The sequence below is a fragment of the Mauremys mutica genome, chromosome 2 (genome assembly GCF_020497125.1).
Source record: "Mauremys mutica isolate MM-2020 ecotype Southern chromosome 2, ASM2049712v1, whole genome shotgun sequence".
NCBI lineage: Eukaryota > Metazoa > Chordata > Testudines > Geoemydidae > Mauremys > Mauremys mutica.
The window spans coordinates 181,239,665-181,383,843 of record NC_059073.1 but is presented as its reverse complement, the minus strand read 5'-3'; the positions used below and the strand labels follow the sequence as shown (position 1 = coordinate 181,383,843).

The 144,179-nt window shown below is 42.7% G+C and overlaps 5 protein-coding genes and 1 long non-coding RNA gene across 11 annotated transcripts in view; 2 read left to right on the top strand and 4 right to left on the bottom strand.

The window, feature by feature from the left end:
- BAG1 (BAG cochaperone 1) overlaps window positions 1-21,227 on the bottom strand; it is a 41,303-nt gene extending 20,076 nt beyond the window's left edge. For all 3 annotated transcript variants that reach the window (XM_045006162.1, XM_045006164.1, XM_045006163.1), the window contains exons 1-3: window positions 21,123-21,227; window positions 1,952-2,080; window positions 1,117-1,199 (exon numbers count right to left, since the gene is read on the bottom strand). In XM_045006162.1, coding sequence (XP_044862097.1) covers window positions 1,117-1,199; window positions 1,952-2,080; window positions 21,123-21,165 — 255 coding nt within the window. In that variant the 5' untranslated portion in view covers window positions 21,166-21,227. The remainder of the gene's footprint in view (window positions 1-1,116; window positions 1,200-1,951; window positions 2,081-21,122) is intronic.
- LOC123364239 lies at window positions 14,904-20,160 on the top strand. The gene is made up of 3 exons (XR_006577047.1): window positions 14,904-14,919; window positions 16,782-16,824; window positions 19,473-20,160. It is a non-coding gene; the product is annotated as an uncharacterized LOC123364239 (long non-coding RNA).
- Window positions 21,228-24,949: 3,722 nt separating the features above from the next.
- Window positions 24,950-40,946, bottom strand: CHMP5 (charged multivesicular body protein 5). Its single transcript, XM_045006794.1, has 8 exons — window positions 40,760-40,946; window positions 37,023-37,127; window positions 35,337-35,383; window positions 33,226-33,319; window positions 33,073-33,144; window positions 30,669-30,777; window positions 26,638-26,750; window positions 24,950-26,103 (listed from the first exon to the last, which is right to left on the bottom strand). Exons 1-8 carry the CDS (start codon window positions 40,826-40,828, stop codon window positions 26,053-26,055), a joined length of 660 nt encoding a protein of 219 aa, XP_044862729.1. The 5' UTR covers window positions 40,829-40,946; the 3' UTR covers window positions 24,950-26,052.
- An 8,559-nt stretch (window positions 40,947-49,505) lies between these two features.
- FH (fumarate hydratase) lies at window positions 49,506-82,655 on the bottom strand. Its single transcript, XM_045004842.1, has 10 exons — window positions 82,502-82,655; window positions 73,381-73,515; window positions 69,390-69,500; window positions 68,020-68,196; window positions 64,888-65,070; window positions 63,389-63,554; window positions 59,489-59,692; window positions 57,721-57,848; window positions 55,686-55,839; window positions 49,506-50,142 (listed from the first exon to the last, which is right to left on the bottom strand). The coding sequence occupies exons 1-10, from the start codon at window positions 82,622-82,624 to the stop codon at window positions 50,000-50,002; spliced, it is 1,524 nt and encodes a 507-aa protein (XP_044860777.1). The 5' UTR covers window positions 82,625-82,655; the 3' UTR covers window positions 49,506-49,999.
- A 2,759-nt stretch (window positions 82,656-85,414) lies between these two features.
- Window positions 85,415-116,511, bottom strand: SDHA (succinate dehydrogenase complex flavoprotein subunit A). The gene is made up of 15 exons (XM_045004840.1): window positions 116,391-116,511; window positions 108,400-108,486; window positions 107,870-108,031; window positions 107,107-107,250; window positions 106,488-106,652; window positions 104,912-105,060; window positions 102,984-103,108; window positions 98,465-98,633; window positions 97,343-97,538; window positions 96,207-96,378; window positions 93,862-93,980; window positions 91,334-91,445; window positions 89,789-89,919; window positions 88,979-89,092; window positions 85,415-85,785 (listed from the first exon to the last, which is right to left on the bottom strand). Exons 1-15 carry the CDS (start codon window positions 116,460-116,462, stop codon window positions 85,699-85,701), a joined length of 2,004 nt encoding a protein of 667 aa, XP_044860775.1. The 5' UTR covers window positions 116,463-116,511; the 3' UTR covers window positions 85,415-85,698.
- Window positions 116,512-116,577: 66 nt separating this feature from the next.
- CCDC127 (coiled-coil domain containing 127) lies at window positions 116,578-141,329 on the top strand. Of its 4 annotated transcripts, none has more exons than XM_045004844.1 (5): window positions 116,578-116,724; window positions 120,746-120,830; window positions 121,304-121,372; window positions 124,013-124,141; window positions 137,790-141,329. In XM_045004844.1, the coding sequence occupies exons 4-5, from the start codon at window positions 124,021-124,023 to the stop codon at window positions 138,458-138,460; spliced, it is 792 nt and encodes a 263-aa protein (XP_044860779.1). In that variant the 5' UTR covers window positions 116,578-116,724; window positions 120,746-120,830; window positions 121,304-121,372; window positions 124,013-124,020; the 3' UTR covers window positions 138,461-141,329. The 4 variants fall into 4 exon arrangements, with proteins under 4 accessions (XP_044860779.1, XP_044860780.1, XP_044860778.1 ...); XM_045004845.1 differs by having other exon boundaries at window positions 116,639-116,729; XM_045004843.1 differs by lacking the exon at window positions 116,578-116,724 and adding an exon at window positions 116,729-116,864.
- Window positions 141,330-144,179: the final 2,850 nt, after the last annotated feature.

The following is a 144,179-nucleotide window of genomic DNA, read 5'->3' as shown; positions in this document are numbered from 1 at the left end:
GCAGCATGGACCATATAAATGGAAAAATTCATGGGTTCCATGACACTGGTGACCACTGTGACATAATCATATCCCTATTCACTGTAAATGGTTGACAGCGGAGTCAATACCGACAGCTAGTTTTCTACACAACGTCCCTGAACAATAAGGGCAGAAAAGAGCAGAAATGCAGAAGAGATTCAGGAATGTTGGTAGGATGACAAATTAGGCAGGGACTCACCATATGAGTAGGGCCCTACCAAATTCAAGGCCATGAAAAATGCATCACAGACAGTGAAATCTGGTTTTCCCACATGAAATCTGGCCTTTTGTGTGCGTTCACCCTATACTATACAGATTGCACAGAGGAAACCAGCATTTCTCAAATTGGGGGTCCTGACCCAAAAGGGAGTTGCAGGGGCATCACAAGGTTATTTTAGGGGGGCCACAGTATTGCCACCCTTACTTCTGCACTGCCTTCAGAGCTGGGTGGCCGGAGAGTGGTGGCTGTTGGCTGGATGCCAAACTCTGAAGGCAGTGCCCTACCACCAGCAACATAGAAGTAAGGGTGGTAATACCATACCATGCCATCCTTACTTCTGCGCTGCTGCCTTCAAAGCTGGGAGGCTGGAGAATGGCAGCTACTGACTGAGGGCCCAGCTCTGCAGGCAGCAGCACAGAAGTAACGGTAGCAGTACTGAACCCCCCCCAAAAAATGTTGCGACTGCCCCACAACTCCTTTTTGGGCCAGGACCCCTACAATTACCCCACCATGAAATTTCAGATTTAAATAGCTGAAATCATAAAATGTACTATTTTTTAAATCCTATGACCATGAAATTGACCAAAATGGACCGTGCATTTGGTAGGGCCCTACATATGATGCACCTTCAAAAAATGAACAGGGTGCATAGAGTTATTAATTGTAGGACAAGAGAATGAAGAACTGTGTGTACAGCCAGATGCATACACAGAGTGCAGACTTAAATAGGTAAGGACACAGTACACTTGTTTCACTTTCATTACACTGACACTCATTTTGAGCAGATTCACCATAAGCAGTGATTAAGCTCTTGAACAGCAGTATCAACAGATATAAGGATAACAAAGGAAGAGCCTTCACGAGGTGACATATACCCTTTTCCCAATCAGCATGACTTTACAACCATTTTTAACTCCAAGTGCTGATAATGGCTGTTCCATTTCCTTCAGGGACTTTCCTAGGGAAAAAGGAAAATTATTCTTTTATTAATTACACGCCATCTTAAAAACAAGAAGCAGTGCTTCTAACTTAGCTTTAGGGTATGAAATCCAAAATGCTTTGTTGTTTCATAAATGAGTACTTAATACTGTGCAGTAAGTGCTTTTGAAATAAACGATTTTGAATAAAAATTTCCAACGTTTTAGCATGTTTTTTTAAAGGAACCGAGTCAAATTGTGTACACTTCAAGCTGAATTAGATTAAAAGTATGATAGCAAATGAAGTAGACAAAATATTTCTTTCATTTCCAGGGATTTCCATTTACACTATCAAATTTACAAAATAAATATACATTAAGCCTTTAATTTTTTGCCAGTGGTTATTTTTCAGTATTTTGGATGATGCATGTACCCACCCCTTCCCATGAGTCACACTGGCTCACAGCTGATGGACTTGGTAAAGAGACTGAAAGCAGCAGGAACAATTCTCAAGTTTCATTTTAAACTAGTAAGTATGAAACTGACTTTAACCCTGATTTCCTGGCAAAAGCCTACTCAAATAAAATCCAGAAGTCTTATAATTAATTATGCTTCCATCCCATCTCATCCATCCATCTGTCAAAATAGTAAGGACTGACAAGAGAATTTAAAGTTATATGATTAATATAATGAATACTAAAGAGATAGGTAAACTAATCCCCATCTGAATTAGAATTGGTATTTAATGTTAAATCTAGGATACCTGCGAGAAACATTTTTAAATATTAGCTACCTTTGCATATCAGTTTTTGAAAAGGAACTGGAACCCCAGTGACTTGTTCAATAAGCAGAGCCATGTCTTGTAGTGTCGGTTCACTGTCTTCCTGATGAGAAGCAATCTGAACAGTATGTTTTTCATTACCTGAAAAAAAGACAACCCACAATTAGGTTTACCCTTAATTAGAAAACATGAGGCTGAATGAATCTAATATTTAATTTTAATAATCTTGAAAGGCAATGTTCACTGCAACCACAAATACCTGTCTACAGCCTTAACTTCATGAAGTTTTGTATAGGAATTTTCTCCATTTTTTTTAAATGACCATAGGCTGTGCAAGTGAGGAGCCCTGCTCCTGCTAACGGGAGGGGAGGTAAGGGGTGGGGGGGCAAGGAACGTGCCTTTGTTCTACAGGCCAAAAGTCTCCAGCTAAATATTGTTCCCAGCCACCATCCCCCGGAAGAGAGCCTTGATGGTTCAGATTTCCTAAGGTCTACAAAAAGGGAGTCATACCCATCAGAACTTCAATAGTCTTTAGGATCATGACTACTGTTCTTCAGATGTTAGGAGGAGCACAGGAATATTGCTCCTATTCAGCAGGTTTTGTAATGTCCAGAAACCTGTTGGGTCTCCTAAGGTCCACAAAAAGGGGAGGAAATGTTGATGACAGGAGGCTTGGGGAAATCAGTAAAACAAAGAACCTATTTACTACTGCTCCCCAGCCCTCATGCCTGGGGAGCAATCACCCCCTTCCCCACTTCCCCTGACTGCTCCACCTAGAAGAGGAAATGAAAACACCCTTCTTTACTCTCCCAGATACACTCCTTCCCCTTGAACCTGAGCAGCATATTCAGCGCCTGTGAAAAACTGAAAACCTCATCCATATAAGGTCCATTGAGATTTACCCAAGTCCCACCCCTGCAATGCTGAGGAGACATATCAAGCCCCACCCAAAATTTTAGAAAGCTCAGATGAGCTTACATAGGCTCCTTAGCCTGTCCCAAAATAGGGACTAAAAATCAGCTAAGGCTCAGGAAGTTTTAGGGTATCGCTGGCTCTCTCAGAGGTCTCATCTCTTGCAAACCTCAGTAAATCCTCAGGAAGGAGGAACATGTCCCCTAATCTCTCCTCTTTCATACTTGCTGCTTTCTCCAACCCTCCACCCTCATGGATCTAAGGTCGGAAGAACAGAACTCCCTGCCCATCGACTTCAGGAGGTTCACAGGGAGTGAAGATCGGTTAAAACAGGGGCCTGGGAGAAAATGTCCTCCCTTTCTATGGGCTTTTAGAGATCTGTAGAAGGAGAGGAACCCTCTCCACAATTAACTTCATTAGGAAAATCTTTTTGTTTAGATCTATCTCTGCAAGGAAGAGTGATAAAGATTTACTTTTTTATTTAAAAAAAAAGTTATGTCTTCAGCAGTTATTTACTTGCAAACCCCAGCAACATTCTCAACATAAAAAAATTTGAAATTTGACTTTAATCCACCAAATTGAGTTGCTGTGTCAGCAAGGGAATCCAGTAAAATAAGTTCTGTTTCTCTCCTTCTTTGCCAATTATTTGCTAAAAAGTAGCAAAAAATACATGTGTTCAAAAAGTCTATCAAATTAAGGAATCTTTTTTCCAATTAATTTGAAATTTAGTCAAAACTATCTAGCTTGGTCCCAGATCTGACCAGTTTTAGGCCAAAATGACCTTTGTGGATGTTAGGGGCAATGGCTAAATTTTGGTTTACAGTGGAAATACAGTGAAGACCTTAGCAACTATCATCACTCCATAATATACTGGGCAGGAAATTGGTTAAATGGCTATAATCATAAATTCACTGAGAATGGGAGTAGGCTGCAGTGGAGAGAAGTGACTAGGTGAACTACCTCCTGGGTTAAAACTGGGACCTTTGCTTGTCAATTTATTTACTAATGACCTAAAGTACAACTGTCCCGGTAGAGTCGCAACATTTACTGATGATTCTCAAATTGTTCATATCTTAAATGGTAGTTATCTTAAAAAAAATTCAAATACTAGGAAATTAGATCTAGGGAATGCCTCGTGGATTTGAAGCTGGACAAACGCAAAGTGATGCATCAGGATCGAAAAATCAGAAGATAATTTATACACTATGTTGTATACTTCTTTTCTACTTTATCCCATCAGCTTCTCATTCCTATCCATGTGCGTGTGTGTGCACACATCTTCATACATACCTTCTGTCACTCCCTCACATTAACTTTTGCCAGGCACCTAACAGCCAGAGGACTAAACCTGATGGTCATAGTTAAGGCTACGATTTAGTCATGGGTATTTTTAGTGACCTGTCCATGACATACCATAAATATCCCTGACTAAATCTTAGAGGGGGGGGGGCACTGCTGGGGAGGGGCTGGAGGGCTGCTGCTAGGTGGGGGTATCCCAGGGGGCCTGCTGCTCAGGGGGCCTGCTGCTCAAGGGGGGTGCCCTGGGGCCAGTGGCATGAGCTGCCGGAGGCTGCTGAGTAATAGCTGCTCCAACCACCCCCCCGCCGCTTCTATGGACACCTTGGGACCACTGCCAGGGGCCACTGAGCAGTGGCTGCTCCGGCCACCCCCAGGACTGCTGCCAGGGTCTGCTCCGGCCACTGCTCAGGTAGTCCCCGGGGTCAACTGCATTGACTGCTGCTTGGGTGGTTCCTGGGGCCAGCTGCCCAGGGCCACCAGAGCAGCGGCCGGTGCAGCTGGCACTGGGACCACTCCAACAGCAGCTGGTGTGGCTGGCTGCGGGGCCGCTTCAGCAATGTGGCTGTCCCTGGGGCCCCTGAGCAGCCACACTGGCCGCTGCAGAAGTCATAGAGGTCGTGGAAAGTCCCAGAATCCCTGACTTCCGCGACCTCCGTGAAAGACTCGAAGCCCTAGTCATAGTCCAGTATGAAGTATGGGGGAGACCCCATTATCCAGGGATAAAACCCAGGTAAGAAGCCAACTCCCTACTTCCTAGCTGCTGGGAAAAGGGAGAGTGTTTGTCTGGAATTCCTTCCTGGTGGCTCTGTCTTTTATATCAGTCTCTGTTTTCTTGTTTTATGCCTGCACCTCCAGGCTGTTGGGAGGGGAGGGAGTCTGTTTCGGCATCATTTCCTCAGTCTCCTGGCTGTTGTAAATAAGGTCTTTCCTACATAATAGCTCTACTGCCTGCCTCTGTGGTTATCCCTCCCTAGCAGCACCAGAGTGAAATTATGAGCAGCAGCTGAAGCACTAAAACTGTTGAGCTGCAGATGCAGGGAGAAGACAAAGCAGACTGCATTCAGTTCTTGTTCAGAATGTTATCTTTGCATCCATAAGGGATGCATAATTAAAAAAAAGGAAGCTTCAGATCTGTAAAAGGTGGTGGTACTTGCCCACAAAAAAGCTCCCTAACCTCCAAGTGAATGGATTTTTCAAGCCTCATGTAAATAACTATCTGAATTAAGTTACAAGAGAAAAACAAGGACAAATGATGGGTTTTTTTGTTTGTTTTGGTATTTTTTGTTCTGGGCAGCTGACATTAATAGAAATTTCCCATTACTGCAGGAGTGTTGAATATTTTGATCTTTCTGCTCTTGGAGGCAGAAGAGTCCACTGTGACAGAATTCTGAAGGAAAAGGGTCAGTTATTTGAACAATGTTATTTCAGGATATATGTGGGATTAAAAACCTAACTACAGTAACACTGAACTATCTGATTTGGTGTTAAAATGGAATTTCTCTCTAGAAATTAGTCACAGAGAAACAGGGTGTTTAATATCTTTGAATTTCTCACAAGCAGGATGGGTAGCATCACCTATTAATAAGATTACCTGACACTTCCCATTGTAAAAGACCCTTTATTCAGTTGTTTATAACTTTGCCACACTTTAACCATTTGGGCTGAAGTTTTCCATGCCAAATGTCCTCTTCAGGATAAGGATTTTTTTTTTTTTAATTTCAACCAGTTCAGCCACTTCTGAGAATGAGGCTAGAGGAAAAAATACATTGTTTTGCCCATTTCTTAAAAATATAGTGACCTCTTTAGAGCAGGAACTGGAAATCTGGCAGGGGATAGCCTTTGTGGTAGGGATGAGTCTTTTGTAAATCCACCCAAATTTTGCCAATTTATAACCCTCTGAAAAATCATAACTCGCACAGACTCAGTAGACTTCTTGATTTTAGCAGCTGAATTCTCTGAAGATTCCATCTGCAGTGAGCATGCTCCAGCTCAGGGCTAATCAGGACTTTCTCTGCAGCTGCAGCTCTGGACTGTTGTGCCAGGTCCAGGGCCAGGCACCTGATCTGAGAGCAGGGAGCCCCTGTCTCTTGTGCTCTCAATAACCCCTCTGCTGGGCCCAGGCAATGGGGAGAAGAAAGCTGCCTGATTCAAATACATCGGGAACAAGAGCCAGACCAATGGAATATGTGTGTGGCAGGGGAATAGATTGGGACAAAGAACCTGAGGGGGTCAGGGCAGAAACTGGGACTGGAGGATGGGGACTGCAGCGGGGAGAAGGAAGAGGGAAACATGGAAGACACTGGGTCCGTCTGTAACTCGAAGCTGGGGGCACAGACTAGGGCTGCAACTAGCTGGGCAACAAGAATGGGACTGGGAGCCAGAATCTTGGGGGGAAGGGGGAGGAGACTGAGCTCATATGAGAAGTCAGAGGAACACAGACTGGGACTGAGCAATGAGATTGGGGTTGGGATGAAAAGCCGGACAAGCAGGGACTGGGACTGACCAGGTGAAGAGGATGGGCCTGGGACAAGAAGCCTATGGTGGGGAAGACACGATTGGGACAAGTGGGAGGGGATATGCATAAGGGTTACAGGGATCCCCTGGAACTAGTGCCTACATACTAGTCCACCAAAAAGTGCCATGTAAGATCTCTGCTGAAGGTCTGGGTCATTCTGGCCCTCACTGTGAAATGTATGTATGGATAATATGTAAGGAGTTCAATTTTATATACTGAAAATTATGTTCTTAATGTCAGAGTGGGGCTGGTCACCGGAAGCTGATAAGTGTCTCCTGCCTGAAAATAACCTGTTTATCTACCTTTCTGGCTATATGTAGATTGAATATTGTATACTTCACAATGGATGCCCATTTATAGTCTGAGCCAAATGCTAATGAAGGGATTGTATAGCTTCAAAAAGATGATATTTACAGGAAGAAATAAACCAATGAATTTTTGGACTGTAACAGAGACAGAGGCACTCTCTGCATCCTTCACCAAGGGTACAAGCTGCCAGCATGCTTGCTTTTTATGAATGGAAGATTACAGCTAGTCTGGCTGTTTGAAGCTGGGAGAGAAACTTTGGGTGAGCTAGCCTTTGAGAGAATTTGTTGTTAGTTAAATTTAGGCTCTAGGAAGCATATTATGATTTTATTTTATATGTAACCATTTGTTTCCATTGATTTCATTTGTTTCTTCTTGAATCTCTGTTCTTTGTTAAATAAACGTCTTGTTTGTAACTATAAACATATCTAAGTGCTGTGCAGTAAGCGGAGTGGTGATCTAAGGTGTAACTGGTAAGCTGGGATGTACTGTTCCTTTGGAAGCAGAGGATCTGAGAATTCTCTGCACGTCTAGTGGATCCGAGGCTGGGTACTCTATATGCTCGGAGGACCTGAGGGTTGGAGAGTGCCTATTGTTAATCTGTAAAGACAGAGTGGGGCCTCTGGAGGCCTGGAAGGCAGTGCTTCTGTTGTCAGAGGCTGGTGGTACTGGAGAACTGTCCCACAGCAGGTACAGACAAAGCTTCCTTGTGCTAATTGCAGCTGGTAGCAGAGTGCTGCACAACCTTGGGTATCCCCAGGAAGCGTCACAGGGAATGGGACAGAAGTGATCAAGTTTGCATGGGAACGGGCAGAAGAGTTTGTGCCCACTAGACATGCTTCCCTCCATAGCCGGGATTGGAACACAAGATTCCTGAGTCTCACTAGCACTCTACTATCAGCAAAGATCTGTGAAACCCATTGGCAAAGTGTCTCATCCCCCTCTAGTGCTGGTTCACATAGAGAATAACAACCTATTACAGTTTTCAGTTACTCCTTTAGCTCAAGTGGTGGATCTGGGTGGTGGATCTAAAGCAGGGGCAGGCAAACTTTTTGGCCCGAGGGCCGCATAGGGTTTCGGAAATTGTATGGAGGGCAGGTTAGGGGAGGCTGTGCCTCCCCAAACAGCCAGGCGTGGCCTGGTCCCCGCCCCCTATCTCCCCTCTGCTTCTTGGCCCCCAATGCCCCCTCCAGGACTCCTGCCCCATTCAACCTGATTCCCTGATGACCTCCCCCAGGACTCCTGCCCCATCCACCCCCACACATTCCCTGTCCCCTGATCGCCGCTGGAACCCCCATCCCTGACTGCCCCCTGCCACCCCATCCAATCTGTCCTCTCATTCCTGAATGCCCCCTCTCCCCCCGGGACCCCGCCCCATCCACCCACCCCTTCTGCCTGACTGCCCCCTGTTACGCCATCCAACGCCCCTCCTTCCTGACCCCCCCCCAGGACCCCTGCACCCAATTCCACCCCCGTTCCCTGCCCTCTGACCGCCCTGACCCCTATCCATACCCCCGCCTCCTGACCACCACCCCGAACTCCCCTGCCCCCTATCCAAACCGCCCTGCTCCCTGTCCCCTTACTGCACTGTCTGGAGCACTGGTGGCTGGCGGCATGGCTGTGGCTGGAGCCAGCCATGTCACCACGCAGCACAGAGCACCAGGTCAGGCATTGTGCCGGCAGTGCAGTGAGCTGAGCCTGCGGGGGAGGAGGAACAGCGGGGGAGGGGCCGGGGGCTAGCCTCCCGGGCTAGGAGGCTCCTGCTGGCCGGATGTGGCCTGCGGCCCGTAGTTTGCCCACTTCTGATCTAAAGTGTCCAACCATACTGGCTGACTGTCAACATGACGGAATTTCTGCTTTTTCAGGTTGTTTTTAAAAATCGCTCTCTCTCTCTCTCTCTCTCTCACACACACACACACTAAAAGAACATTATTATGGTTGCAAAGTCACAAACTCAAAACTTATGAAATGCCAGAATTAAGGTTGCCTTGGCACCTTATAGTTCAAAGCACAGTTGCAGCTGTGGGTGCCCTGTACTTCTGCAGAAGTTTGGTTTAAGTGATTTGACTGGCATCACATAGGAACTCTGTGACACAGGCAGGGTTAGAATCTAGTTCTCTCGATCAGCATTCGACTATCTTAACCATGATACTGCCCTTTTTCTTCCTGCCATCCCCTGCCTCAGTCACTACATACTTTGCAAGAGGGAGGGCGGATAGGGCTTGGTCTGCATCCGTAGCCAGTTCCATGCCTTCCACCTCCAGGCCCTGCAGAGACATCTTTAGCGTGCTGGCACACCTCTTCCTCCAAGGGCTCTGATATGATCGGCAGCTCTTTTATCTCCACCTGAGATGTTTCCCTCAAGACCTCTATGAGCAGCCAGTCTTTTACCCGGACCTCCACAGACCTGGAAGCTAGTCTCCGTGACCAGGTCCATAACAGCCGCCGAGGGGGAGGACTTCCTGCTGCAAAACCCTCATCTATGTGTGCAGGTGGTGGAGACTCCCTTGGTGCACTGGAGTTGGTCCTGGCTGGTACCAAAGTTGGAGACCTCCTGGACTACAATCAGAGGGATCTGATAGCACTTAGCCAGCATATGGGGCCGTCCACCCCATGTCACCTGTCGTGTGCTCCAGGAGGTGAGGCCAGCTTTGCCTCTTGCTTCTCTTGCTTTCCTTGAGCAGGTCCTGCAGGAGGTTGCTCCCCACCTGCCTTTCACCGCAGGCCCTCTGGAACTTGTCATCGGGCCCCTGCCCCAAAAGCCTCCGAGGCCACCCCAGACATGCAACCTAAGTTGGCTGAACACCAGCCAGCCAGTCCGCCCGCTTCTGAACCATGCCCAGGAAACATCTGCATGTGCTTATGCTTCATACTTTCACTTCCTTGCCCTTGTGTCCCACCCCAACACCAAATGGCAGGACTTGTTGCTACCTAAGGAGGGTGAGAAATGCCAGTGGGGCAGTCTGTACTCCATGCTGGTCCCATGGCCCACTGGGGATATCAGCTGGAAGCTTCGTCATGAAACCATAAGCACAGGCATGTATCTGGCACAGTTCACAAACTCCCTTGACACCTGTCCTTTCTGTGGCAAGACGGAAACTCTGGCGCACGCCCATATGGAGTGTGTCAGGTTACAGCCACTCTTCCAGCTCCTCCAGAATCTCTTACTGAGGTTCTGGCTGCATTTTTCCCCACACCTCCTGATCTTTGCACATCCCATCTGTGGCCCCACAAACTCGCAGGACCTCCTTACCAACCTCCTGCTGGCGCTGGCCAAGATGGCCAGCCATCATACCAGGTGGAGGAAGCTGGAGAAGGAGGTGCTCTGCAACTGTGGGGCCTATTTCCATTCACTTGTACAGTTCCACCTCCGAGCAGAGTTCCTGTGGGTGGTATCCACTGACTCTCTAGATGCCTTGGAGCAGTGAGTACTGTCGGGGGATCTCCGCTCGGTGTCCCCTTCGGGTTACCTGATTTTTTCCCTATGACCTCACTCCCATCCCTGTTTTTTCATTTGTTGTTTCCAGTATTCAACCCGTGTCCACTGGTCTCTCCCCTCAGATAAGGGGGAGGGCCTTTAGCTATGGTCAGGCCTAGGCCCGCCATCATCCCCTCTCCTCACCCCATTTCCACAATACGTACACACCTTCCAACTTCTGCAACAAATGAGGCAGCAATTCTGTAGATAACAGCCTTCTTTACTAAAGAACCCTGATTTATCTCCAGATCATGTCCACCCTGTGCGCTGAAGGAGGCAGGGCTCAAGTGAAAAAAACAGTATGTGATAATGTAATTAAAGACTATCAAAATGCATACTTACAAGGCAGCCAAATAAGGCAACCTTAATTCTGACATTTCTTACTTTTGAGTGCTTGACCTTGCAACCTTAATAACGTTCCATTTAACCCAGTTTTTGTGTGTGTAATTAAAATTAAATTGACCATATCCCGCACAATCAATTTCTTGTGATTGCAGTGGTCAGAGACATTGGCTGACCTCTGTTTCTGTTTTCAGTGCAGTGTAATTTTTGAAAGCAAGGGCATTGTGCAATTACGAATTGCTCCTTTATATTACAGGTAAGAACAATTTAAAGAGAGCTACTATATTTCACAACGCAACTATTCCGAGATAGGTTGATTTAATTTTGTTAAAAGCAGGATATGACATGAGATGCATGACAAATGACTTGTATTTTATTTAAATTTTTGTTGAAACATATTATGGAAGAGTCATTCTTAGGTGCAAACTAGATACTAGCCTGGTAACAGATGTAAAAACCTTTGGATTTAAAGTAATTCCCCTCAGCTGGACTGACACAAGAGCAAAATTAACACCTGTTATTTTAAATCTACCATTTAATTTTATGAGTCAGTTTAATTTTAATACTTTTTCTTAAAATAATGACAGCAGTGGTGAAGCAAACAAGAGCCAACCAAACATGGATTAGACAGTAATATTCATACCCTGGAAGAGATGTATGTTAAATTGCATACTGGAAAGTATCTTATATCTTCCTCTGAAGTAGCTGGTATTGGCCACTGTCAAGAGACAATATACTGGACTAACTTGACTATGGCTGTGATCCAGTCTGGCAATTTCTATATTTCTACATGACCAGGGAATTGCTTGAATTTCCCATACGTTAAAAACACTTTTAAGACCTAGAGTAGCAGAGGACTATGGGCAAGGCTCACCCAGACTTGACTGACACCAGTCCCCAAAAAGCCACATCCAGTTACCTGAGATTGGGAGAAGTAGATCAAGAGCTCTGGGGAATGGTTTTGGTCCCTGGGAACAAAGAGACACTTAGGTTGCTAATAGCCAGGGCATCAACAATACAGGAAGAGGCTCAACTGGAGCCACTGTCCCTCACCCACCACACACAATAATGCCAGTATACTGTATTTTACAACTTGGCCTCTGCACATTATTTTCCGTCTACTGATTAGCTGTTTATTCCAATCTGCTCCATCCCACTTCCCTCAAAGTCCCTGGTGACAAATTCACTCTCCATGCTCTTCTCCATCCTTCCTCTCCTGCTCTCTATAGTCACACTTCTCCTACTAACTCACTCGTTAACTCTTTAATACCCTTTTCTTGCCATTCTCTATACCATAATAAAAAAACATGTAATTAACAAGATCTGTCGATCATTATTTTGATCAGTAGGGATATCACATTCAACCTTGGAGCCTTCTGCTTTGACTGCCTGCCTTCAAACATGCTAATGTGATAGGGAAACCTGCCCACCCAGGAAAAAAAGGAGAGTTTTTTCCACAATTAGTTTCCATATACAGTTTGAGATACGATTTTTTCCCATGCCTTGTGCATGTAGGCTGGAATTTGTTCCCCTTAGCCTGGAAGTTCTCTCCCCTTGCCTCGGGTGTTTTATGATAATGACTCTTAGCACTCAAGTGTCTGTTTACAGCTTCTAAGCTAATTTCAGGTTTTTGACCTTGTTCCTGCCTTTTGCCCTGCTGTTTGATTAGTTCAGGCTACTTTATTATCTATGTAGCTGTGGCTAGGGTTAAGTGAAGTCTATCTTCAATTGGAGATGATGTGAAAGATTTTTATCTGTTAACCCAAAAACCAGCCTGTCTCTGATACGTTCAAGTTTTGCAGTTTCAGAGCTCTTATGAAATATTCAACATTTTCCCTTGGTTTCTGAATTCTCTGGTGAAAACATGCTCTTTCATAAACTACATTTCTCTGAGGTAAAAAGTATGCATCAGACATAGCTAGAATCCTCTCACAGTCATCTTTGTGACTGTCTTCAGTAAAGTCAAAGGATTTAAAGATATGCTCTATCTGCTTCCCCATCACTCAGATTAAAGAAACTGACTAAATATCTCTAGTTTCTTGGTGGAGCTTTGTAGCAATTTGAAATCTTGTGAAATACTGCTTCCAGACTGTCCATTGTGAAGGCCTGTCAAAGCAGAAGCTCTGTGAGGCATTGAAAAGTGCCATACTGATGAAATCCTGCAACCTTTGTTGCTTTGTTCCCTCTCTCTGCAACCTTGGTTGCTTTATACCTTCTGTTTGTTCTCTTCTGGCATTAGTTACCTTCTGATACCTGCCATGTACTTACATACCGTAGGTTGCAAGGCTGCTACTAAGGTCAGGCTCCTGTATCAGATATACATTGATTACAGAGTTTACCGCTCAGAAATACACCCCAGATATGTTCATTATAAGATCCTTTAACACTCTTTGTGGATGAATAGTATAATATGGTTTACCATTCCATTACAGTGCTAAAGACTCCAGTCAGAATTGGTGCCTCATTACTCTGGGCACTAATCAAATAAAGAGAGTCAATCCTGCCCTAAACAGATTATAATCCAGGATACTTGAAAGAAACACAACATTGCTATTGTCAGACACTTAGGGCATGACTACACTTGCAGATGTAGAGCACTTTGAGTTAAACCAGCCTTTGTAGAGCGTAGATGGGAAAGTGCTGTAGTCTGTCCACACTGACAGCTGCCAGTGCACTGGCCTGGCCACATTAGCAGCTCTTGCAACGGCCACAGAGAGCAGTGCATTGTGGTAGCTATCCCAGCATGCAAGTGGCTGCGACGTGCTTTTCAAATGGGGGTGGGGTGGGGTGGAGTGTGACAGGGAGTGTGTTGTGTGTATGTGGGGGGACAGAGAGTGGGTTTTGGGGGGGCTGAGAGCATATCAGCATGCTGTCTTGTAAGTTCAGACAGCAGCAGACCTCCCCCTCCCCACCTCTCTCTCACACACAGCATTCCACAGTAATGGTTGCTTTGTCTCAGAGCAGATAAGGAAGCCGCTGTTAAATGGAGCGTTCAAAGGGCATATCCAAAACAATGAAAATAGTGGCTACTTCAGTGGATTATGGGACGTTTCCGGAGGTTGATCAGAGCACAGTAATGCAACACCTCGTTTACACTGACGCTGAGGCGCTCCAGCGGGGGAGCATCAAATGTTATTCTACTCGCCGAGATGGAGTACCAGGAGCGCTGTAGCCGTGGAGTCAGAGCACTCTACGTGCCTTGCCAGTGTGGACAGGTAGTGAGCTGATGTGCCCAGGGCTCCTTTAATGCGCTGTAACTCGCAAGTGTAGCCAAGCCCTCACACACACACCTACAACTCTAGGATCGAGGCCCTACTTTGTAAACATGAGATAAAGTCAACAAGAATGAAACTGCAGCAAAAAGCTCCTGTCAATAGATTAAATATCTAGATCATTACACAATTGTACTACAATGATTAATTTAAAAGTCCAGATGCCTATATCCTTTTTGTCAAGAGGAACATCAGCCTTCTTGAAATTTATGAGTTTTTCTCGTCTGATTTCTTTTTCTACCATAAATCAAGTACTGTTTACCTGCGCGGGTATTTCACAATATAAGTAATAATAATATAACGCTTTTCATCAGTAGATCTTAAAAAGCTTTACAAAAGCTGGTCAATATCTTTATCCCCATTTTACAGACAGTGAAATAAAGGCAGATAGGTGAAGTGATTTGCACAAATCAGGTAGCTGTTGCTCTATCCACAAGGCCATACTTGTAGTGAAACATGCTGTGCTGGCAAACCACACACGTGTTTATTACATTTACTCCTGGCTTAAGGTAAAGCAATGCTCAGGTTATTGATTAAGCACAGACTAGGCAATAGTGCACGTAGCCCCTCCAATAGCTTACGTAGTCCCTTCACCAATTATGATATATTGCACAAAGGGAGATGGCTATGGGTGAACCAATCAATATGTTACAAGTAACTGTGATCTCATGCTCTTTGTTCTAATTACTAATAAAAACCCAGCTCAAGAGAGCTCGGGACGCCTGCTTAACAAACCTCTTGACTCCGCGTCTCCTTGATCCAACATCTGGTGACCCCGACGTGATACACCGGATCCCGAGGACCCCTGCTCATCCGACTGGAATAGTCTAGGTGCACCCGCTGGAAACAGCCACTCGTGAGTATGGGGAGCGATTTATCAGTGCCACAAAAGGCTCATGCTAAGGAATTATTTAAGCTCATTGAGGGGAGCGGTTGCCCAGCAGTTACGCTGCGGCATGTAGAGGATTTTGTTAAGGAAATAGAATGTCAATGCCCCTGGTATCCCGAAGAGGGGTCCCTGCAGCAAGCAGATTGGCAAAAGATAGGAACACAGCTCTTTGAGACACCGAGAGCAGCAGTACAGCACCTGCTCATGTGGCAGCGCTGTACTGAGGCAGTGGGAAAACTGGGGCCACAGGCGTCTCTCACTGCCGCCCCGCTTCTCGCGCTGACAACACCGCCTCCGTACCCGCGGGTGCTACCACCAGCGCCTGCGGTGTCGGATACGGGGCAGCGGCCCTCGGATCCCTCCGTTAATAAAGGAACTGATCAGCCTTGTTTCCGGGGGAATCGTGGGGGCTGCGTCCGGGCGGCGGTTGCGTTGGCGCGTGAGACGGGGGAATTGAGTTTGGAGGAAGAACATCAGTGGGAGGGAGAGTTGCCCATGTTAATGCCTATAGCGGCAGGAGTCGATGCACAGGGCAATGCCGTCAGAGAGTGGACGGCGCTACCGTATACAGTACTGAGGGAAGTGAGAAAAGCTATCACAGAGACAGGCATCAGGTCTAATTTCGTGGCAGGCATCTTAGAAGGAATTGGAAATGGCTACATTATGGCTCCACAAGATTGGAAAGACTTATTTCGTATGGTGCTGACCCCCGCCCAGTATATGGTGTGGGACAGTGAGTTTAGGTTAGCTGCTGTGGGATACTCAACCCCAGCTGCCACGCCTGACCAGATTTATGGAGCAGGCCAATTTAGCACTATAGAGGGACAGTTGGAGTTAGACCCAGACACATATATTCGTACTAAACTTAGTGTTATGAGAGCTTTCAGAAGGGTTCCCGTAAGTGGGAAACCGACTAGGTCTTTCACAGCCACCCGGCAGCAGCCTACAGAGCCGTATCCGCAGTTCATAGATAGGCTCAAGGAAGCAGTACAGCGGCAGGTTGATAACGAGGAGGCACAGACAGAGCTTTTACGGCGACTGGCCTATGAGCAAGCTAATGCTGATTGCAAGAAGGTACTGCAATCTATAATACATCGCCCCTCATACACTTTAGCGGACATGATTCAGGCTTGCGCAGATGTCGGTAGTCAAACCCATGCTATGGCTCTTTTGGCGGGGGCTATAAGACAAGGTAATAAACCAGCAGGAAATTGTTTTAATTGCAAAAAACCGGGTCACTTTAAAAGCCAGTGTAGGGCACCCGGAGGGGGAGCACATAAAGGAAGACCCCAGGAAGGGGGTAGGCCCTCCAAAAAATGTCCTAAATGCAACAAGGGGTATCATTGGGCAAATCAATGTCAATCAGGACTGGGGCAGGGAAACCAATAACCGGGCCCTCCCCGGGCCCTGGAAAAACAATGGGGGCGGAAGAATTGACTAGGGCGCAACCGGCAACGACCGGCAGTGCTGGAATAGATTTGTATAATCAAGAAGAAAAATCCTCATTCTTACCGGGGGAAGTTCTTTTAATGCCTACTCAATTAAAAGGGCCCCTTCCTGAAGGGACGGTGGGCATTATACTCCCTCGGTCATCAGCAAGCAAACAAGGAATTATGGTAGTTCCAGGAGTGATTGATGCTGATTATCAGGGAAAAATATATGTTCAGTATTGGAGTCACCTGCCTTTTACTTTAAGACGAGGGGACTCCTGGGCACAAATGATACTGTTGCCATATGAGCTCCCTGGAGAAAAATCACAGGTAACACGTACAGGAGGCTTTGGATCAACCCGTACTGAAGGCGACAGCGACTCTTCCTTTCACCCACAGGTGGCGGCGTTGGTACACCGAATATCCCTGCACAAACCTCAACGTAAGTATAACCTCCAAGGTAAGTGGCTGACCGGTTTGTTGGACACAGGGGCGGATGTTTCTGTCATAGCTGAAAAGGATTGGGAACCTAAATGGCCCTCTGAGATAGCCCCTGCGGTATTTGGGGTAGGAGGAAGCCAAGCATCTAAAAAGAGCTCTCAATGGTTACCGGTAAAATCCCAGGAACAAGGTCCCATAATAGCATATATTCAACCCTGCATATTGCCTTTACAGTTTAACATTTGGGGAAGAGATTTGTTAGAACAGATAGGGGCGAAACTGATTTTGGAAGATGAGTAAGCCTCAGGCTCTTCCGTTACAGTGGAAAACTGATAAACCAGTCTGGGTAGAACAATGGCCATTACCTAAAGAAAAATTAGAAGCTTTGCAGCAATTAGTTGAGCAACAATTGAAAGATGAACACATTGAGCATACTACAAGCCCGTACAATACTCCTGTTTTTGTAATTAAGAAAAAATCAGGAAAATGGAGGCTCCTTCACGATTTGAGGGAAATTAATAAAATACTAGAACCTATGGGCCCCCTGCAGTGTGGCCTCCCCAATCCAAATTTAATCCCTTATGACTACCAGGTGGCAATAATTGATTTAAAGGATTGTTTCTTTACAATACCGTTACAGGAAAAGGATAGAAAGTATTTTGCATTCACAGTGCCAGTCCTGAACAATGCCCAACCCACAACACGTTATCATTGGAAAGTGTTACCCCAGGGCATGTTAAATAGCCCTACCATGTGTCAGTATTTTGTAAACACTGCTCTTCAACCTTTCAGAAATAAGTTCAAAAAGCTACTTGTATACCATTATATGGATGATATCTTAATAGCCGGTAGGCCCCTACCCACCACATGGAAAAGTGAGTTAACGGATATCTTAAGTCAATCGGGTCTGGTAGTAGCCCCGGAAAAAATACAGGAATCCGAACCTTTTCAATATTTAGGTCATAAAATGCTTGCAGCATACTCCATGCCCATACTTCCAAAACTTACCTTGCCAAAAAAATTAACATATGTAGTACTACAGCAGATTCTAGGATCCATAAATTGGATAAGACCGTATTACAAGATTCCCACATCTATGCTAACTCCACTGTTTAATGCCCTAAAATTAGGAAAGCAACCGGGAGACATAATATCACTAACAAACGAACAACGGGAGGTAGTGCATAAGGTCAACGAAGCCATGGCAGAAAGGTGGGTAGATAGAGCAGTACCTGACGTGCCCCCGTCCTTAATCATTCTTGGGGACACTAAGCAATTCATGGGGGCATTACTTCAACATACAAGTGAGAGAGAATTTATCCTCGAGTGGATGTATTTACCACACACACACAAAAACACACTCGTCCCATTGTCTGGAATGTTTGCTCAATTAATCACTAAAGGACGCAATCGAGCACTAAACTTGTTTGCCATGGATTTAGTAAACATTATTATCCCCATCCCCATCGCCACCTGGGAAGTTGCATGTATGCACTCGGAGGAGGTGCAAATAGCCCTAGCCAATTATGTTGGGTCCGTAACTTACCATACTCCCAAGGATCCTCGTCTCCAAGTTGCTCAGCATATTCCACTGAAAGTATTCTACTTGGTATCTCCCATTCCCATAACAGAAGCTCTTACCATTTTCACTGGTGGCCCCTCCAGAGGGGTGGTTGCTTGGAAGAAAAATGACCAGTGGAAATCCCAGTTTACCTTACCGCAACGCTCTCCTCAGCGTGCGGAGCTAGCTGCGTTAATTCTTGCCTTTAACACATTTTCTGATCAACCAGTTAACCTCATAACAGACAGTTTGTATGCTGCCAATGTTGTTAGTAATATTGCTTCTAGTTGTGTTACTGCATCTTTGGATAATAATTTGCTTGGTTTATTTCTTTCCCTACAACTGATATTACGTCACCGACGACATCTATTTTTTATCGCACATGTTAGAAGTCATCAGCCTTTCCCCGGAGAAATCTCGCAAGGCAATGCCTATGCTGATAACGCCTCAAAGGCTTTCCCCTGCTCTCCTATGGAAAGTCACTCCTTACATCACCAAAATGCCAGGGCATTGGCCAAGCAATTTTCCATACCACTATCTGATGCACAAGCGATTATTCAGCAGTGCCCTGAGTGTACTGGAAACCTCGCAGGACCCGCTATCGGGGTAAATCCTCGGGGGCTAGGTGCAAACCAATTGTGGCAAATGGACGTCACTCGGTTCCCACCATTAGCTCCCTGGTCCTATTTGCATGTAGTCATAGACACTTATTCTGGATATATATGGGCAACGCCACAAAAAGGGGAAAAGGCAAAACATGTCTGTAATCACCTCATTCGTTCCTTTGCAGTGATGGGAAAGCCATCAGCTTTAAAAACTGACAATGGCCCAGCCTATTGCTCTTCAGCGATGGCAGCGTTCTGCACGCGATGGGGAATCACGCATACCTTTGGCATCCCATACAATTCCCAAGGACAAGCCATTGTAGAACGAGCTAATCGCACATTAAAAACTGCCCTCCTGCGGCAAAAACAGAAAGGGGGAATTGTCCCCGGCAGCCTGACAGAAAAGGAAGAATGGCTGGCTCAAGTACTGTTTACACTCAATCATTTAAATCTATTACCTTTCAATTCTCAATTTTTCACCAGGGCACAACGGCATTATCAGACGACCGAAGTTCTTCCTGCTCCAAAGGTAACCTATCGTCAGCTACCTGGCCCGGAGTGGAGCGGACCTGTGCCACTAATCACCTGGGGGCGCGGTTACGCAGCTGTATCAACACCAAGCGGCCCGCTCTGGGTACCTGCACGATACGTTCGACCATACAAGGATGGCGTGGCATCAGGGACTGAGCAACCCCATCCCTGACTTCAACATACACTTATATGATGAACAAGGAAAAGTAACAACGGGCCGAAAACGAGGGGGCCAACGAAATGCACCTGTCACATGGGGCCAAGTAAAGAACCTAGCTAATCAGGCTGAACAACTGTTGGAAAAAACAGGACAAGAGAAAACGGCAGAGAACTATATGATGGCATTAATAGCCTCCTTAAATGCCAATTCTGTACTTTTGTTAACAATAATTATTTTCAGTTTAACTACTGTCCCTACGGAAGGGGGGCCGATAATGACTGGGGGGGTTCATCTTAATATATGGGAGGTATTTGCAAAGACTTTAAACCAAAGTACCTTCTGCTTAACGGAGCAGAGGGCGGTGGGGGAGGTGCTAGAATTATGCCTGCAAATTGCTTAAAAACAAAAAGGGGGAGGTGTAGTGAAACATGCTGTGCTGGCAAACCACACACGTGTTTATTACATTTACTCCTGGCTTAAGGTAAAGCAATGCTCAGGTTATTGATTAAGCACAGACTAGGCAATAGTGCACGTAGCCCCTCCAATAGCTTACGTAGTCCCTTCACCAATTATGATATATTGCACAAAGGGAGATGGCTATGGGTGAACCAATCAATATGTTACAAGTAACTGTGATCTCATGCTCTTTGTTCTAATTACTAATAAAAACCCAGCTCAAGAGAGCTCGGGACGCCTGCTTAACAAACCTCTTGACTCCGCGTCTCCTTGATCCCAACACATACTAGCTCCCTGTATTTATTAAATACATCAAAACTGTTGACACATTTTCCAAAAAGATCTTGACTTTGTTTTTGTCAGTTGGCTAGGCATATATTCAGAAAAAAAGAGCATTAACTCCCATGTTACTGTTGAGTTTAGTTTGGTTGCACATGGGCAGAGGAGTCTACCCACAGGGACCCGACCCCAGGATCAGTGCCTAGGTTATTAGTTTTGTTTCAAATATTTATTAGGGAGACTCTCTCTTCCTCCTTGAGTATAGAGCACCTGGCACAAGGAGACCACGATCCCAGATCTGGGCTTCTGCCGCTGCACTATTCATACCAAGGCAAAGCAAAAAGGATTTTGTGCGGCTGGTTCCAAGCCCTTGTGGGGTTGCGGGATTTGGTGTTGAAGCACCGCGTGGCCCAGCGCTACAGGAGCCACAGGCCGGGCCCGGTCGGACGGACGCGGGGGATCTCTCGAGCCGGAGAGCGGCGCTGAGCGCTGGGGACACGGGGCCAGGCTCTGGGCGCAAAGCTCGCGGCTCCCACCCGCGGGCGGGGTGTGCGGGCGGGCAGGGGGGGGGGGTCACCGGGCCCTGCCCGCGGGGCGCGAGCGCTCCCCCACCCGGTCACGACGGCGGGAGCCGAGCGGGCCGGGCCGGATCCCTAGTGACACCGGCCGGAGCCAGCGGCGCCCCGCGCTCCCTGGGCGCCTCTTACTGTAGGTGACGGTCACGGTGACCGGGGTCCCGGGCGCCGCCATCTCCGCCCGCCGCCGCCGCCTGTGCAGGGACGCGCCGCCGCCAAGTGCCTCCGGGGCGCGCCGGAAACAGCTCCGCGGAAGCCGCTGCCGGGGACACCGGAAGCGAGTCCAGCCCGGTCCCCCTCGCGGTGACGCAACCCCGGGCCGCCTCCCGCCCCCGCCCGCGCAGACCCCGGGGAGCCTCGCACGGGCCCCCCCCGAGGCCGGTGCCAGGCGCGCGCCGGAAATCGGGCCCCCGCGTCTGATTCTTCGGCTCCTGGCGTGTGGGGGCTGCCGGCCTCAGGTTTTGAACGCTCGGGGCGTGCAAATGTGGAGCCCGCCCGCCTCCCCCCCGCTTGCTGCTCTTCCGCTCATGGCCCCAGCAGGGACGGGGAGATGCTCTAGCCCCCTGCTAGAGGCCCCGGGACTCCCGGAACCGTCCTCAATCCTGCAACAATTCGCTTGTGTGTTACTTTGCACACGGTGTCACCCCCTTCGCTTCAATGACACCCCTCACAGGGTTAAATCGTTACAGGATTGGGGCCTCAGGGCTGATAGATCAGCCGGTAATTAAAGTTCAATTTGTGCTTTCCTGAGCTATGGCCTACAACTGTTTAACTTTTGTTTTCTGCACTTTTCTCTTTTAGAACTGCCACCCTAAGGTCGTTGCACTCTAGGAACACAGACCCGTTTGGTACCTTCTCTAATAGATCTTTTTGCATTTTACAAGATACAGGAAACATTCAAGTACTGTAGTGTGAAGTTGTAACACTGATAATTTTTCTAATCCTCATATACAGAGTTAACACCACCGTAATAATAAAAATGGGAAAATGCCCACAAAAGGTGTAAATCAATTTTCTTAAAAAAAGTTCTGGATACTTGCACATTTTAGAGAGACTGAGATACACCTAACTAGGAGAGCAAAAAGGTACCCTATGCCAACCTAAAAATCAATGCAAAGAATTATGCATCTGCAAATTTGAAAATTGAATGAGAGCTACTATAACATTTAATTGGCAAGAATATGCAATTGTACACTTGCTTTTGTTCATTGCTGCCCAGAGGGAACAGGCATGTTAATTATTAAGAGCTTTTCCATTTATAAAGGCAGCAAAGAATCCTGTGGCACCTTATAGACTAAGACATTTTGGAGCATGAGCTTTCATGGGTGAATACCCACTTCGTCGGATGCAAGTAGTGGAAATTTCCAGGGGCATAATATCAGATCAGATATTAGGAATGGCAATATACAAAAACCTGTAGGAGAACACTTCAACATCCCTGGCCACACAATAGCAGATCTTAAGGTGGCCATCCTGCAGCAAAAAAACTTCAGGACCAGACTTCAAAGAGAAACTGCTGAGCTTCAGTTCATCTGCAAATTTGACACCATCAGCTCAGGATTAAGCAAAGACTGTGAATGGCTTGCCAACTACCGAACCAGTTTCTCCTCCCTTGGTTTTCACACCTCAACTGCTAGAGCAGGGCCTCATCCTCCCTGATTGAACTAACCTCGTTACCTTCTTGCTTGCATATATATTCCTGCCCCTGGAAATTTCCACTACTTGCATCCGACGAAGTGGGTATTCACCCACGAAAGCTCATGCTCCAAAACGTCTTAGTCTATAAGGTGCCACAGGATTCTTTGCTGCTTTTACAGATCCAGACTAACACAGCTACCCCTCTGATACTTGACTCCATTTATAAACAAGAAAAGCACTTTGGAGTATCTGCAGTAAGAGTGCAAGTATGATTACACCAACAGTCAGTTTCATAGCCACTCAGAAAAAAAAATATGTTGACATTACTATTTTAGAACTTAAACTACAACAAATAGATAACTTGTTGAAAAACACCAAGCAACCTGATCTGTCAGCAGTCATAGGAAATACCACACTAGATCTGACCAGCAGTCCATCTGGTCCAATATCCTGTCTTCAAAAGCAGGTAGTACAAGCAACTTTACAGGAAGGTACAAGAAGCCCTGCAGTAGGCAATTATAACATGTCCCCAGGTGGTTTCCTCCTAACCCCAGTAGTCAGAAATTGGTTTATGCCCTGCAGCTTGGAGGGAATATAACCCCCCCCCCTTTTTTTTAATTATTTACTGTTATAACTCTGGTTAGATTTTTCTTTTTTTCACTAAACAAGGACAAGCAGGGAACATTTCCCATACTGCTACTTACTTTAATGGGAAAGTGCTTTATAAGTATAAGAAGGAAATGTTCATAATAAATACATTGTATGCACAGTGTTGTAGCTGTATTGGAACCAGAATACTAGAGAGAGAAGGTGGGAGAGATCTCTTTTATTGGACCAACTTCTTTTAGTGAGTGGATACAAGCTAATGAATTGTCTCTCTCACCAACAGAAGTTGGTCCAATAAGAAATTATCTCCCCTCCCTGCCTCCATAATAAATACGGTAATTAATACAGCTGGTCAACAATGGAACAAAAATTCCGTTGAAATTGTTTTTCCATCAAAATGTTGGATGGAAATGTTGATTGCTTTTATATTTTTAGACCAACTCTAGTAATTAACTTAGTTAAAGCTAGTAATTGGAATCTCATGCTTTCTAAGATGTCCCAAACAGAAGTTTGCCTTACTTGCTGTAAAAAATGATTCTTGGGTATTTAGCTAAAAATCATATACAATTTCAGTTTGGGCCTGATCTACACTGAGGGCGGGAGAGGGGAATTGATCTAAGTTACGCAACTTCAGCTACATGAATAACGTAGCTGAAGTCGACGTACTTAGATCGACTTAACCGTGGTGTCTTCACTGCGGTGAGTCGACTGTTGCCGCTCCCCCGTCGACTCTGCCTGCACCTCTCGCGGCAATGGAGTACAGGAGGCGACAGGAGAGCACTAGACGCGATACATCGACCCCCTCTGGATTGATCACTGCCTGCCAATCCGGCGGGCAGTGTAAACATACCCTTACTTTCTGATGGGTCCTCTATTGGGGGAGATGGGTTCTATGGCCTAATAGCTCTTTTCTTTCTCTAACTTAAGTCTAAAATATATTAGAAAATCTCCAAACAGTTCCAAAGGGCAATATTCTATGGAACTATTTGCTTCCCCTGGCCAGACAGTACTGGAGTCTCATACACAGTAAACTGGAGTTAGCCAACAACTAATGCAACGGGAATACAGATTTACAGTGATCCTAAAGATATCTAATTTTTGTTGTCACTTCACAATCTGTGTAAAATATTTGATTCCACACTGAACAGTTTAAAAATATCAATCCTGTAATACAATGTTTTATTTACATTTCTTTAGATTAAATTAACAAAAGATGATTTACATAAAATGCAGTATACATGTCCAAAACAATTTGATCTAAAATCCAGTTTCCATCTATGTTATTTTAAACAGATTTTGAAATCTGACAATTTAAAGTTCTGCTTTATACTAGGTACAGTACTTAGCTATGTTCAGCACCACTTAGATTTAGAAAGGGTATGTGTACTGCAACTAATTCTATTCTTTGCCTTCAGTTTCTCTTATGGGAGAAAATGTCACATGTGTAGACTATTCCAGGCAACATTTCTCTAATGTACAAGTTTACTAATTGAGAGCTCTCTGTTCCCAACCAGTTAACAGTTCTAAGGCTTATTGTTATTATTAATTATTATTATTATTATTATTATGTCTTGATTCTTTAGCTGAAGGAAAACTTACTAGCAAGAACTAAGGTTACAGGTAAGCTATTTTGTATTTTTGATTACATATGAATACGTTTACTTTTTCTAACCAAGCTGCCGATTACAATTAAGGAGGGATGTGTTCTTAAAATGTATGTTGGAAAAATATCTTTATTAAGCATAAATAAGTTTCAGTTTCTGTACAACAAACATTTGTATACTTCATTCCTGATAAAAATGGAAAACTATCTGGGCCATAGACTTCTGAAAGAGAGTCTGCTACAAGGCTTGGCAATACAATCTTCACTAGAAGAGATTTGAGTTTGAGAGTACTCTCTCTTCTGGCCAATGGGTCCAAAGAAAGGGAGATGGCCATTTGTTCTATAACCACTTTTTGCTGGACAATCTACAGAGCAATAGTGGTCAGAGAAAGCTGTAATGCCCCAACTCATGACAAGAGGAGAAGCACAGCAGTAGCAATGGTCTTACAGTAATGTTATTTTGGAATTCTAAAAGGGAGATATATGAAAGGGTGGAGAAATTTGAGGATCATGACCAACCTCCAGCTTTAGACCAAGCATGTTAATGGAAGGCCTATGCTCAAATGCTGAATGACACTGATGAAAACAAGCAGCAGGTTAAAACTGCTACCAAAAACACCACACAAGAGGATAAGCTACTCTATGGTATAAACTTTTATGTCAAAATGGAATACATAAGGTTAAAGATAACCTTTGTATATGTTTATTTGTTACAGCTGTAATTAAGAGTTACAAATACAATATCAAGTCTCAGAACTGAAGTATTCTTAAAAATGCTTCTATTTTTGTTAAATCAGTACAGTAAGTAATAAGGAAGCCATCTTACAGAAGGTAAGCAGCCACATAGTCTTAGTTTGTTTCAGAAAACAGAAATATAATACAAATCAAATCAAGACAAAGCTCAACTATTAACAGCCACCACTATTTTTCATGTACTACTTCTTCCATAAAACACTGGATAATCAAAACCTAGTAGACAGACTGCATCCGCTGAAGGAAATTGTGCCAATTTTTCTCCTCTCATAGAAAAGTCAGTAGTATATCAACTTTCTTCCAAGAAAGAAAACACCACCAGCCATTCATATTGCATTTTAAGATGTAGTGATATTAAGGTTTTACTGAAAAGGCAAGTTTTCCAGGATTTCAAAAAATGTTTTGCTAATTTGATTTGTAAGAAGTAACTTGCCATTTCCAATGTGCTCTAAAAATGCATGTTTATGTAGCAGGGATCTGTGGCAGTCCAAATTCATCCACCAATACACCATCCTATAAGGGAAAAAAAAAAGATATAGTTTAATCAATTAGGTATACAACCTTTAAGATTACTTTATAGTTTGGAGTTACAAGACCAAATAGGAGCATCAGTATTTTCTGTAGCCGACCTCATTTATCAATTTTATTATAGTCCAAAAAAGTGAAAACTGAACATCAATCCTCTGACAAATGACATATGCTTACATACAAAAGATATGTGAAAAAAGTTGGAAAAGCATTGGAAATGCTGGTTTAGATCTGCTTGAAAAAAACATGTACAAATGCTAAGTACATTATGACAGCCCTTTCAACTAACTACACTCAGTACCTTATGGGGAAATAGTTTGTACAGTAAAGTTGGCCTCCCAAAGCATACAAGTGAAATTTTGTACAAGTGACTACCCCTAAGCATCTCCAAACATGCTAAGCACAATTCTGCTCCACCTTTAAGGCTTTCCATTAAGCAACAGCTTTATCAGTTTCATGAGTGACTGATTAAAACACATTTTACTGTACATTTATTAAATGAGAGGGGAAAAGGCCCACCTTGTTTTTTGCGTCAGTAGGAGTGCCTTCTGGAATTGCTGGAGCAGATGCAGCTTCATCTAAATAGGAACTGTCCTCATCAACTAAAAGCTCATCACCTAAGGCATCCAGTTCTGAAATTGAATTACATTACATATGTTACAGCTTTATGAGGGCTGAAGGACTGATTGATCACAGTGATGTTAAATTAAGCAAGGGATTTCTTTGGCAAGGAAAAAAATATATGTAAAGAAAGTTACTGGGGAATGTGTTAAGAACAAAACCAAACCAGAGCATCTGCCAGGGCAGATGTGCCACAGGGCAGCTGTGCCACAGGGCAGCTGGAGAAACACACAAAAGGGGCTGAGATATTTTGTACCTTGGGGGAGCACCCTGTAACCCCCATATTCCTCATTTTTATACAATCGTGATCTTACATATAAAGCATGCCTTGTAAGTATCGAAGAAAGGTTATGATCTGCGGAAAGTCATTTATCATATATGTATATCATTAATGCATATGAAATTATGGTAAAATTATCATATGGTTGTTACTAAAACATAATGTAAATTGGGGAATCAGCCAGATATTAGCTCCCCAGAGGCAACAGCAAGGAAAGTAACCAACACCTGGGTGGGGTATCAATCAACCCATCAACAACCATTGTCCAGCAAGTGAGCTACAATTCAATGACTCTTGTGCATGAGACCACACCAGGGGAATTGCTCAACCTTGCCTGGAGACTCAGCAATGCCCAGACATGCCTGGACTTGTGTTCTCAAGCATGTGGATTAAGGGTATAAAAATCAAACACAGGGGCTCATGCTTGGCCTTTCTCCTTCACCCACCTACACTGCGAGCAACAAGGACACTCTGAAGACTCCGAGGGGACTGGCCCAGATTTTAAGGGTGAAATCTGTGTACTATGAACTAAAATATCCAGTGGGGTGACGAAAAACTGCTTAGTCTAGTTGTTGCCCAGTCTAATAGGGTTGAGAGTTTAGACTGCGTGCTTACATTTTATTTTCTTTTGGTAACTAACTGACTTTTTGCCTATCACTTAAAATCTATCTTTTGTAGTCAATAAATTTGTGTTACTGTTCATCTTCACAGTGAGTCTGCCTGAAGTGTGTGGTAAATCTCCTCAGGGTTTTGCAAAGGCTGGTGTATGTCCACTTTCCATTGATGGAGTGGTGAACCAATTAATACATTTGCACCGCCCATCTTGAGCAGTGCAAGACTCTATTCCTGGAGGTACAGTGCTGGGAGCTGGGGGGCAGGATTTGGCTGGTGCCTTTCCCTGTGTGATTCGTGAGTGGCTCTGGGAGAATTCATGCAATCTAGCTGGGTGGGGGAGTTGTGCTGAGCAATAACAGCACCTGGAGGGGTTTGCTGCTGGTACTAGCAAGGCATTGTGAGAGACAGCCCAGGCTAGAGAGAGTTAAGGGGGCATAGTGGTCCCACAGTCCCAGGCTACACCCCAGGGGGATCCCGTCACAGGGCCAACTGACAGAATCCCTCCATCAAATACTACTCTGAAAAGGAAAACTTACAGATTCATAGACTCTAGGACTGGAAGGGACCTCGAGAGGTCATCAAGTCCAATCCCCTGCCCTCATGGCAGGACCAAATACTGTCTAGACCATCCCTGATAGACATTTATCTAACTTACTCTTAAATATCTCCAGAGATGGAGATTCCACAACCTCCCTAGGCAATTTATTCCAGTGTTTAACCACCCTGGCAGTTAGGAACTTTTTCCTAATGTCCAACCTAAATCTCCCTTGCTGCAGTTTAAGCCCATTGCTTCTTGTTCTATCCTTAGAGGCTAAGGTGAACAAGTTTTCTCCCTCCTCCTGAGGACACCCTTTTAGATACCTGAAAACTGCTATCATGTCCCCTCTCAGTCTTCTCTTTTCCAAACTAAACAAACCCAATTCTTTCAGCCTTCCTTCATAGGTCATGTTCTCAAGACCTTTAATCGTTCTTGTTGCTCTTCTTTGGACCCTCTCCAATTTCTCCACATCTTTCTTGAAATGTGGTGCCCAGAACTGGACACAATACTCCAGTTGAGGCCTAACCAGCGCAGAGTAGAGCGGAAGAATGACCTCTTGTGTCTTCCTTACAACACACCTGTTAATGCATCCCAGAATCACGCTTGCTTTTTTTGCAACAGCATCACACTTTTGACTCATATTTAGCTTGCAGTCCACTATAACCCCTAGATCCCTTTCTGCCGTACTCCTTCCTAGACAGTCTCTTCCCATTCTGTATGTGTGAAACTGATTGTTCCTTCCTAAGTGGAGCACTTTGCATTTGTCTTTATTAAACTTCATCTGGTTTACCTCAGACCATTTCTCCAATTTGTCCAGATCATTTTGAATTATGACCCTGTCCTCCAAAGCAGTTGCAATCCCTCCCAGTTTTGTATCATCTGCAAACTTAATAAGCGTACTTTCTATGCCAACGTCTAAGTCGTTGATGAAGATATTGAACAGAGCCGGTCCCAAAACAGACCCCTGCGGAACCCCACTTGTTATACCTTTCCAGCAGGATTGGGAACCATTAATAACTACTCTCTGAGTACGGTTATCCAGCCAGTTATGCACCCACCTTATAGTAGCCCCATCTAAATTGTATTTGCCTAGTTTATCGATAAGAGTATCATGCGAGACCGTATCAAATGCCTTACTAAAGTCTAGGTATACCACATCCACCGCTTCTCCCTTATTCACAAGACTCGTTATCCTATCAAAGAAAGCTATCGGATTGGTTTGACACGATTTGTTCTTTACAAATCCATGCTGGCTATTCCCTATCACCTTACCATCTTCCAAGTGTTTGCAGATGATTTCCTTAATTACTTGCTCCATTATCTTCCCTGGCATAGAAGTTAAACTAACTGGTCTGTAGTTTCCTGGGTTGTTTTTATTTCCCTTTTTATAGATGGGCACTATATTTGCCCTTTTCGTCTTCTGGAATCTCTCTCGTCTCCCATGATTTTCCAAAGATAATAGCTAGAGGCTCAGATACCTCCTCTATTAGCTCCTTGAGTATTCTAGGATGCATTTCATCAGGCCCCGGTGACTTGCAGGCATCTAACTTTTCTAAGTGATTTTTAACTTGTTCTTTTTTTATTTTATCTTCTAAACCTTCCCATAAGCATTCACTATGTTAGGCATTCCTTCAGACTTCTCGGTGAAGACTGAAACAAAGAAGTCATTAAGCATCTCTGCCATTTCCAAGTTTCCTGTTACTGTTTCTCCCTCCTCACTGAGCAGTGGGCCTACCCTGTCCTTGGTCTTCCTCTTGCTTCTAATGTATTGATAAAAAGTCTTCTTGTTTTCCTTTATTCCCATAGCTAGTTTGAGCTCATTTTGTGCCTTTGCCTTTCTAATCTTGCCCCTGCATTCCTGTGTTGTTTGCCTATATTCATCCTTTGTAATCTGACCTAGTTTCCATTTTTTATATGACTCCTTTTTATTTTTTAGATCATACAAGATCTCGTGGGTAAGCCAAGGTGGTCTTTTGCTACATTTTCTATCTTTCCTACCCAGCAGAATAGCTTACTTTTGGGCCCTTAATAGCCCAAATGGGGCTTCACAACAAAGAGGACATGCAAACAGCAGCCCAGGATAGACAGGGATGGTGGAGCATTGTTTGTGCACTAAGCAACATCTGACAATGCAGGAAGGATTCATATTCAGAAAGCTGAGGGAGAGGGAAGCTGCTCCAATAAAGAAGCAACAGCCATCTATATCTGAGCCAAACAAATGGATGTTACTTAACAAGACAATTAGTGATACATAAAAGCACTACAGAGAAACTAGAATTAACCCCATGGAAAAGGTTTTTTTCTTCAGTAACCACAAAATTCTATAAATGTTAGTTATTAAATATATTAACTTGTGCTTTTGTCTGTGCAACTTCTGAGTTAAAAATAATCAGCTATCTGCTAAGTTCTTGGGGGGAAAAAAAGCAAAACAAAAAGTAAGAAACTGTGCTCTTGCAGAAACTAAAAGTACCACAGAATCTTCCTATACTCACTAACCTGCTTCCAAATCTTCTTCGTCAATCTCTGGTGTTCCATAACTACGACCCAGTGCGTCCTGGATTTCACTGGCTTCTTCCATCATATCCTCCAATTGGTCTTGTATGTCCTGTAATAGTAACAAAGTTAAACTTGTCCCAATTGCAGTTACAAGCTGATTCAACTATAACTATACACTGAAATTCAGAAGTAATTCAGGAGCTAATGTTGCAGAACAAGCTACTCTGCTGAGTCATTTTAATTTATAAATCCTGCTTGAAATTGTTATAAAATTTAGAATATTGTGTTAATTATGCATTTGGTGTAATCCTCCGGGTTCTCAGCAGTTAAAAAATAAAATAAAATATAAATGGACTAGAACAGAGGGAGGGGAACTGGCACCAAAAATCTCTGAACGTAGCAGGTTGTTTTATACTTCTCCAGAGTGAATTTAAAAGACTTTAAAAAAAAACTAGAATCTAGCTTGCAGAAGGAAGATATGAGGCACATACTAAAAAGCAAAACTAAACTAGATTTTTTTTTAAATTTCATATACTGAACTCTAGTGTGGAAGTGCAGGGACCATTTTTTCCTCACTTATATTCATATCAAATGATTAAAGTCTCCTAGCATGCTTAATAGACTCTTTGCATACTAAAACAGACATTAAACTTCCAAGACTGCAAATGAAGACAGTCAAAACCAATGGCAAAGCCATATTAGATGGCGGGACATTCTAGATTGGGGTCAGAAGTATCTAGAATGGGCTGAAAGGACATTTAAAGCATGAGAGATCAGAGCAGGAATGTTAGCTGTGAAACTCATGCCACTGATGAAGGGGGAGGCAGGATCAGAAGTAGTTGAAAGAGTGAAGTGACAGAACCAACATGGATAGGAAGAATGGGGAAATGTGATTAGATAGGATTTCACAAAACACACCAAAAACCAGTAGACTTGGGAATGGCTGTTCTCACAGAAAATGCTACATCTGGTCAGATATTAAAACCCATATACGAAGTGATCAGCCCAGTGACATTATGGGACAATTCAAAGCATTATTATATTTAATAATAGAGTTAAGAAGATGGAAGTAGTTCCACATTAGGATGATTGTCTAGCTCAGGGGTCCCCAACGTCGTGCCCAAGAGGCGTCACCGCCGAATTTCTGTGGCATTTAGGCGGCGACGCCTCTCGATGACGCCACTTGCCGCCGAAAAGCGACGTCATCGAGAGGCGTCGCCGCCGAAATGCCGCAGAAATTCGGCGTCATTTTGGCGGATGCTCGACCGCTGCCACGGTCCTTCGTCTGGCGCCTGCCAGATGAAAAGGTTGGGGACCACTGGTCTAGCTAGAAGAAAATGAAGTCTTTCCCACAATTCCAAGTACAGTATTGTATATCAAACTCTTGTTTTATCAGTATTTTCAGCTCAGACACTTGGGTTTTTAACAATTTATAGACAAGGAAGAAGAGACCCAAAATTGAAAGCCATAGAGACATTTATGCTCAGTGCTAAGGATATATCCATATTTGTAACTAACAATTATGAAAACACTAATTGGGAGGCCTGGAAAGAATCAACCTCAAGTACAGAAATTTGAGGAAGCCAGAAGCTTATGTGGGTGTTCTAAAGAATGAGGACTAACTTGAGTTGTGCCATGATGAAGTCAATCAATTAAAAAAAAATAAATACAGATTTTAGTGTATATCTTACACTAAATGCTTATGCAGGTAAGACAACAAGCATTGTCCCCAAAGGGCTTACAATGTAGACACTGTGCATAAACAAAGAAACGGTGATAGAATACACCAAAAAGATGATGTAGCCGTCACATTTAGAATGTGTTTTAACCTTTGCACTTTTATTTTTGGGGCAAAGTCATAGTTATTTAGTAAAAAACTTCTTAGGGAAGGACTAGGCCTTGTAGACCTCTTGGAATTGTTTTTTCAGGAGGTACCAGGAGGAGAGGTTGGGAACATGGTGAACCGATTTGGAAGGAGGGAAGAAACAAAGGTAACATGGAAGAACATTAGGAAGCAAAAGTGGGAGGAGGACATTACCAGAGCAGATCATCAAAGTTTGGGAGGAAAAAGTGGCTGGAGCAGAGAGGTAGTTCCATTGGATAACTCAGTTAGATGAACTGAAAGCCAAGTGCTGGGTTGTGCAGTCAGAGGAATTAAAATCCACATGATCAGGATTAGCAGTGTATAGAAAATCAGATCAGTTTCATCTTTAACAAAAGCTGTGAAGTTGCTCATTTCTGACTGAAGCAATCAGCTGTGCAGTTAGCTCATTTTCACTGTTCTCTCTGGTTTAGGCAATGAATATTTAATTCCAAATAATCTTTGTGTGCACAGTAATAGTCACTACTGAGCATTTTAACAATATATTTGGATAGTTTAGTAGTAAGCAGTACAAATGCTCACCTCAATGTGATCAATTTTGACTTGCTTGTAAGCCTTCTTCATTTCTTTCACCCCCAGTTTCATAGCATCAACCTAGAAAGAGAGTCAAACAAGATGCTTGTATCTACTGCAGCACTTATAAATAAAGCAAACTTGAAATGAATATACTGATACCGTTGTCTTTGTGTCCTTCAGTGATTGGATGGTGTAATTGGCTTGTTCCATATTAAAAGACTGCTGTGACAGATTATCCCGCTGTTGTTCATACCTGTTAAAGTATTACAAATGCTGTGTTTAAAACATTACTGTATATCATACAATTTGTAAGTAACCCTAATGAAATTCACAAGATACCTGAGAGAAACAGCACTTTTCAAACTTGGAAACAAATATAGAAGGCAATCTTTGCTCTTTACTTATTTATAAACAGTGTTCAGTAATAGTCATTTTAATTTTGTTCTAGGGGGCCATTGAACATGACTATGTATTTATGTCTGTTACCTGATAAAGCTATTTCTGAATGCAAAATTAAACTTTTGCTTAGATGGTTGGAAACCATGCATGCCCATGTTTACACAGGCTTATATAGTGTGCTTTGTTGTGATATAAAGGTTTGTTGACAAATTTGGGATGAGGGCATTACAGTAACTCCTTGCTTAACGTTGTAGTTACTTTCCTGAAAAATGCAACTTTAAGCAAAACGATGTTAAGTGACTAATTTCCCCATAAAAATTAACGTAAATAGTGGGGGTTAGGTTCCAGGGAATTTTTTTTGCCAGACAAAAGACATATCACATACACAGTATAAGTTTTAAACAATTTAATACTGTATATGGCAATGATGATTTGGAAGCTTGGTTGAGGTGATGGAGTGGGAGGGTGGGATATTTCCCAGGGAATGCCTTGCTGGTAAATGATGAACTAGCACTCGGCTGAGCCTTCAAGGGTTAACAAATTGTTGTTAATGTAGCCTCACACTCTATAAAGCAGCACGAATGGAGGGAGGAGACACAATAGACCTGCAAACATCCCCTGCGGAAACTGAAGATGATGATGAATGCACGCTACCCCACTGGAGCACACCACTCCCTCCACTTTCCAAAGTGCGCGGGGCTGGGAAGGGAGATGTGTGAGAGAGAGAGAGACACACACAGGTGTGTGCGAGAGAGACACAGAGAAATGTGCATTGCCCCTTTAAGTACGCTGACCCCACTTTAACTACTGCCTTTTTAAGTAGATAAGCAAGTTGAGACAGCAGCTTCTGCCAGCAAGCTCCTTCCACCCTGAGCCCTGTTCCCACCCCCATCCTCCAAGCTCTGTGGAGATGGGGTACAGGAGTGGGGGCCAGGGGGACACCCTGACATCAGCACCCCTCTTTCCCTCCACCCCCTGCCCAGCAATCAGGAGGCTCCCGGGAGCAGCTCCAAGGCAGAGGGCAAGAGCAGCACATGGTAGTGGGAGGGCGGGACACCTGAACTGCCCAGCAATTGATAGCCTGCTGGGCGGCTGCTGCACAGGGAACTTATGGGTGCTGATGGGGGGCTGCCAGCGCACCCTGGTTCCTAGCCCCCAACAGCTAGCTCCAATGGGCTGCTCTTCCTGCAAGCAGTGGACAAGGCAGGCAGCTGCCAAACAACGTTATAAGGGATCACTGCGCAACTTTAAATGAGAATGTTCTCTAATAGATCAGCGACGTAACGTTAACTGGGACGATATTAAGTGAGGAGTTTCTGTACTTACTAATGGCACAGCAATATGGGAGAAAGGTAGCTCATCCCATAGAGTGCTCTGATTGGGTCCAACTGGAATGTTAAGAACACCAGTGAGAGCCAAGGAGCCATCTATTGTGCATATAAAGAACTTACTGTGATGCTGATTCATGCATGTAAAGTAGAAATTTATATAACATGCAACAATACCCATCTCTCTCTATATAAAAGCAAGACAGAAAATCAAGTGCAACTTCAGTGATTTACCAGGATTTACCAGTCATTTTGTTTTAATTCAAAAACAGTACTGCACATTATATAATATTGTGTGTATATTAAATATCAAACATTTATATACAAATAATGCAGACATGCTGACACTGACTTTTTTTAGCTTTGATACTTCAAGATCAAAAACTCGATGTTTATAAACGACTACAATTTCTTCCATGATTTGTTTGCAAGAATACTCACAAGAAATGGCACAGAAATGGAAGAGGAAGTGGCAAGTATACCAATCCTCCCAAAACTAAACAGTATTTCACTAAATAAGGATTAAGAAAGTTTGAAACTTACATTCGCTTCTGCTTTAATACTCTCAAAGCCTTCTGTTTTACCATATTCTGAAAGAGACATGACAGCCAGTTGTTAGTAAAAACAAAGGTAACAGTGTAATTGCTCTGGATTACACTATTACAATAATTAATGCATAAAAATGTATTTTATTTTTTTTTTTTACTGTGAGAGGTCTTTTCTTTAAAATTGTGAGAGCTGTTAAACACAGTTAACAGTCACAATGATTACCCATAAGTATTGAAACAGGCATATATATATATGTTGGTAATAATGAAACCCCATATAACTTCTGCTTAAATAAAGGAAAAACACACACAAACAGCAGAACACACTCAGATAAGTGGCAAATTTCTCTGGACATTACCTTTCAAAAACATTTCAATGGTCAGTATCAACCAAATAATGCTTTGTAAGGTGCTATCAGTATTTCACTACATGTATGAAGAATTTCCATTCACTTTAAAACTCAAACCAAACCAAACTTTGTTAACAGTTGTTTCCTTTAGGTGTTTGCCCCATTTCTCAAGTTTATGGGGTTCCCCCCCATCCATTTCCGAAAGATTTGGAACTTCCTCCATACACAACTGAACCAAGGAACCTGCCCTGCAGACTTGACCTCATAGAGCCACAGGGGAAGGAGGGAGAGAAAGCAAGAAAAGGAACAGACTCCCTTCTCTCAAGGAAGTCTACTGGTTTCACAGGGATACCCAGATTGTACTTCTAAGTTCTTCCATTTTCTCCCTGCTTCCTCCTCTTCCCACACCACTGTTCTCCATATTCTGGTTTGCAAGCTCTACCTGAGAGAACCTTAAAGTAAGCAAACTGGTCCCACTTTCATCCTTACCCCTAACCATACTGAGGTCTCATTTGCATCTCTCAGTTAAAAAAAAAAAAAAGTAAGTTTACATTAAACATTTTACTGACATTTTAATGTTTCCCATGGTAGGTGTTCAATTTAGTAAAATCTGTGACAACTATGGGTATGTCTACACTACCTGCCAGATCGGCGGGCAGCGATCGATCCAGTGGGGAATCGATTTATCACATCTATTCTAGATGCGATAAATCGACCCCCTCTCCCTCTCCCGTCGACTCCTGTACTCCAGCACCATGAGAGGCGCAAGCAGAGTCGACAGGGGAGCAGCAGCAGTCGACTCACCGCGGTGAAGACACCACGGTAAGTTGATCTAGGTCTGTCGACTTCAGCTACTTTATTCGCGTAGCTGAAGTTGCGTAACTTAGATCGATTCCCCCCCAGTGTAGACCAGGGCTAAGAAAAGAGAGACAGTGCTTAGTGCAGAGGAAGACACAATTTAACACACTGTGACTGGATGGCCAGAGAGTGCTTGACCAAGCCTACCATCTCTAATAACCTGATGTAGATATAGAAAATGAGGTAATAAAAGTATTTGACTTTGTAGCCAATTTTTTAGTTTTACACAGAGTAGCATTATGAAAATGGAACTTTATTTCAAGACTAGCAACCGATATGGCACAGATCTGGGAAATAGCTGAGAATACAAACAAGCTTTTATGGTAGCCCACTCTCTCCCAAGATTGCAGGAAGCACTTACAATGATACTTCTAAGAACCTGGAGAACTGGTTATGACATTGCTCCATTTTGTGAATTACTGAAAGTGTGAGTCACTTCACCTTCTCATGTGTACACCAAATAGTATTCTTACCTTTGCAGGCCCCTCCCTCATTTTCTTCATCTGATCTTTATACTTCACCAGTTCTGCATCAAGCCTACTAATTTTCTTGTCAATTGACTCAGCTCTGCTATCCACCTTTGGTACAAGGAAGACAGGACAAAAAATTCATTGCTAACACTCAAGATTTTTTCCAGGCACTTGTAGTCCTTGAAGTAAAATGTGTTCACACATACAAAGTTGCTGTTATACAAGCTAGACTTAAAATGTCAAAAAAAATTTGGAAGGGACAATTAGATGACAAAAGGTGGCAAAGATTCCTCCTCATAGCATTAATTAAAAAAACAGATTTTCTTGTTGACTTTATATATTCAGAGAAATGTCTCAAAGAAAACCTATGTTTTTCATTCTGTGAATCATCACTAGAGAGGGGCACACAATCATACTACATTTTTACTCATTGGCATGACATTAAATTTGCAAATTCAATTTGTATCATAATATCTGAATATAGGTAATCTCTCAACATGTTAATTCTGGTGCATTTCCTTCTGTTAGACCCTTTTTCTTCTAAACAAAGAGACAGTATATGACAGCTTGGACGAGGACATTGATAATATACTATTGCCCGGGGCATTTTCTATGCAGAGCAATTGATATCAGCTCTCTCCACACTAGAGACAAAATGCTTGGTTACAGCTGGCACTGAAAGATTTACTTTAAGCTTTCCACTATGCCAGCTGTTTTATTAATAAAAGGAAAATAAATTGTACAATATTTTTTAAATATTGTACATTTATAGAGCCTTGCAACAACTCTTCAAGGATCCTAAAGCTCTCCACAAACATCCATCTATCCTTTAATTCAACTATCACAAGGGTGGGAGGACAATTATTATTTGGACAGCTAGCGCACATCATTCTGGATAACAGGATGACTAAAGAAGACACTGAGGCAGACCCTCCTAATCTAATTATGTATGCTATAGAATCTAATGTTCACAGGACAGAACCTCAGTTTTAAGGTGATGCTGGAAAGATTCCTACACTGCAGAGTACATGGAACTCAGTTTATCTGCCTCCAAAGAACTGAGCTGGCTGTATTGGGACCTAAACCTGTGAGTCCAGAGTCTTTAAAGTCTATGTTTAAACCACTGATATACAAAAAAGCTTGTGTGTCCAAAGTAGGAGAAAATTCTCCACATAATCCAAGGAGAATCCCAGTTAACATACACAAAGGAGAAATGTGTTTCACTATTAAACCACTTTCTTTCCTGTACAAGTGAATGATACAAGCACAGAAGCACTGCATTTATCTCCAGATGAAGGGCCCATGGTGAGAGCTAACACATTTATTCCAGAACAAAATATTAAACTTCTGTTTCTCATGACATCTCTCAGATCCTAATTATGCCTTCTTGCGCCCCAAACTAAGCATTCTGACTACTTGTCTGAAGTAAACTACTAATTTCTGTTGTTTTACTGAAAAAAAAAATTACCTAACAGGAGTAAATAATAAGAAAATGTACAATCCAATATAAACTGTCAGGAAAAAGAAAAGGGTGAAGAGTACCCTTACATTTTCAGTGACTGTTTTGGGGTGAACCCTGACCCAATTTAAAATTGAATTAACTCCCCCAATAATTTGCATTCTTTTTATCATCAGTATATTAGCATAATTGAACTTGGTAAGGATTGTTATATTATGCATTACTTGTAGTCTATGCTGCACTAGGAATTATTTTTATATTGAAAAAGGTGAGGCTTAATTACCCTCTATCAACTCTTAAATTTTAATCATTGACACTAATTGTACCCTTACAGTCTATCCACAGACACCTGTTTAGTTGTCATAAATTGCTGAGCAACTAGAAAAGAACATAAATATAAAGAAACATGTGAAAAGGATTGAAGCAGCAGTTAAGACTATCCATCAAACGGTGTAAAGAGTGTCCAAAATTGATAAAGTAGTATTTATATGCATTAAAGTAGGCAATTTTGAGAGCCTCACAATGTGTACACTATCTTCATCGCTGTACACTGCTCTCTATATTGACAGATTGAGGCCAATTAAAAAGCCACTACATCATCTTCTTCCTTATTATGGAATCTGTTATATGCATACTAAATATTGAACCTGTTACACAAATGAATTGTCTACAAGATTGGAGAAGATTTACTGTTTAAAGAATAATTCTACAGCATACCGCTGAAAATCTTGCCAAGCACTTTTAGTTAGTAAAGTAATTGCAAGGCGCATCACTCAGTAGGAAAAGTTATCCCAGACACTGACCATGATCATCTCTTCCATTTGTTTATTTGCCTACTAGCATATGCAATTATCTGATGTGCACTCACAGTTGATGCAATTGCATGTTAGGCACAGTTGAGCACCCAAATTCTGTTCTTAATAGGACCATCATTAGGTTGAAAAGGTAACAACCCATTGAGATGAATGGGGCAGTTTGTTTACAGGAATTGTTTCAGACTGTTTGCAGATTCCAGAAAACAGTTGTGAATCAGTTTTGTAGTAGTTTCAGTTCACATTTGGAAGGTTTCATTGCCACCATAAGGGCTAAAAAGTCTATTTGTTTTTATAATGCTGCATAATTTAAATCTTCCAAGAAGTTAGCCAAATACCTCAAAGCACCATATTCTTTTTCCTCATCTTTTAATTATTTAATATATAGAGAAAAGGTATGCTCCCTAAAGCAAAAGTTTTGCATTTCATATATTTTAAGGGCCAAAAGGACCATCACATCATGTGGTCTGATCTCCTAAATGTCTTCCTAAGCTTTCTTTCAAGAATAACATTACAATAGCAGTCAGGCACTCAACTACATGTTTGACTGCTCTATTAATACTTCTCAACTTGTATGTATTTAAAGGACAATTAAACAAGCCCATCACATCTCTGTATGCCTTTACTCTGTTTTGCAGCAAGTTCATCTGTGGCAGAGATTGTGCTAAGAACAATTCCATCATTCTTCACCGGCCTGAGGATGGTATTCATGTGACTTGGCCACCCTTTGAACTGCATGATGTGGGCTTCCTGCTGGGCCCAGTCCAGCTTTTCCACAATGTGCTATTTGGGACTGGCAGGCAGTGGGGAGTTATGAAAGAACAAGAAAAGAAAAGAGAGGGGTGTGTGTGACAGCCCTTGGAAGGATGAATAGAGTCGGTAACAACAGAGAAAACATTGAGGGACCAGGGCTCTGAGTGTGTCTGTCCATAGGAGTGTGAATATAGATGGGGGGAAGAAGGGGTCGGTCTCTCTCTCTCCCCCTCTCCAGGTGTTGCGGTACGTTTCTCGAGGTCTCTCCTCCTCTATAGGTGGGACTATGTGTCTGTCTTGTGCTTGTGTGTCTCGGGTAGGTGGTGGGGGAGGGGTGGCGGGTGGGGGGTGAGGTGTCCCCCCCACCCCGGTCTCTCCATCGGTGTCACTCGCGCTCTCCCCGTGGGGAGAGGGGAGCGGCGTCTCTCTCCCTCCAGTGTCGCGGTGTGTCTCTCGGGGTGTGGCTCCCCGTGGGGGTGGGGCAGGCTCGCGGCGGGGGGGCGGGGAAGGGATTGTGTGTCCCGGGGTGAGTCACACGCAGGTCCCGATAACAACGACGGCCCGGGGCGGGGGGCGCACCCGGCTGGAGACTGTCCCCGCTAACCCGGGACAGAGCCGCCTCGGCGACCCGAACACGGGAGGGGGGCGGCGGCGGCGGCGGCGGGGGGGTGGGGGGATGGGGAGGGGCGGCCCGGCCGGCCCCCGCCCCCACTCACCGTCCCGATACAATCGGTGAGGTTCGGCGGCGGCACTTTAGGCTTCGATTTCCCGAAGAATCGATTCATCGCGGCGGCCTCAGAGCGGGACGGACACGAACGGCGGCGGCGGCGACTCTCCCAACCCGGAAACGCTCCGTCTCGCCGCCCCTCCCCCGCTGCCGTTCGCTCTGCGCCGGCGCGAGTGACGCCTCACCCGGCAGCCAATCCGCGAAGGCAGAGGGCGGGACACGTGCGGATAAGGGCGGAAGTGGGGAAGGAAAGCGCCGCTCTCTGCTCTTCCGCCCAGCTGAGTGAGCGGCGACCGGCCCTGGGTGTGGGGGCGGGGCTAAGAGCAGCGGCTGGGGACAGAGACGCCAATCAAAGGTCCCGCCGCAGCCGGCGCCCCCGCGGGGGGGGGACGGAACAACCTGCCCCCGGCCCGGCCGGTCCCTTCCCGCGCGGCGCGCTCCGCAGGCCCCGCCCCCGCCCCGGGGGAGCGAAATCCCCCTTCACGCAGGGGCGGGGGCCGGGGAACCGAGAGGCCCCGGAAGGGGCCTGCAGCAGCGCGGCGCTTCTCCCGGCCTTGGGTTCCCGGCGCTCGGCGGGGGCTGGAGGCTCCAGGAATTAAAGCTTCGTCTTTAATTCAGGGCGGTCCTGGGCTGTAACCTGCTGGGATACGCCTCACAAAAACGGGCGGCCCCTTTCCTGCTGCCAGACCTGCCCGCTACAAGGAAGTGCTGAGGGGTCAGAAGTCGCAGCTAGCGGCAGGCGGCAGCACGGTAAAGGGCAACGGAGTATCGCTCAGGCTGCTGGCTTTGAGCAGTAGAGCAAAGAGAACCGCACCCCGGTACAGGTAATGTGCTAACAACAGACCCTCACTGCAAAAAACAAACCAAAACAATGAAGTGCCCCAAACCGTCACACCAGCAGGCTAATTCATTACTTGAAGAAAAGCTCAGTGTAGCTTGAAAGCTTATCTCCCAAGCAGATGCTAGTCCAATAAAATATATTACCTCACTCACCTTGTCTTTAATTAGCTTTGCGTTTTTCACTCTAAGTTAACTATCCCCAAATACAGCCAGTGACCAGAGGGGGAAACTGGGATAACACAAAGCTCAGTCTAAACGCCCTGAGGCACATCTCTGCAACTAACATGGACGGACAAAGCAAAAATTGAGATTCAGGCATTTTCTACTCCCATGTCTGAAAATGGGGAGTATAAGAAATTATCAGAAATCATCAAAATGCAGTAACGAAAAACACTATGTCCAAAAGAAAGAGCGGTTACATATGGCATCACACCAACAGCAGACAAAGATTGGACATTAATGACGAAAGGACACAGGAGTTCAAACCCCACAATGTGAAACCTTTATCAGTGGCAAATTGTAGCCACTTCTGATAAATTCTGCTCCTCATCAAGCCAATACATTTATATTGAATTGAAATGAGAATTTTAAGTTAATTTGCAAGAGTGGCCTGTGTGCCTACTGGCCAGGCTGATGCTCAGACACTATGGTATCCTAGCCAAGTTATGATCTACTTTAAAAATTTGGTTTGTTTCTAAGTCATGCCACCTTCACAATTTCTCCGTCTCTTTTTCTGGAACCAGTGCTAGAATGTGGCAATAGCACAATACCCCATACCCTTCTACCCCCCACAGAAAATTTTCCCCTCCACTTACTACTATTTTTTAAAACTGCTTCAAACTCTTTGCATTCACAAGTCACATTTCCAAATAGTATTGACCATATCAGGAAACAGTACTGAAGATTTGGGGGGTAAGGTAAAACATATTTGGTGTCTGTTCAGATTGGTGCTTAAAATAATCTCTAACTGGCCAGGCATACTGTGTATGTTTGGAACAGAAGTCTATATAAGAGATTAAAAGACAGTTGAAGGAAAAAATACATATCCATGATGGGCACTGAAACCATGCTACCAAGCACCATTTTAAGACGTAGCTGTAGTTAAGTACAGTACGTCTTCCAAGTCGAATAGGGCCAACTCCTCCCTAGCACTGCCTTTTTATATAAAGTTTTTCTCTCATCTTGCCTGTCTTCTTTAAAGATTTGACCACAGAGATGCTTAGTGCTCATCTCCCATTGAGACAACTCCCAATTATCAATGACAGTTGAAGAGGCTCAGCACCTTGCCAATGACTGAACCCAACCAAATACAATATCTCAGTGTGCTGGATCCCACTTTGGTAAATTCAAGATCTATCCAGGGATTGGTAGAATAGTCAAAGGCCAATGTTCTAGTCTTTAGGGAACTGTCATATCCCACTCAAATTAATGTAGCGGGAGAACATCCAAAGTGTTGGGACCATGCTCATTATTAGGGGGAAAAGATTAACAACGATAGTGAAGAAAATGTCATTGCTAACATGCAGGTTACTTCATAATAAAAAACCACAAAACACCACACAAACATGATAGGCAAGAGAGAGGGGTTTTCAGGTCAGGGGATTTTTGATGTTGATTGGATAAAACATTTGAGATGTGAGACCGTGAAATATCCTTTCAGATAAGACTAATGATTTTTAGTAAAGTGATGTCACTTTTAGCCTGATCTAGACACTCCCTCCCCCCACCCAATCATAGATGCAATCTAGTTCATATGGTATTTTCCCAGATTGGTGGAGTTAAAATTTTGTTGTCAGTTTCTAAAACTGACTTATGAATCCTAAAATGCTCTCTAAATGTTTAAGTAAAGCTCCCTGGTTGAAGGCATTTAGAATCTAAAAGAGAACCCCCAGCAAAGCTCATGAACTCCATGGTTCTAATAGTTCTAATTCAAGGATTTTAGGGGACCCAGATAACCTGCTATAAACTCTTATACTCATGGTTCTTGCTCAAGGAATTTAAGAGCACCAGGGGCATAATTAGTAGAGTTTTGTAAACTCCGTGAGCCCTATAGCTCAGACAACAGTGATACGGTGATTTCAAACTAGATTAAAATAAATGAACAAAGAGTTTTATTTCAAAGAACTTGGAAACTCTGAAGACAGCCTGGCAGAGTTCATAAACTAAATCAAATACCTAGTTTCTTGAAGTTTGGAGTTTCTAGTCACAATAAAGCTTATTAGCTCCATGAGCCAAAAATCTCTGCTTAAGAGAGCTTGGAGGAGGAGCAGCAGACAGTTGGTGTAGACTGTAAACCAAACAACTCCTTGAACCAGATGATCTGCAGTAATCCTAGAACAGCAGTTTTGGGATCCAAATTGTTATGGTTTGAAGAACAAAAATCTTTCCTGGCAAATCTGGCAGAGCTCTTAAGTTGTTAGAGATAATAGCTGTTTGTGCATCAGGCCCATGGTTCCTGATGATTGTTTTTGAAGACCTTAGTGAAAGTTCTCTGGTGCCTTTGAAAATAGGGTGGTGCAGACTGTGAGGTTGGCTAATGAGTTAGGAACAATACAGAGCTCCACACAGTTTCCATCTCTCTTTTCCCTCTGCCTCACTGCTCTGGCAAGCCTACCTGCTTTATAAGGCATCCTGGATCCTTGGCTTTCAACACAAACATTTCACAACATTAAGAAATCCCTATGCAAAAATGTTAACATGGAGTTGATATCAGTAACTCAGGGTAACAAACCTTAAAAGAACATTTGTAATTGCCAAAAAAACAGGGCCACTGTTGATAGAGCTTGTCAGTGCCTGCTTGAAGAAGGGCAAACTGTCTACTTAGTGGAGAACATGTATTGCCACCACTCAAGAAACCACCTTTTGACAGACACACAAAGGCAATACTTCAAGCCTTTCATTTTTAGTTAAGATTATTGAAAAGGATAGGGCAAGTCAACTGTGAGCGTGCAGTTGTTTCAAATCTCCTGGAACTTTGTCAATCTGAATACAGTAGAACCTCAGAGTTACGAACACCTCAGGAATGGAGGTTGTTCATAACTCTGAACAAAACATTATGGTAGTTCTTTCAAAAGTTTACAACTGAACATTGACTTAATACAGCTTTGAAACTTTACTATGCAGAAGAAAAATGCTGCTTGTAACCATCTTAATTTAAATGAAATAAGCACAATTTCCTTACCTTGTCAAATGTTTTTTTCTAAACTTTCCTTTTATTTTTAACAATACTATACTGTATTTGCTTACACACACACCCCCCCGCTGCTGCCTGTGTACTTCTAGTTCCAAATAAGGTGTGTAGTTGACCAGTTTGTAACTCCGGTGTTCGTAACTCAGATTCTACTTGTGGAAGTACAGGAAGAACTGACAGGGATTTGTAGGGGATCTTAATGCATGACAGTCTTTGTTAGCAAGAGTCATGCTAACTGTAACCCTAATAACGCGAGATTTGTAGAAGCAAGGATTGTGTGAGGCGAGTGGAAAAGAACTGTGTGAGAAGTTGTTTTTCGACCTTGTGTAGATAATACAATATGTAGACTGGCGTCTCTTAAGTGAGAAAAACAAGATATCAGGATGACCTATGTATAAACAAAATGCAGCTGTTGCTTATTATTGTCTGTAAAAAAAGTATAAATGCTGGCTGTAATTGTTTACCTGTTGAGAGACCTGTCTAGAAAGGGGAGACCCTATGTCCTAGTGCACTCTCTCCCTGTTGTAGCTGCTAAACAGAATAAAGTATCTGACTCTGCTGCACCCAAACGAAAAAGCGAGAACTGAGTTTTTCTCCGACAATTTGGGGGCTCGTCCGGGATGGCAATGCCTACTGAGACACAGGCAGCTGCTATGGATCATTCCCCTTCGAACCCCATGGCGCCACAAGAGAGGTATGAGACCTTTTGAAATCTCTATTGGGGTATCGGAGGAGGACTGTCCGTGGGGCCTTCTGTCCCTGTTGGGCTTACGCCATCTGAACTTATTGACTGTGCAGCAAGATCAGATGCAGAGTGGTATTGGGGAATGGTTTTGCCACCCTCAAGGTTAGGTTGAAGCAGTATTAGGGAACTGCTTGGTTGGCCAACAAGGTAATGCATAAGGAAATGCATTAGGTATGCACCGGCGCTGATAGGTTTTTTACCGCCTCAAGAGGGATTGTTATACCGCCTCATGGTATTGGGTCCGGACGTAAGGTACAGATGCATCGTGGTATATGGAAATAAAGGCTTTGATATGTGTGTGTGTGTCTGTCTGTTACCGGAAGACGCCCAGAGTACTCTGCAAAGCAAAAGCTCATGACCAGGACTACTCTAATGCAAGCCCGGTAACTAGAGGATCTTAGAAGCTCCGACCCACGGTGGGCTGACTCGGCCTGGCATCATCCGGCGAGGAAGCTATCTGGGTCTACAAGCGTGTGAACCCATCTTCCCTCCCCCCTTCCTTTCTGTGTGGGCTACTGACAGTGTGATCATTTCACTGGATGCAATCTGAGTAAGCGGCGCCATCTCCCTGAGACTAGCCGACGCTCTTTCCTGAAGGGAGGTGTAGGAGGGTTGTGGCCATCCTTGTTAGCTTCTCCTGCGTGAGTACCCTGTAGGGAGAGACCCTTAGTTTATGTGCCGCTAGTGCGGACAGGGCATCACCCCTGTGTGTGTGTGAGTGGAAAATGGGTGGGGGACAGTCTAAGCATTCCACCTCACCCCCTAAGGGAACCCCATCTTATTTCATGTACATACATTATGGTCCTAAAACCTGCAAGTATTTAGACAATTGTAATCTTTACACGCATGAAAATCCATCTAAACAATGCCCACTAGAAGGTACCTTCAATCTAGATAAGAGGAGCTTTTAATCACCAAAAAAAAGCATCTGACACAGTATGAGTAATTTGTCTATTGAGGAAAGGAACGGGTTAATTTGAAATTCAGCTTGGCCCAGAGATAAAGAGAAAGTTGCTCTGCATTCAAGGACAAGAATCAACACAGACTATGCTAAGTACAAAGGAAAACTGCTTTCGGCCCCAGCTGGCTGTGAAAAAATATAGACAGAGGCAAACCAAAGGCAATACAAGTTACAGAACTGAGATTACATTTGCAAAGCTTAACTGTCCAGTGAGATCCAGCAGTGTGCCTTTGCAACCCCGGAGCCGGTGTGGCTTGGTGACACTGAAGAAGCCACAGGCAGCCAACCTGGACTGGAATCTCTGAAAGAGACACCGCAGGAGATTCCAGGGTGTAAAAGAACAGCCGTCCCAAGAGCGGAAGCATGTTGGAAATTCTGGACAAGCTATATACAGGATAATCTCCTGTCCACCTATTCCCCTTCTCTGAACATTATACACAGACGTGGCCAGTCTGGACATGTCCGAGTATGAAAGTGGCTTAGGGCTTGGGGCATTAATGTTTTTCCTGAGTGATGTGGGAGCGTTCCCAACACTCTCTGTTGTTGTTTTATTATTTTATTAATGAAGCGTTAAAATTCAGTTATATGGTGTGTTTTCTTTATCTTCCCCCAACGATCCTGTAGTGTCAGCCTGATCACCTGACACGAGGGATAGATTGGTATCAGAAATTTGTCACAGTTTGGTGAGCAATTGAGAAGGGGGGAGCCCTGCAGAATTTACACCATCTATTTGTTTTACCCTTGTTATTTTATGTTTGCTTTGCTTGGTACTGTTGGTGTTATATGTTGAGGATTGCATGATTAAAGGTGTGCCCACTCTCAGCCACAGTAAGTCTAAGAACTGGAGAGGGGTTTAGCATTCCTCTCTCCACCCTGGTTGACCGGGAAGTGCTAGTAACCTCTCCCTTGTCCACTGACAGATCTACTGTGCTTTTGGATTTTTCTAGAAGAATCAAAACCATTACAGGGTGATGTGCTGGTAATCTCTCCCCTGTAGGATGCTGAACCACGGCTGTTTCGGGAAAGAAGGAACACTCACTCCACTGAAATTGCCAAAGTCCAGGAATTCCTGACTAGAAAGGACATTAAGAACTGATCCTGGTGAAGAAACAAACTATTATACACTGGCAGGAAGAAATTTGTGGGACCCATGCTTGGGAATGTGGTATTGATTGGATTTTGGGGTTTATTCTACAGGCTTCGCCCCGTGTTTTGGATAAATCCTTCAGCATGTATTGCTCTCCCTAATTGGATTTTAAATGACAAGTACCAAAGGCACCTTGTTGCCACTGCCACTGCCCCCGCCATCTCCTCCATTACACTATTACCCCTGTAATACACCCAAATACAGACAATGCTATATGCCAATGGCCAAGGCCTTCACACTTTAGTGATTTATTTAAAGATTGTTTGGAAAAAAATGTTTAAAGTTCAGAATATCCCATATAAGCAAACAATTGAGTGGAGAATAAATGGATCAGTGGAAATAGAAATCTATGATATCACTACAAATGAACCCCAAGAATCTGTAATTGAAATTGATGGGTCCTATAGTGAAGTAGATATGATGGCTATTCCTGGAATTTGTACTGTTACATGAAAGAGGCCCTTATTGTTATTTGGTTACCCGATTTGGTTATGGAATGCAGATCACACTAGTGATCTGCTCCTGCTGATGAAGATCGGGTGTACATGCTGATATTATCAGATCTATCAACTGCTTTCAATACTGTTGGTCACGAGTTGGTCACTCACCTATAGACCAGAGCAAGATTTGCCTGGGCTGCTTTTTTGTGGTTCAATTCCTTCTTTGCCATGCATTCTTAAAGGGAGGCAATGGGGAATTATTTCTTCTACCTGAGAGTGCTATAGATTCATAGATTCCAAAACCAGAATGGACCATTATCATCTAGTCCAGGGGTGGGCAAACCTTTTGGCCTGAAGGCCACATTGGGGAATAGAAATTGTATGGTGGGCCATGAATGCTCACAAAATTGGGGTTGCGGTGCAGGAAGGGGTGCAGGTTCCAGCTGGGGGTGCGGGCTCTAGGGTGGGGCTGGGGATAAGAGGTTTGGGGTGCAGAAGGGTGCTTCAGGTGGGATCACGTTGTTTGGAGAGCAGGAGGGGGATCAGGGCTGGGGCAGTGGGTTGGGGCATGGGGAGAGGCTCAGGGATGCAGGCTCTGGGCGGTGCTTACCTCAAGCAGCTCCCAGCAGTAATGGCATGTCTCTTCTCTGGCTCCTACACAGAGGCACGGCCAGGTGGCTCTGCACGCTGCCCCATCTGCAGGCACCGCCCTTGCAGCTCCCATTGGAGCGCTTAGGAGCTGGACTGGGACCATGCCATGGTTCATGCTGCAGCTTCCGGGAGCCACATGGTGCAGCCCCCGACCCAGCGCCCCGGCTGGATTGCTGGAGTGCTCAGCAGGAGCTTGTGGGTTGACTTAAAATGGCTCACAGGCTGGATGAGGCCTGCGGGCCATAGTTTACCCACCCCTGATATAGTCTGATTTCTTGTGTAATAGAGGCCATAGAATTTACCAATCACATGCAGTTCTGCAATGTCTCATCTTGTTCAATATGTCTTATGTCTTCATTTCATCTAATCCAATGAGGTCTGTTAGCTACCCCTCAGCCAAGCACTGGGTAAGGTATCAGGCTCCAACTGACAAAAATATCTACCTCTTTAGCTGAGAATGTATATCTGCCATTTGTTGTTTTGGCACACAATTGAGGGGGTGTGGTTAGATTTCTCAGTATTACTAGATCAGGTTACTGCAACTTCCACTATTTAATATAGGCTGCGAACAAAATAGTCTGAAATTAGATGTCCTTTAGGATAAATATATAAAAATTTTGTGTAATTTGAGAAATTAGTCAGGTAAAACATTAGAAGGCAAATTTAAAGTTGGGTTTCTTGGCATTGACAATGCAGGTGCTTGGTTTACAAATATTAAAATTACATTCTGCAAAATATGAATACATTTTCAAGGACATCTCAAATTAGTTATTCATCTTTATTCTTGAACAAAACTTACCTTTTGGTTTAAAGCAGGCAATCCAGTACTGGAAGGCTCCTATACTTTAAATTAGCTAATCAAATGATCTATAAAGGAAGTAATTTACAGTATTTCTTTATGTTTTGTTTCAATAATAAAAGACACATTGTCTTTTTTTACATGGAGTCAATTGTATAGATATTGCTCTGGTAGCACCATCCTTTCAAGTATACAATTATTTTTGAGGACATGCATCTAAACTACATAAATAATGAGGTATCTCTGGCAATGAGATGCAGTTGGATGAATCAATCTTTTTGGAATATTTATTATATTTGCAAATATTATATTAGAACAATTTCCTAATATAACCTTATGACCCATATGGAAAAGCACTTCAGTCATGATATAAGTGGCCATGAAAAACAAAGTGAGCTGCAAAATATTTTGTTTTATACAATTTAATTTTTTTCCTGTTAAGTACACTTGTTAAAATTACTGGGGACCTAGCATATCTTTAGGCTTCACCCACTGATCAAATTGTTCTGATGTAAGGAATCCAAGCTTAATAGCTGCTTCTTTTAGTGTTGTCCCTTCTTTGTGTGCTGTTTTGGCAATCTTGGCAGCCTTGTCATATCCTGTAATTAAAACAAAAGAAACATCAGATTAATCATGATTTTGGCCAGTACGTGTTCAGAAGACCTGTTAAAGAAGACAACATGGTCTATTAGGAACTACTGCTACTATATTTTATCTAATTTGAAGTCACAAGGGCACATGAAAGGATACATTGGACCAATTTCTCCTCGAATGTTGGTTTAAAGCATTATTAAAAAAACTCCACAAAATTAAAAGATATTCGGGTAATAAAACATTTAGGTAAATTTGATGCGACATAAAATTAAATTAGGCTTGTGGCCACTCAATTCAATGACTTTCCTTAAACATTTTATGATCATCTATTGCCACATTTCTTGCTATGAAATTTTAACAGCTAAAGACCAGTATTTTCAAAAAAGCCTATAGGTATGGCTATTGTGAACAGGGCATTTCTTTTCTGCTGACTATGCTCAATAGTAGTTTATCTACTCTTTGGGATGTTACACAGAGTACATTAATTTCCACATGCAAAGAACTAGTTAATTGGAACACACAAAGGGTATGTGTACACTACCAGCTGGATCGGCGAGTAGCAATCGATCTATTGGGGATCGATTTATCGTGTCTCATCTAGACACAATACATTGATCCCCAAACGTGCTCCTCGTCAACTCCGGAACTCCACCAGGGCGAGAGGCGGAAGCGGAGTTGACAGGGGAGAGGCAGCCATCGATCCTACACTGCGAGGACGCGAAGTAAGTCAGTCAATCTAAGATAGCGTAGCTGAAGTCGACGTATTCTCATAGCTGAAGTTGCGTATCTTAGATCAATCCCCTCCCTCTCCCCCCACTGTAAACCAGGCCAAAAATTCAGTTAATGATTGGGTTTTCTGTCTCCTTTTTTTGGAAGAGCTTCCATGAACAAACCTTTTAAAACATAAAATATAAGTATAGCAGAATAGTCATGCAAGAGAAATACTACTCTTGGGTTACGTCTGCACTACCTGCTGGATCGGCGGGTAGCGATCAATCTATCAGAGATTGATTTATCGCGTGTAGTGCAGACACGATAAATCGATCCCCGATCGCTCTCCCGTCGACTGCTGAACTCCAGCAGTGCGAGAAGCGGAAGCAAAGTCGACGGGGGAGTCATGGCCGTCAATCCAGCGCCGCGAGGACGCGAAGTAAGTAGTTTTAATTTGGTCTAAGATACGTTGACTTCAGCTACGCTATTCTCGTAGCTGAAGTTGCGTATCTTAGATTGATTCCCCCCCCAAGTGTAGACCAGGCCTTGGTAATCCAACTTCTAAGAGACATAAATGTTGCCACCTAGTGACATGACTGAAAATGAACAGCTCTGTAGTTCATCTATATTAAAAATAATATTCAGTGAAAAGCACAACTCTTGGGTAGGAAGAGTTAAAATTTCACCACTGAATCCGATTAAGTTTAACACCAAAAAACCCAAACTGATTAAAACTAATGCACTGCCATCAAAGAAAGTAATTATAGGAAACAAAAGAAATAGATTCAAAAGGGACAATATAATAGGTGACTGATGTCAGGAATATAATTTTTCAAGTTTTACTAAACAAACGAAAAAGACAGTTACTTGCTGCACTATAACTGTTGTTTTTAGAGACATGGGTGCAGAGGCGCATTCCACTCTGGTGTGCGTGTGCTGTGCGCACCAGAGTCAGAGAACTTTCCCTAGCAGTAAACATAGGGCCTTAGCCCCTACCCAGGCTATTTAAATGGTGGCACTACCCCAACTCCCCTCAGATCCTTTGCACAGAATGCCAAGAATTGAGATTCCAATGCAGAAGGGACCAATGGTGGGTCATGGGATACACATATGCACCCACATCTAGAACAACAGTTACAATACCAGTAGGTAACAGTCTTTGCTTCTTTGAGTTGCAGATGCGTATTCCACTCAGGTGACGCAATCAATATCAGAAAGAGGTGGGGCTTGGAGTCTATTTAAAGAGTGACTGCAAGGCTGCCTTCCCAAAATTTGCATCTGATCAGGATGCAGACATAAAAGTATAAAGCTTGATAAAAGTATGTACTGAAGACAAAGTAGCAGCCCTGAAAATGTCCAATATCAAAATATCACTGTGAAAAGTGATCAAAGCTGCTTGGGACATTGTCAAATGGGCTCTTAACCTCTGTGGAGGTGGAGTCCAAGTTATCTCAAACTATAGTGACACAGGATGTTAACCAACTGGAAATTGTCTGTGTGGAGACGGCTTGATCACTCTTGTGATCGACAAAGGAAATAAAAAGACAAGGTGGTGAATGAAATAGCTTGGTTCTTTCTATGTGAAACGCCAAGCATCACCTCACATCTAAGGAGTGAAGATGCTGTTCATCAGCATTCGAATGAGGTTTGGGAAAAAAGATATATGTAAGTAAATTGTCTAGTTAAGATGAAATAGTGGCACCACCTTAGAGAACAGGACTAATACGGCTGCTACTCTGAAACCCACCTTAGAGAGAAATTTATGAGGAGACCTCAAAGCAACCTTGTCCTTGAAAAACTGGGTATATTGAAAGCCCACCATTAGGGCCTGCAGCTCAGTAACTCTTCCCACATAAGTTATGGCCATAAGAAATGCTGTCTTTTGGCATAGGAGAGAAAGAACAAGTTGCCACATCCCGAGGGGGCCATTGGGAATACGCATACTGTTGGCCAGGAGGTAATAGGCCAGGAACCCCTATCCCTATTGCGGTAACAGCACTGATATTCAGTACTGATGGTGACTGGAGGACAGTCTTCAGGATTGCTGAGAACTGTGCTTGGACAGCGAAGAAGAAGAGGAAGACGCCCTCAATTTCAACGATCCTCCAGTAGTCATCCAGTGATAGTGGAAGAGCCACCCCCCCCAAGGAGCAAGCAAGGAACCAGCCTCATCCAAAAACCAATAAGGAGATATCAGTATTGAGGATGAATGAGCAGTTGGTGCCTTCAGTACTGAAAGAGGCATCGCAGTTCCACTCGGTCCCAAAGCAAAGAGACATTGAGCGGAAGTCAGTATCAATCCTAAAGATAAAGTCTGCAGCAACTCTGATTCTCTGCAACTTTGCAACTGTGAACTCTGGTTCTCAGGTGGAATGGAATATAGTGCCAAGGTACGAAACAATCTGCAACCAAACCAGATGATGCCGAGGGCACAGCAAAAGCAGTTGCCCCAGCTGCCAAATGCTCCTGAATTATTAGGGAATCAAGAATGGAGAGGCAGAGCAGGTCTGACACTGCCTGGTAGACCAATGACATAGAAACAGGCAGTGCTGATGCAGGATATTGTTGGTACCTAACTCAGACTCGCATGGCCAGTACCGAGTCAATGGTACAATGTCTAATTGATCATGGGGAAGTACCAGGGAGCGGTTAGGTGGCCCAGCTCCATCTCGCATACCGGAGGATTCACGGTGCCAGTCACTGTTCCTCTTAAAAAGACAAGGAGGCATCTCACCAAGTCCTGGATGGTCTCAGTTCATCTTGTGAGACCTTTCTTGGAGGGCAAAAGAAAGGAGAACAATCCCACTTCCCAATAGGGGAAGCACCAGACCCCAAGCTGGGAGCTACATCCTGGCCAGCTCTGAAGGAGAGTGCAAGTCCAGGCAATCTGCAGAGGTCCCCAGTGCTGAAGCGGGCCTCATGGTCTGCTCTAAGAGGTGCTGTTTCAAACAAGTCCCTCACCATGTGAATTCTCCTTTTACACAACATGGAGCACCTCTCTTTCATCTGACCTTCTCCGGTGCACCACAAACAGCACAAGTCGGGGTCACTGTTGGGGATAGACATCCCACATGATGGACAATGCTTAAACCTCACTGAGGGCATCACCCAGGTTAAATATCAAACTAAACCTAAAGGTACTACTAAACTAAACTACATACAATAAAACTTTAGAAGACAGAGAAACAACCACACCAAATGCTCTGACTGTAGCTGTGGGCAGTAAAGGGACAAAGGGAAATTAGGGTGGTGGCACCCTTAAATAGCCTGGGGAGAGGCTAAAGGCCAGAGGCATGAGCGCAGTGCCACCTACAGGCAAAGTTTTCCAACTCTCATGCATTGGCATGTGCACACTTGAGTGGAATACACATCTGCAACCACTCGAAGAACTGCTCTCTATCTATTTCTGATTAAGTAAAGATTGTGGTAGTTATTAATATTTATACAATATTATTAGTTCATAAAATTGTGAAGAGGATAACAGCTAGAGTTGATATGGCTGGGGAAGACAAACTGTAGAAATGGACTTAGATAAGCTGGAAGATCCCTTTCCTCCATCTTCTCCATCATCCTCGCAGACAAGAAATCCCACCCATATCTTAGCCTGTAAGAGTGCTGACATTGCTTCATCAGGCTGCTGGCATGCTAGCCGGCTTCTACATCAGTACACCTCAGCAGTATTTACATTCACATTCATCAATAGTGCCTGATGCAAAGGCTTCTGGGATATACATGCTGTTCAGTGTGTACAGTGTGATTAAACAAGATAGAAGAGGAATTATTGTGTGGATGGATGAGGCAAACAGGGAGGGAGGACCAAGTGCAAGATAAAGCATAACCTCACTAATGCAAACTCAAATGTGAGACACTGAATTTTGTGAGTGAACAAAAAACAATAAAAAGGATAATACATCACAATTATCTTCATTTATTTAATCTTTTGTACTTTAGTTTTATTTATAATACTAATGTTATCTGTATAAAATGAGAGTATGGTTAGAAGAGAGTGACCTAGGCACCCTACTCATGAGTAAGGCTACAATTATGTCATGGAATCCGTGACTTCCACTGACCTCCATGACATTTTCTGCCCTAGGGCTGGAGCTCCCAGCCAGCCCCGCCCTTGCAGCTCCCAGCTCCCAACCTGGTGTGGTGACCCCACTGCTGCCCAGCCACAGCGAGCGGGTGGACCCTGCACAGCTACCCAGCCATGCTGGGCAGCTAGGGGACCCTGCAGCTACCAGCTTCCCAGGGCAAGAGGACCCCACAGTTCCCACGCACTGCAGTGGTGGGGGACTCAGGAGCCTCAACAGAAGTGGGTGCTGAACCCAACTACCCCGTTTGTCAGGGATATTTTTAGTGAAAGTCAGAGACAGGTCACGGGCTGCCATTGATTTTTGTTTATTTCCCGTGACCCATCCTTGACTTTTACTAAAAATATCCATGACAAAAAACTTAGTCTTCCTCATGAGTCTGGGATATACATGTTCCTCTATCAACACACGGCCTTGATTGTGTAATTGTCTATGCTAGTTTTCTATAACATCATAATGTAATGGAATTCTTCAAAATATGTACGTAAACAATTAGAAATAGTCTTATGTTTAAAAAAGGTAACTTGGTCATAATGAACTCTTATTAATTCACTTTGTCGATAAAGAAAAAACTAATTTCTGAGTGCATTCTTGATCAAAGAACAAAATAGAAGGAAGTCTGAAACATTGTACCTTGTTAAGCAGAATAATCTACTGCTTGGTTATTCACAGTAACTTTCACTATGTATTTTTTTGAGAAGTTTATATAGTCTAATGAATAGATATCAGCCTTAGACTTTTACCTATGTGGGGATTAAGCGCTGTCACCAACATCAAAGATTCGTTCATTAGTTTGTTGATCCTCTCCGTGTTGGCTTGGATTCCGACCACACAGTTGTCAGTGAAGGAAACAGAGACATCTCCAAGGAGCCTTGCAGAGTTTAATACATTTTTAATCTAAAAAATGCAGGAAGTTATTAGATGCAGCTATTAACATTTTTGTTATCTGATACATCATTTCTTAAAAACCTTATGATCCATCCATTTGATAGTAAATTTTTAGCAAAGGATTGTGCGCTGTACAATACTCTTTTCCTTTTGCAATATAAATTGAGTCACTGATATTTAAAAAAGCACTTTATGTGAAGCATTTCATATCCTGAAGAACACTTGAGTGCAGTAGACATTATCCATACTATTGAATATATAAGCAAAGCATCTTTGTAAACTACTTAGAAATCAACAGATTAAAAACGTGCTATGTAAATAATAGATTTCAGAAAGAAAAGTGTGAATTTTACACACATCAATAAAAGATATTTAAAATTATTAAGTGGACGCATAATTGGCATATCCTCTGGCAGTCAATTACCCCGAAATTGGAAAATGGAAAGGGACACCTCTATCTCCTATTGGGAATATCACTGTAGCTGTTCAGTATGCTATTATTATTGTCAAAGTCAGATAGAGACTTTGAAGAAAGAAGCTTTTTCAAATGAAAAAAATTCCTTACTAGGTCTATTTAGGAGATTCACAGACAAGTACATACAACTTTTAATAGTCTTTTCATTTTGTTTAGAACACCCTTAAACAGCATGAAAAAAAAGTAGCAGATAGTAAATGGCCAGGTGCAAGAAAACAAAATACTGCTTGCTACGTCCCCCTCGCTGTTTTTACTGCCCTGACCTTTCTGCTATAGCGTAGCCTATTCTGCAAGCCCAGCACCACTGTTATTTTAAAACTCTCTCCTGCTGTATCTTCTACCTTATTTTTAATTCTCGTTTTGACTTTTTGGTCTTCCTTCTCCACAATTCCCTGTTTTTATGCTTTTGTCTCTATTCTTTCCTTCAATTTCTCCTCTGTTCATTCCTCCTCCTCCTCTCCTCTTCCTAACTCTCCCTTCATGGAGTAAGATAGACCTCTCAGTCCTGTTTTCTTTCCCCACCTACACTAAAACAGGTTTCCTTCTATTTCTCTATGCCCTGCACAATCCAGCCTAGAGTGAAGACCAAGCTCCCAGACAAGATAGGTATGCAAATTAATTACTCGTCTTGACACCTCCCAGAAGCAGAATGAATCACTTGGATTCAACTCTCACACAATTTTTACTGGAAGTAATATAGGTATGATTTAGCCTGAAATTTCAAGTGTCAAAGTGATTAACTGTAAATGCTATATACTCCTCTACTCAGCTGTGCCTCTGCCATTAAACACAGTAAGGAAATGGTCACATTAAGATTCTGATGTGTCCTCTTAGGAAATGCACAAGATAAATATTTTAGAGGCCCTCAGCCCAAGATTATTATCCTGAATTTACATTTTAAACATTTGTAATGTGAATCTGAACAGTTAATTAATTTAATGGTACAATGATAAGTGGCTTTCCAGGCAATTGGGGTGAGTACTGCAGGAAGGCCAAAGGGACTGCACAACAAAACAAAGTCTTCTAAGCACTGGAATGGAAAACAGGAATTCCTCAGTTCAAAACATCAGCTCTGACACAGATCCTTTTAGTCTTTAAACAAGTTACTTATTCTTGCTGCCTCAGTTTTGCCATCTGCCCTTTTCTACTAGGGGCACTATGATAATTAGAGTTTATAATTCATTTCTATGATAAAGTGCTAAAAAACTCAATTCTTACATATTGGACAGCCAGTTATCTCTCAAAATGATGAGCTTTTTGATTTAACATCAAGCAGAATTTAAGATTCTTCTAAAATTAATATTCTCTGCCTCTCTGGTGCTTGTGCTGTGCAAGCAATCACTGAAATTCTTCCATAAGGATATACAGTAAGATAACTGTTTTTTAATTAAAAAATTAAAACGTTTTGAGCTTACAATCATGGGCTTGAAAACATTCAATTCAAAATGTCCATTGCTGCCTCCCACTGTAACAGCAACATGATTTCCCATCACTTGAGCTGCCACCATGGTTACAGCCTCACACTGGGTAGGGTTTACTTTTCCTGTTGGGGAGGGAAAGTATTTTTTAAAAAAAAGGCTCTCCAGTTTTTGTTTTCTGAATTTAAATTCTCATAAATGGTAAATGTGATTTCAAGAAACATGTAAAAGAGGTTTCAGAGTAGCAGCCGTGTTAGTCTGTGTCCGCAAAAAGAACAGGAGTACTTGTGGCACCTTAGAGACTAACACATTTATTTGAGCATAAGCTTTCATGGGCTACAGCCCACTTCATCAGATGCACAGAATGGAACATAGTAAGAAGATATATACATACAGAGAACATGAAAAAGTGGAAGTAGCCATACCAATTGTAAGAGGCTAATTAATTAAGATGAGCTATTATCAGGAGAAAAAAAATGTAGTGATAATCAAGATGGCCCATTTTAGACAGTTGACAAGAAGGTGTGAGGATATTTAACATGGGGAAATAGATTCAATATGTGTAATAACCCAGCCACTCCCAGTCTCTATTCAAACCCAAGTTAATGGTATCTAGTTTGCATATTAATTCAAAGAGGCAGCAGCCAAGTAGTGAACAACATACAGGCACAGATTTAGTAAATCCACTGCACTTTTCTAACAACAACTAGGATTTGTTTATGGTGTGAAAAGCCTGTCAGACATTTACCTTGTATGTCCTTTACAACAGTTTGCCTCCCAGAATGCCTTGCTACTCAAGACAAAGGTTATTATTCCCCTTCCTACCTCCCACAAAACAATCAAAACTTTTTTAAAATTATAGTTCTTCCCTTTCTTTGAGGAGGAAAGGAGGAGCTTCAAAGATTACACTTTAAAGCAGGGCTGTCCAAACTTTGTTAAGATGAGGGCTGCACTGGCAACCTTCCAGGAGCACATGAACTGTGCAGTTGGCTGCCACCCTTATCCTCAATATGGAGAAGTGACCTGCAAATACTTCATTTACTTCAGGGGAAAGAAATCAGAAATAAAGGCCATTTGGATCAGAAAATTATTGTGCATGTTTCAATCCTAAAACCCCTCCCATTTAAAAATATTCCACTGAAGGAAAAAACCACAACCTGCCACAATGGCTTATATTTATATGTGGAACTAAACCGACAAAGATCACACACACAAGCACCTATTCCATCTGCAAGTAATCAGTTCAACACATGAAGGGCCTGCTTTGAATTACTTTTTAGAAAGGGGAAGAAAAATAGTTTTCAAAGTCCTTATTCCCCTCCCTTGCTGCTCTTCCTCATGCAATCTTCTCCTGGTTGGGAAGGAAGGATGAAATTTAGTTCACAGTCCCCAAGCCAATCCACTTTTGTGTTTTCAAACTGAATAAGAGATGCTATTTGTATTCAGAGGGTAAATCTAAAAATCCGTGACAATAAAAACCTTTGCAGAAAAAATGCACTCTTCTAAGATGCTTGCCAACTAAACCTTTATACCACATCTCTCCAGAGCATTCTCTCTCTCTCACACACACACTAAAGCAAATAATGTTACTTGCACACATTTTTGTGAACAAAAATGGAGGATTAGCGACTGTCAAAAACTGCATCATTTCAGTGCTTCATACCATTTTACCACTCAACTCTATGACAGTTCTATACATAATTGTTAACAATTACTCTTACTTTTCTACACAAATGTAATTGACATTTGTTATTGGATACACTACCTGGCATGATGCTGCTTCCAGGTTCATTTTCAGGCAGGATGAGTTCCCCTAGACCAGACCGTGGTCCAGAACCCAAGAAACGAATATCATTAGCTATCTTCATCAGACTGCAAGCCACAGTGTTCATTGCCCCACTGAGTTCAACTAGAGCATCGTGAGCAGCAAGAGCTTCAAATTTATTTGGAGCAGTGATGAAAGGCAAGCCTAAGGAGAAATGAATATTAAAGGTTTTTGAGGCATAATTATTAGTTAAAGCTCTTGAAATGCTGTCTAGTTAATACAAAAATCATAAAATAGATAATATAAAAATAAAAATATTAAGCAGCCAAGTCAAGCAGAATATTTTCTTCTCCAGATTTATGACAACCAAGAGTTTCCTAAAGAAAAGTTTTTGTCATGGTGGTATTGTTTGAGAAAAAAATGTTACCTACCTTTCTGTAACTGTTGTTCTTTGAGATGTGTTGCACATGTCCATTCCACTGTAGGTGTGTGCATGCCTCATGCACAGTTGTTGGAAAACGTTTTCCCTCAAAAGTACCCATGTGCAACACATCTCAAAGAACAACAGTTACAGAAAGGTAGGCAACAGTTTTTTCCCCTCAAACATTACCTCCATGACAAGTACTCAAACACCTTGTCACCACATGCCACTGCATCACCCCCCTCAGCTCCTTCGTACCTGACAGACTATGATAGAGAGGGGAAGAGGGGCAGGTCATGGAATGGACATGTGCAACACATCTCAAAGAACAAGATACAGAAAGATAGGGGTTTTTTTTGTTCTTCAAGTGCTTGCACATGTCCATTCTATTCCAGGTGACTCACAGGCAGACAAACATGGAGATAGACTTGCAGTCTACCTGAACAGTGATTGTAGGATAACCTCTCCGAAACTGGCATCATCCCTGGACTGACAGGAAATGGCATAATGAAAAGCAGAAGTGTGGACTCTCTTAGATCTAAAATAGTCCAAGACAACCTTTTGTTTGGGGATCAGGAAGCAGAGGGAGTGCATGCCTTTCCCGAGGTAAACGGGAGTTCCTCTGTGGCCTTTGCCTGAAGAAGTGATTGGATCTCCTGGTGAAGGATGATCTTCCTGAAGAGAGATGGGAAAGGTGGGGAGGAGAAGAAGTGAACTGGAGGACATACCCCAGTTCCATCAGGCTTAAGACCCACAGATCCAATGTTGCATGGGCCCAAGCACTTAGGAAATGGGATAAGCTGTTTGTAAACAAAGGGTGAAAACAGATGGAACTATAGTTACTGGTTCACTGCCCTTGACCAACATATCAAAATGTCTGTTTGGATGAGGTGGCTGGGTAGAATGAGCCCACTGATGCTGAAGAGAAGGGCAGCAGATGTCTCCTATAATCCCTGTCCTTTCTCCTTGGTGTATCTTGAGACAGAGGGTGGAGCATTGTAAGGCTGTTGAGGATGAAATTGCTTCCTCTTTCTTGCCAGAGTTTAGATTCCAAGAGATTTTAATATCACCTTGGAATCTTTTAGGTTATGGAGCCTATCTTATCCGAAAACTGTCCTAGAGAGTTCCTGCAACCAGCTTGCTTTCAACTACCATTACTGCAAAGTCCTGCCTACAGTCCTCTGGTTGCTTGTCTTTAAATATTTTATATTGTTTTCTCAGAGAGTGAAATAACAGGGGCTCAGGAGTGCCTGTTGGTTTGCAGTCCTGAGCTCTAGATTCCCTATAGAATAAAGTTTGCATCCAAACAAGTCTATTCTCTTCAAATCTTTGCCTTTCAGCATTGATGCTTGATGTCCTTGTTTTTCCCATTTGTTAGCAGCCACCGCCCACCACCAAAGAACCTGGCTGAGGGTGAGAACAGAAACACTCAACCCTTTGAGGGGATGGATTATCTCCTTTCAAATTACTTTGCTGTAGGAGGTAAGGAAGATGGTGTCTGCCACAGTGCCTTGACCAACTCCATAATGGTTTCAGTAATCGGCAGTCACTTTGGCTGATACCATAATGTCCACCAACTAATGAAAACTATAAAAATCCCAAAATTCTTCTGAGGTACTGTTTGTTTTTATTTTTGTGTATTTGATACACAAATGGCTTGTTCTGCCCTTTTTGAGGTGGGATGCAATGAAGATGGAGTCTGCCATAGAGCCTTTATAGGCTTTAGCATTGCCTCATTAATTGGCAGAGCCACCCTGGAGGGACCAACAGATGATAAAATGCCAACCAGGCAATGTGATGACTCTCCCTGACCTCCTCAGCCTGTACACCCAAGTCTTCAGCCATGCTCTTCAACAGCTCCTGATAAACTTTAAAATCATCAGGAGGAGGTGAAGTTGGCCGACAGAAAAACTTGTCTGGAGAGAACAAAGAGGAAGCCTAGACTGGAGGTGGTAGAATCTTTTCTATAGGCTGTTGCTCTGGCTCTGTGATGACTTCTTGATGCTTGGTACTTGGCCCAGTACTGGACTCTAGACAGAGCCCTCTGGCATGCAGACTCTGTCTTTCTAGATGAGGGGACTGAGTATGCATGGTGAGGGAAAGATCTGGAAGGTGGGAGAAACCCCTAAGGGTTTCCAAGATGCCACTGACCTGGCCACATTCACATGGCAGTTCCAGCTTACTGCTGCAACCCTTCAGTAGGAAGAGAGGATCTGTGAGGAGACCGGGGGTCCTGCTTCTGGCTTGTGAGACGTACAATCCCACCTCCAAATCCAATGACGAAGCCTTCCTTTCCTTTGATCACGGAGGAGCTGATCCAGTAGGTGCCAGAGACTGGTGCCAAGAACCTGGTGATGGGTGGAGCATTGTCCTCATTGTGGCTTTCCCCTTGGATGGTACCAAAGGGCCACCTGTGCGGGAAGCAGGCAGCTGCAGTACCAAAGGTTGAACTACTGGTTCCAGATAGGACAACAGTCCTGAGGGATCCGACCCCTGGGATGATGGTGACACCGGCACTCAGAAGCAGAGCAGATTCTTTGCCGCCGCAAATGCCTCCAGGGTATTTAGCACTGAGACAGTCTCCTGAGGTGCAGAAGATGATGACAGTGCCACTTCTGGCACCAGGGTGTATAGTGCTCTCTGCGGCACCAGAACCAACTGCATCAACCTAGGCACTGATTTGGAGGAGGTTTTAGGTGCGCTCTACTCAGTACCGTCTTGCCCACCTTAGAAGGGACCTTGCCCTGACCAGGGCTTCTTTGGAAGTCTCATATTTGTTCCTCAGTATGAGTGAGGGAGATTGGTGCCAGGATACAACTAAAGCTGGAAGTATGCTTCTCACCAAAGCTGCAGCACTCACAACAGGGTCAAATCGGGAAAGGTCTGATAGTTGCCTGAGTGCTGCCTCCATCGGCAGGAATTTCAGCCTAGCCTCCCCATCCTTCTTCATTCTAGGCTAGAACTCCTTGCAAATGTGGCCTTTAACGTGTGCTTCACCCAAGCACTTCAGGCAGCTATTGTGAGGATCGCTCACTGGCACAGGCCTTAAGCAAGAAGCACATGGCTTGAATCCTGGTTTCCTGGGTACCATATGCAGAAAAAAAATCCTCAAGTGGGGAAAAACAATTAGTCTGAATTTTTTTAAACCACTAAAAATTATTAACTATATGACACACTACTATACACAAAAGCTGAGAGAGAGAGAGAGAGAGAATGAAAAAACTATTCTGGTCTTGAACAGGGTTCCAATGACCATTCTGGGCAGTAAGAAGAAAATGAGGGGGAATGTGTTGGCTCTGCCCTCTACACCTGCATGACGTGGCACACGGCAAAAGGGGAAACTCGAGCCACCCAATGGGTACTGCTGAGGGAAAAAGTTTTTGACAGCCATATGCTGGGTGCACAGACACCAAGAATGGAATGCACATATGAAATCACTTGAAGGAAGGATGGATCTCTTCCTTTTGTGTCATCCTTACCTGTCAGTGAGGACACTTTAGCAGCAACCTTCTCAGCAAAACCAATCCTGGTATTTAATCCTGTACCAACTGCAGTGCCACCAGCTGCCAGCTCATAGACTCTTGGCATGGCTGATTTAATCCTAGCCACACCATATTTAATTTGTTGCACATAAGCACTGAATTCCTTTGAAAGGAGGGAAAAAAAAAAGACAGAAAACCAAGAATTAGTGACCAGAATTGGTATTTTGTAATTTAATATCACGTAACACTTTTATTTAAAAATAACTTCTAAGCAATAGTCTCTATCCAATTTAACTATGAAACAGAGTAGGTTAACAGACTGCTCATGTACTGGAAATAGTTCTGCACCTAAATGTGGAGATCCAACCAGCATATATCTGTATATAGATTGTCTCTTTCCTTCTCCTTTCACCTTTTTGAGGTTGCTTATCGTGGGCCCTGAACCTGCAATCAACTCAGAGAGTGCAATGAGTCAGCATATTCCACACAGGTATGGATTGGAAGATCAGGGAGTTTTAGGACTTGTTGCCACACAAAGTTGAATCAGTTTAATAAAAAATTATTTCAGCCAGAGCAAAACCTGTGAGGACATTCATATAGATCTAAACCTGGTTTATATCTCAATTTATAATAAATCAATTCTTTACCAAATTAAGCTAGATCAATATAAACCATTCTTGAACCAATAAAGAGCATCCATACGGAGGTTTGCAGAGCTTTAACTAAACTGGTTCAAAAACACATTTAAACTAACAACCTTTGTGTGTAGACAAAGTCTCAGACTTTGAAAGCGTACAGGGTAGGAACAGTCTTTCTATGAATTTATAGAATAAGGCCTAAACCTGACTAGACCCTTTGAATCCTACTGCAATAGAAATAACTGCTAACACAATTTTTAGCTTGACATTGTTCCCATAAAGGGATATCATCAACAGAAAAAAAATCACTTGTCTGAACATATTATTATTATTACTACCACCATAAACATTAGAAAAAGATTTGTACTGTTTTCAGTTTGAATATTTGCAGATAGTGTTATATTTGCATTAATGAGTTATCCAGCCACCAAACTCCTTCAAGAATGTTGGTCATCTGGCTGAAAAGAAAGAGAAGCATATGTAATACTCAAATGACAGTCTACTTTCATCATTTTAAATATATTTTGTGTTTACTTGTGCAGTCTTGATATAGTCTATTCAAAGTGATTTTTTTCCTTTGAATCCACTGGTTAAAAGAAAACACACCGGTCAAAGAAAATTCTTGAAGCTCTGCATGCAAAACACCCAAGAAATGTTGTGCATTAAATTTTTAGTAAATATGAACCTATAATAAAATATTGTGAACCAAGATTCTGTTGACCTTCAATACTTTATCTTCAATTGCTGAGCAAATTTGTGCCATGATGTAAATTAACAATTACCTCCATTAATTTACATCAATGCTCCAACAAGTGGATAACATTCTTGTACAAGGTTATATTGCTTAGTGTTTTATACCTGCCCAAGAGTAAGTGGAACAGCATCCTGTGTATGAGTGCGCCCTATTTTTATGATTTGGGAAAATTCTTTGGATTTTGCTTCAAGTGCATCTTGTAGCTTCTGTAGTCCAGGTAACAACACTTCATTAACTTCTTGTGCAGCAGCAATATGCATTGCTGTTGGGAACGTATCATTTGAGCTCTGTGAAGGAAGTTCAAGTCTTATTATTTGCAGCTTTTTCTCGAATGTTCATTACAGTACCCGAGTGGTTCATATAGTAGGTTTACACTTTAGTGGTTTTACCTTCAAAACCTCCGTGAAGTCAGAAAGTAGTAACCTCATTTACACATGAGGAACTGGGGCACAGAGAAATTAAATGATATGTCTAAGGTCAAAAAAGTCAGCCTGTGACAAAAACCAAGAAAGAACCCAGACCTCCCAAATTTCAGTCCTGTGTCTTAACCACAAGATAATCCAAGAAGTTCCTTATTAAAAAAAAGAAGAAGTGCAAAATGTATTAAGTGGCTATTAAATATGGTTCACAAATAAAAGTTAATTGAGAAATGGAAAGAATTACTGTAGTAGTTTAAACTGGTATAGAAGATGTAAAAAGTGCAATGAACTGATTAAAATTATATCAGTGACTTTTAAAAAAAACCAAAACAATCTGTATTCTTATGACAACAGTGTTTTCCAAAGCATGGGGTGTACCTGCAGAACTAGTTCATTGGGGAAAGAGGCAACAGACACACCACTCAGTTGTTCTCCTGAGTATCAGCTTTCATTTAAAAGGAGTCTCTAGCTGCAATCATTGTCAAGAAAACCTTCAAAATGGGAAACAAAGTGTAACCAAAGCAGCTTCAGTGTGCAGATGGCCTAAAATAGCTCTGAGATATGAGCTGACCCGTTCCTTTCACTGCTTCTAACTCAGATGTCAACTACTATACGTCAAATGTCAACACTCTTAAATTATTTCATTGCTCCGAAGTATAAGAATGGAGAGAAAGTACAATGTAATGGAGCTCCATAATATCTACATACAGTTGACTGCTGTAAGTCTACAGTTAGCCTCTTCTACTGCAGCAGCTGTCAAACCCCAACTTAAGAACTTACAGGGAGAGAAATATTTAAAAAAAAAATCCATAAGACAGCAACACTTTGATCATTTTTGTCAATCCATTACACTATTATATTTAACTCTCAAAGGAGCTAGCTTAGCTTCACCCACCACAGCAACTGAAAAAGAGACAACTTTTTGATGGCCAAGGAATTTAACCTAATGTGCTGGGACAAAGCATGAGTGACATCAGGTTACTGACCTACAAACTTAAGAGTTTATTTCATCTGCAACTGCAAAATAGCTAGTAACTTGACTGCAGTTAATCATTATTCAAGCATAGCTGCATGTGAAAGCTCACAAAATTTGACAACCCTGGAAGTTCAAGCCCTATATCTATAATCAACAGAAAAGATGCAACACGTACAACAGCTCAACCTTAGACCTAAGGGATATGAATAGTTTATTTTCTGTTCCCTTCCAGTCCTTCTCTACTGAGACTGCCAAAGAGAAGATCACTTCAGATTGTCTATACTTGGGATTAGCCCTGACTGAGCCATTGGTGGCTAGCAATCTAGGTAACTGCACTGCTGTTGGTCCCTAGGTGTAGACAAGTCAAACAAACATTTGCCCAACAGAGTTTATCCTTGCTTGAGATCAGGTATGACACAGAAACTTTGAACATTACTCCTAGGGCAATTCTACGCCAAAAAATAAAAAAAATTCACAATATTTTAAAATTCTGAAAAATTCTGCATATTTTGTCAAAAGACTACAATATAATCACACCAGTTTCAATTATTTCGGTAATTAATTTCAAAACACCTATCAGCAAATATGTCTAACAATATGGACAACAAAAAAGATTCTCCCAAAAGTAGAGAATTAAAGAAACCTCTGCAACAACCCAGCTTCTGTTTCTCTGTTATGCTTTTGTCAGGCACCTCAGTCTGGAGGTGTCACACATGCCAGCTAGGCACATCTTGGGGGAAAACTCTGCCGCTCTGTTCTTTTAGTCATTTTTTTTTTTGCCCTGCCCCTGTAGAATTACCATATTTCAAGTTCCCAAACAGAGGATACTGGCGGGTGGGGGGAGGTAGGAGGGGGGAGGGAAGGGAACTGGGTGGGAGGTACAGTTGGAGGATGCTGGAGGGATATGTGTACTGGGGGAGTATTTGGGGAGTGCTGGAGGGGGCTGCACAGGACCAGCCGGCCCAAACACCCGCACTTTCCTCCTCTCCAGAGCCCAGCCACGGGGCTAGACACCCGCACCCTGCTCCACTCCAGAGGCCAGCCTCGGGCTCTGTTCCACACAGCTTAGTTACTGTCCCACTGGGCAGAGACGACCTATACCTGCTGTTAGTTGGGGGGGGGGTGATATAAAAGTTCAACTGCCCCTGGAACAGCTCAAGTCACACCCTCCCCGCAGCAGGCCTCCCCCTTACCCTCAGTCTCCCCTCTCAGAAAGCAGCAGGCCCTCCTTCCCCTCAACTCCTAGCTGTTGCTCCTGGCTCTCCCCGCAGGGCGCAGCTCGTGGGCTTTGGCAGCTGCCACACAGGGAGGGAGCCCAGCTACACCATGTGACCGAGCGGGACCAGCAAACCTGGGAACCGCAGCCCACCTGTGCCTCCCGCACTGATGCATTGTGAGCTGGGGAGCCGGGATCTGCTGGGCCTAGCGGCCCCTAGTGGCAGCCAGCAGCTCTGCAGCACCAATTCTGCAGGAAAAAAATAAATTCTGCGCAGAACATTAATCCTGAGCAAATTCTACATTATGCAATGGTGCAGAATATGGTGCTAGTAAAGTGGATACAAGGAAAAAACAAAGTGTACAGAGCAGGGATTTTGTTTTTGTAAGTATAAACAAGCAGTAATTTAACATCCAGCTAATTCACCACTTAATTCAATAAAAGCTTTAAAGAACAGGTCTAAAATTTCCGACCTGAACAAGCCTTTTGTGTATCAAGTACACAAAAATAAAAACAAACAGTACCTCAGAAGAATTTTGGGATTTTTATAGTAAGAACCACAACTTGAAAGGTTTACTTTTTGCAAAACAACCCCCCAAAAATATTTGAAAATGTGTATAGTGACCTGGCTTTTATTAACATGATCATTAGGATGCACTGGATCCTTGCTTCCAAGTTTACCTCCCATTATTTCAATGGCTCTATTGCTTATGACTTCGTTTACATTCATGTTGGTCTGTGTTCCAGATCCAGTTTGCCACACCACCAAAGGAAAGTGATCATTTAATTTACCTTCAGATACCTATAGAAAAATAAGAATGTGTTAATTTCTGTAACCATACAACCAGAGCTTCTTTCCCCAGATGCTTGTTAAGATTAGCAGCAAACAGGGCATCCCCCACTAAAGGAAAATCTGATCAGCTACTACCCAATTCAGAAGTTAGTGAGAAGATTATCACAGGATTGATTCACTGTTGGGAGCCTGACTGCTCATTTGAACTGAACACACCCCTGGGGTCACAGCTGGTGCTTAGCATGTTCAAGACCGTCATCTCCAAAATACTGATATGCAGTTGTTTCTAGAGAGATCAAGTTCCATGGGTGTGCAGTCCCTCCACATGGGCTCGCCCATTCCAGGTTGAGAATATAATTTGGATAGGAGGCATTTGGAAGTCAGCTTCTAGTTCTCTAGACTGGCATCAAGCCAGAAAAGCAGTCATCCAGATCCAATGCAAGTGATCCTGTGCTGCTTGCTTCCACTGAAACCTCAAGGCCTAGTGATAAGGCCCTATATAGGGAAAGAATCGGGCATACTATGAACAATAGACCCAACATCAGTAGCATGGTATCAGCTGTCACTTGCTAACTAAAGCATCACCTTTTGGTCAGACAGGTGGCTGAAGAAAGCCATTTGCCAATACTGATGCTTTACCGTATCAATTCAGGAAGCAAAACATGTTGATAAATTGGAGAGGGTTCAAAGTGGATCCACAAGAATTATTAAAGGATTAGAAAACAGGCTTTAAAGGAGCTTAATCTATTTATCTTAAAGAGAAGGTTAAGGATGATTACAGTCTATAAGTGCCTACACACAGAACAAATATTTGATAATGGGCTCTTCAGACTACCAGACAAGGGTAAAACATTATCCAATGGCTAGAAGTTGAAGCTAGACAAATTCAGACTGGAAATAAGGTGTACATTTTTAACTGTGAGGGTAAATATTCATTGGAACAATTTACCAAGGGTCATAGTGGATTCTCCATCACTGGCAATTTGAAAATCAAGACTGGATAGTTTTGGGGAATTATTGGAATTATTTTGGGGAATGTCTGAGGCCTGTATTATTTAGGAGGTCAAGCTAGATTATCTCAGTGGTCCCTTCTGGCTTTGGAATCCACGCATTTTTTCAGAATCATCTGTTCCTATGGAAAGCTATTTTACACTGAAATAATTTGATGTATAGTCCTGGTGTTTTGAACACTTTTCTCCTACCTCATCTGCTGCCTTTATAATGGCATTAGCAATCTTCGGATCAAGACCATAATCCTGATTTACTTCAGCAGCTGCTCGTTTCAAGATGCCAAAAGCTCTTATAACTTGAACCTGAAATTTCAAAAATATGTTTAAAGATGTGAATGTGTTAGGTATAGAAAATACAGGAAGTCACAAGGTTTCTATAACTCCTTCTAAAGCTAAATCTAGCAAGAAGGCAATCAGGTAGTTCACAAGACAACGTATGCTGTATGGCGTACGCATCCACTGAAATAACGTCTGACCAAGCAGTGAAAAAAAAATTGTAAAGAGAACTTTGCAATTCTTTTTCCTTAGTACTTAAAGTCTGTTTTGGTATATAGTGTGTCGTGAAGTGACACTCACACCTACAGATCAGAAAAATCAGTTGCCTTCTTGGAGATGGGTCTTATTACAGGTTTCACTTGAAAGTATATGCAAATATATACCTGGAAAACTGTGGGTACCCTAGCACTATATTGTTTCAATTTGTCCAGTTGCAGAGAAAATGGGGCAACCTACACTGAGGACAAGAACGTCATTTTATTTAGTGACTAACTCTTTAATAAAGATAACTGGTACTGTCCATAATTCTGTTTACCTTATATGAGGGTTCTCAAACTTCACTGCACTGCGTCCCCCTTCTGACAACAAAAATTACTTCATGACCTCAGGAGGAGGGACTGAAGCTTGAGCCTGCCCAAGCCCCACTGCCCGGGGGGGAAAAGCCTGAGCCCCATCACTCTGGGCAGGGGGACCAAAGCTGAAGCTCAAGGGCTTCAGCTTCCATCCTGGACCCCAGCAAGTCTAAGCCAGCCCTGGTGACCCCATTCAAAGAGGGTCGCAACCCACTTTAGGGTCCTGACCCACAGTTTGAGAACCGCTGCCTTATACAAAGCTTAGAATCCATACAACAAATTTGCAGCAAAACTAAAACCACAGTCTTCTATTCAAACTTGCTATTAAAAAATCCTCAGAGGTAAGTACCACAATAAAAATCACTAAAAAAAGTTTAACATAGCCTTTCAGTAATTTCTTTATGGGCAGGCTCAATGATTCAACAGTTCACTCCATGAAAGAAACAGTTATCTATCGTTCTGTTACTGTTGTTCTTCAAGATATGCTGCACACATCCATTCCACTGTAGGTGCACAGATGTTGTATTCCTTATGCACAGATGTTGGAGATATTTCCCCCTCAGTGGTACCTGTTGGGATGGCTCCAGTACCCCCCGTTGCTGCACACCACTACAAGCTGGTATAAGAGCACAGAGCCACCTCCGACCCCCTTCAGTTCCTTCAGACTGGATGTGCTCCAATAGAGAAGGGAAGGAGGGAGGGTCGTGGAATGGACATGTGCAATACAGCTTGAAGAACAACAGTTACAGGAAGGTAGGTAATTCGAAGAAGAAGAAAAGATTAACATGTCAATTCCACTGCGATGCTCCAGAAATAGCTACGGAAGGGTGTTCAGAGTCTACCTGAACAGTGATTGTAAAACACCCATGTTAAACTGGCATAGTCTATGGCGTGACAACTAATGATAATGAAAGCGAAGATGTGAATTGATGACCAAGTCGCTCCTTTACAAATGTCGACAATTGGTACTTGAGCCAGGGGCCGCAGGGACGTGGTGCCAGCTGCTTCCGGGAGCGGCACAGGGCCAGGGCAGGCAGGGAGGGAGGGAGGGAGGGAGCCTGCCCTGGCTCAGGTGCGCGCTGCTGCCACCCCGGAGCCACTCAAGGTAAGGCTGGAGCCCACACCCCAAACCCCTCCCAGACCATGTAGTTGTATCAACTCAGGAGCGCATATTGGTAAGCAATCCTTAGCCGCAGGCCCCTGAGTAATGAAGTTTGTGACAAGTCAGGCCTTTTTGAGTCCTTGCTCTTAGGCATGGAGGCCTGTTGTCCCTGTGTTTCCCGCCCATTGGTGGCTGCCATTACAAGAGAATCCGAAGAGGGGTGAGTGTAAAAACATTCATACCCCTTAGAAGGAAGGAAGTATCTTCTCTCTCAGCTCATTTTGCTGTGGGAGCCAAAAAAGAGTCTTGACCGGCTCCATTACTGCTTCATTGATTAGCAGAGAAACTTTAACTGGGGTGCCAGACACTAGCATGTCCACCAACTTGTGAGAACTCTTATGTACCTCTTCTGCTTGGATGCCAAGCACCGAGGCCACTCTTTTCAGGAGATCTTGGTGGGCTCTGTGGTCTTCCAGAGGAGATGAATCTCTCATTGAATCAATAGCTTTGTCTGATGCAAAGACAAGGATGCAACTGGTGGCAACTCCATAATCTATAGTGGAAAAGCTACTCAAGAAGGACCTAGTTGGCTGTGACCAGTTATAGTACTGGACATCAATGCTCATGGTGCCTGACTCAATGTCAGGTATCTGTGAATGATGTTCCCAGTGCCATTGTATCCAATGAGCTCCCCATGATTGTCAAGATGGTTGAGGTGAGGTCCTGGGTAAAGGAGGGACACTCCCAGGAGCCCAAAGTGGTCTCTGGTATGGACCCGGAACCCATCCTTGTCAGGGCCATTACACCTTAGGAAAAGGCCAACACTGGGGCTGCTGCATTGTCCATGGACCTGATGATCTTGAAAGAGGGTAAGTGCCCACATGTCCAAGTCAGTGAACAAGGAGTCCGAGGCTTCTGATAATGCAGGCGCTGATGCAGACAGTACTGGAGCAAGGTATCCTGAATCCGGGGATGGCAGTACCAGGAAAATCATGTAAGGTTTCCCTCTAGATAGAACAGATTTGGGAGGAAGTCTAGATAGTGGTACCGGGGGCTCTCGGTGCAGTGAGGGGTGAGCTGCAGGAGCAGGAACTGGTTGGATGGTTTCCAGTGCTAATGAAACTGGAACCGAGAGACTAAGCAAGTCTCTTGCGGCAGCTTATGCCTCTGGAGTAGATGGGAGCAGCATTGATTATTGGTTCCTTAAACACCTCTCAGAGGACAACCTTGACGGACTTGGTACAGGCTCTGGAGGCAGCAACCCCCTCTTCAGAGGCGAGGCTTCTGCTGTGGCTCTCTCTGTCACACACTTGCCTCTAGCTTCGATACCAAGGTTGATGAACAAGAGCCCGAGCCCAAGGAATGTCTGGGTTTCTTCTTCAGTACTGGGGATCAGGATCAATGAGACAAAAATACATCTGCTGGAGCATTCCATACTGACACTAAAATACTTGGGATGCTCTTCCCATGAGATGACTTGGCTAGGAGTCCAAGTACTGCTTCCATAAGCAAGCACTTAAGACTTGCTGCTCTATCCTTTTTCAAGCAGGGTTTGAAGCCCTTGCAAATGACACTTGTGTTTAGGTGAGGCCCACGTTAATGACTTCAGGCAGGTCGGATGAGGTTTACCGATTGGCATGGGCTTTGAATATGTCCTGCAAGACTTAAAGCCTGGGAAGCGAGGCATCATTCCAGTATGGAGCGTAGTACTGAAAGAAAAGAAACAGTCCCAAAGAATACAAACACAGAAACCTAACACTAACATACTTGAGAAAAATTCGAACAGCTAACAATAATTAACTGCAACTATTAACAACAAGTGAGGGAAGCACTTGAGTTAACAAGTCTGAGATCGCTCTGACAATCATTACTGGCAGTAAGAAGGAAGTGACTGGGCTCAGGGGTGGTTATGCCCTCTTATACCAGCACAGAGTGGTGTGCAGCAGTAGGGGCACTCAAGCCATCCTGACAGGTACCACTGAGGGGAAAACATCTCCAACATCTGTGCACGAGGCATGCACACACCTACAGTGGTATAGACATGTGCAATCACTCAAACATGAACAAGACCTTGACATGAGGACTGAGCCTTCCAATCATAATTGGAAGGTACTGTTAATCTTGTATTCCTAACTAGTTCCTAGCAAGACGATAAGGAAAACAGACTTATTCTTATGTTTAAATGAGTTTATACTGTAAAAAATAAAAATCAACGTAGATTCAAGTTACTTACTGGCATCCTCTCGCTAACACCACCTATCTTAAAGTTCATTGTAGATCTCACAGTCTGGGCACCGTAATACTTGTCATTTGGGACCTTTAATTCGCCAAAGGTATCATATTCTATTCTAAAAGAGTCTTGACTAGCCTGAGGAGGAAAAAAAAAAACAGGTAAGCAAATTTCTTTAGAAAGAAAATAAATGCCTCATACCTAGTAAGACGAAACAAGATAACCCCACAAATGAGGGGGGGAAATGCTACAGACACACAGATGGCCATGAAATAAATTTTAACATTGCATCCCAGGGTTTTCCATTTTTTTAACATTTTTCTGGTTTTGAAGCACTCTTTACTGCACTAGAGAAGAGTCACAAGTGTTAATATGGTTAATACATAATTCAGTACTGGATCATGGTCAGCCAGCAGTAAGTGGTTTGAGAGAGACAAGTCTTCTCTTGCCTGTTGTATGGAATAATTCATCCTTACGAAGCATTCAGTTTCTTTCAAGCCAAGAACACATCTGCTTCTAGTCAACAAATTACCAATTCACCTAACAAAGCATAATCACCTATCCTGCTGGCTTCAATTAAAAAAGCTGAAAGTACAAAATCCAGATCTCTGTGTATGTGACATGTGTTTAGAGAAAACTCAGTCTAAAAATTAACATTGCTTGGGACAAGAGGGTCCATTTTTATCGAAGTCCTAGGATACCAGGCATGTTATTGTCAACAATAGTAGTCGTTCAGTAAGAGGAAAAATGTCCATAATAAAGTTTTCATACAACATTCAACGCATATGATATACTCCTGTTACAATATTTTATATAGCTAGGAGCAAATACATTTTAGTTGACCTATTTGTATATTGAAGAGTTAAAAGTTTCGTTGGTTTTTTTTTTTTAAACGTTCAATTTTTGTGAGATGACCAAAAACATATGGGATTCCACCAGGTAAAGCAGGGCACAATTTTCCCTCCTATCTCTCAGCTAGGAACAGCAGGAATTTTCTCTGAAAGAAGCACCATCCATCCTCTTCAATCAATAATGCTTGCCTTCTTATTTGGCCATAGGGGAGAAAAAGGAATCCTTTACTGAGGACAATGTAAAAGAAGACTCACGCTTCTTACTCTAACTATAATCTAGTTCCTCTTATTTTTCTTTATCTTACTCTAGTTGCCTAGATCTTTCACATACACTCGATCTATCATCTGCTGAACATTTTCTATATTTTGTCTTACTACAGCCAACGCTTCACTTGGACAGTGACTAAACTTACCCTTTGTATTGATACACATGCCAGGCACTGATATTCAAATCAGCTCTGAAGTATCTGTAACTGGTATTTGGTTCCATAAATACCCAGGTGTTCTATTTGGGAACCTAATTGAAGCAGCCAAATTTGAAACTTTGTCCCCATGAGACAAATTGATGGAAATGAATATAGATCTAATACTGAAATCACCACTATACCAACAGCTAGTCACCAGAAACAGATATACTCAGAGATGTAAAATAATTTTAACTAAATGGCCTTTAGATAAAAAAAACAAAACCTAAGTTCCACTGGGGCAGAACCTATTTCTCAAAACTTGCAAAGTTCCAGTGTCAACAATGGGGAAAATTAAAACAACAAACAGCTAGGACTGACCACAGCCAACAGGCCACTGACCTGTGAACCATCACGAATATCAGAATGCATGTTTCACAAATAAAACTGTGTTTTTATGAAATCATAACTGAAGGATCAATTTCTTTGACTTACGTGCCTTCCAGTGTTTAACTCTATCATTTCTGACAAACAGCCTTCAACAATTCAAAGACTAATTTTTTCCTCTGTTCCAAAATATAAGTATCACCATAACCAATCAGACTACTGATCTATCAAGTCAGTACCCTTTATCCAGCGGATGCTTCAGACAGGCAAAAAGCCCTATTTTGCCACTCAGTCATGCAAATCTGTAATAGGTGGGGTAAAGAATTTCTTCCTGAGTTAATTTGGATTAATCTAATGTTTGTATAACTACAAATGGTATCACCTAAAGCAATGCAAATGTTTAAGAAGTCCACTATGTGACTGCATGCTGTCACAGTGAATTTCACAGGCTACATACACATTGTGTATACAATATATATATATACACACACACTATCTATCTATATATATGTTCAGTTTATCCTTCTGCATGCTACTACTTAGAACTGAAGGTCCTGATCCCACTCCCCACTATAGCTCTTCCTACAGTTCTCTTGTGGCATAATGGAGCCAAACAACCTTCTTTGAAAGGATGTAACAAAGCATGTCTGGGGTGATTTGTATCAGGATGGATAAAAATAAATTTTAAAAAATGGAAATGCTATTTATTTATTTAAATAAATTAAATACATTATTAAAAATAAACCTATTTTAAACTAAATTTGAAATTATGAACAACATATATCAAGGTTTAGACTTACTATATTAAAATAATTTAACTTAAATAACAATACTCAAGCAGTACATTTACTGTATTAAAGTATTAAAGAAAATCAAACCAACAAACTCGTGGAAGTCACTGGCTAAGCACGTCCAACCAGAGTTTCCCGAAATGCTAAACCAGCTTTTGACAGCAAATAGCCTCCTCTGCAGGTAAGAACAGAATACTTTCTTCATTTCAGTTTATTAAGCTAGTTTAGTTCAATTACTAGTTCATTCAAAATTGAAAAACTGATGGGGAGTTGAAAAAGCAAAAAAGCTGTTTTCCTCTTCTAATCTATGAATAAAAATGAGATGTGAAAGGGTCCTGAAGGAAACAATGACCAGAAAAATAAATCAATTGACTACAGTTAATATTTCCTGTTTAATAAATCAGTTAATTTTAAATGTAAGACATGTTTTGATAAGAAAAAGTGTTTATATATGCAGCACATTTAAGGTATTTTTAGTTAACTACCAAAACATTTTTTGAATACTGTTTGTGTATTCTTAATTGATTTCCAATTTCCATCCAAATGCAGCTTTACACAAATCACAGGAAAAATAATCTAGTAAATAAGAAATGAATCATTCACCATTTTCTAAGATAATGCAATTATAAAATTTAAGAATCTGGATACATGTGTGAAGCTATATAATTGCTTATCTAAAAGTGTAATTCCTTTAATAAAAATAACTAAAAAGTGCAAACATAAAACAAGATTTTAATCCATTATTTAAATCAAGATTTTCTGCTTGCTGATTTAGGCCTTGTCTGATCTACAAAATTAAGTCAACTTAAGTTACGTCAATGTACAGGCACCACAGTAATTACTGCAGTGGTTCATGTCCACAGTACGCCATCTTATCTGTGTGGGGCACTGTGAGGCACTGACAGCTGGAGCACCTCCCCACCCCATGCAGGGCTCACAGCCAACAGTGATAAGAAACACGTCTACACAGACACTGCATCGCCCTAACTACATCGATCTAAGTGCCACACCTCTCATGGAGGTGGAGTTATTAGGTCGGTGTAGGGGGTGACTTACATCAGTTGTAGTGTAGACATTTAAGGCTTGTCTACACTGACAAGTTTTTTTGATCTAACTAATATCGCCAAGGAAAAAAATCGACAAAAGCAGTTGCCAAAGCGTGTCTATCTTTGCTCCCTCTGTTGACAGATCATGTCCACATTTGGGGCACCTTTGTCAACAGTGAGAGCAATGGACTGTGGGTATGTATCCCACAGTGCCTGGCGACAACATCCATCACTCGGTGTTGTGGGAACGTGGAAACAGAGTGCGGCGCATCCTGGGATGTGCAAAATGTACCATCATGCACCGCTTTGTGTCCCACCCCTCCAAAGGTCTCTGTTTTCCTTTTGTGCCATTTTTCCAACTGTCATTCTTTTGCAGTGCGCGCCAGCATCTGTAGTGAGAGAGGATGGATCCCGCACTTCTCTCTTATGCGCTGTTAGCTATCGTGAGGACATCATGCATGGCAGCACAGTTACTCTGAGTTACTCGCAAAGTTAGCAGAGGATGAATTGCAGACACCCAAGTGTCATATGGACAGCAGCAACTTATCAGTGCTTTAAGCTTTCACAGAGAAGCTGCATACGGTGGACTGTCGCTTTTGGACTAGGGAAACAAGCACTGATTGGTGGGATCGCAGTGTCATGCAGGTGTGGGATGATGACCAGTGGGTACAGAACTTCAGGATGCGTAAAGCGACCTTCATGGAGCTATGTGCTGAGCTGGCCCCCGACCTGTGGTGCAAGGACACCAGGTTGAGAGCTGCCCTTCCGGTAGAGAAGCGTGTTGCAATCGCTGTGTGGAAGTTGGTGAATCCAGACTGCTACAGGTCAGTCGCAAATCAATTTGGAGCAGGAAAGTCCACTGTTGGGGCTGTATTACTCCAAGTGTGGAGGGCAATAAATCGCATCCTGCTGCAGAGGACTGTGACTCTAGGAAAAGTGCATGAAACAGTGGATGGCTTTGCGGAGATGGGTTTCCCTAACTGTGGCGGGGCAATTGATGGCAAACGCATTCCAATTTTAGCGCCAGACCACTTTGCCTCTGAACACATCAATAGAAAGGGATACTTCTCCATGGTGTTGCAGGTGCTTGTGGATCACTGGGGGTGTTTCACGGACATCAATGCAGGCTGGTCTGGAAAGGCGCATGAGACACGCATCTTCGGGAACAGTGGCCTGTACAGACGGGGACTTTCTTTCCAGATCACAAGATCACAGTGGTGGATGTGGAAATGCCCATAGTAATCCTGGGAGACCCTGTTTACCCCTTACAGCCCTGGCTCATGAAACCTTACACAAGGCACCTGGACAACAGCAAGAAGTGTTTTAACAACAGGCTGAGCAGGTGTCACATGGTAGTCGAATGTGTCTTTGGCCATTTGTAAGCTTGCTGGAGGTGTTTAAATGGCAGGCTAGACCTTACCAAGGATAATATTCCCATGGTCATAGCCGTGTGCTGCACTTTGCATAATCTGTGTAAATCTAAGGATGAAATGTTTGCTCAGGTGTGGGGCACTGAGGCAGAGCGCTTGGCAGCACAGTTTGAACAGCCAGATGCTAGGGTTGTCAGAGGAGCCCAGAGGGCTGCTATTAACAACAGAGAGGCTTTGAGGAACCACTTTGACAATGCAGGGCAGTAACACGTCTGCTTTGGAGTTGCTTCCCTGTTGCATCCATGTATAATTTTGGGGCCCAAGATACGAGCAACACAATGATTTGGGAACCTGTTCCCTAGAGTGAATTGATTGCTATATGCTTTTGTAGAACACAGAATAAAAATGCTGTACCATTAAATACCTTAGCCTTCATTTATTGTTAAAAAAGATAAAACCTCACAACTGTGTGTAGCTCCAGCTATTATTGTGCAAGCTGTGAGAGGGGGTAGAGTGATGGGGAAATTCAGGAGTGCTGTGAAGTGAAAAGGAATGTGTGGCATAGAGGGGGATGGGGTTGGCAAAGAACAGTGCATCTGCTGCAGCTGCATGCAAAGTATCCATGGGGCAATCAGCGATGGAGATGGGGTCACCACTGAGGATAGCATTCAGCTCCTTATAGAAGCAGCAGGTCTTAGGTGCACCACCGGGGCGATGGTATGCCTCCCGCGCCTTATGGTACGCCTGCCTCAGCTCCTTTATCTTCGCTCTGTATTGATGTGTGTCCCGATCATAGCCCTTTTCGCATGAGCCCCGAGAAATTTGCCCATATGTGTCCTGATTCCTATGAGTCACTCACAGCTGCGACTGAACTGACTCCTTTCCCCATATACTGATCAGATCCAACAACTCAGCGGTGGTCCAAGCAGGAGCGCGTTTGGTGCAACAGCCAGCCATGCTCACCTGGGACGCTCCTCTGGGAAGCCAGCAAACAGGAAATGAGATTTTAAAATCCCAGGGCTTGCAAGGGGGAGGGGCAAGTTGGCTGCAGGGCACCAGAGTTCAAACCGCTGATCAGAGCAGCGGCATGAGAATTGTGGGATGCTTTCTGGAGGCCAATAAAATCGGAAAAAAAAACCTGTGGTGTCTACACTGGCTGTTTGTCGACAATAAAGGGAGGGGAAAAGACAAGTCTCTTGCAGGGGTGGAAGTTTTTTGTCGTCAAATCTAGGCAGGTTTTTTTTTGAAAAAAGGGACCTTGCAGTGTGTACGCTATCACTGTTTTGTTGCCAAAAGGCAGTTTTTGGCAACAAAACTTGCCAGTGTAGACAAGCCCTTACAGAGTTAGATCGATGTAAGCTGCTTGTACGTAACTCTGTAGTGTAGACCAAGCCTTGATCATGATTAAAATCAGTCCTACCCCAGATTTTCTAGGTCATGGAGAAGCCAAGGTGGCTATGCAAGTCTGCTAGTTTCTGGTTTAAACCTGCTGTGTTATGCCTCCTGCAAGGCACAGCTCAGAATTGACATTCTCTACCCTACAAAATAAAGCCCAGCTTTTCAGAAGTCCTACTCATGTGTCCTCTGGCCAAAAATACAGTGCAGAGCTTAAGTAATCTAAGCAAATATAACTGTACTTTTACCTCTTAGCTAGTGACTAACTGTTTTGATGTTAAAACTCATTGCACCATAATGCAATGGAGAACTCAAAAGAGCAGGACAATTGCAATAATGCGTACTATAAAAAATTCTACTCTAGTTTCAACAAGCAGGAGTTTTTAGAAAGATTTCTTTCAACCTCATTTAATTTGCTGAATTTGTGCAGCAAAGCACAATAAAAAGAAACGTATATTTTGTAGCACTCAACTGAGGAGAGAAGGAACGCAGCCTTTCCAGCCTCAGTTTAAAATATATCACTTTAAATGATGTGCAGTTTAGCTCTACTGGTAGCAAAACAGCAGAAAGTCATGGCAGGGTCTATGTACATTGGCGTATTTTGCTGCATGTCTTCAGACACTAGGAAAAGTGCACATCTTGAAGTGGCTTGTATCTGCTCAATGATTTTATCCCCTCCCTCCACCCAAAAACACACTTTACAAAGTACAGTTTGTCTGCAATGTATCCTTCCACTGTAAGAAGTAGCTCCCAATAATAAAAAAATAAAGAACCGTTATATACACCTTTTCTCTACTGTCCTAAATTACAGGTGACATTTTGGAGAATTAGGAATATTAAAATTTCATTACTTCCATTCATGCCCCTGAAGCTTTTTCCATACTCTCTTTTGTCAATGAAGTTAGCAAAGGTGATTTGTGAGAAGTTACCCATCTTTGGATACAATTTGTTTGAGAGCTTAAGGGCATTTTCTGCTCCTTCAGTTTTACTTCACATCTTTTTGATTTTGCAGTATAAGCAAGCAATCAAGAACTGGATGATGATTACTGCCTTCAGGTGACTAAACAAAGTGCTCCTTGGGAAAACCCTTCAGTTATGATTGAAAAAGTGTGCTCTTTCTGAAGACCTTTACTACAAGAAATGTTTGGGTAAAAAATAAACCAAAACATAAAGCTTTCCATTCAAACTCAAAAGGCTGTTTGAGCTCATCCTCCACTTTTACTTTCTGAGGAACACTTCCTGATTAGTTATCAGAAAATTAAGTTACATCGAAACCATTAGATTTTACTGTATTCTCATTAACATAGTTTCACCCTCTACCAAAAAAGGACAGTGAGCTATATGGGTTTTCACAGTACTTCCATTCCTCAGGCAGCTAGGCAGCAAAAAACAAAGGAGAAAAAGTAGTGCTGGAAAAGGCAGAAGTGAATATTGATTACAGAATTAACTGGTTTTGCAACTAAAACCTGTATGCATTTTTTTTTTCAGTTACTTCAAACCAGAGGTTATGACAAACAATTTATTTTAACTACATTGGTCTTTTTTTGCCCTCACCCAAGAAACAACACAGGAATAGGGATAAACTTAAGTTTTAATGTGAGGGATGAGGTCCCAGGAGTACCCTGTTGTGAGCTGGAGCACAAATGTGACACCAGAAAGGTCCACTCAGAATGCAGCTTTGGACAACTGGTGTCTCCCGCTCATTTTTTAATAAGAGTTTAAATACTATCAATCAACTATATCATGAATGACAAGCTTGTCTTACAGTACAAGTCATACATTTGTCTGGCACAGCTCAGAGAACGCATGTTGCTTATTAGATCTTAGTAACTCAAAAAAATGTGCTAGGAAAATCTGGAGGGATACACAAACAAAATTATCAGAGTGATGATAGGCCAGTGGTTTATAAGTTACATGTCTGTTTGTTTTAAGTTAAATATTGAATTCCAATTCCCCCACATTTCAAAATAGCGTCATTTGGTTTGTTCATTAATTTGGAAGTTTGTCCCTTTGTACCCCCATTAAACTGTAAAAATACAGAATCAACATTTTAAAAAGCCTGTTTTAGGAACAATGTCCTATCCTAACTTCCCACTTTTTCCTGGAAGCTTTTGACAATTTGATGGAGATCTGAAAAGTGACATTACAGGAGGTGCAGTTTTCCTCCTCCTATCTGAAAGGGAGGAAATTTTAATGGTCAGATTTACAATCGTATTTGCACAGCGTGTGTGTTTTTAGACTGCAGCATGACCCCCATTTACTGCAACTGACTACAGACTGTCAGCTTGGGGTGAGCATTGCTGTGCAGGTCAAAGGTTTTCAGTGGCGGAGGGGGCCCCATCCCCATCCCCACCCCCTGGAAGAGCCATTAAACACGTTAGCGCATTTTCCATCCTCGCCAATCCTAGCGATGTCCCGGGGACAGACGAAAGGGCCGGAGATAGCGACAGCGGTGCAGGACCTGGGCGCGCACCAGGCCCACCCTATTTTGGGTCCCGCGTCCTGCTCGGCGGTGGCTGGACGCGGGAGAGGTCCGGGCCGCCCATCGCCGCGGGCTCCAGGCGCCTAAGGACGAGCCGCCGCCAGCCGCAGCCGAGCTCTCCCCAGCCAGGGGCGTCGGACCCGGCGGGACTCGAGCTCAGCGGGGGTGAGGGGTTAACAGGCCCAGGCTCAAATTCGGGTCCCCCAGACCCGCCCCGCGCGGCGGCCCGACGCTGAGTGGGGGGAGGCTGCACGACCGCGGCCCCACTGGCCGGAGCGCGGCCCCTCAGCTCGACCCCCGCACACCCCCCCCCCGGGGGGAGGGGCGGCTGGCGGTAGCAGTTAGAGGTCACCGCCCCTCCCCCCCGCGCCCGACGCGAGACCCGGACACGTCCTCACCATCCCGGCGGCGCGCGGCGGCAGCTGCTGAGGCTGGCACAGGAGAGCGGCGCGCGGCGGCTGGAGCGCGAGGAGCCCCCGCGTGCTGCCCAGGCGCTGAAGGGGCCGGAGTGAGCGGTACATGGTGAGCGGGAGCACAGAAGCCGCGACGAAGGGGGCGGGGCACAGCTACTTTCTGACAGCAAGTGCCATGGGGAAAGGCAGGCCCCGCCTCTAGGCAGACCAATCAACAGCCGGGAGCGGGCACCAGGAGGCGGGCCCAACCACGCGGAAGCCAATTGCCAAGCGGCGAAAAGCGCAGCAAGGGGTGGGGTCGGTTCCTACGCCCCCCCTCCGCGGCGGCTCTTGGAGGCTACTACGCATGTGTGAGGGAAGCTGAGCGTGCGCATTAGCAACTCAGCTGCTGCCTGTCGTGGGGGGAGCGACAGCGCAAGTGCCGAGCGCGTGGCTGGCGAGGCCCCGGGTGATGGGGCCCGCCCAGGGGAACGGCGCCTCGGCGCCGGCCGCCCCCGAGCAGCGCCGGGGGCTGGGGCCTGTTGAGGCGGGTCGCGGTGAGGTGACGCCCGCGGCTCTGTACATCGGTCACCCGGGCTCCGCATGAGGCGGGCTCCGCTCGGGGCCTCGGGCCGGTCGTAGCCGCGGCCGCCGCCTCCGTTCATGGCGCGGGCGGGAAGAAGGGGCAGCCTGGGCCGCCTTTGCCTTGGGATTCCCCCCCCCCCCGCCCGGGAGAGTGGCTCTGAGCGGGCGGCAGGTGGGAGCTGCCCGGCCCGACCCGTGTAAATGTCAGCACGGAGCGAACCCCTGCACCGGGAACTGAGATCCGGGCCCCGCCGCTACCAGACACCCCGGTGTTGGGACCGGCGCGGCTAGATCGCCACGTCCCGCTCGCTCTCCAGTCAAGACGCCGAGCCCCGCGGCCGCCAGGCGCCACTGAAGTTCAATTTTAAGTGCTTAGAGAATTAAAGGTTAAATCCTTTCTTGATCCTTTGAACAGCTCCACCAGCGCCTGCCTCATTCCTGGGAACGCACCTGGGCAGCGCTTGACAGAAGCTACCTTTCTTCTCAGTCGTGCCTTGTCCTATACATTGCCCTGTACTACTGGCAATCTCTAGGGCCTTGCTTTATTGGCATTTGTTTTTACCCAACCTGTACTTGCCCCTTCCTTTAAACATTAACCTAATTTCATAGCTCAGTGGTTTGAGCATTGGCCTGCTAAACCCAGAGTTGAGTTCAATCCTGGAGGGGGCCATTTAGGGACTTGAGGATTGGTCCTGCTTTGAGCAGGGGGTTTGACTAGATGACCTCCTGACATCCCTTCTAACCCTGATATCTAGGATTTATGACCACTCATTAAATCTTGATGCTGTTAGTACACAGACCCAGGGACAGAACATTGTTCATGTACCAGAAATATTTGTTGTTCATGTGCACATGTAACCCAAGATAGCTCATGAAATGAACTGCCATGAGAAGGGAAGCACACTTGAATAGGCACCATGTCAGACTCAGTAATGGAACCAGTGAGGGTTAGACAACTGGCACAACTATTTTAAGTAGAAAAGAAAAACCAGCTGTCTCATAGTTAAGATTGGGCTTCAAGTAAAGGACAGTTAACCTCCTCACCTGTGAAAGGTGGCTTTAAGTCCTTCCTTTTACTTAAAAGTTTTTAAGATGTGATGAATCATCCCTTCTTTCAAGCAACATATTCCCAGGTTGATCATAGTAAAATCAATTTCTAAAAAATGGTGAAGTGCCTGTAACTCGACACTAGAATAATCTGATATGTACTGATAAAGAAATGGCTGAATATAAATTAAGAAGAGTCAGTCATCTCATAAGGGTTTAGCAAGTTCTGTACTAGCAAAGATGTTGCTAGTATTTGTGATATGAAATGGATTACTATCACCTATAATCTGGTGGGGAAAAGAGAGTCTGAGTTCAGGTGGTGGGGCTCCAACTGGCCCCTTTATCTCCATGTCGTCTGCACGTCCCTCCTGCATGAGCCCCAGCCACCAGAAGCTGACTGCCAGAGCTTTTACAAAAAGCACACAGTTAACGCCTCCCTTAAGACGCCCAACCCATAGTTTTAAGAACTACTGATCAAGAGTAAAGGAACATTTCGTAACTCAATTTTAGAGAATTACATATACTGTACTGCAGTCCTTTTGTCAGTTAACAGAAAAGGAATTCTTTATGCAAATACACAACAGTATTTAATTACAATATTCATGTTTGTCATGCCCATCCAGATTAGCAGACAAGATGTATTTGTGTGCTAAGGAAATTCTGTAGTGTATGCTTTTCATTTTATATTGTTAACATTAAGCATGATATATGTAACAATATTAAGCTATAAAGAACCCTGTTCTATAAATCTGATCCTTTGTTTATTTCTTGGTTGGGAGGAAGAAAAAAGTCCTTTTCTAGGGAATTCACTCTAATTTATCCATCTTCAGATATATGCTCCATAGGAATATTCTGTAAATCTTTAATTTTTCCAGTGGTTTTGACTTGACTAAGAATATGTTCAGTTTATTCAGTCTGCCTTTGGGTGGAGGATATTTGCTCAAAGGAAACAATTTGCCTTGTAGTAAAATAATCAGGTTTCTTCAAATAAATAAAAATAAAAAAGCCCTACAGTGCACTAATGAAACATAACAGATTCTTTAAATCTTAGGTTTAGAAATTCAAAGTTACAGTTCCCACAGCAACTATAACATAAATAGGTAATATGCAACAGGACAAAGTTACTGTCCTGGAGGCTTAACTTTAAATCACACCCCTAATCATGAAATGCAAGTCTCAAGTAGCCCCTTTTTCAAAATAAATGCATTACATTTATTTCAATGTGTAGCGCTCCAGAAGTTTTTAAAAAAAAGTAAAAAGAAGAAAAGCTGTAACAAGTAGGCAGGGTTGTTTTAGATTATTTTATTTTGGCATTAGTTCTGTATGTTCACATCAAATGTTTTGACAAAGGGATGAAAATCAGTGTACGGCTTTGTGCACGTTTGTTTAATGGTGATATGCTAGCCACCGAGCAGAGCATCAGTGAGAAATCTCTAGACAGCATTCTTCAACCATCACTAACATAACAGTAGCTTTCTGAATAAGAGAATACTTAATATGTTCACATATACCAGCAAGCTCTGGCAGACATATACATAATTACATAAACTGATTTAGATAGCTAACCATCATTAGTAGGAACGAATAGCAGGTGGAACTGTTGCACAGTCTTCTTCATTTAAAGTTTTGTCAATTACAGGTCTGTAACTCAAAGTAACCTAAAAATATAAAACAATGTCTTAATTAAGGCAAAGCAAACCACTGCATAAAATCCAGAAGATAGCATGAAAAATCTTCACAATTACAGCTAAATCCCAATAATGAAAAAGAACTGGAACTGGCCTAATATAATTAAAAAAATAAAATTGGTCAAAAATTGCCAATATTGTGGAAAATTTAAAAACAAATTTATACAGTTCCTCAAAAAAACATTTGACAGAACTTTAGTTTTTTTCATTTCTTGTACTGCATCAAAACTAGAAAATTGACTCAAAAGGAAAAAAACTTGCAAAAGTTTAGTGAAAAAGCAATTTTTTAAAATCAAAAGTGTTTAAAATAAAATAAAAAAAATCTTGCTTATTAGAGCTGGTCAGAGTTTTATTTCTAGTTCCCTTCTTGCCTCCTGAGCCAGCAGGGTCTTGGAGCATTTGGAGGCACAGTCTGTCTTTGAGGGAAGAGGAGTGGTAGATACACTAGAGGGAAGGGATGGGATACAGAGGGACCTAGACAAATTAGAGGACTGGGCCAAAAGAAACGTGATGAGGTTCAACAAGGACAAGTGCAGAGTCCTGCACTTAGGATGGGAGAATCCCATGCACTGCTACAGACTAGGGACCGAGTGGCTAGGCAGCAGTTCTGCAGATAAGGACCTAGGGGTTACAGTGGATGAGAATCTGGATATGAGTCAACAGTGTGCCCTTGTTGCAAAGAAGGCTAACGGCATTTTGGGCTGTATACCGTATTGTTCCGAGTATAGGCCGCTCCTGATTATAAGCCGCACCCTTAAAGTTTGGTGCTATTTTAAAAAAATTAAATTTTTAACTTTTTTTAACTTAAAGAAAATCTCAGCCGCGGCCGGGACTCAGAGGGCTCTAGGCTGCCCGCTGCGGCGGGGAGCCCAGAGCTCTTTAAATCCCAGCCGCGGCGGGGAATCAGAGCGCTCTGGGCTGCCCGCCGCGGCGGGGAGCCCAGAGCCCTTTAAATCCCAGCCGCGGCGGGGAATCAGAGCGCTCTGGGCTGCCCGCTGCAGCGGGGAGCCCAGAGCTCTTTCAATCCCAGCCGCGGCGGGGAATCAGAGCTCTTTCAATCCCAGCCGCGGCGGGGAATCAGAGGGCGCTGGGCGGCCCGCCGCGGCGGGGAGCCCAGAGCCCTTTAAATCCCAGCCGCGGCGGGGAAACAGAGCGCTCTGGGCTGCCCGCCGCGGCGGGGAGCCCAGAGCCCTTTAAATCCCAGCCGCGGCGGGGAATCAGAGCGCTCTGGGCTGCCCGCCGCGGCGGGGAGCCCAGAGCCCTTTAAATCCCAGCCGCGGCCGGGACTCAGAGGGCTCTAGGCTGCCCGCTGCGGCGGGGAGCCCAGAGCCCTTTAAATCCCAGCCGCGGCGGGGAAACAGACCGCTTTGGGCTGCCTGCCGCGGCGGGCAGCCTAGAGCCCTCTGAGTCCCAGCCGCGGCTGGGATTTAAAGGGCTCTGGGCTCCCCGCCACGACGGGCAACCCAGAGCGCTCTGAGTCCCGGCCGCGGCTGGGATTTAAAGGGCTCTGGGCTCCCCGCCGCGGCGGGCACCCCAGAGCGCTCTGAGTCCCGGCCGAGGCAGGGGGTTGAAGGGCGATTGGATCCCCGCCGCGGCGGGCAGCCCAGAGCCCTCTGAGTCCCCCGCCGCGGCTGGGATTTAAAAGGCTCTCGGCGCCCCGCCGCGGCGGGCAGCCCAGAGCCCTCTGAGTCCCCGCCGCGGCTGGGATTTAAAAGGCTCTGGGCTCCCCGCCGCGGCGGGCAGCCTAGAGCCCTCTGAGTCCCCGCCGCGGCTGGGATTTAAAGGGCTCTGGGCTCCCCGCCGCGGCGGGCAGCCCAGAGCCCTCTGATTCCCCGCCGCGCTGGGATTTAAAAGGCTCTGGGCTCCCCGCCGCGGCGGGCAGCCCAGAGCGCTCTGATTCCCCGCCGCGGCTGGGATTGAAAGGGCTCTGGGCTCCCCGCCGCCACGGGCAGCCCAGAGCGCTCTGATTCCCGGCCGCGGCTGGGATTTTAAGTATTTTTATTGTGTTTTTTTTTAAGTTCCTGATTATAGGCCGCACCCCTAATTTAAAGACTTAAATTAGGGGGAAAAAGTGCGGCCTATACTCGGGACAATACGGTAAGTAGGAGCATTGCCAGCAGATCAAGGGACGTGATCATACCCCTGTATTTGGCATTGGTGAGGCCTCATCTGGAGTACTGTGTCCAGTTTTGGGCCCCACGCTACAAGAAGGATGTGGAAAAATTGGAAAGAGTCCAGCAGAGGGCAACAAAAATGATTAGGGGGCTGGAGCATATGATTTATGAGGAGAAGCTGAGGGAATTAGGCTTATTTAGTGTGCAGAAGAGAAGCATGAGGGTGGATTTGATAGCTGCTTTCAACTCCCTGAAAGGGGGTTCCAAAGTGGATGGATCTAGACTGTTCTCAGTGGTATCAGATGACAGAACAAGGAGTAATGGTCTCAAGTTGCAGTGGGGGAGGTTTAGGTTGGATTTTAGGAAAAGAAAAATCACTAGAAGGGTGGTGAAGCACTGGAATGGGTTACCTAGGGAGGTGGTGGAATCTCCTTAGAGGTTTTTATGGTCAGGCTTGACAAAGCCCTGTCTGGGATAATTTAGTTGGGGGTTGGACTAGATGACCTCCTGAGGTCCCTTCCAACCCTGATAGTCTATGATTCTAAGAGTGCCTCATGCCACTCAACAATAACTCTCCTGGCCAACTGAGGAAGTTAATCACTTGGAGGGGGAGGTATCCTCAGTACTTCACATTGGAGGGATACTGTAGATCATCTCAGGAGGGAGTTTGTAAAACCACAGATTTTTAATACATTTCTTTTTGAATCCATAAATGATTTATGCTAAGCATCAAAACATGCATTATCAATGCGTAATGATAAGAATGTTGAACTAGCCTGTTCTAAGCTGAAAAACTATTCCAATTCCTACTCCAAGTGAAAAGTCAATTGCTAAACACCAATTCAGTGATGGTCGCCAGGAATGGCTCTTCTATCATCTTGTACATTTAGTTCTTCATATACTCAAGAATTAGTGTTGTAATTTAGAAAAACTCAATGTGGTACTTTATGTAAAAACTTCAACTCATTTCCACTGCAATCATGCAATTTCCACCCCACTGACAGCAACAGGATGGGATAAAAACCCCTCGAAGCCCAGAGCCAACATACCTTCCCAGTCTTGACATCCACATAAGAAAGGGTGTGTTTTCTCCAATGCTCTTCAAATGGTCTTTTCTGTTGCCCTTGGATTGGCTTGGAAAAATCATATTCATCTACTCTTACCTAAGCAGTAAAAAGAAACAATTATGCTGTAGACCAGGAATTGCATTTTGCAAATGCATTTAATAACGTCCTTCAAGATTAGGTCTCTTCCAATTATAATGCCATTATACCAAGTGTAGGCTAATATTAAGCTGTTTTGCTAAATTTTATGTCAATTCCTGCTTTTATTTAAAAACCATTGCAGAGCTTCAGCAAGTTAAGTAGGATTGTAACTGAGTTTGTGGAAATTCTAGAGCATGTCGTCTGCATATAATGTTTAACTCTTTTCAATCCTTTTTATATATCCAGTGACCATATCATTACTGTTCCTATCTTCTTTATCAGTATTTCAAACAGTAAGATTCAATAGGACTGACTAGGAGCTGTGCTTTCATCACATCAATACCCAGCTGACTCTGGTTACTGAGGTACTGATCGAGGGGTGTGAAAGAGTCATTTGGATTTACTCACAATTCAGACCATAAACCAGTTTCACAAGCTTTAAGCCAACATTAGGAACACTTAAAAAAATATCTTAAATAAGAATCTAATTTATGAGAGTTTTAGGAATAAACAATGCAGACTGAGGGGGGGGGAGAAATCACCCCCCAAACACAAGTATAATTAAGACCAAGAGATATTTGTTTGTTGACGAAAGTTGGTCCCACATATGAAAAACATATTTATGAAGCTAAATGTTATAAAGTACATAAACACCTTGTAGTCTTCTCTGGCATGAGCACCACGAGATTCCTTCCGAGCCTCAGCACCATATATAGTTTGCATAGCACACAGCATCAAATTTTGCAGTTCCAAGGTCTCCACTAAGTCAGTATTCCACACAATACCTAACAAGATATTACACTACTTTGAAAAAATATTCTAGCAACAAATTTAAGAACTTCAGCTCAATTTTTCTCTTTTTGTTGGTACTTAGGAAACAGAGCATAGGAGTCACAGTGCAAGCAATTATCAGTGCAATTATCAGTGCATCTCAGTCATAGCCTGCAAAGCTCTCTTCCAGTCTTGCATCTTTCATAAACTGACAATCTTGCTTAACTGTGCAAAAGTATATAGTGGTTTTGAGATATGTGCCTGTGACTACTAGAGACAATTGAGAGACCAAACTCAATTACCTCTCTGAGTCAAAACGACATATTATTCAAGACTGAGCATGCCAAAAACAAGGTGGAATCTTGCCATGTAATGTGTCAAAACACAATTCTGTCCTCTAGTTTGTTTCAGATCACAAGATTTGGCTGCAAATTTAATTAAGGTCACTTTTTAAAAAAATCCTTGGGGGTAGCTGGGCAAAAGAGCTTTTCCAGCAGAATTTTATTGGTATCCTCTATCCATATAGGATGGATACAGTCTACCTCTTTAAGACACTGTACAATCCAATTGCTGGGATCACAGGTGTACTGGCATCATGCCACTCATCCCTAGGCTCTAAGTTCTACATCAGGCTTTTCCTCTTCTCAGTGTTTGGCAAGCACTACAGCCTGTAAGAGGGCCACTTCAGAATGTTCAGTTTAAGGCACATCTCTAAAAGCAGCTACAGAAGGAGAAATTGCAGAAAGGGAAAAAAAGAATTTACAGATAATTAAGTTGTGTCATTTTGTTTAATCAACTCATCCTATTTTTTTTAAGAAAAAGGTTTAAATCTTCCTTAGAGAGTTCAGCAAAACTGGATTTGTGTGTGCACTGTTTTTCAAATAAATATATACCTGAACATTGTTATTGATAAGAACAGGTTGATATTACACTTGCACCAAAAAAACCTGTTTTCATGATTTATTTATAATAAATTGAGAAGACTACAATAGCCTTCTGTGTATTTGAGGTGGAAAATGGTACACAAGTTCCCTGGGAGGTAATATTTTCTATAGTAAAATTTGAAAAGTGTTAGCTAGCCTACACAAAGTAGAAAACAAAAAAAAAAACCTCACATTCAAGAACGCCTGACTTTCTCTAATCTATACACACATTCTTTAAAACATTTAAACAAAATCTCTTTAAAATGTTTCCATGCGAATTCACAATGGTCAAGACAACCAAATAATGCTTTGAGACTGCGGCTCAAGCTAGTTGATTTTTATACCTAGCTCTTCTTTTTAGCTTAAAATACCTTTCAATGTAGAAACACACACACACACACACACTCCCCGACACTTGGAAAATAAGTACACCCATAGGTAACAAAATGAAAATACTCAAATACACAAACCACTGTAGAAGTATTTTCTAACAATATCTCATTACCTCTGTCAAATGTCTTCAGGTCATCCAAATCACGATAAATGTGGCTGAGTTTCTCACAGCCTTCTTGTAGTACTGAGCCTGTTCGGAACACTGCGGCATGACTTTGCATTGTCTGAAACACATCAAAATAAAGCAATAGTGTACTTACAAAAACTGTAAGAAGTTTTAAGAAAGGCATTAGAATTTCTCTTGTAACCTCAACAGTTTCTGCAGAATTTTAAGCTCTTTTAAAATTTCTAGTCATTATGGTTGCAAACATATTCTGTATGTGAAGTGATGCCATGCTGCCATCCTGAACAGGAAGTCTGAAATACTTCTAAGGACCAAATATCCCCCCTCCTCATACACTTCTGCAGATATAGCAGGCGCTAAAGCAGAGGTCCCCTTAGGAAGGCACAGAGAAATGTTTGAGGGGGGCATGGCAGGGCCTGAGCCATCCCCCAGAGGGGGCAGGGAGGGAGTGCACCAAGCCCTACTCCACTCCAAGCTCTGCTCTGGCCCTGTTCCCAGAAGCAGCTCCGGCTCCGCCCCCAGCCTCAGCCCCCAACTGCAGTCTGGCTGTAGCTCTACCCCTGGCCCCGCCTTCACCCCCCCATCTCAGCCCCCTTACCCCTGTCCGCATCTCTCTCTCTCTCACACCCCTACACCTCCTGGGAGCCATGCCTCTGCTCCCGGCAGGGAAAGGAGGAGGGCACAACCCTGAAAAGTTTTGGGACCACTGCCCTAAAACCTGTGAAAGCTACCAGGATTCTACAATGCAGTGGGGCAGACTATAAAGGGGTCTCAACAGGAAGGGCAGGACGGAGTGACAAAAATCCAGTTTATTCTGGGATTGTGGGTGGCGTTTGGGAACAGTACCACCTTTTAATTCACCGAATTGGATCCCTGAACAGCATACTGATACTAGGTGCAAAGGTCACCAGTTTTGCTACCGCCCTCACTGGGTTCACACAAGGCTTGATACATTTGGAAGCTCCAATTATTATTTTGTGATATACAGAATTTTAAAGTGGTCCGACTAAATCAATGAAAACTTTTGAATCACTGTGAGCTCAACTTTCTTACAAAAAGAACAGTCATATTTCTGGTGGAAGTCAATTCTGTTCTGAGTGAGGTTCAGGAACACTTTAAAATGCCACAAGTTAATATTATGACTGCATCCTAAATTACTTCCCAAAGGGCTTCCAATCACCTTGCCAACATTTTTGCTTACACTTCAATGTGCAATTCCAGTTCGACATGAAATGCTCTATAGTCTTTTACCTAAGGTGGATTAAAGTTCTTGAAAGTACACATAGCCTTATGTTTCATTCAGCATCACCTCACTAGGTTCTGTTACAACTAAGAAGAACATTCAATGAAATTAAAAGGTGGTACTCAGCACAGATAAGAGGGAAATACTTTTTGTTACAACATGTAATTAGACTGTGGAACTCACTGCTACAGGACATTGTTGTGGCCAAAAACTCAGCAAGATTACAAATGGGATAGGATAGGATATATTTACGATAACAAGAATATCCTCTCATAGAAAAAAGTATGGAAGGGATATTAAATCTCATGCTTTAGGTCTTATGCCAATCTCTAGTAGAGATCAAGATGAGACCTAATGTGGTGGGGGAAATTATACCACATGTGTTTACTGCAGGGTTCTTATACCTTCCTCTGAATCATATAATATGGTCAGAGACAAAATATGGGACTAAATGGACCTTAGGTCACATCCAGTAAGGCAGTTCCTATGTTCCTAACTGTTGAAGTGGCTGTCTTACTACATTTCACGTTACGTATGCAGTGTTGTTGTAGCCGTGTCAGTCCCATGGTACTAAAGAGAAACTGGGTGAGGTAATATCTTTGTTGGTCCAATAAAAGATATTACCTCACTCACCTTGACTACATTTCACTTTTAGTCGGGCGTTTCCTAAAGGAAGTAACAATTTTGGCTACCAGTCAGATCTGTGTATGACAATTTGCAAAGCAGTCACAAGTCTCGTCTGAACATACTTACAAAACATGGTTATAGATTTGGCTTCTGGAGATAAGAATTTAGGTTCTGGGTGCCCAAACTAAGTGATGAGCACACAAGAAAACTCCTTATGGATAACACGACAATTCAGAACTTCCGAGCTCTAGGATTTGCCATCAGGTGCTGAGCTTGAAGCATGGGCCAAAGAGCAGAACAGAGCATTCTCCTTGGTAAACATAAAATATTTCATTTGGACAGAGGTCTCTATCAGATCACAGACAAAAAGTAGGTCAGAAGAGGAGTGACTGTTTAAATTAGGAATAAGAAATGCCACCTCTCTCTATTTGAAAGAAAAAAGATGATATTTTGGGCAGCTGATTGGAGCAGAAGGATCTTTGTATGGAAAAAAAAGGTTGATTTTGATAAATTCAAAAAGTTTTCCAAAGTTTGAGCTTCAGCTCTACTAAATAGCAACTCAGTTTTCATAAACACCTACAGTATATTTTAATATCAACCTCATCTCAAAATACTGTGCTAGAGTCATTGGTACGGAGATCCTTACCTTTTGCATATTAAGCCTCAGTTCTGATGTTCTTATGTTTCCATTGGCAAATCGCAGTTTGTCAAGATTTGCAACAGATTCTTCTCCGGCATTTGGTTTAATTGAGGGAACTGGTTCTCCTATTAAGGGTAAGCATCTTCAGTTTTCTTATGCAATTATTTCAATAAAATCAAGATTTAATGATCCTCAGCCTGTGGCAATTTTACACAGCAATAACTATTTTTAGTTGCTTATTTTATAATTTTATTTTATATTTATCTCAAAATAAGAGAGCCTGTCATTGTTTCTTGATGTGTCTGCCACTAAATTCATGTGTAACCTCAGTCAAGTTACAGCCTGCCAGTACTATGCTTGTTTCCTCATCTGTAAAGTGCAGCTACTACTCACTTGCCTCATGGAGATGGCGAGGCTCAGTTCATTTACGTTTATAGAGCACTTTGAGATACAAAGGAATCATTAAGACTGTAACGTATTAAACTTAACTGTGATGTCTAACATAGCATTTTTAACTTTTAGCAGGAGATAAACCAGGATGCGTAGATGAACTAAAACATTTCAAAACAGGCTTTCCATACTACCATCTAGTATGTAGTGTTTTACAGCTTGAAAATGGTTTAAATATTAGTGCCAATTCTACGATAAGTTTGAAAATATATTTAACTCAAATAAAAGTGTAAATAGAATGTTAATTAAACTCAGAAGAAAGACAACAGTAAAAATTCCAGGTTTTACTGCCACATCATCCTTCATAACAATTCACATATTGTCAGAGAGCACCTCACCAATAATCACAAAGAGGAAACCAAGTTTTATCAGTGTTACAGAAGTATGCCATCCATCCACTCACATTCTCTATTGGGTTCCAGGGGGGATCTAAGGTCCATATTCCCAGGGTTTATAAATTATTGTGGGCTCCAGGAGCCACATGTAAGCACATTAGGGCACAAACTGATCTCTAGCACGTAACTGATGGGTGAAATCTCAAACTCATACTGAGGGAGCAAGAGATGTATATCCCAAGCTGAAGTGGTAGATAAGGATAGAGTGTCATCTCTACTCCATACATAGAGAAGATGCAATGGTTATCATTGCTGACAAGGAACATGTGGGGAAAAGTCAGATCTCCAGCCTATAGATGGTAGGTAGATACACAGTTCTCAGAGAAACAGATACAGTTCTAAATAGCTACAGCTTGTACTGGAGAGTTATAAATGGGGAGGGCGAGTGACAAGAATTAAGATCAGTGTTGGTCCTGTGAACTAACAGGAATTTCTTGACTTAATTTAGATATATTTAATTATATATGTTTTGGGTTTTAAATGTGAAGTGTTCTATAAGCATTTAACTTAATCTCAACCTTAATGCTGAGTGTTTTGTGGCTGGGATTTACATAATGTCCTAGACTTCAGGGAAGCATAGGAAGTGAGCCTGCCATACAACCATGTTTAAATCCCATTTACTATCCAGGAAGATTAATTACGCCTCTTTAATAAGAGCTAATCCAAATCAGATTTCTAGTTTGACTGCACATTCTTTCTGTAGCTTGGCCTAGGTACTCTTCAGCCCCAGCCCTCTACTTCAGTAGATGTGATTTTAGTTTCAGGATTTTATATGTTTACACATGTAAACTAACCAGAAATAAAAGGGCACTCTGCTAATCCATTTAAAGAAACTAGATGAAAGTGTTCTTCTGATCCACAGAATCAGAAATTATTAAAATCAAAACCTGCAGTAAGTTTTAGAATGTATTATTTGCTTTCGGATCAACCTACAGAATCATAGAAGTCACAGTGGAAAGATCTAGGTATTAAGTCAAACTGTAAATTGCCGTCCAAATTCTCAGTTATGTTGCAAACTGACATGCACCCAAAGGAACGGATATTATGTTAAACTCTAAACTTTTAACATGTTGTATGTGCAAGGCTACAGCAAATGCCATCATCTCAGACTAGTTTAACGTAAGAATAAACAGTATAAAATGAGTCTGCACTATATCATCCACCTCAAAATGTAGTATGTTGTAAGGCCTTGTTTCTTAGAACTTGTGATAACATCAGTAATGTTATTTTTTTCTGGTTTGGGAGAAAAGCTCCTCAATCATATTTTCCAGTTGCTTTGGCAGAATATTTTCCTGTAATCAGATGTAGTATGGTGAGTTCCTGAACAGTCAGTAATACTGCATGTTATGTAGAACAGTAATAAAAAAAGCTACTGCAATTTTCTAATAGTCTAGCTAATAGCCCTGTAATTACTTGCTTAGATTTAAAGATATGAGAGCGCTTTAAGGATGGGAATTTATAACAATTAGTCTTGATACAATTTAAGTTTAACTTGTAGACTCTTACCAGGCTTGCATGATTCTGCAATACTAAGGGCACAAGCACGACCAAAGACCACCAAGTCCAAAAGAGAGTTTGCTCCAAGTCGATTAGCGCCATGAACAGATGCAGAGGCTGCTTCCCCACAAGCATACAAGCCAGGTACTACTTGATCTTTGCCATTCACATGTGTAATTACCTGTAATTTCAGAAGGAATTCACTCAACATGTTTGCAAATTCATTTGTAAAATAAAGATCAATTGTACTACAGTGTCAAAGTTTCATTTGAATGTATTTGAACGTCACTTATTTGTCTTGAAAGCATGAAGTCAAAGAAATCCAAATAGTAAGTGACAAATATAATAGGGAGGAAGGAGGGAGAGACTCCATGAGAATAATTTATTAATTGAAAAAAAGTGCTATATAAAAGAATGTGGTATTAACAGTTTAATTCTTATGTTTTGCCACCATCTCTGAGACACAAAGTACTACAATTCACCAAAATATTTTGTAGTAAAATTCTGAGTATAGTGGGAAGAACATTGGACCTTTTATAATGCCAGGCCACATTCACAAGGCAGAATTTTATAGCTATTTAAAAAACTGATTGAAAGGAACTAGTCCAAGAAATCAGACTGGTCCATTCACAGATTCACTGTGACGCTGGGACTGGTTGCCATTAAAATTGGCATTTAAACAGCAGCAAACTGAAGTAACCAATTTTAGTGCAGAGATTGCAGCAGTGGCACAGATAATCCACATAACCTAAGCCCTTAATGATTTGTAGCTCAGGCCCAGCTATAATCCATTTTTAACTATATAGTACTACCCTCATCTGGATAAGCTTTCACATGGCTAATATAAAGAAATTCTGTAGATTTCATGCATATTGAAAGAATATATTTCATATTTTGCATATTGTCTCTCGAGTTCCAGCTCCACCCAAACAACCTGAGAACTGACAACTTGTTTACAGGACAAACCAAATTATGACATTTTGCAAGTTTTCCTTTAACATTATTACTCGTAAGGTTATGTAATTTAACATACTTGTATGTATAAATCTAATAGCATGCTCAGTTCACACTAATTTTACAAGGAACCAAACATTTCCTTTCTACTAGAGAAAAATGATTTCACAATACTGATCTATGGTCGTTACCTGCCCTTTGTAGTTAGTAGGAATACCTCCCATATTGTAATGCACAGTAGGAAGAACAGGAATAGGCTCTTTTGTGACATCCACACCAGCAAATATCATAGCTGTTTCTGAAATTCCAGGGAGGCGCATTGCTAGCTGCTGTGGTGGTAAATGGTGCAACTGCAAGTATACGTGGTCTTTTTCAGGGCCACAGCCCCTAATGTAAAAGGAAACATGAGTTGCAGGTTGGAATACTGGCCTCTGCAGAATTCCCTCTATATAAAAGTACCCATTTCTAAAGCACCCTGACCATATTATCTAAAAACTATCTAGCAAGACTTTGATCTTAATGAGTCGTATGCATGGTGATGTGAAGTACTAATACCAGAAAAAAAAAATCAGAATTTAAATCACTTTATTTCTACTCTGTTTCAAATAATCATTTGGGAGTTCAAAACTTAGATTTGATTCATGACCAAATTTGTGCAACTATTTATGCATCCTATTTAGAAAAACTAATGCATCTGGAAGCACAGAAGAGAAAAAATAACTGATATCCTTCCTCAACTTGTGTCCACTTTAAAATTTCCCCTTCACTCCACTGTCTTTCCTACCATAATCATGAGATTATTGCATTTTAAACCAAGTTTTCAGAAAACTTCAATATAAAGTCTTCTTGTCCTCCAAAGATGTTGGTGATATAGCAAGTTACAAGTAATTATCTAGTGAATTATCTAGTGAATATTAAGAACATCTGTGGTATCTATGACTTCAGCAAAACACCAAAAAGTTATGGGTCAGATTTTCAAGAGCACAACAGCTCCTCCCACTGTTTTTCAATGGGAGCTGCTGTGTGCTGAGCATTTTTGAGACTCTGGCCTACATGCTTTAATTTGACTACCAAAAAAAATAAAAAAAAATAAAAGATTCTGGAGAGCTTTTCTGATTACCATATTAAAAGGGAGCTTGATTTCAAATTCAAGATTTTTGCCTGAAATGTAAATTCTTCAGCAATCTACCAATTAAAACTGGCTGCTCAAAATGATCAAAAGACTTCCATGAACTATCAGATAACTCTCTATTTGCTTTAACAAAATGTAAAGATGTACTCATATCATAATGCCATTGAAAAATTAAACAAACCTTCCTTCACGGATTTCAATTGTCATAGAACGAGACACTACATCTCTGGAAGCCAGATCCTTAGCAACAGGTGCATATCTCTCCATAAATCTTTCACCTTCACTGTTAATAAGAATACCTCCTTCACCACGACAACCTTCTGTGATAAGACAGCCAGCACCATAGATACCTGCAAAGCAGGAAGTAGCAATGTTATGAAATATTTACATGACAACTTTGTAATCAAATTATTGTAAGAATGGAAGTATAACACAAAAGTATTTTTTAATTATGGACCCATCCATGACACAGACCTCTTCGCATAAGGTCTCCTGTTCTTTGCAAACAGCTCTCATCTCAGACCTGACAAACTCGCCACATGGCTTACAGGATGTTTATCCATAAAAGAGTAACATGTAAGGCTACAGAAAACTTGTAACTTGTCAAGACTCAATCACTGTGAGATATATACAAAGATAGTATTTACAGAATATGTATTTATATTGAAAGTATGCTTTATGGACTTGGAGTAAAAATTAGTCACGGGGTAATGTGTCTCAGTGATGACCCGTTTAAGCAAGAGGGAGTTGTCACCCTACCTAGTCAGTCAGTGAGCTAATGCATTGTCTATTGTCTACCCTTGCCACATTCCAGAACAGTCAAAAAAATATCAAAGACTACTGCAAATGACTGAAACCACTTGAAGGTAAGAAGGAACATTATAGCCGCCTGGGGATCACTCTGGCTATGAATAAAGATAAAAGACTGTTTCAGTATACCGGTGTGTGGGGAAAGCCACTATGGATCAATCCACTATGGAAAACCCCTGAACAGGATTGCTTTCATGAAGGTTTGGATATGGGTTCTTGGGAAAACCAGCCAGCTCCCAGCTCTACAACAGACTGAACTTTGGGGGTAAAATACACTTTATTAGATAAGAAAGCTAATTATTGATAAGTAGCAATCCAGGTTCACATTTTATTATTTTGTTTTGTACTGTAACTACTTGTTTTCACCACACTCTCGTTTCTAGTTAAATTCTTATTTTCCTAAACCTACCATCTGATTTTATTGTAAGTGCTCACGAGCGCTGTGTGGTTTACAGCAGTGCTTCTCAAAGCCAGTCCGCCGCTTGTTCAGGTAAAGCCCCTGGCGGTCCAGGCTGGTTTGTTTACCTGCCGCGTCCGCAGGTTCGGCCGATCACAGCTCCCACTGGCCGCAGTTCATCGCTCCAGGCCAATGGGGACTGCGGGAAGCGGCGCGAGGGATGTGCTGGCTGCCCTTCCTGCAGCACCCATTGGCCTGCAGTGGCAAACCGCAGCCAGTGGGAGCTGCAATCAACCAAACCTGCGGATGCAGCAGGTAAACAAATCGGCCCAGACCCCCAGGGGCTTTCCCTGAACAAGCGGCGGACCGGCTTTGAGAAGCACTGGTTTACAGGAAGCAGTGGTTTAAGGTAAAACTGGTAAATTGGGGTATACTGCACCTTTGGGTGCAGACAATCTAGAATTTCTGAGAATAACCAGTGTCAGGAGCTGGATATCACAGGAGAAAAATGCAAAGGGCCTTGGGGATTTAAGTGCACCTATCATTAACCTGCAAGGAGAAGACAGGGCTGGCACAGCCCAGAGAAGAGTAATTGAGCTGTTGAAAGTCTGCAGGTGTCAGGGAGCTGACACCCAGCAAAACAAGAAAGATTCCCTCTCCCTGGAGGCAGGGAGTAACAAGGTGACCCACAGTCCTGGCTATCATGAGAATAGTCAAACCACTGAATACTCCAAAGTTAATGTTTTAAATTATTTTCTATTATATTCCACATTGGGCCTCAATTCTCCTCCTCAAAAAGACTGTCTAAAATTTACATTTGTGATCTCCTGCCTAAGAAGGATTTTTGTACCAAATGCGAGGTTTAAAAAAAAAGCCACAATTTGGACACAGAGTTACAGCAGAGACTTTTCAATTGTTAAAGTTGACCTTTGTGAACATCATCCCTCAAACTGTCTAAAATCAATTATTTTATTTATCTTTCCCAAAAGGCAATTAGTACTTTGAACATTTTTCCTGGAAGGGTGGTGAGTTACTTTGGGACTTGCTCACTATGATCATGTGAAACAGTGTCTCAGTGGAGCCTGTAAACTCTGCAAGGTCTCAATATTTATGAACACCCTGTTGCCTGAGGACTTAACTCAGAAACCATACTGGATACAATCAATGATTTTATGACTGTCTGCAGTTCCACATCTTTGCGGCTCCACTACTACAGCTGTAAGGAAGGAGGAGAAGTGCAACAGGTATGCTTCTATGGCTGCCTGGGTCACCTGGGGAGTGAAGATTAGCTTAGTGAGTCTTGTCTTGTCTTCTCTTCCCCCAAACTTAGCAAGACCCACTTGATCATCTTCACTCCTCTGGGTGATCCTGGGAAGCGAAATTGTTGGCTGATTAACAAATTTAAGGAATACTGACATTGATAATTCAATAACAAATAAACTGTGAAGATTCTTTGACCAAAAAAGCCTTAAAGTGATAAATGATGGTAAATATAATATATGTATTCACAATGAAATCTTATAACATTATAGTTATAACAAATTTAAAGTTAGGAAATTCAAAGATCCAGAAAAACTTAACACCCACTCTCCAGATATCCAAGAATGACCATTTTACTCAGCTATCACCAAGTAACAACCATACTTCATCCACCTTTCCAATATGGACCACCATACTTCATCCACCTTTCCAATATGGACCATAAGCCTTCATTACCCATATATTAAGTACAGGTTCATGACTACATATAACCAATAGTCCCAAAGACACACTGTCCCTCACATCAACACCAACAGCTAGTCTCTTACCTTCCATAAACATTTTCTACAATTCTGGTATAAAAAGGCAGCCCAATAGATTTCCATCTACCCCAAAAATGCAGTTGCTGGAAGACTCCACAATATTTCAATACACCTTCCCTTTCCCACTCACACTGCAATTCACATATATAGCCAATGTACACAGTAGTTATGTCCCTGCACCTTCTGAAATCACAAAAACAGCACTACAATATACTTGTAACAGGCTTGGCAGGATTCAATTTAAATTGTTAGTCGTCAGTAAACGTTTATTTTACCTGACACACAGAAATCAATGAAAAATATATACATAGGTAACAGCTGGCGCAAACAGCCTCTCCCTCACCTAGGACCTACAGGGATTCATGTCATGGGCCCTGCAATCATGCAGACAGCTTTCTACAGTCCTGCTGTTATGGCCCCACACCCTCTCACCTAGGAGTATAGGAGCTGTTCCCAGGCAGGAACCGCTCAGCAGCTGGGAGTTAGTCGTCATGGCTCTAGCAAGCAACCTCTGCTCTCCCTACCAGGATCACAGGTTTCTCTGCACCACTCGACTGCAGGGATCCAGTGTCACTGGCTTCACGGGGAGCCCTCTGCAGCTCTGTTGTCATAGCCCTGCTAACTCACTCACTGGCAAGCAACAGGGCTCTCCACAGCAAGCGCCCTTCAGCAGCAGTGTGGCCTTCCCTACAGCAGGGGGCTCATCCTCCTCCTTACATCCCTGGACAGGGATCTCTGCTCCCTGGGCCAAGACCGCGGACTCTCCTACACCTTTCACCTGGGTCTCTCCAACCCTTTGGCCACACAGAGAGCCCCCCGCAGCCCTGCCCTAACCCCAACCCTAAGGCTCTCCTTAATTTCCCACAACTGGGAAAATGAAAATTGTTTAATAAAAATTGATATTAGTCAAAACTTCAAAACAATAAAAATCAAATTCTGCCAAGTCTGCTTATATACATTCAGTTCACTGGTCAAGCATCATGAGGAGCATGGACACTACATCAAAAGCAAACTTATGTGCAGATCCTTAACTATGAAGATCTTGACTTCAGTTATTAGAATGTCTTTAATCAATACTGTATTTTTTAACTTTAATCTTATTTCTTTAGGAATTATCAACTGATTTCTTGATGCTAATGCTTCCCAGGATTAAGAAACAAATGCAGTGTACAACCTAAGATTTAAAAAATTAAAGGAATAATTCATTTTTGTTATGTTAAAGCTAGAGACAAGTGGAGGCACTAGATTACAATTTTGAAACATGAACCTAAATTTTATGAAGTAACTATATTTGGTACAGTGTTTAAAGCCCAAAATTAATTGCATGTAAGTTTATACCAAAATGTACAACTTAAGTACTTTTTATACAACAGCTGAAGTATCTCCCACTTTACTTCATAAGACTCCTGAACTCAGGATTCTGTATTTTTATCTACAACAGTTGCAGACATCAAAAACATCTAAATAAGTTTAATGAATGTCAATTCCTTGCTTGCAATATTAAATGTTGCAGGGGAACCTGCAACTTGAAACTGGATGTTAAGGGTGAGCTGAAAAGCTTTTAACCTGCTTAAGACACTACACCTCTTAAATACTATAATACTGGGAGGCTTAATATTTCAGAGATGTTATTTTTTGAATACTTCAAATTCCTAGAAAGCAAAGAGTGCCTTTCTAGTCTTATACTGTACCTGTAGGGTGGAACTGTACAAACTCTAAGTCCTGGCAAGGAAGGCCAGCTCGTGTGACCATAGCTGTGCCATCACCTGTGGTGGTATGAGCAGATGTGCAACTGAAGAAGGTGCGGCCATACCCACTAGAGAAAACATTTCAAAAATTAAAATTTGTCTGCAATATTTTCCTTAAGAAATCAGTAGAGAAGTAGCAAGCAACATCATTAGGATGTTTAGCTTATTCTCTGCACTTTGTGCAACAGCAGATTTACAATTCAACTAAAGCAGAGGACTTTCTGCATAGCATTCAGTCAGCCACTGTACTCATTTATCACACATATTAAGCTTCTCACTAATTTAACCTAATGTGAACAAAATTGATAGGTTGTCTGCTGTGCAACTTGACCAAGTGGAGGATCATCTAGCTCAACTAATATCTGAAAAATAACTTGAGGCTAGTAGTTGAAAGAGGAATTGCACCACACTTCCTCTAGAATTGCTAACCAGGGTTCCTTTCAAAAGTTGTCAGTGGAATTATGTCCTACTAATGGGGGTCAATTTTTTGAGAGGGGTATCATGTGCCATTTTCCCCCTCATACACACATTGTTTTACTTTGGGCCAGTGATTTGGCTCTCCTCAATTAAATACCAGAATTGTGGTTTTTTTCTGAAAATGGTGTCTTTCTTCATGCAGAGTTCTTTCTCCTCTGTTTCTTATTTCCATGACACTACCTCAAGTACACAAGTTTAATGAGACTAGTGCTGTTAGCAACTTCTGGCAGGAACAGCATACAACAATGCCCAAGGGAAATAAAAATAATGTAAAACCAGGATTGTACATCTAAGGTGCAATTTCCACAACCTGAAATAAAGTTTAGACAAAATTTCCAAATTCAATTGCATAAATTCTGGCAACTAAATTCATTTTTACATTGAAAAAAAAGTGTCTTGATTTTTCAGAGGTTCTGAGCATACAAACCTCCTACTAACAGGATTGTGAATGCTCAATATCTCTTAAAAAAATCAATTAACTTATTTAGGGGCCTAATTTAAGGCACCCACATTATGCAGCCACCAAACATGAAGTGTGCTTCTCTACACAAACTAGGTATTATTCCATTTATGCTAGAGTTGCTGATCTAAACCTAACAAGGAGATAAAAGACTAACACAGAACTAGAAGAGGGCAGGACTGACAAAAGAGGACAGGGCAGAGACGATCAGTCTACCCAAAATTAGGATCACATATCATTTTTGCACCAAAATTACATGGGTAACAACAATTCATCTTTTAGTGATCCACTAGGTTACCCTGCAGTAAATCCATTTCTGTTTGTATTTTCTGAATATATTTGACACACTGGGAGCAGCTACACTGTACCTCACACAAAAATCTCCTGGAGGACAACTACTCAGTAGGCCCTATAGATGCATTGTCTTGCCACTGCCAGTTTACATCTAGTATTTTAAGTAAAAGCGGAAAGTATAATGCAACTTTAAAATATTTTAAAGATTATCCCTTACTTCCCAGCCCACACTAACTGACCCTAGATTTAGCTTTATAGTATTGCTCTGCAACTTAAAGCTAAACTCAGGGTATTGAATTTAACCTTAAAATTAATACTTTCATAGTGTAAGTAAATACAGTATATTAAAGCATGGAACTAAAACTAAACGCAGTAATTAAATTTCATTTATACTGTTTTCACCCAAAAGGTAAAATGTGATTTAAGTAGAGGGATTATTATTCCCTATCTGTAAAAGGGGAATTGGAGACACATGAAATGTCTTGTGCACGGTCACACAGTGTGCCAACACCATAATTTGGACTCAAACCCTTGTTTCCAGATACCTATATCCTCTCCTCTAGGTTCTAGATTACACTAGCTCACATTAGAAAGGTTTTTTTTGTTTTTTTTACTTCAACATAATTTTATATCACATTACCCAGTGGCAATAACAGTGTTCTTTGCTCTTAAACGATGTATTGAGCCATCTTCTATGCAAAGTGCAATAACTCCACGACATTCTCCATTTTCCATCAGGAGGTCCAAGGCAAAATACTCAACAAAATAGCTGGTATCATATCTTAGGGACTAGGAAAGAAAACATTTTCAATAGTTAAGGAACATGCAAAAGCTAAACAATTTTTCCCCCCAGAGCCTCATTTAAAAGTGTTTAGTTACATAAGAATAAAATCAGACTCAGTTCTCATGGAAACTATTATCCAGATAAGCCTGTATGCAGAAAGTCTGCAGCTCTTTTAGGATAATGGTGTTCTAGAAAATACAGAATGTTTAGATTGGACAGGCCACGTTTAATTACCAAACCATTTAAAAGAACAGTCCCTCATCAATTTGTCTGAAACTGTTGTACTTATCATTGGTATAAGTAACAATGAAGGTAGATGAGGAAAAGTTCTATGTTTCAGTTTACTTTGTGTAGTTGACAATACCTGGTATCTGGTGAGTCTCACTTCCTGATCTCTTTCAGTTCCCATCCCATGCACTAGCATATTACCCCTCAAATTACCCTGGGGAGAGCTCACTTCACATTTCTTCAAGCACTATAATAGGGTGTTAACAGGGCCAAAGAATACCAGCAGCTGGGCAAGTGGACCAGGGAAGTTTCCTTCATCTTGGAAGAAGCACATAGCACCTAGAAGCAGGTGCCCCATCTCTCTTCAGCCCCCATACTATTTATCTATATTATGGTTCCACATACAGGCCTCATTCAGGATGGAGAGGAACAATTAGCTAAGCATCTGTAAAGAGTGCATAAAGTACATGGGTTGTTAAGTCCTCACTGAAATTAGGTCTAAGGGCCACTTACTAGTTCTTAACAATACTCTGGATATTTGTTCATCTTTTATGGCCTTGCACTAGGAGATGGACAGGACCTATTAACTAGAGCTGTGGTCACCAGCAGAGGCTGATGAGACAAGCTCAGGCAGCCTGGTGGTCGCATTTTTGCATTGCCAGAACCACGCTTACTCTCCTAGTTTCCCATACTTGCTCTGAGAGTGGATGGAGGCTGATCTTACTTGCTACCTCCCTGTTGGGGTGCTCTGTCACTCTGGCCCAGTTTTTTCTTGGCCCATGAGAAGGTCTAGATGAACTCTTCCTGGGACTGGCCAAGGGGTGGGTGAGTGGTTGTGGGAGGAGGGACAATAGGTGAATGTGTCATGGCACAGCAGCAAAAGGAAGAGACTGCTTCCTCTGGCCACAAAATTAGCAGAGCTTACTATCTATGCATTCTCTCCAGGAAGAAGTGCAGGAAAAGCAGATTCTTTTTTCAGCCTTCTTCTGTTTCTGTCACGCTGATATCAAGCAGAAGCATGCCAGGGGAAAAAAGGAGGCCTGGGATCAAGATTAGGAATTCTCCTGGATTCCTTGCTGACTCTAAACTCTCATACAGCAGAGCCCACAAGTTAACAGCACTATTATTTTTAACAAGTTTTTTAAATGCCTATAGTAGCCATTAGTTAAAAACAAAAGTCGAGTTCTGTTTCCCAGTCTCTTACCCTGCCATACAGGGTATGCAACAGTGAGTGTCCTGTCCTGTCCGCGACACAACAGCATCGATGAGCCTGTCCCCCTTTCCCAAACTGAAGGCTCTGTCCACCAAAGGCACGCTGATAGATCTTCCCTTCTTCTGTTCTGCTAAATGGCATTCCATAATTTTCCAGCTGTTGAGCCCAAACAAAGTATTAGGGATATAGCTGTGGACTTCAACAACAGGCAAGTTACTGTTAGGGATGTAAAATGTTAACTGATAAGCATTAGTCTTACCAGTTAACCTGCCTTAACTGTTAACCTGAGGGCCGGCCAACTGGCCAGCCGGAGCAGCCCCAGCCACGCCAGCCCTTTAATCAGTTAACTGTTTTAATGAAATATTTTTAAATCATTTAAATGGTTGTTTAAACTTTTTAAATATTTACATCCCTAGTTACTGTTATAGTTGCTTTGTTACACTAATAAACCTATCACCCACCCTCAAGAAGGCAACAAAGAAAGGAGTTTCTTTTTATACAAAGTTTACTATTCCAGTCTAATATCTGTATCATTAAAATGTCACTATGGATACTGATTTGTGTTGCAGATAATTCTAATTCAAATAAACTTCAATATGAATAATTTCACCTCTACAACTGCAGCAGGTGCCTCCTCAGTCATGTAATGAATGGCATCCTGGTCTCCCAGCCAATCAGATCCTTTCACGGTGTCATAAAAGTGCCATCTCCAGTTATCTTCCTCCATGTTTCCCAAAGCAGCATTGATCCCTCCCTGAAAATGAAAAATATATTTCCCCTAATTCACATTTAAAATGCATAATTTCAAAACCCAGTTCATTTCTCAATCTCATTAAAACACACAATATTAAATAATATGCAAGACAATGGACAAATTACTTTAAAATCAAATTTATGTGCTGTGCCATTCATACAGCATACAAACCTGAAGAAACTGTGTAACCTCAAACGCATGTCTCTTTCACCAAAAGAAGTTAAATAATAGCTCTTATTAAACTAACCCACCTTGTCTCTCATTTATACAGTAGAAATTGAGTCTTTACCAACTTCACAATGGTTAACATCTCATTCTTTTTAGGGTAAAAAATTTTATACAGCAGAATAAATTACAACACTGTACACACTTCAACAACAACTGAAATCATAAAATGGAGTGGCATGTTAATACAACAAAAAATAAAGCTATAGAATAAAAGTCAAACATATAAAATTTTCCTAAACTGTTTTACTTAGATCCTAACCTCCATTTTTCCTACTCATAACGTGGGACTGAAATTCAGTCAACTTATGAATCATAATACTCTATACATAAAATCTTTGTTACAAAAATATCAATATTTTTAATGTCAAAATAACTATATTTAAATTCTTACCTGTGCAGCAACAGTATGGGATCTGGTAGGGAACAGCTTTGTAACACATGCTGTATTAAATCCAGCCTCCGACAAACCAAATGCAGCCCGCAAACCTGCCCCACCAGCACCCACAACGACAGCATCAAATTCATGGTCCACTACTGGATATTGTGTAGAAATCTGAGGAGAAAGATTACTGCATTAAGATCATAAGTCAAATGATTATAGCTCAAGCTACTGGAGGATATATAGCAAGTTTCTCAAACTATGCATATCATTGATTTTACCTGTATCACAAGCTTAGCATAGTGTAAATGAATCATTTAAGTAGGTTCTAGTCAATGCAGTATGTATTACTAAAATCAATGCATGATCCATTTTAACGATTCATTGCCCCTACTGAAATTTTCTTCAACAACAAAAAAAGGTATACATGAAACCAGAACTCTGATAATCCAGTTCTAGTCTCTTCCAGATTCCAGAAACATCAAGAATATACACTGAACCACCAGAAAGGAAGACTATTTCATAGATAAATATGAACTTACCGAATCAGAAACTTTAGCAGATGCATTCGTCTTTCCATAGACAGTAAAGTGAAAGTTACGTGCAAGAGCCTGGCAAGCTGCTGGCCACTGTTGAAACATGTTCAAAATTATGTAAAATGTTCTAGTTTACAAATGTTTTATGAGCCAGATTCCCAGAATTTCCAGTTAGACAATGTCTAAAACAAATAGGCTTTACTTCTGAATGTAATGTTATACATTTATTTATTTATTATATATAATTTGTAGGGGAAAATGTCCTGCTTATTCTTAAATACAAGATGTGACAGAGACGAACTCCACCCAAGATTTAAAAAAATAGAGTAATCTCTGCACAGCACAGCTCACAACACACACAATATTATAATTCCTGTGTTGACCCCCTACTTCTCTACCAACACATACTAACCAGCTAAAACAAGACCAATCTGCATATACTCTGACAGACAACTGTTTTTAAGCCTGGGGTAATATGAGAAGGTTTTTGAGAATGAACAGTATGAAAAAAAAAATCACAACTATTTCACTTTTGTAAAGTAGTTTGAACTATTTTGTAATGTCATCTCAAACTGTTTTGTCTAGAGTCACCAAAATTTGGTTTATTTTGTTGGCCACAGCAAGGCGTGAGACCTTTGAGAGGGTGGATGGTTATTTTTTAAATTATTCAATAATGTGTTTTGGTTTGTTTTTTTTCCCCCAGGAGGAACCTGAATTCTTGAGGTATTATTGTAACATACATGAGGTCTGTCCCAAGAAAGGGTGCCCAAGTTCAGGTGTAAGTGGAGATCTAACTACTGAAGAGAGACTTGAGGAGCAGAGAGCGGCAAGGGTAAGACATGCCAATATCAATAATCACAAATCTCCTTTTGTTACAAAGGTGAAGCATTTCAGATTTCAAGCAGTAATAGTCTATAGCTCTGCTCAGATTCCTGTTTTCCACCTTCTAGAAGTAGTATTTTTGATTAACCAAAGCACCTCTACATCTTATACAGTTTCCACATGTGTCAGGTGTTTCCTTGGTGGAAATTCTACACTTCCCAAATTTGCAAATGATACAAACTTGAGAAGAGACACACACAAAGGAAGACAGAACCAATCTACAATGTGAACTGGAGAGGTTAGAGTAGCAGGAACTACAATAACACAAATATTTGGATTGATATTGTAAAATCATTTAAATGACTTAAAGGTTGACCTTTAAACAGATGTCATGACACAACCTTAACGATAGGAGTGCTCCAGTGCCACTATAACATGCACCCTATACAAGAAAGGTAACAGGTACTGATACCAGAGGTAAGAATTGTAAAAAATATTTTTAAAGATTCAAGGTCAACAAAAGGCATTCAGAAAAAGATTTTTATGGGGATGAACTTTGGAACTCTCCCATTAGTCACTGCACTTTTTTTGTATCATTAACTAGATGTATGTTAATGAACTAGATGAAAGGTTTCTAGTTCCTTGGCTATAAGATGGTCATTTAGGTTTGGAAGAGTGAAGCAACTAAACTGAGCTTTACCAACCCAAAGAAAAAGAATAGCACAAATACCAAGTATCTTGAACAAAGACTGGAACCAACTAGAAGTGAAAGCAAGTCAGTAACAATGATGGAGATGTTTTATAATGTGGACTAGTTTCCACTGCAAAACAGAGTGAGATTAAACTCATTTCCACTGGAAGCCTACAAAGGAATTGCATCCTGGTCGCCGATGAAAGAGAGCTACTCCGTTAGTCACTATACCATTAGCCTCTTAATCACTGTCTTTTAGAATGATTTTTTTTAGGGGGTTAAAGAATAGCAAAGGAATATTTCATTTACAAAATATACTAGGATACACTGAAAACAGGACACAGTATAAAATGTTTCCAGTATTATTGTGGCTGTGTTGGTCCCAGGATATGAGAGAAACCTGGTGGGTGACAAAATATCTTTTATTGGACCCACTTCTGTTGTTGAAAGAGAGAAGCTTTTGAGCTACACAGAGTTCTTCTTCAGGGCCCAGTCTACACTACAGACCTATGTTGGTATAAATACATTGGTCAGGGGTGTGAAAAAAAACCCAAACCTGTGTAGACAGCACTACATCAGTGGGAGAGCTTCTCCCGTCGACACAGATACTAGCTCTCAGGGATGTAGATTACTACACCACTGAAAGAAGCTCTCACATTGGCCTAGGAGCATCTTCACTAAAGTGCTACAACGGCACAGTTGCGCCACTGTATGTGAAGGCAAGTCCTATATCTGGGAAAGTTACTCAGGGTAACTCTACAGTAAAAGTGCTGCATTGGCGCAGCTGCATAGCCACGGTAGCACTTTAATGAAGATGCTCTACGCCGAGCCAAGAGGTGGTAGCTATGTCAGTGGGAGAAGCTCTCTAGTGCTGTAGTGCTGTCTACACAGAGGTTAGCTCAATATAACTATGTAGCTGAGGGGTGTAAATTGTTCACACCCCTGAGCAACATAGGTACAGGGATATAGGTGTGTATTGTAGACAAGACTTCAGATTGTCACAGCTGAATACAAAGTGGCAGGGATTGTTAAGCTTAAAGAGTTAACACACGTTCTAAGTATCAGAGGGGTAGCCGTGTTAGTCTGGATCTGTAAAAAGCAACAAAGAGTCCTGTGGCACCTTAAAGACTGAGGCCTTGGCTACACTTGAGAGTTACAGCGCTATAAAGCCACCAACAGCGCTGCAACTCACTCCCCGTCCACTCTGGCAAGGCACATACAGCGCTGTATCTCCATGGCTACGGCGCTGCTTGTACTCCACCTCCACGACAGGAATAAAGAGTATAGCGCTGCCAGTGTAAACAGGGAATAATCTTAGTACTTTGTAACTGACCTCCAGAAGCTTCCCATAATCCTTTTAAGTGAAGATTACTCTCTTTGTTTTGTTGTGATGCCTCTCTTTGTTTTGTTATGAACTCTGGGCTCCAGAGCTGGTTATCAAAAAAACAAACACAGCTAGTGTTTGCTGTGAATGGGCAGAGGCAGGGGGCTCCCTTTGGAACGCCCACAGCTAGTGTTTGCTTGAAGAGAGGGGGAGGGAGGGGGCTTGAGGAGAGAAGCAGTGTGGCGGGCGGGAAGGAGGGCGGGGGTCCGTTTCTGCAGGGCTGCTTATCTGGTCTGTGAGGGAAAAAAACAGTTGCTGTTTGATTTCAGTGAGTGAGAGAGGCGTGGGGGAGGGGGTCGGAACTTGCAAGGCAGCTGCTGACACAGTGTCGGCTCCAAAAATCCACATTTTCTCCCCCACACTCCACCCCCCACCTTTGAAAAGCACGTTGCAGCCACCTGAACGCTGGGATATCTGCCCATAATGCACCGCTCCCAATGCCGCTGCAGATGCTGCAAATGTGGCCACGACAGTGCGCTGGTAGCTGTCAGTGTGGACAGACTGCAGCGCTTTCCCTACTCAGCTGTACGAAGACAGGTTTAACTCCCAGCGCTGTACAGCTGCAAGTGTAGCCATACCCTAACAGATGTATTGGAGCATAAGCTTTTGTGGGTGAATACCCACTTTGTCAGATGCAAGAAACCATTCAAAATGAAGTGGGAAGTTAACACCTCTGCAGTCACAGGACAAAGCTGGTCCAATAAAAGGTATTACCTCACCCATTTCTCTCTCTCATAGTGTAAAATGCATAGAGCAGCAGTTTTCTTGGCTCCAAAACCTAGATTCAGATATATAGTTATATTGCAGTATTCCACTATATTTTACTGTGTCGTTTTATTGGCTTAGATAAAAGATAACATAACTTTACCTCATTTATTGCTCAGAGTGATTGATAGCACAGCTTTACTGTGCAGAAAGAAAACTCATAACTGGCAGCCAAGCAATTCCAAGCAGTTTATTTCTTGCTTTGTTTTACTAAAGGTGACATGCAAATATTTTTGAAGACTCCACCAACTATAAAATGTATTAACAACCTAAAACACAGGAAGAAGTTAACTGACCTATTTTCCTTCTTTTACATGTTTTAACACCCAAACCAATGAACTGTAACTACATGACATCCCAGCACAAGCTTCTGCCTCAGAATCAGGGTCTTCGTTGGTATCCAACATGTAAGTCTAGGGCAGGCTGGAAACAGTCTGAATCCTGATGTTCAAGAAAAACCCACAATACTGTTCAGTTTTGAAACATTTAATATCCTTATTTTACAGAAACACTTTGCTACGTGAAACAGTAACTAACTGCATTCTACAGAACAAAATTAAGCCAATCTAATTTCCGTCAGCATACAGCCATCATGCTAATTGCATTGCCTGTGCTTATCTACACTTTGTTCATACCAATGGTGTGCATGCTCACCAAGAGCGCTTACACCAATTAACTGTCATCGTGAGATGGCTTCTGAAATCCAGTAACATTCAATGCAAATAACCCAGTGTCTACACTGACACTGTGTCGACCTAACTACATTGACATTGATTCTATGGCTCTCGTGGAGGTGGAATTAAGGCAGAGTAACAGGTGAGTTGTGTCAGTGGGAGCAAAATTTTAGGCTTTGTTTACACGGGAACTTTGTTGGCAAATCTTTTGCCATTCAGGGTGTTAAAACACACACACACACACACACACACACCCCTGAACGACAAAAGTTTTACCGACAAAAAGCGCTGGTGTGAACAGCGCTCTGTCGGGTGGAGAGCTCTCCTGCCGACAAACAGCAGCTACGGTGCATGCCTTTTAGTGGCACAGCTTGGCGGCAGTAGCGCAGCCATGTCATTAAAAGCTGCATAGTGTAGTAGATGCTTACATAGTTAGGTCGATGTAAGCTGCCTTGACATCTATCTAACTCTGTAGTGTAGACCAGGCCTAGGTTCTAAGTCAATTATGCACCAATTATCTCACACTGTAGTTTCTGGAACATTTAGTTTGCATTTCCAAAAGTAGGTAGATTTTCAAACTATTTGCAAGTCAATACAATCCTAACCACTGTGGGGACCTTCCATCTGTATAATTTGCAAACATTCATAATATTTTCCCCTGAATTAGGAGGCTATAGAAATGGGATAACAATATGAACTGTTTAGCAGGTTTGTTTTCAACATTTTCCTGTTCATCAGAACTGCTGAAGCTCAGATTTCTGAATACAAATTATAGCTGTGGTGGTGGTCCCCTATTTATCTGGGGAATACTCAGGAAAAGTGATAATCAGTTACATTTGCATACTAGTTCTGAAGTAGAATGTCCCACGAATTTTTTGTTTTGGCCATTTTCAAAATTAAACTATGTAAAGTTTCCTTTATAACCAAATAAATTTAACAAATGAAAAGATTATATGTAAAAACAAGAGCATTTAGTTACTCAATTGTGATTTTAAGACATACAGTAACCTTTTATATAACAGAACACTATATAACACACACTAAGCATCCAATTTACCATACTAACAGTCTTTATTATTTTTGGCTCCCTTGATATTACGTAAATTCAAAACAGCAGGGCTCTAACAACTAAAGAAAGGTAGGCAAGGCTTCAAAATGTTTTATTATTCCTGTTTGCCTAAACACTACAATTCAATCTTTCCCCCTCTTCTAGAAAGCTCCTTTCCCTCCTTCTCCTAACAGGTCTGAGGACAATCTTCCTCACAGCCTGTTCCACGCAATGGTGGAAGTTGCTGCCCCTGCAGGAGACTTTTTCCTCCAAACTTGTCCTTTGCACTCTGAGCTCCGGACTGAGACGCTGTCAAGCGGAGGAAGGGGACAAGCTGAAAGGCAGAATGCCCCCATATAGCTGAGAGAAAGGACTCTGCTTAACCAGCCTAACTCCTCAGCAATAACTAGGAAAGCATCCTCCAGCAACAGGCAGGAAACATATGTCCTGTTCTAACACACACCCTTGCCTTCCCCCTCCCCCCCTTTTTTTTTGTGCTCCTCTGCAGCCAGGCAGAAAGGCAGGGGAAGTGACTTGTAGGCCAGCCTGCTTCTCTTTATTCTATCTCTAAAGTCAAAATTTTGGAGTTCCATAAAATTCAGTGGAAAATGTTATGGATCACTACATTAAGACACACATTTCCTTCCTATTTATTTCATTCTTTCATATAAAAGCTTTAAAAATCAATGCATTCAAATCACTGGCTCATTTCCAATATTTCTCACTTATGTCCATCAGTTCTTTTCAATATTAGTTTTGAGTGAGTATAAAAGTTTTGGCTGCAATAGGAAAACTGCAACACAAAACTGAAACTGTAATTAAGCACATATCCCTATGCAAAATGGCTCCACTATTTAGGCTGTGGCAGAACCTAAATCCAGAAATAAGTTTTAGTCTTTTTAAAACCAGTTTTCCCCCTTTGGAAATCATCTCTGTACTACTTTGTTGTTCTTGTTCAGAACGCAAAATTCCAAGAACCACAACTGTCACTGAAAAATATTATTTATACCACCACATAATGACACGTTTTGAAACATCTTCAGTTAACAAGAGTATCTGGAAACTCTTGGAGCAGAAAACAATTTAAGAAAGGTTAGATGAAGCTATTTGTCACTCAACAGCCTTTCCTACCAACACCCCCCTCCTAATCTGGCTAGTGGAGACGCAGCAGGGTCCTGTGGTCAGGGCACAGGCCTGGGAGCTAGGAGACCTTACACAAGTCACTTTTCTCTGTGCCTCAATATCCCCACCGCCCTGTTTATTTAGATTGTTAATCTGTCTTGGCAGGGACTGTATCTCATTTTGTTAGTTACTGTTCTTAGCACATAAAGGGGTCCCAATCCTACTTAGAGCCTCTAGGTATTACTTGATCTTAGCTCATAAAGCTGAGAAGCATTCACCACAGAAATTTCTCCTAATGAAAGGGCTAGTTACCCTGCCTTTGTTAATTTCAGTATGACAATGGAGTAAAAATAAGACAAGAACTAGCTCACTGCAGGTGGAGGAAAGAAAGTGAGGGGGGAATGAGAAGCATCAAGTGTCGTTTCAGGGGAGCTGGGATGCACATTATCTGTTTTCATATATAATTCCTCGCTTTATTAACAACCCACTCCAAACACTTTAAATGTATGTAACTTTCAAATATTTGTTCATAGAAAAATACTATTAATTCATTTAAAGCAACTGATGAAATACTCCAGATGCCAATAAAACCTCATACACATTGCCTTTTTGTTTAATAAAACACCAGGCTATTTAAAAGAGCCAGGCCATGTTGGTCTGCTTGAGGATACTGGAGTTTCTTTGAAAGCCTTTCTACTAACACACCATCATGACTGCTGTATTCTTCTGCCCACTTTTTTAATAAGGCTGCTTAAAAAAAAAAAAAAGACTGCTTCTCAAGAACTAAACTCCTGCCACTGAATCCCTGGTACCTGAGGTCAAACCCCAAGGAGATACCACAGGAACAGAGTGTACAAGCACACAGGCCTTGTGTCAATGGTCAACCTGCTCAAACAAAGGCAAAGGGGGTACTGGGGAGGCAGGAGGGGTCAGTGGACAGGACACCACCCTGCGGGCTGGGTTCTATACCTGGCTCTGCCTCCCACCAGCTGGATGACCTTGGGCAAGTCACTTCACCCCGCAGCGCCTCGCTGTTCTCCCCCACCCTCTGTCCACTTGTTCGTGTCTATTCAGACCGGAGGCGAGGGGTGGCAGCTAATGCCCGTGTCAGCAGAGTGCTGGGCCGGCCCCTCTCGGTGCAAGGGCACCCGGGGAGGGGGGCGGGGGGGCTTTAACATCCCAGGTCTGATCTTCGGGCTCGGCGAGCTCAGGCACGAGACACCCACAGCAGCCCCGCCGCCGCCCCAACAGCGCAGCCACGACAGAGGAGGGACCGAGCCGGCGGCCTCTTGCCCGCAGCGGAGGGGGTCACAGGGGGAGCGGGGCAGCGCGTGGCTCCCCACCGGCGCGTGCGCGCGCGCTAGGCGAGCCGGCTAGACACGTCTGAGAGGCTCCCCGCGGGCGGACCAGCTCCTGCCCCGGGAGACGCCGATCCCGACCCCACCTTTCTGCAGGGGCTGGCTGGCTGCCCGCGAGGCGGGGCGCACTCACCGCTCCCGCCGGGGGTCGGAACAGCCGCTTCGCTAACCCCCGCGACGCCGCCGCGCCAGCTGACGCCGCCATTTCGCCCTGTCCGGAGAGTCAGTCACTTACTGCGCATGCGTGGGGGCGGGGCTGGCCGCGCCGTTACCAGCGCGAGCCTCCGAGAGAGACCAACTGCCGGGGGAGGGTAGCGTGACGCGCGACCAGGCTCCGAGCGTCTCGTGACGCGCCAACGCAGTACGGGGAGCGGGGAAAGTCTGCGGCTCGTGCGGATGTTGTTCCCTGTCCCCCCCTCCCGTTGTAATGGGCTGGTCCGGGGAGGTGGGGCTGGGCCTGCTGGCAGGTGAGGTCAGTGGCGGCGGCGGTTGCTCAGCTGGGCCTGTGGCGGTTTATGCGGTGTCGCCTCTTCCTCGGCCGCTCCGGCCTGTGCGCGGGAAGCGCTGTTGAGGTTCTGGGCCGCGCCTCCAGCGCGTGGGGCTCTGGGTGAGTGCGGGGGCGCCGCCGCGCGCGCGGATCGGTCTGGCCGTGGTGAGACTCTGCGCGCGCGGCCTGTCCAGCCCCGGCCCGTCGCTGGACCCGGATCTGCCAAGCGCTGCTGGGGGGGGGTCTGCCCCCAGAAACTCTGCCCCCAAGATTTAAAAACTCTGCATCTTTTGTTTGTCAAATAAATGTGGAGGCTCCAGCAGGGCATTGGGGAGCACAGGCCACTGGCTGCACAGATGCTGCTCATGGTGCTGCTCCCTCCCCCCGACAGGTTTCCCCCCTCAGCTGCCTCCAACCCTGATACAGCACAAGGACCGGGCCTGCCCCCCCGCCCCATGCAAGCAGGCAGGATCCAAGTGTGGAGGGGCTTAGTGTGGTGGGATCCAGGTGTGGATTGAGAGGATTCTCTGTGGGGCGCTCTGGGTGCACGGGTGATTCTGGGTGCAATGGTAATGGGACTCTACAGAGGGGTCCAGGTGAAGGGGGTTGGGGCTTAACAGGGAGATCTGGGTGTGAGGGAGATAGAGCTTGAAAGGGGGGTGTCTGGGTTTCGGGGGGAGCTCAGTGGGGGGTCCAAATGCTGGAGGAGTGGGGCTCTGGTGTGGGGGATCCAGGTGCAGCTGGTTGGGGCTTGGTATGGTGTGAATCCAGGTGTGGGTGGCTCATTGGGGTGGTCCAGGGGGAGGGGGCTCATCTGGGAGGTTATGGGGGGTGGGGTGAAGGTCTGGGTAGGATAGGGTCTGGATGTACAGGTGTTAGGTGAATGGGGGAGAAGCTCCCTCCCCCTGCAGCTGAGGAGCGATGGGCGCAGGCAGTGGTGGGAGGGAGAGGGGGAGAGTTTGCAGAGATTCCTGGAACTGGGGGAGAAATTTGGGGGAGTGGGTCTGACCCAGCCCCGGATGCTGTGCTGGGGAAGAGAAAGTCCCGGCTTAGCTGGGACTAGCAGCTGAGCCTAGCCAGGGTAGGCGCCACCAGCCAGGTCTTCCCCAGTCCTGCTCTCTGCCCTACAGTGATTTACCTCTCTGTGGCTGCTCTGGGCACCCGAAACATACTGTTTTGAAGGGTCACGTGACTGATCTTGTGGCTTCCCTTTGCTTGCCTGTCAGAAAGTCATTTTTCTGTGAGGAAGCAAAGAAATCTGCAGGGAACATAAATTTTGCGCATGTGCAGTGGCACAGAATTCACCCAGGAATGTAGGTGATGCAGTGTAGCATGTGGGCGGGTCCAAAGCTCCTACTGCCCAGCACCACCCCTGCCCTGAGTGCAGGAGGACTCACAGCAGAACAGCTCCTTTGGGGGCACTCAGGGCAGCCCCATGTCAGACTGTCCTCAGCTCCCTGATTATAGGTAATAATATATGGAGATATATCTATCTATCTCAGAGATTTGGAAAGGACCTTGAAAGGTCATCAAGTCCAGTCCCCTGCCTTCACTATCAGGACCAAGTATTGTCCCTGACTTTTTTTTTTTTTTTTGGTACCCCAGATCCCTAAATGGCCCCCTCAAGGATTGAACTCATAACTCTGGGTTTAGCTTGCCAATGCTCAAACCACCAAGCTATCCCTTCCCACCCTGAGAGGGGGCACCCCTATTCCCATCCTTTCTCCACCCCACATCTCCCAGATAAGCGTTCTAACTCAGTGGCTCTCAGCCTTTCCAGGCTATTGTACCCCCTTTAGGAGTCTGATTTGTCTTTCACCTCACTTGAAAAAACTACTTGCTTACAAAATCAGACATAAAATTACAAAAGTGTCACAGCACACTATTACTGAGGAATTGCTTACTTTCTCGTTTTTATCATATAATTATAAAATAAATTGATTGGAATAAAAATATTATACTTACATTTCAGTGTATAGCAGAGGTAGGCAAGCTATGGCATGGGTGCCAAAGGTGGCATGCAAGCTGATTTTCAGCGGCACTCACGCTGCCCAGGTTCTGGCCACCAGTCAGGGGGGCTCTGCATTTTAATTTAATTTTAAATGAAGCTTCTTAAACATTTTAAAAACCTTATTTACTTTACATACAACAATAGTTCAGTTATATAGTATAGATTTATAGAAAGAGACCTTCTAAAACGTTAAAATGTATCACTGGCACACAAAACCTTAAATTAGAGTGAATAAATGAAGACTCGGCACACTGCTTCTGAAAGGTTGGCGACCCCTGGTGTATAGTATATAGAGCAGTATCAGGGCCGGCTCCAGACCCCAGCGCGCCAAGCGCGCGCTTGGGGTGGCATTTTGCCGGCAGGGCGGTAGCCGGCTCCGGCGGACCTTCCGCAGTCATGCCTGCGGGAGGTCCACCGGAGCCGCGGGACCACTGGACCTCCCGCAGGCATGACTGAGGAGGGTCGCTGGTCCTGCGGCTCCGGTGGACCTCCTGCAGGCATGACTGCGGAGGGTTCGCTGGTCCCGCGGCTCCGGTGGACCTCCTGCAGGCATGACTGCGGAGGGTTCGCTGGTCCCGCGGCTCGGGTGGACCTCCCGCAGGCATGCCAGCGGATGCTCCACCGGAGCCGCGGGACCAGCGGAACCGCCGCAGGCATGTCTGCAAGAGGTCCCCCGGAGCCGCGGGACCGGCGACCGCCAGAGTGCGCCCCGCGGCGCGCCGCCCTGCTTGGGGCGGCGGGATTCCTAGAGCCGCCCCTGAGCAGTATAAACAAGTTATTGTATGAAATTTTAGTTTGTACTGACTTCGCTAGTGCTTTTTATGTAGCCTGCTGTAAAACTAGGCAAATATCTAGATGAGTTGATGTACCCCCGGAAGACCTCTGTGTACTCCCAGGGTTACACATACCTCTGGTTGAGAATCACTGCTCTAACTCCTGGGCTTGAGCTAAAAGTTCGGGGGGGGGGCACCAACTCATCCTCCTTTGGTCAAATTTTGAATGGGACCTGATCTGGTTGGCAGCCTCTGAGTACATATACAAGATCAGGCCCTGCATGTGAAATAGGCCAGCAAATGCCAGAAGGCAAATATTCTCCTGGTTCATGAAATACTCTGGAATTTAGGTGAGAGAGAGGTGCCCAGATAGGTGCCACAAGTGGAGAGGCTGAAATATAGATGTGGAGGGGAACTTTTACCCTGAAAACTTACTAAGTGAGTTTAGGCTCCTTTGTGATCCCCAAAACTCCTGCAGGAGACTAACTTGAGACTTAGGCACCTAAATCTGGGGTTTGGAAGTATCTTTGTGCATCCAGCTAACACTTGGACTTCACTACAGCGCTTTCCATGGCAAAGTAGCCCACCCCTGGCAAGGGCAGAGCTCCCATCCCACTCCTCTCTGTAGGCTAGCACTGTGGTAGACTCACAGTGTCGAGGGTGCTCTGGGTTTGCAGTGATGGGACCAAATCAGTACCTAGATGGGCCACAAGCATCTTAACACAATTAACAAATGCTTATACTCAGGGTGAAGGGGGGGCGAATGTGAGGAGAGGTCCTAAATCCATCAGTTCTACTCAACTCTATTATCACTGCCCAGTGCTAGAGCAAGAGCCCTTGAACTCCATTGTACTAAAGTCTTGCATATATGGGTTGCACCATAACAGACTTTGATTTGGAAAACCAAAATTATAGTTGATTGCAGCAGGGTTTTTTGCTCCTTTCATTTCTGTAAAGAAGAATTTGTTTTAGAATCAGACCTTGCCCCCTATCATGGGACAAGGTCTGAAATATCTGAAGGACCTGCTTGTTGGTCTGAAGCTCTAAGAAAGGTGGTACCATCTCCATCATCCCCAGCAAAACCTGTTCTATACTTCTGCCTTATCAGGGAGCTCTGATTTCACCTATGATCACTTTAAATAAAGATGAAATGTTCATATTTAAAAATCCTAATCTAGCAAACGATCTGGTTACTAAAGCAATCATTTTATTTTTAGGTCTAAAATGACTTTAATAAAGAAGCTGCAGTGTCCTATTTTCTAGGCAAGTGGCTAAGTTGTACCTAAGTCTGCTAAACTGATGGTAAGTAAATCTCAAAGTTCTGGGAAATCTTTCAGTTTTTTCTTAATAGGCTACCATGCTAAAGTTCTTCCTTGTAAAGATTTTTCGGCATCACGAGTAATTAACATAACAAAACATTGCTGGTATTTAAAAGTTGGCTTGTGCCAACACTTTTAGCCATGTTCACTTTCCATTCTAAGAAGGAAATGTAGAATACTTTTAAAGTATTGTTGTGTTAGAAGTATGGCATTTTAGAGGTCCTGAATGGCAGAGAAAAATATTCTACAACCAATAGAACTTCCCTTTAAAAAAATCTGTTTTAGAACAATCCTTAAACATGAAGAATATTTGCTTTCTGATGTAATAAAAACATGAATATATATTTGGTAATTGAGTTGTGATGTAAACATCTGCTTAAGCACATTTCAAAGCCCCTGAAACTCTGAAGATTTATTTTCTTTTTTTAACACGATTTTTTTTTTCTTTTTTGGAAGTACTTGTTTTGGCATCTTTACAAGAGAGGACGACGACTCATCATATTTGTGTAACACGCAGCAGTGGAGGTGGGTAACTGCACAGCGTCTTTTATCAGATATGGATATTGGCAGTCCAGTTTTCAATGGACATATTGACAAATTTTAGATTGTGTGGGCTTTGGGATAGGGATGATCTTTTTTTGTGTTTGTACAGCACCTAATACAGTGGGGTCCAGGACTAGGGCTCCTAGGTGCTATAGTAATACAAATAATATAGCTGTGATCCATGTTGACAATCTCCACAGAAATACATAGGTCTGACATAGCATGGAGATGAACTTCTCGCTCCCCTTGATAATTCTGTACAATACAGTGGCCAAATTGGGTTAGTGCCTGTCTATTTGACTCCCACTGAGACCACATCTTTCACAAGCAGTAAATTAACTGTCTTCAGCTGTATAAGCAATTCCTTCCACACTATTCTACTTTAAATTGTATTTCCTGTTGTACCAGGAAACTCTCTGGACTGATTCATGGAACACTGTAGATACAGCAGGTAGGACCTCATTGCTCCACAACCCCTCTTTTGTGTGGCTGATTAAAAAAGTGGTGTTGCAATGGAGAGCCAAATGCAGCCCTGTTTTAAATAATTTTACCAATAGACAATTTTTTTTCTTTGCAGCAATTATTCCTGCAATACACATCTTACTTTCAGCACTCAAAGGAAGAATCAGCTTTTTGTGGGTTTTTTTCCAAAGGGAGGATGGGGGAATGGTTGAAACTTTTGGTCTTATGAGAAGAAAGCAACTCAAAACTAACCAATAACCCAATCTGTTTTCCATCTAAAGACAACTTTTATAGCATCTGGATTCATGCTTTTACTTTTATTTATATGACTATAGTATGACAGGGTTCCCAGGGTGCAGCCTGAACTATGGGACTGCTGAGCCCCCAAACTGGGCCCCCTCTCACACTGTGATGTTGTTGGCAAGCTAAAACCTGTGGCAGGCACTGCACTTACATAAACATTCACAGGCACAGACACAACCAACCGAGTTACATGAATGCTCCTACTCACTCATGAACCAACAACAGACAGGCTCCAGCCAGTTTCCCCCTAGCTTCCCAGCCTTGTACCCCAGAACTGTACCATCTTGCCCTGGTTAGAAGCCTGATTAGTGTAAGTTCATTATCAAGTCCACCCCTCCTTCGATTGGAGAGGATATACATTAGCCATTATAAACTGAACTGAGATTTCCCAAACGCTTCAACCAAAACACATTGTTTTAAATAAAATATAAAACAGATTTATTAACTACAGAAAGATAAATTTTAAGTGATTATAAGTAGGAAGCATAGAGATCAAAGTTGGGTACCTAAGGAATAAAATAAATTCACAGTCTAAGTTCTACAAAGTAAACAGGGTTGGAATCAAGCAGTGCCTCATCCTGAGAGATAGTACAAAGTCTGAGAACACAGGCTGGAACTCTCCTCCAGCCCGGGACCAAAGTCTTTGTTCAAAGTCTTTGTCCTCCAGATGTGTTTCCAGATGTTGAGTTGTGCGGGGAGTGAGGCCAAGTCATGATGTCACTTCCCCTTCTTTTATAGTTTCTTCCAGCTTGCTGGAAAGGTCTATGCTTGTGACGTGGGGGTCCACCCCCATTGGTCAAGCATTCTCCGTAGTCTACAATGCTCTTTCTCAGAATTCTTCTGGGATGGTCATTGGGAGAGTAGATTCTCTTTAACGGGCCATCAGCATGTCTGGCTACTCCATTGCTTTACCTGAAAGACTGGTTGTGGGTGTTCCTAACCTCACAACATATTTCAGTAACACACACAGCAAAATTTCATAACCTCACATACAATGATAGCACAAACAATCCAACAGGATATTAATGTTCAACAGATCAAGACTTTTAAAGTGATGCCTCACAAGGCATACTTTGTACAAAACATATCATAATTATATGATGGTGAGTATGTGAGTTCCAGGGTACTGCTTTGAGGTACAGAGTGCCAAATATAGTGTCCAGAGATCACCAGTAGGACTGGGGCTTCATTATATTAGTTCTCTACCCCAAAGCACTTACAACATAAGACATTTTCAGATTTTTTAAATTTACCAAAGTGCCAGTTATCCCCACCTGCTCACCATCCTGGGCATCATTAATTGGTTGGGGTTTTTATATGTGTTACAGCAGCAATGGGACTCAAAGAACAGGTGCTGGCTTTATGGATTAGTTATAGTACTTGTTTCCATGCTTGAGGAGTGAAATTGGCTTTCTGAGGTGCTAGGCCCTTTGTCTACTGACTGGAACTAATTTTATTGTCAAAGAATAGATTGAGTAAGGTTAATAAACTTTAAGACCAGAAGAGTTCATTAGGATATCTAGTCTGACCACCAGTATGCATAACACAGGTAATAGAATGTTCAGTGGTTATGCACTGAGTCCAATAGCTTGTGTTGAACTAGACTATACCTTAAAGACTCCAAGTGATGGAGAATGTACTACTTCCCTGCTAATTTGTTTCAGTGGTTAATTACCCTTACAGTTAAAAATCCATCTCTTTAGTTCCAGTTTGTTCCAGAATCTAAAAGAGAAATACTGAATCAAATATTAGATGTGGTTTTGATAGGTGCACTTGTCCATGTTACCTACTGCTATCAGCGCCCTCCCCTAATCATTGGTACCACTGACATGACTTTTTTTCCCCGTTAATCTAAAGGAGTCTCCATGAATAATTTAAATGATCCTCCAAACTGGAATATCCAACCTAATCCAAGGGATAATGGTGGTGATGGAAACAAATGGAATTATGCTTTGTTGGTTCCAATGCTGGGATTGGCTGCATTTCGTAAGTAATATTTTTAATAGTCAGATTTTTCTGATCAGGCCCAGCATTCTAATGAAAATACGTCTTGCTATGTGTGGGGGGTCAGAACTGGCTGCTGAGTTCTCTGGAACCAAAAGGTTCATGCAGCATTACACTGCTCCAACAACCCCTCTTTTGTCCAGCTGATTGAAATGGCATTTCCACAATCCAGTGGAAAGCCAAATGCAGCCATCCTTTCTAGCTGGAGGAGGGTCATCTCAGAGCCTTCGAAGGAAGAGGAGAGAATTTGGTGAATAGCCCTACTTGGGGAAAAATAAAATCAGGTTCTCCAAATATAAATATTCCATAGCCCATAATGTACTCCAGACATGAGAGCAGGGAAGGGATGTGTGCTTAGGAGGACTGGTATGTGCAGGTAAAGGAAGGCTAATATATAAAAATACTAATACATACATTTGTCTGCACAAGCTAACTTACCTTTGGTTTTTTTGGGGGAAAAAAATTGTAGGCTGGTATAGTGTTTCCCTTTCCCTCACTCATCCTTTCTGCTCCTCCATAGTTTGCCTCTTTTAAGGGAAATGGAAAGTTTTGTGTTTAAGGCATGTGAGTTGGAGGAAGGAGACCTCTGTTCTGTTCCTAATTCTGCCATAGAGTGAGTGACCCTGGGCAAGTCGTTTAACCTCACTGTTCCTCATTATTATCCGAAAACACACTGCAGTACCATTAAGAGGCTCTAATAGAGATGAGGACTCCATTGTGTTAGTTGCATTGCAATTTCACATGAAGACATAGCCCCTGCACCAAAGTGTCTATAGTCTAAGGACTTTGTCCAAAACCCCTTAAGCCAGTGGTTCTCAAGCTTATGTGGTCAGGCCCCCCTTCTTTGTATCTGTAGTATTTTCCACTCCTCTCTCCCCCTCCTGCGCCGGTACATATATCTCCACCAGCTCTGAAGGCAGAGTGGAGAGTAGCGGCTGCTGGCTGGGTGCCCAGCCCGTGAAGGTAGCGCCGTGCCAGCAACAGCACAGAAGTAAAGGTGGCAACATGAAAAGTGATATTTGTGTATCACTTTTCACAGCAGACTTAGTGCCCCATTGCTTCCTTACTTCTGCACTGCTTATGCCTGGGAGGATTCTGCACCACTGCACATGCGCAGAATTTATGTCCCCTGCAGATTTCTTTGCTTCCCCACAGGAAAATGGCTTTCTGATGAGGAAGCCACAAGTGCAGTTATGCGACCCTCCCCAGAAGTATGTTTCGGGTGCCCAGGGCAGCCAGCAGAGAAGTAAATCACTGGGAGGTGGGACTGGGCAAGACCCTGCTAGTGGCTCTTACTCTGCACTGGGCTCAGCAGCTAGTCCCAGCTGGGCTGGGGAGGATGGGACTTCCTCTTCCCCTGCATGGCATCCAGGGCTGGGTCAGACCTACCTCCAGATTTCTCCCCCAGCTGTAGGAAGCTGTGCAACACCCCCCCCCATTCCTGCACCCATCGCTCCCCAGCTGCAGGAGAGGGATCCCTGTACAGGGAGCTGCTCCTCCATCTGCCCAGCCCCCATGCATCCAGACCCTCACCCTACCCCCTGACGAGCCCTTTCCCCCTACACCTGGACCACCCCAACGAGCCACCCACACCTGGATCCCCACCCTACTGAGCCCCAACCAGCTGCACCTGGATCCCCACCCCACACCCCCAGCATCTGGACCCCCCCACTAAGCCCCACACACCCAGACCCCCCACTTTCAATCTCTATCCACCCCCATCCCCAGATCCTCCTGCTGAGCCCCAACCCCCTTCACCTGGAACGCCTGCAGAGTCCCATTACCATTGCACCCAGAACCCTCCAACAAGCCTCTGTGCATCCAGATCCGCCCCCCCCCCCCAATCTGGATCCCTCACTGAGCCGCCCGCACCCAGATTGCCCCACAGAGAACTCTCTCAACTCACACCTGGATTCCCCCTCCTCACTTGGATCCTGCCTTGCTGAGCCTGTCTACCTATGCCGGGTGCACTTGGAACAGAGGGGGAGGGCCCTGGGGTGTTTCTAGGGCAGGTCCTGTACTTGCACTGTATCAGGGTTGGGTGCAGCCTCAGTGCTGAGAGTCAGTTTCCTGGAGGGAGATGCAAAGTGATCTCCCACCTCTGTGTAGCCAGTGGCCTGTGCTCCCCAATGCCTTGCTGGAGCCTCCACATTTATTTGACAAATATAATTTGCAGAATTTTAAAATATTATGTGCAGAGCTCTTCTCCCCCCCACCCCAAAAAAACCAAAAAAAAAAACCAACCATACAGCTCACGCCTCCGTTCGAAGCCCGCCCTGTAGTTTGAGAACCACCACCTTAAGCCCTTGGATATGGGCTAGAAGCAACATGAATGGTAGGAAAAGAGGAATATAATTAAAATTGTTGTTTATAAATCCTGTATATATACACATTTGTATTCTTTAAAAAAGTCTATTACCAGTTGTCCCTTAACCTAGCCTTTGTTAACTAGCGGTTTTCATCTAGGCATTGCCGCAGAGGTGAGCCTAGAGGAAGGATTTGAAGTAGGACAGCTTAGTGTAACCCCTAAGGATCAGTTCAGGGAGGATGTTCCATGCATAAGATGGCGTGGAGCTGTCTGTATAAGAGCTGGATGAGGAGGCTTGAGATATTGGTGAAGTGGATGATGTGTATGGAAGCCATAACATTTTTATGTTGTGCTTCAGCATATTTGAGTCAAATGTGATAGTGCCTAGAAACCCAAGTCAGAGATGGGGAGCCCCACCGACACAATGCTATTCCCTGCCCAAGCAGTTTGACTGTAAAACTTATTTACCTGTGGTGAATAGCACTTATCTTGTATGTTTTCAGAATGCATAAAACTACAATGTGAAAAATTATCCAATGAATTGCTCTGTTTGTGCAAAACTTCAGTGTCTAGCTGTATGAGAGTCAGAGAATTCTTTCCTGGGTGCTGGCTGGTGAGTCTTGCCCACATGCTCAGGGTTTAACTGATCGCCATATTTGGGGTCGGGAAGGAATTTTCCTCCAGGGCAGATTGGAAGAGGCCCTGGAGGTTTTTCGCCTTCCTCTGCAGCATGGGGCATGGGTCACTTGCTGGAGGATTCTCTGCAGCTTGAGGTCTTCAAACCGCAATTTGGGGACTTCAGTAACTCAGACATAGGCTAGGGGTTTGTTATAGAAGTGGATGGGTGAGATTATGTGGCCTGCGTTGTGCAGGAGGTCAGACTAGATGATCATAATGGTCCCTTCTGACCTTAAAGTCTATGAGTCTATGAGAGTCTAAGTAGCCCTGTACAGTAATTCACATTCTTTGAATACTGTATTGCTTTACTGAGTGGTGGTTTGGTGTGCTCAAGGAATGCAGGATTATTCCTTCCATGCTTAAAAATAACTTTTCTTTTTGGCTCTGTAAATTGATCAGAGTAAAGACAATAAATAGCTCAAAATACTCTTATGTTCCCTCAAAGTTAATCTATCATAGGTACACACACTATAGGAACTTTTCCTGTAACCCAAAATGTCTGTTAATTATCATCTTACTGTTGAGGCTACTGTGCTTTAATGAGTGTTGTAGAGACTTCTAAGTTACTTAAGTAATGTTACCAGTTTTTTCAAAATATGTACTATTTATATACTATGGATTCTAGGGGTATGTACCTTGTAAAGAAAGGAATTAAAAAAAAAATCCTGGATATCAAAGTAATATGAGCCTGAAACTGGAGAGTGCAGCGATCAGACTTAGAGCCTATGGCTAGAAAGATCTTCCTGGATCATCTAATCCATCCTCTTGGAATTACTGCAGGATTTTAAACAGTGAGGTCTGTCAGACACTGAATGATTTTTAAAGGAAATTCCTGAGTCATCCTCATCAGATTTCCTATATCTAAGATAATACTACTTCACAGAGGTTGTGTGATGCTTAAGTTCTTCAATATATGTATTGTGATTTGAGATCCTGTTGTGGAAAGTTACAGGCAGAGTATTAAGGCAATTTTCCCCCTCAGTTCCTCTGCAGTCATGGTTGCAAGTAGAATTTAACCAATATTTTAGTAAGCTCCATTCTGCAGGTGCACCATGCTGGGGGGGGTAACTGGGGGGAACCCACAAAAGGTGGAGCTAGTACATCCATGGACTGGCTCTAAAAATATGTTATTACTTTCAGCAGCATAGTCGCACTGTTTCAGATAACTCACTGAAGAAGGGAGGCAATGCTCTGTAGCTAGACCTCAAAGAATACTGTATGCAGGATTTGGCAGGGAAGGAATGTGTCCAGATGAATCCTCTTTGAAAATGGAACTTAAAGGTAGCCTGCAAAAGGCTAAAACATTGGGCTTGTGCCTTTTCTGTCTTTTGATGTACGAAGAAGGCCTGAGGGTCCCCCCCTACACCAAGCAAATTGTTAATGTTAGAAATTCAAGGCCTGTCTAGGCTGGAAGCCCCTCCTGTGAAGACTAGAAAACTAGTGAAATGGTGATAGAGAGTGAAAACTTAGCAAGTGAAAGTGACTCAGACTTTTTAAAAACTTGTTTTTAACACCATCTTAACTGCAGTAACTAATAGCGTGAATAAAGGAAAACTTTGTTAAAATTCAGTACATTCACCCCTTAAGGTGTTAAAACTTACAGTAAATATCCTGGGATTCCTTGAGATTCTCCAGTGCTAATAAGACTTGATGCTTCTGATATTTCTAAGGTTAAAAAAAGTTAAACCTGTCTTTAGTTTCTAAAGGAAAAAAGCTTACATTTTTTAATACATCAGAAGAAAGGAAAACAGGGCAAATTCCCTTAAGAAAGGGAAGTCATCTTTGCAGGTCACCTTTAATAAATAATCTCTGAAAAGGCAGGTAGAGAAATTTCTAAACTGTTTATTCTGGACCTCTGCTCAATGATTATCAGTTAGAATAGTATGATATAAATCTTTCATTTGTTTTAAACAAACTTTGAGTATGTGTAACTTTTAATCTTATTTTTACCTATAAGAATGTAACATAACAATAATTGCTGAACCTGAAAAAAAGCCGTCTCCTTACACTTCCTGAAACAGACAACTTTTTTATGGATCCCTTTCACATCATTCATTGACCCAAAACATCATATTTTTAAGACTAGCCATGTTACTTACTCTGGTATATGAATCTATACTATGCTATACTATTCCACTGCTTTGAAAATTTTCATCTTCAAGTTACTGGCCACTTCCCTTCTAAATCAGTTAATAAAATGCAGAATTCTGAGAATGAAATTGGTAAAGTCACAAAGGAGGAGGGATTTCATCTTTACATTTTCCAATCAACATGGTGATCCATCACTAACCCACCTGTCCTTTCTGGATCTCTCACTTTTACTTAAAATCTTCTGTCTTGCTTTCCACCATATACTTCCAGTTTTTTGTCTATTCCCTTCTTACCCTAGTCCAGTCCCTCTTTAAAAGTACTGTACTAGAACTTGTAAGTCACTTACTACACTATAGCATAAACACAAACAAAATTTGTTCATTTAAGGTTGCTGTGTTCTACTCTTAACATTTTCCTCAACTACTGAAAAGCTAGCAAATACACAGTTATGGTCAACAAACACGTTTGTTTCTCTACATACACAAGTGTGAGTCATATCAACTCTTACCTATTATCCTTCTTCCAGAACACATTGTTAATGTCCAAGGCATCAAATTACCATAGAGTTTTAACTCCATATATACATACATAGGAGGAGGACACATCTTAAAAGTATATGTCCTCTTAAGAGAGGTTTTTAGTTTGATATTTTGGAAGAAAACAAAACAATTTAACATGTCTGTAAATGAGTGGCCTCCTCGCAGGAGCGCACCCCCCCCCCTTGTGGCCTCAAGGCACCCTGTAAGTGGCCCCTCACCTCAGTTTCCTTCTAGGGTCCTCAGTAAGTCCATATACGATTATCTTCTAGTCCATCAATATAGTTTATTAACCAAAACATAGTGCAAATAGTCCATAATCAAAATGCCCAAAACATAATCCATCTTTCTCTTACAACATGCATGTAGTCTTTTAAACTCAGCTTCGTTCTCAGCATACCTGGACTCTAAGTTCTTCTCTGTCCCCCTGCCTGGCAGCCATCCCAATCCTTCCTTCTGGGGAGCAACCCTGCTCTTCGCACAGGAACTCCCACAGCCTCTCCGCTGGACGCATTCTTGCTAGGGAAGCATCCCTCGCTCCCCCTGGCCCTCTTATGGTTCTTCTGGGGGTCAGCTGTCCAGCAGGGGGACATCAGCAGGTAAGCCCATGTGCTGTTGCCCCTTGATTCAGGCCTCTCTGGCCCTTGATTTCAGCTTAGAGCCGGCAGGTCTCTCCCTCTGTTCCTGCTCTTCCTGCCCTCAGCCCTCTGGCCCTGGCTCTCTATCTTGGGGACATCAACCAGCAAACTCCTCTTGCTGCTCTCCTGCTTTCAGCCCTCTCCCAGGAACCACCTTCTCTCTCTGACAGTTTTGATCTTCTGCTCTTCCTCACTGAACCAGTCTTCTCTGACTCAATAGATTGCTTTCTCACCAGGCCTATTATAGCCACCTGGGTGCTGCCATGACCTCTCATTTGGCCCGACTGAGAGCACCTGGACTGGAACAGGAGAACTGAGAGCAGTTTCATTGAATGGGCCAGCTACCCTATTACAGTCCCCTTGTGGTAAACTACCATACAGCCTAAGGCCAACATACATACAAGGAGGACACATTAAAAGTATGAATGCTAAACATTTCTTAGGAAAAAAAATAATTTTAACAAGTGTGTCCATCTTCTATGAATGTTGGAGGTAAACAAAGGTTGATTTTTGCATCAGTTTCCCTAAAAAAAACCAACCAAACTGTATACATTAGAGATGAGAAATAAAAAAACAAATAATCCCATGGTTTACAAAGAATGACAGTTTAGTGATGGCTGCAGTGAATGTTCAACTATAGAGAAGTGTTCACCCTGAATGCAGCTGTTGCAACCTGCACATCTGTTGTTACAGCAAAAGATATAGGACACTGCCTATCAAAGAATTTATCGTCATTTATTACTGTGATTTCAAATGGGTGATTCTGAAATTGCTGACAACAAAGCTGTAATATGGCCCATTAGAATTTTAAAAATGTGCTATTGTGTAAATACAGCTCACTGCCTAGAAAATAATGTTATCAGAGTTAATTCAGCACATTGAAACTGGATTAGCTTAAATCAGTTGTGGGGGAAAAAATCACCCAAATTACAAAAGCAAAAAATATAAAATCAGTATTTGTGTAAACTACAGAAATTCAGTTATATACCTTAGTAGTTTTATATTGAAATTGTCCATGTATTCCTTGTAAAATGGTTCTGAAAAAAAAGATGACACTTGAGTGAAACACATATTTAAAAAAATTCAAATGTCAGAAAATTCAGAGCCTTCATTCCCTCTCTATTTATTTTAGAAAAAAAATCACAATAATGTAGAAGATACTTCCTTTCTCTCCTCTGTTAAACACAAATATCTGACTCAACTGTAACTATTGCTTTACCACCCTCCCATAATATGACTCATACAATTTATTTTACATCTTGTTCCTCCCTTTTCCTTTGTCTGTTATCTTTCTTCAATGTCTATATTTGTCTGCAGTCTCCATGAATGGAAGCTTTTTTTTTTTCTTTAAAAAGAAATATATATTTATGGTACTATATAGTAATGGTTACTTCAGGACTATTGCACTGGGCTGGCTGATGCCTGAACCTTTTACAGGACTATTCTTTGTAACATCGTCTTGATAAGGGGGTATTTTTCATACTCATCTTATCATTCCTACCTACTTCACTTTAGATAAAGATCCTATGGTTCAACTGTACAGTCGACAGGAAAAAAAGTGGTGGGTCCACATGATAAATGCATATATAGATAGGAAATTGAGCAGTGCTTGATGTAAGATTTGAAGTCTTTCCAGAAATCTTCATTTCAAGGGTTTCTTGTACCTTCAAGGCAATAAGTATACCTAATTCCATTGTGAGAAAACTCTACCTATAGACAAAGTTACTCAGATGACTTAACTGACCTGATTGCAAATTAATACACAGGTATTGACTGAGGTTTAGTTTTTTAAATCTTAGTTCATAATTCATGAAAACGAATTCTCCGTTTACACATTTGTACAATTTGTCCAGCATATTGATTCTAGCTCTAATCTTGTATGTGTCAGAAAAAAGGATACTGGAGTAAATTAATAATTTAAAAAATAATAAATCATCAGGCTGAGATGGTATCCATCCATGACTTCAGAAGCATCTGAAGCATGAAGTGGCTGATTTGCTAGGAAAAATATGCAAACTCATTAAAAACACACACCGTTTCAAAGGATTGGAGGGCAGTAAATGTTCCTGTATTTTAAAAAAAGTGTTTCTAAGTGGTGATATGGGGAATTAGAGATTGTCACAATTCAGGGCAACTGCACCTGTATTTCTCCTCAGTGGTCCAGCAAGGCACCCACTGTCATGCTTCCTGCTCCTCAGCCATTGTCTTTTTGGGCCGATACCCGTGTCTCACTCCCTTCGGGACAGTTCCCTTCTTTCACTCAGTTAGTCCCAGCAAAAACAGTCTGCTTAAACAGATCTGCTATCTCTCTTCAGATGATTAAGGGGTGTAAGTGCTATAGTGGTACCATACCACATAACACTTCCTATGCAAGCTTACTTTTTTCTTAAGGTAAAAAATATTACAGGCAAAACATATTAAAAACAAAAGAACATACACACATGCTAGTAAGTTTACCAGAATCCACCCCAATCCTAACATGGATTCTGGCAGGTGCAGTCCTCCAAGCCCGAACCCCAGGGGATTCCTTGTGATTATAAATTCATCACCACTTCAGTTTATAACAAGCACACTCATGACAAGTTTAGTCCACGCTTATACAATTCAGGGCTCTTTGATCTGGAGTTTCCAAAAACTGGTAATTAGTATACAGTGAGTCTATCTCCTCCTGCATATCTTCAAAAAGTTGGCTTATAGAGAAGAGCATTTGCATTCCCCTCACTCCAAGGTACTGCCTAGGAATCCACTTCACAAATATTGTTCCAGAAGGCCCTTAGAAGTTCCTAATGCCATCCAGAGATTGCATTAATTCTGTCTTCATGCTGGAGAAGTTCCATACAATCTCACACTTGCATTTTTAATACAATGAACTCCAAAGATGTTAAATTTAATTTAACTTTACTTAATTAAATTAAACTTCATCTTAATTCCATAGGTTTGTTCACCATATTACAAATCCATATTACAGGATATTGTCAGTCTGTCAGAGATCAATAAGACAAAAATAAAACATAATACCTGGAAGATCATGATATGATATGGTCTAATCAGCATGGTTTCTGCCAAGGAAAATCATGTCTCACAAAATTCTTGGAATTATTTGAACAGGGCTTTGGAGCGGAGCTGGAGTGCAGAGCAGCTCCGGAGCAGTGGAGCTGCAGGTTTTTGCCTGGAGCTGGAGTGGAGCCGGAGCACAGCTTCAAAGCTCTGTATTTGAAGTAATGTAGTAGGTAAATTAAAAGCAGTTGAGATTTATCTGGACTTCCAAAAAGGGCTTTGACAAGGTGCCTCACAAGAGGCAGTTAAAGAGATTGAGTAGTAGTAATATGAGAGGCAGGCAGAGTGTTGTCATGGATCAAATGCTGGCTAGCAGGCAAAAAGCAAAGAATAGGATTAAGTGGCTAATTTTCATCATGGCAAAAGGTGAGTAGTGGGGTGCCTCCAGGTTCCATACTAGGTTCCAGGTGGTTAAACATATTTATTATGATCTGGAAAGGAGCATGCATTAGTGAGGTAGCAAAATTTGCAGATGACACACAGTTATTTAAGTTAGTGGGTACCAAAAAGAACTGTGAAGAACTTCAGAGAAACCTAATCAAGAAAGGTGACTGGACATCATAATGGCAAATGAAGTTCGGTGTCACTATATGCCGAGTAATGAACACTGGGGAGAAAAATTTAGATTACTCATACCCCTTAAAGGGTTCAAAATTAACTGTATTAGCTCTGGAAAAGGACTTTGGTGTCTCTGTAGATAGGTCAATTAAGACCTCTGTTCAGTGCATAACTGTGGTCAAAAAAGTAAACAGGATATTGGGACACATAAGAAATAGGATACTGAATAATATGCAGAATATTATGTCATTATGCAAATCATTGATGTGGCCTTACCTAGAATATTGTGTGCAGTACCGGTCGCCCCATCTCAAGAATATTGCAAAATTAGATACAGTTCAAGGAAGGGCAATGAGACTGATCAAGGGCATGGAAAAGCTCCTAGGAAGAGATTGAAAAGATTGGGATTAGAAAGGAGATGAATAACAGGTGATATAATAAAAATATATAAAGTAATGAATGGCATAGATCAAGAAGTTCTGTTCTCCTGTTCTTCTTTAATGTCCTCATAACACAAGAACAAGAGGACATTGAATTAAAAGGTAGCAAATTCAAACTTTAAAAAAAAACAACACTTCCACATACATTGGTAATTAAACAGTGGAACTCATCGTCACAGGAAGTCAGTAAGATCTAGAATTTAACAAGATTAAAAAAAGGAATTGGACATTTACATAGACATGAAGAATATCCAGCGTTGTTATAAATAATGCTAACAAATCTTTTAGAGAACAGGATGATACCTAATGTTGGGGGAAGATTATTCCATGTGTTTTCCTTGTGGGGTTCTTACACCTTCCTCTGAAACTTCTGGTGCTGGCCAGTGTTGGAGATAAGATACAGGACTAGGTGGGCTTTGGGTCTGATCCAGTATGGTAACTCCTGTGCTCCTAATTGTGCCTTCCAAGTAGCTCCCATCAAAATCAATAGGACTTCTTCATGTGGGCCCCTTGCAAGATTGGACCTTGTGCTATTTTTTATGGGTTAATCAGTCTAGTGGAATTATGTTTGATCTTTGATATCTGAGAATACTTAGTGTCTGATTACCAGAATTCTAATACTGAAGAACAGTTCACCCATGAACTTTCTGAGGGAATAATTATAAATTTTCAGCATAACATGATCGTCTCAGGCCGAACAATAAAAAAGCACATCCTCAAAATGTGAACAGAAAGTTACTTGGCCTTTGAGTCTATTTCAGTGTGACCATAAAAGCAAGAATACATTCTCACAGTCTCGTATATTGATTCAGATGTTCCTCTGTTCTGCCTCAAATTCATTACAAAGCAAAGGATTATAAAAATAAAAATGGGTGTACTTGCCTCTTCCAGGAATTACCATCAGAACAGACTCTTTCCAGGGCTCTCGGCTGTCCTATGGAAATGATATTGGTTATACACTTCTCCTTTTTACTACCATGCCTTGACAGAACTCAGGACTACTGCCGTGATGAGCTATGTGTCTGAGCCTACCCCCATCTCCAGAGTCAGAGAGAGAAGGTCTGTAACCACCAAAACCCAAACTGGTGCCTCACACTGAGAGGAAAAGTATGTTTTTTAGCCCACCCTACTCACAAAACTCCAGCCTCAGACTCTGAAGTTAGGGGCCATAGAACTGCTTTTCTATAAACTCTAAACTGCTTCCTCAGCATCACTTCGTTCCCCCACGTATGCTGAGAAGCAAATATGTTTTAGGTGACAAATCTGAGGAACTGTCTCAGATTAAGATATCAGAGGAGGTTTTGGAACAAACTGAATAATTAAACAATAAGAAGTCATCAGGACCAGGTGGTATTCATCCAAAAGTTATGAAATAACTCAAATATGAAATTGCAGAACTGACTGTGGTATGTAACCCATCACTTAAATCAGACTCTGTACCAGATGACTGGAGGATAGCTAATGTAAGGCCAATTTTTTTTTTAAATGCCTCCAGAGATGATCTTGGCAATTACAGGCTGGTAAGCCTAACTTCAGTACCAGGCATATTGGTTGAAATTATAGTAAAGAACAGAATTTACAGACACATAAGTGAATACAATATGTTGGGGAAGAGTCACCATGGCAATTAGACCTCATCAATCTATTTGAGGATGTCAACAAGCATGTGAACAAGGGTGATCCAGTTGATATAGTGTACATGGACTTTCAGAAAGCCTTTGACAAGGTCCCACACCAAAAGCTCTTAAACAAAGTAAAGCAGTCTTGGGATAAGAGGGAAGGTCCTCTTATGGATCTGTAACTGTTTAAAAGACAGGAAAGAAAGAGTAGGAATAAATGATCAGTTTTCAAAATGGAAAAAGGTAAATAGTGAGGTCTTCCAAGGATTTGTATTGGGACCAGTGCTGTTCAACATATTCATAAGTGATCTGGAAAATCCCTACCATTGTGGTGCCCAGTCATCCAGTTTTGTGAGATCCCTTTGCAACTCTTTGCAGTCAGCTTTAGATTTAACTATCTTGAGTAATTTTGTATCGGCTGCAAGTTTAGCCATCTCACCGTTTACACCTTTTTCCAGATAAAACCTGCAGATGGTACAAAATTACTCAAGATAGTTAAGTCCAAAGCTGACTGCAAAGAGTTGCAAAGGGATCTCACAAAACTGGATGACTGGGCAACAGAATGTTACATGAAATTCAGTGTTGATAAATGTGAAGTACTGCACATTGGCCAACATGTAAACAGACAAAATGATGGGGGTGTAAATTAGCTGCTACTACTCAGGAAAGATCTTGGAGTCATTGTAGATGAAAATGCCTGCTCAGGGTGCAGCAGCAGTGAAAAAAAGCTAGCAATGTTAGGAACCACTAGGCAATGGATAGCTAATGAGACTGTAAAAACCATAATGCCACTATATAAATCCATGGTACACCCACACCTTAAATACTGCATGCTGTTCTGGTTGCCCAATCTCAAAAAAGAGATATTAGAATTAGGAAAAGCACAGAGAAGGACAACAAAAGTGATGCATATGGAACAACTTCCATGTGAGAAGAGATTGAAAAGACTGGGATTGTTCAATTTAAAAAAGAGATGACCCAGGGATATGATAGAGGTCTACAAAATCATGAATGATGTGGAAAAAAGTGAATAAGGAAGTGTTATTTATCCGTTCACATAATACAAGAACTAGGGGTCACCCAATAAAATTAATGGGAGGCAGGTTTAAAACAAACATAAGGAAGTTCATCTTCACACAACTCACATTCCAGGGGATGTTGTGAAGGCAAAAAGTATAGCTGGGTTCAAAAAAGAATTAGATAAATTAGTGAAGGAAAGATCCATCAATAACTATTAGCCAGGATGGTCAGGGACACAGTCCCATGGTCTTGGTGTACCTAAACCTCTAACTGCCAGAAGATGGGACTGGACAACCGGGGATGGATCACTCGATAAATTGCTCTGTTCTGTTCATTCCCTCTGAAGCACCTGGCACCAGCCTCTGTCAGAAGACTGGGCAAGATGGACCATTGTCTGACACAGTATGGCCATTATGTTTTAGAAATGTAGATTAATAGATTTTAAGGCCAGAAGAGAACATTATGATAATCAAGTCTGATCTCCTGTATAACATAGACCATACAACTTCTCAGTTTTGTGGGACATCTGAACTGAAGTGAATTTCACACTTTGTGTCCTTGGGGACTAAAAAAAAAGTTACTACTAACAGTAGCAACGGAACTTCTTTGTGAAGTACTTCAATAATTTTGATTATCAATACTATAGATATTTGTTTACATGTGAAATTTGTTTTATGTATGACAGGTTGGATCTGGTCCAGAGAGTCTCAGAAAGAGATAGAAAAGGAAAAAAAAGAATATTACAGAAGACTAACATCTGTACAAAGAGATCTTGAATCAAAATATCGTGACATAATCACACAAAATCGTCGCACAGTCGCTCACTTGGAGTTGGAGCTTGAAAAGGAACACAACAGAACCCTGAGTTATCGTGAAGCCCTAATCTCCCAGAGTCGCAAATTAGTAGAAGAAAGAAGAGTTCTAGAACAGGAACGTGAAAAGTTAGAGCAAGAAAAACAGGTTCTGCAGCACTCAGGGGCAGCAGGTGCCTTGTACCAGAGTTGTCTTGCAAAGGAAGCACAATGGCAAAAGAGAGCTAATATTGTAATAAAAGAATTTGAAGAAGCACTTTTAGAAAGACAAGATATCTACTGCAGTTTTGTGCTGCCCAGAAACCAGCGGCTAGAAATAGAGAAAAATTTGCTAGTTAGAGCAGCAACTGATCCTGTTGCTATGGATATAGAAATGGAAAATGGTTTAAAAGATATTTTTAAATATGATACACATTGTGGTAATGTGCTGAACACAAACAAACGTCAAAATGGAAGACTAATGTGGCTTTATCTCAGATATTGGGAACTAACTGTTGAATTAAAAAAGTTCAAGAGGGTAGAGAAGGCCCTGTTGGAAAAATAATGTGTGGGGAAAGTGGTAGCATTTCATGCACTATGGCACATGTAGTATATAATGACTCACTGGTATTATAAAGTTTCTAATTCCCTGTAGTACATGCATCTATTTTTCCCCTCCTCATTGCAACCACATTTGCAGTACTCCCCATCCATGAGAGTGTCTCCACTGTTGGTGCCTTTCCATTGATGGGCCAACAACAAATGCTCACTAAGCAGTGCAGTTTACTCTGAGACTATGTCAACTGAAAGACACGCTTTGTGTTCACAGCCAGGCTAGCAGAGAATGCTCCCAACTCCTGATTTCCTGCATGGCAGTGCAACCTCATCTTTTTGTGCAACAAAACTCTCAGGAAAGTACTCGGAAGTGACTGTAATAGTGAGGTTTCTTGGTATATTATTTAGGCGTGAGATGCTTTCTCTGTACCAATGAAAAAAGTGTGCAATCATGTTTTCAAATTAGATTTGAATTGTTTTCCATGGTTGATGTGCAAATGTCACTTTATACTACATTATACATAAAAATATTTGCTTGAAATACAAAGACAGAATGCTATTTAAAATAATACAGAAGGAAAATAAAAACAAAGACTTTGATGATTACTGATATTAATGATAATGAGGGCATGATTGGTCTTAAATCAGGATTACATATGAGTTATAATCTAAAAGTTGCCACTTAAGGGGAATTCATACAATGAGAAAGTAAAACATTTAATCACTTACTTTTCCTTTCAGGTCTCAGTTTGGATTTTGCCCACATTGGTATTGCCCTATTGCATTGACTGACTGATCTCTAATGGGTTGATTATTTTAAGCCCAGCTCTAGTAGACAGATAGCCACATCATAAAAGCCATCGTCACACGCAGCAGAGATTTCAAGGATTGATTGGCTGTAGAGACTAAGCAACTCCCTTATCCTTATAAGTAGTCCCCCCAGATCAAGTGGGGGATTATTTTACCTTGGCTCATGCACAGTGAGGAGTTGGGCAGGGAGCAAAACCATCTCCTGGATTGATTTTGGGGAAATAACTGACCAAAAGAAATTATGGAATTTTCCTCCTTGACTTCCCTCATCTGGGTATTTCAGTCATGGGGTAATCAGCCCAGGATTCTGACCTCACTGTAGAATTAAATAGAAGAAATTACTTATTCACAGACAAATAAAAATAACAGTAGAGGAGTGCAGAAAATAAAATATATAGGCTTTTGTTTTTCAAGTCTGTCCTATTTAAAGTGCCTCTTGAAATGTTTGTTCTCTTCTGCAAAAGGAGAAAACATTAATCACTTACATAAAAAACGAGCAAAAGGAAAATTGATATACAGTAACTGAGAAGTAAAGTAACTGTTTAAATTGATTTTGTAGATGTATTTATATCATTGTCAATTTCTATTAAATATTATTTACATTGCAGCAAGATGAGCAGTAACTGATTATTTCAGAATTAATTGTATTGATCTCTAGCATTAATGTCTAACATTAGGTAGAAAATGAAATATGCTGAAGTGACAAACTTGGGCTAAATTTGACCTATAATAAACGTTTTATAACAACTGTCATTTACAGAAACTAAGACCAACAGAAACATATCCATGGATATTTTCCAAATGCCAATGGTTCTGTCTATCTGTGTTCTTATAACTGCACACTACTATAATAGCTGGCTGCCTCCCAAGGAATAGAGAAAATACAAAAGGCTAATGCACTATACCAGGGTTTCCTTTGTACTTCCCCTGAGGTACTCAGGCAGTGGGTTTTTCATTTGTGTTTTAATTTGATTTGATTTTGTACTGTAGATTAACAGCATTGTCCTACTTCATAAGAACTTGAAAGTTAAACTACTAAAATCCAGATTGGATGTGATTTGGGCTTCTGTCCTACATCAGGACCCACTATCCCAGACCCTTGCATCCACACAGAGCATCACTGGCACAGGCTGAGGGATCCATTCGGGTAGATCTCCATGTAAGACGGGCCCATTTTTTGTCAAATCTGAGATAAATACAAAGATAAAAAATGAGCACCCATTTCTATTTTGATAGGCTGCCATTTGGTATGAATGAAGACACAATCATACCATACCTGCGGAGTTTAAAATTAAGTTAAAGAGTGAAAAGTAATTTTTAAAAAATTCTTTGTGTTTTAATAATATGTTATTTGTAACTTAAGTAAGGATATCAGTTTTCAATATTTTTATCCTGTTTTGATAAAAATGAGAAATATATACCCAATACACACACTAAAGCTTTGTAAATCTGTATTACCTTTTTAAAAAAGGCCAAAATGTTTATCGTCTTGGTTTACATTTTTCTCTCGTTTTATCACTGATACCAACTCAAACACATTTACAAAGAGGACAGAGCTGAGAGGGCAAAAGATTGTTCAGTTTATATTAGTATTTAAATTGTGTCATTGTTTGGTTTATTCCTAATACAATGTTGTGAGGTAATCAGTGTATCAAAATGCCAATTAGTAAAGTAGAGCTATTTTTGTAAATACAAGATTCTTCAAAGTTACATTTGTTTAACATTAGGTTAGTTAATGAAGGCAGGATGGTGACTCAGAGGGAAAGTCCAAAAGCACATAATAGGTTTAGGAGCACAAGTCCCACTGACTTTTAATGGGACTTGTGCTCCTAAATCTCTTAGGCACTTTTGTAACTCTCGCTCGCAATAGATAAGGTTGTGTTGGAAGTTCCACTGTAAGCTTTATTTTGTCCCTTACGCTTCAAATTTTGAGCTGGGGAAGTAATTGATTTGCAATGTCCATATATAATGTAGGGTATAAGGATCTTTTTCAGAACATTTCATACTATGTCTCTAAACTTCAGTTTTCAATTGAGTTAATAAAAATATCAACATTTTGCTGCACTGTTTCATGGTGTTGGTTGGTTGGTTGCGGGACAATGGGTGGGGGGTTGATCTCTTGATATAGGACAGGCCATACTTTGAAAACCCTTTGGAATTTTTTTCTTTTAACAAAAAGAGAAGCAACAAATAATCATCACCAAATTGATCCCTGGCAATAGATGACATCCGCTGGCATGAAAAAGAAACACTTCAGCCAGTCAGTGTACTATTTGTTACAGAAGGCCACTTGCCTTCCACCATGCTTCCTCAAACATCCCATTCCCGGGGCCGGCTCCAGGTACCAGCAAAGGAAGCAGGTGCTTGGGGCGGCGAATAGAAAGGGGCGGCAAGTCCCTCAGACTTGCCGCCGAAGAATGAAGCAGCGCAGTAGAGCTGCCGCAGAAGTGCCGCCGATCATGGCTTTATCTTTTTTTTTTCCCGCTTCGCCGTTTGGAGTGGCAAAAAAGCTGGAGCTGGCCCTGCCCATTCCCCTCCTCCACACACCTGGGCTCCCTTCATGCAATCTCCAATACTCCGGACTCATTCCCATGGATCCCCACATCACCCCAACCCACCCCCAGTGTTCAGCGGCTCTTTGGGGGCCCCCATTCCCTCTATGAGCCTAGTTAATGTCAGACTCAGTGAGCCAAAATAGTCTAATTGAGAACTGAGAAGCCTACTAAGCCTCTTTGGGGTGGCAGAGAGGACTGCCAAATACTCTCTGTTCCTTGGCTCTCACCGTGTCCCATCCCACACAAAGTGCCCATAGCCTCTCAATATACCAGTTCCTCACAATATACCAGTTCCTCTGTCTTGCTGCCCTCTTTTGTATCTTGCCCCATCCCCTCTCTCCCTGCCCCACAATGCCTCCTAACACCTTTCCTCTCTCATGCAACCTAACTAGACTGACCAGATCCTCTGAGCCTTCACCCTTAGGCTTCCAGCTGTCCATAGCTCCAGCACCACTCCATCACTTACTCAGTATTGTGACAATTACATAATAGTAGCTAAACAAAGAAACTCAGAGAATAATCTGTATATTGCATACATCATAGAGATGCTGGTTGCAGCTTCATTGTTAACGATGCATTGAGAGTTCATTTGTAAATCATGTTTTGACACCCCGCCTACTCTCATCCCTAAAATGTTATAGGAAGAAGCTATTACTGTAAAATATTGGAAATGAATCTAAGGGAGGAGCAGAATTTTTCTATGAAATTTGGTATCAGAATTGTTAATGTAACCCTAGCTTGTGATTTTTCTGAGTGGGGGGAGGTGGTTATTTGTTTTATTTCAATGAACTGGTTCTTGTATTGCACTCAGCAACCTTATCTGAAACTTAATAAAGTTTTATGTTTTGTGATATTTAGAGGTGAAGTTACTATCAACATTAACCTAATCCTTCTGTATCTCTATAATAAATAGTTTCTAGATCAGTGTAGGTAGATTGAAATAAAGTGCCTGTGGGTGTGTGGTGGGCTAATATTTTACAATATGATACAGAACACTCCGCTGATTTGTAGAGGAAGTGCGCCCATGTAACTTGGAGCAGAATTTGGCCCAAAGAGTTCAGAGACCAGAATGCATCATGTGCTGAAAGTTGATGTCACTGAATGTGCAGGCAGTACGATGAGCCTGAGGCGTAGGGAGAGCAAGTGTAAACACACATCTTGTCATACATGGTTGCTTGGTTAAAATATTAATCAGTATTTGTGATAGGTTAGTTATCTGTAAGTAAGACAATTAGCCACATTGTCAGGTAGTTCAAGCTCAAAAAGTGTCTATTTCTTAAATATTAATGGAAATGTATTAAATAACATGGGGAAGGAGGTGCTTTCTTTTCAGAATTAAATGGCAAGTATATTGTTTGGATTTAAATTCCTTCCTCAATCCTCATTGTCTGGTGCTGTCTCCCCCTGCAGCATATATAGTTGTGATCAGTGTAGAGTCAAACATTTCTTCATTTACTGTGCACATTACCATGCACACCTGTGATTCTGTATATACTCATTAAATAAAAATTAAAAGGATGTGCTGCAGCAAACAGGTTATTCATGACCCACACAAATAAGCAAAAAAGACAGGCAGACAGTAAACATGGTTTCTGAGGAAATTTGGGGATCTGATATTGGCAGGTGCCATCTCTGCATTATCTGTCCTAAGTATGTGCTTTCATGAATCACTGAGTCTCTGAAAACAATCTGTGCACCTTCTGGCTCCATATTTACCTATCAAAATAGGATTATAATTAAGTCACAGGTAGCCTACTAACAGCTAACAAAAAAAAACCTGCCCAATGCCACAACAGAACTTTGCATTGTATTGTAATTAGAAAAATGTTAGTTTTCCATGTGCATACTGAAAATATACTCAGTGTGTAAAATGCTGTCCCAAACTTCTGCCTGTCTGGTACCTACCTATGTCTGCATCTATTAAATGTAAATAAAGACTTGGAAAATCAAAACAGTTGTTGTGCTTTTGATCAGAAGGGCAGTGATATACATAAAAGGCTACATTCTGAAAGGTATCTCAAATGGGTCATTTTTAAGGGTATACCTTTCCAGGTTTGGTATTGTTCTTGAGCATTGCAGTTGGCATTCATCTCTGTGGCAGACAAACCATGGGAGAGTGAAACCAGTGCTCCAAAGTGCAGGTTAGAACTGCCAAAGTTGAAGTTACATCTTCCCTGCAAGGAGTAGGGGTCAGAAACCTTCCCATCAAATCAGTACATCTCCATTAAACGTTTTAGCTTAGACAAAACAGCATTTTCAACAAAACCCATTCACAGTCTTTGTTTAATCCTAAACTGATGGTGTCAAATTTGACACCATCAGTTTAGGATTAAACAAAGAGTGTGAATGGCTTGCCAACTACAG

Coding starts and splice junctions, on each gene's coding strand:
- CHMP5 (XM_045006794.1), bottom strand. CDS start 40,828: ATGAATCGATTCTTCGGGAAATCGAAGCCTAAAGTGCCGCCGCCGAAC. Junction 35,384..37,022: donor TGAGGGAGGGGCCTGCAAAG/GTAAGAATACTA, acceptor TGTCTCTTTCAG/AATATGGTAAAACAGAAGGC. Junction 26,104..26,637: donor CTACTGACGCAAAAAACAAG/GTGGGCCTTTTC, acceptor TTTCCCTTATAG/GATGGTGTATTGGTGGATGA.
- FH (XM_045004842.1), bottom strand. CDS start 82,624: ATGTACCGCTCACTCCGGCCCCTTCAGCGCCTGGGCAGCACGCGGGGG. Junction 55,840..57,720: donor ATGTTTTCAAGCCCATGATT/GTAAGCTCAAAA, acceptor TGCATTTTTTAG/ATTAAAAATGTATTAAACTC. Junction 50,143..55,685: donor AGCGCTTAATCCCCACATAG/GTAAAAGTCTAA, acceptor TTTTAATTACAG/GATATGACAAGGCTGCCAAG.
- SDHA (XM_045004840.1), bottom strand. CDS start 116,462: ATGGCGGCGTCAGCTGGCGCGGCGGCGTCGCGGGGGTTAGCGAAGCGG. Junction 105,061..106,487: donor TGCATACCCTGTATGGCAGG/GTAAGAGACTGG, acceptor TTTCTTTCCTAG/TCCCTAAGATATGATACCAG. Junction 89,093..89,788: donor ATGCCAGAGAAGACTACAAG/GTGTTTATGTAC, acceptor TTTACTGCTTAG/GTAAGAGTAGATGAATATGA.
- CCDC127 (XM_045004844.1), top strand. CDS start 124,021: ATGAATAATTTAAATGATCCTCCAAACTGGAATATCCAACCTAATCCA. Junction 124,142..137,789: donor GCTGGGATTGGCTGCATTTC/GTAAGTAATATT, acceptor TATGTATGACAG/GTTGGATCTGGTCCAGAGAG.